This window comes from Marmota flaviventris, chromosome 9 (assembly GCF_047511675.1).
Source record: "Marmota flaviventris isolate mMarFla1 chromosome 9, mMarFla1.hap1, whole genome shotgun sequence".
Lineage (NCBI taxonomy): Eukaryota > Metazoa > Chordata > Mammalia > Rodentia > Sciuridae > Marmota > Marmota flaviventris.
In genome coordinates this window covers 53,632,634-53,757,249 of record NC_092506.1, presented here as the reverse complement: position 1 = coordinate 53,757,249, position 124,616 = coordinate 53,632,634, and the positions used below count along the sequence as shown (strand labels likewise).

General features: G+C 38.8%; 1 protein-coding gene, 1 long non-coding RNA gene and 1 other non-coding gene across 4 annotated transcripts; 1 reads left to right on the top strand and 2 right to left on the bottom strand.

The window, feature by feature from the left end:
* Nucleotides 1-25,658: 25,658 nt before the first annotated feature.
* Nucleotides 25,659-111,956, bottom strand: Dennd5a (DENN domain containing 5A). Of its 2 annotated transcripts, none has more exons than XM_027942432.2 (23): nt 111,789-111,954; nt 82,005-82,076; nt 81,138-81,247; nt 78,056-78,713; nt 67,653-67,840; nt 56,961-57,278; nt 55,500-55,715; nt 54,292-54,526; nt 51,282-51,432; nt 50,188-50,281; nt 47,601-47,732; nt 45,085-45,237; nt 40,180-40,264; nt 37,840-37,924; nt 37,259-37,387; nt 32,747-32,868; nt 31,673-31,818; nt 30,796-30,914; nt 30,221-30,402; nt 29,559-29,641; nt 28,885-29,008; nt 28,130-28,298; nt 25,659-26,699 (listed from the first exon to the last, which is right to left on the bottom strand). In XM_027942432.2, exons 1-23 carry the CDS (start codon nt 111,898-111,900, stop codon nt 26,516-26,518), a joined length of 3,867 nt encoding a protein of 1,288 aa, XP_027798233.1. In that variant the 5' UTR covers nt 111,901-111,954; the 3' UTR covers nt 25,659-26,515. The 2 variants fall into 2 exon arrangements, with proteins under 2 accessions (XP_027798233.1, XP_027798234.1); XM_027942433.3 differs by having other exon boundaries at nt 26,529-26,699; nt 28,164-28,298; nt 111,789-111,956.
* LOC114098286 (small nucleolar RNA U13) lies at nt 106,060-106,165 on the top strand. The gene has a single exon (XR_003583720.1). It is a non-coding gene; the product is annotated as a small nucleolar RNA U13 (small nucleolar RNA).
* Nucleotides 111,957-113,969: 2,013 nt separating the features above from the next.
* On the bottom strand, nt 113,970-115,277 carry LOC114098138 (uncharacterized). The gene is made up of 2 exons (XR_003583689.1): nt 115,197-115,277; nt 113,970-114,238 (listed from the first exon to the last, which is right to left on the bottom strand). It is a non-coding gene; the product is annotated as an uncharacterized lncRNA (long non-coding RNA).
* Nucleotides 115,278-124,616: the final 9,339 nt, after the last annotated feature.

Here is a 124,616-nt window from a genome sequence, read left to right as displayed (position 1 = left end):
TTGAGACAGGGTCTTGCTAAATTGCTCAGCACCTCACTAAATTGTTCACACTGGCCTTAAACTTACGATCCTACAACTTTAACCTTTCGAGTCACTGGGATTACAAGCATGGATTACAGTGCCTTGCAAAAGGTGCTGTTAAAGGTATGAAACTAGATTTTTCCTTTAAAAATTTTTATTATTTGTAAAACATAATAAGGTAACATGAGTAAAAATGTAAACTTTCAAATGGCAAAAATATAATATTTTGTCATTATTTTATATAATGAAATTACTAAGAATATTAATATTATATCTTCAAGGATCATAATGTTTATCATTTTTGTGCAAAATTATTTTTAGGTCATCAAAATTTATATTTTTAGGATTTTCAATTTCAATCAACATAACCAAAGGGACATGAGTCATTTTTGGCAATGAAAGAGCACAAATAATTTTTTTTTTGTGGATGGTATTGGGTTGTACTTTTTTGGTGTATTGGTAAACTCAGGACCTTACACATGCTAGACAGGTGCTCTACCACTGAGCTACATCCCCAGCCATCCCTCTTTAATTTTATTTTGAGATCTGGTTTTGCTAAACTGCTGAGGGTCTCATTAAGTTGCCCAAGCTGGGGCTGGGGCTGGGGCTGGGGCTCAGAGGTAGAGCACTCACCTAGCATGCACAGGGTTTGATCCTCAGCATCACATAAAAAATAAATAAAATAAGGGTATTGTGTCCAACTACAACTAAAAAACAAAACGAAAAAAATACTTAAAAAAAAAAAAAAAGGTTGCCCAAGCTGATCTTAAACTCGCAGTCTTCTTGCCTCATACTCCCAAGTCACTGGTATAATCATGTGTCACTGCACCTGGCTGACAATTTTTTAATTTTCAGAAGGATTTTTCACACTGTTCCCAACTGATAATGTATCTGTTAGAAGTATTTATAGACATCACAATGAAAAAATTTTTTGAAAATTTATTTTGAAATATAAATTTTAGTACATGTAGAACAGGTGATTCTTATAAAACAACTTATCTAAAAAGATTTAGCCAGGGTGTGGTTACACACTCCTGTAATCCCAGCAGCTCAGGAGGCTGAGACAGGAGGATTCCAAGTTCAAGGCCAACCTCAGCAACTTAGGGAGGCCCTAAGAAAATCAGTGAGACCCTGTCTCAAAATTTTAAAACAACATAAAAAGGACTAGGGATGTAGCATGTAGCTCAGTGGAAAAGCACCCCTGGGTTCAATCCCCAGTACCAAAAAAAAAAAAAAAAAAAAAAAGATAAAAAGATTTAATTCTTCAAATAAATTAGCTTAGTGTAAGTCTGAATTTAAATTTTAATATAAACTTATACATGTCACTTCAATGTTTGATAGTTCCTATAATCTGTGAAGGTCAAAAATAAGAAACTGAACGTACCTCCATGATTTCTCTATAATTTAGAATGACTGCTCATGTATTTATTGCTGTAACTTCAACTACAAGGAAAAATTAATTTTAAAATTGTCTTCCTTGTTAATATTTGGTTAATCTGAAGCTTCATATGAAAATAGAGTTGTTTTTCCATCTAGTGCAATAATTTTTATATTTGACTCTATTTTTATGTCTGCAGATATTTGCTTTGCAATGTTACAGCAGTTTTAATCACCAGGGATTCTAAACTCTTCAAGGAATTCTAATACTTCACGCTATGCTTTATCACAATGTCCATGTGTTTGCTTTATTTTGTAATAATTTACTGACAGGGTTTACTGCTCGAGTGCCAGCAATTCCTGTCTCAGTCCTCAGGCCAGAGGGTTAATATTTGTGCAGGCATCATAGGAACAGGGCCTGGTGATAGACAGGCGAGCCAGGTTCCCACTGAGGGTCTTGACACTGTCCCCATGGAGAGACTCCCTTTTTTTCTGTGGCCACTGCTGCTGCTGCCACTATCTCAGCTGACAGTATGGGCCCAGGGCCCAGCCCAGCTGCCTTGGGGCCCTGCCTGCTGGGGATTCATCCAAGGCCTACGCACATGCCTATGTGTGACTGCATGGTCATCCAGTGTATTTCCACCACATAGCTGCCTGCTCTATCATACCACCAAACTTCATTTATAAAACACAAGTATGTTTATGAAATGAATATGAATTTCAGGATGGCAGCAGCAGGGCATAGCACTAATTCTGGGACTCTTCTAAGAATGGGGCCCTATCCATCTGACTACACAGGTTGTACACCCTCAAAGCCAGCCATACTCATGAGTATGGCAGTCAACCTTTATAATTTGACAATTGTCTGGTTTTTGCCTCAGGAGATACCATCTCTCTTTCGGGTACATCCCATTTCCAGCCCTCTTGAACCATTCACAGTCTCTGAAAGCACCACATCTCGAATCCCTTTACTTCAAATGCTCTGCCTGGTACTGTTTATCCTTTGAGGCCTGCTCTAGTGTCCTTTTCCCAGGTCTTTCTTAACAAACTGCCTCACAGGCTGAGTTAAGTTCTTCTCTCTGTGTCCCCAGAGCTTACCACCCTTATCCTAACCATAGCATCCACCACACAGTGTTATCTGCCTCTCCACCTTGGCTTTGAGGTCCCTATAGGCTGGTGATATTGGTTCCAAGCCTGCTCTCTCCAGGCTCAGGTATCAGGAACATAGCAGATAGTCAGTAAATACAGGTTCCCAAAAATGATGTAGTAAGCTGGGGTTGTAGCTGGGTGGTGGAGCACTTGCCTAGCACATGTGAGGCACTGGGTTTAATCCTCAGCCAACGTTAAAAAAATAAATAAATAAAATAAAAGTATTGTGTCCATCTACAACTAAAAAATATTTTTAAAAAAATGAATTAGTAAGATATGAGCTAGTTTCATTATTTTCTTTCTACAGAAGTCACAGATACTGACTAATGCATGAGAATGAAGGAAATATGAAGTTATAATTATAAAGGTAATGACAAGAAGAAAAATCCAAGATTTCTAAATAGCAGAAGAGCCACACACACACATAAAAAAAACTGGTGTTAGAAGAGAAAAACAATGGAAACCACTTCGTATGGAAGAAATAGGGAGAGTTGTCAAAGAGCTAGCTACCTGCCCTGCTGAGAAAACAGAAAGCCCAGAGAGTTCCAGAGGAAGAATGCTGAAGCTTTTAACAAGTAGATAATTTAAGTGTCTTTAAAGTTGTTCCAGAGCATAGGGGGAAAAAAGCTTCAAATTCTTCCTATGAAGGTATACCATTGATACCAAAATTTGATAAAACTGCACACTAACAAAACCAAATTATATCGATATTATTTATGACCATCAATTAAAAACCTTAAATAAAAGCTAGCAATCAGAATTCAGCATCATTTAATTGGGACATATTTCAGGGTACAAGGATGGTTTGATATTATGAAGTCGATTTACATAAGACATCATAATAAATAGATTTGAGGAGGGAAATCACTCAATCATCTCTATAAACACTAAATGGCATTTGAAATAAACAATTATTGATTTTTTTAAAAAATTCAGTAAGATAGGGAGAGATACTTCCTCAACATGAAAAAAAAAAAAAAAATCTATCCACCCAAAAGCTAACATCAAACTTAAGGGGAAACACTAGAAGCATTTGCATTAGCCTTTGAATAAAACAAAGATTATCACTTAAACAGTGTTCAACACCTTAATGGATATATTATTAGTCAAATCAATTAGAAAAAAAAAAATTAGAGGGCGTAGTGTGGTGGGGCATGCTTATAATCCCAGAAACCTGAGAGGTTGAGGCAGGAAGACCACAAGTTCAAGGACAGACTTAACAACTTAGCAAAACCCTGTCTCAAAATAAAAAATAAAATAGCCTAGGAATGTAGCTCAGTGATGGAGCACCCCTGGGTTCAATCCCTGATACCAAAAACTAAGTAAGTAAATAAATAAATAAATTTAGAGGTATAAAAATTGGAGAAAAGATTGCACAGGATCTAATTGCATATCTGGAAAATCCAAGAAAATCAACTAAAAAACTACTATCAGCTAGAAGGAAATACAATAAAATGGTAGAGAGCAAAATTAGTATTTAAAAAATCAAGTTTTTTCAGTATAAATGTGTTCAAAGGGAAGACCCTATTTATAGTAGCAACAAAAAAGTTAAATGTTACTCAGTAAATTTAGCAAAAATAATAAAGGCTTATGTGAAGAAACTTTTCTAAAACACTGTTAAACACAACCCCAAAAGAAAACTTTAACAAGTGAAAATGTATCTTGTCTAAATAGAAATACTCAAACACCGTAAAGAGGTCAGTTCTCTTCTATTAGGTGCAGGGTCTCTGGTCTAGTGCTTAATCTTTGATCCACTTTGAGTTGAGTTTCATGCAGGGTGAGAGACAGGGGTTTAATTTCATTTTGTTACATGTGGATTTGCAGTTTTCCCAGCACCATTTGTTGAATAGACTATCTTTTCTTCAGTATTTTTGGTGCCTTTGTCTAGTGTGAGATAACTGTGTTTATGTGGATTTGACTCTGTGTCTTCTATTTTGTACCATTGGTCTACGTGTCTGTTTTGGTGCCAAATACCATGCTGTTTTTGTTACTATGACTCTGTAGTATAGTTTAAGTTCTAGTATTGTGATGCCTCCTGCTTCAGTCTTCTTGCTAAAGATTGCTTTGCTATTCTGGGATTTTTATTTTTCTAAATGAATTTCATGATTGCTTTTCCTAGTTCTATAAAGAATGTCATTGGGATTTTAAATAGAACTGCATTAAATTTGTATAACACTTTTGATAGTATGACCATTTTTACAATATTAATTCTGCCTATCCAGGAGCATGGGAGGTCTTCCCATCTTCTAAGGTCTTCTTTTATTTCTTTATTTAAGTTCTGTAGTTTTCATTGTAGAGGTCTTTCACCTCTTTTGTGAGATTGATTGCCAAGTTTTTTTGTTTGTGTGTGGGTTTTTTTTTTTTTTTTTGAGCCTATTGTGAATGGAGTAATTTTCCTAATTTCTGTTTCAGTAGATTCATCACTGATGTATAGGAACATGTTTGATTTATGGGTGTTGATTTTATAACCTGATACTTTGCTGGCTAAATTCATTTGTGAGTTTTAGAAGTTTTCTGGTAGAATTTTTTTGACTTTTCTAAATATAGAATCATGTCATTGGCAAATAGTGATAGTTTGAGTTCTTTTTTCCTATTCATAGTCCCAGATCTTCACAATGTCAGCTTAGGATCTGACTTCCTTAACAAGACTTCTAAAGTACCAGAAGCAAAAATCAAGAATCAATAAATGGGATGGATTCAAATTAGAAATCTTCTTCTCAGCAAAGGAAACAATCAATAATGTGAAGAGAAAGCCTACAGAAAGGGAGAAAATCTTTACCACATGCATCTCAGATAGATCATTAATCTCCAGGATGTATAAAGAACTCAAAAAACTAATAACCCAGGGGCTGGGGTTGTGGCTCAGTGGCAGAGCACTTGCCTCGCACATATGAGGTACTGGGTTTGATACTCAGCACCACATAAAAATAAACAAACAAAATAAAGATACTGTATCCATCTATAACTTAAAAATAAAAAAAAATTTTAATAATCCAATTTAAAAATGGGATAAGGAACTGAACAGACACTTCACAGAAGGAGAAATACAATTGATCAAAAAATATATCAAAAAATGTTCAACATCTTTAGGAATTAGAGAAATGCAAATCAAAACTATTCTATGATTTCATCTCATTCCAGTTAGAATGGCAATTATCAAGAATATAAACATCAATAAATGTTGGCAAGGATATGGGGAAAAAGGTACACTCATACATTGCCGGTGGGAATAAAAATTGGTGTGACCATTATGGAAAGTGGTATAGAGATGCCTCAGAAACCTTGGAATGGAACAACCATTTGACCCAGCTATGCCAATTCTTGGTTTATACCCAAAGGACTTAAAATCAGCACATTACAGTGACGCAGCTGCATCAATGTTTATAGCAGCTCAATTCACAATAGCTAAACTATGGAACCAACCTAGGTGTCCTTCAATATTTGAATGGAAAAAATGATATATATATAATTTTTTAATATATATTATGAATATTACTTTTAAAAGAATGAAATTATGACATTTGCTGGTAAATGCATGGAGCTGAAGAGTATCATGCTAAGTGAAATAAGCCAACCCCCCAAAAACAAAAGCTGGATGTTTTCTCTGATATACGGATGCTAATTCACAAGGGGAGGGGAGGGGTGGGGCTAGGGAAGAATAGAGTTATTTAGATTAGGTAGAGGGTAGTGAAGGGAGGGGAGGGGGAATGGGGTAGGATGGATAGTAGAATGAATCAGACATTATTATCCTATGTACATATATAACTATAAGACTGGTGTGATTCTACATCATTTACAACCAGAAGAATGAGAAATTATAGTCCATTATACATAATGTAACAAAGTGCATTCTATGTTATGTATAACTAATTAAAACAAATTAAAATTTTTTTAAAAGATGTTGATTCTCCATAATTTAAGTCTTAATTTGACCCACTAAATTCAAAAATGAGGGTTTTTACTAGAAAAACTTATTTTAAAGTACATATAGAAAAAGAAAAGAGCAAATAATTGCAATAAAAATGTGAAAAAGAAGAGCAATATTGGGGGATCAACACTCCCTAGGTATTAAAAGATGTTATGAAGCCATGGTAATAAAAACAGATACAGGCATATAAATAGACAAATAGATGAATGGAATAGAATATCATAACCAGAAATAGTCTCAAAATCATACATGGCTACAAGACCAACTTCTTAAGTCATTGGAGAAAATATGGGCCACTAAATAAATGGTATCAGGACAAATAGATTACCACCAAGACAAAAATAAAGCTGAGAGCATTCTTCATGCCTCATCAGGTTCTTCAAATGGATAAAGAATTAACTTTAAAAGAAAAACTAAAACATACTAAAAAAAAATTGTAGCAAGAAAAGCTTTCTACCATCCCCAATTCAGAAGCCATTAAAGATCAGTAAGTTCAACTATACAAAAATAAAAAAAATATTCTGCATGCTTAGAAAACTGCAAGTCAAAGAATAAATAATAAACTAGGGAAAATGCCTTCATATCTGACCATAGTCAGAAGAGTAATCTCCCTCATATATAAAAAGTCACTAGAAGTCAGTAAATAAAGAAAATATTCCCAATAGGGAATATGCAAAGAAAATGAATAGACAAGAAATATAACTGAATCTTTAAAATATGCAAATATTATTAATTTAGAATGAATATGGTACAAAATAAAACACTGAGATAGAAATGTTCACTTAATTCATAAACAAAATCCAAACTTTGAGAACACATTCTTGTGGCAAGTCTAAGAAAACATTCATTTGGAATAATGGTGGTGAGATCCTATATTGACATAAATTCTACAAAGAGAAGTCTTAAGATATCTAGTTTAATTCTTATACATAGCTGAGCACAGTGGCATACACCTGAAATCCCAGGCTGAGGCAGGAGGTCACAAGTTCAAGACCAGGCTGGACAACTTGGAGAAACCCTGTCTCAAAATAAAAAATAAAAGGGACAGGGTATGCAACTCAGTGGTAAAGCACGCCAGGATCCAATCCCCAGTATCAAACAAAAAAAGTGTTATATGTATATTTTTTTTAACCCAACAATTCTACTTTTTAAAACATGAAAGACAATAATTGTACATAGAGAGTACAGTGTGATATTTCAATACATGTATACAACATATAGTGATCAGATCAGAGAAAACTGGCAAATCCAACTTGAGTATGTATCATTTCTTTGTATTGGGAACATTCAAAATCAACAACTCCTCTTTGACAGCTTATTCTACACATAAATTCACATGCAAAATGACATGTTTACTAAGCTATTCATCCAAGCATTGTTTGTAGTAGAAAAAGATTACAAACAACTCAAATGGCCATCAATAGGAAACTAGAAATATAAATTAAATGACATTCATGGGGCTGGGGATGTGGCTCAAGCGGTAGCGCGCTCGCCTGGCATGCGTGCGGCCCGGGTTCGATCCTCAGCACCACATACAAACAAAGATGTTGTGTCATACAAAGATGTTGTGTCTGCCGATAACTAAAAAAATAAATAAATATTTTTTTAAAAAAATAAATAAATAAATTAAATGACATTCATAAAACGGAACATTATATGCAGCTGTAAAAATGAATGGAGAGGCTCTGTATTCTAATATGGAAAGATTACCAAGATATACTTTTGAATAGAAGAATACAGAAAAATATATATGTTTTGCTACCTCTTGTGTAAAGAAGGAAAAAAAAGAATCCATATTTGCATTTGCCTGTATATACATAAAGAGTCTGGAGAAAGATACATAAGGAATGAAGAAAACAGTTACCACTGGCAGGGATGGGAACTGGGTAGATGAGGGTCGAAAATAGCAAGGAGGGCCAGGCGTGGTGGCACATGCCTGTAATTCTACTGGCTCAGGAGGCTGAAACAGGAGGATCGCAAGTTCAAAGCCAGCCTCAGCAATGGCAAGGCACTAAGCAATTTAGTGAGACCCTAAATAAAATACAAAATAGGGCTGGGGATGTGGCTCAGTGGTAGAGTGCCCCTGAGTTCAATCCCCGGTATCAAAAAAATAAATAAGTAAATAGCAGGGAGACTCATCAGTTCTCTCTATGGATTTTTTTAATATTTATTTTCAGTTTTAGGTGGACACAATATCTTTATTTTATTTTTATGTGGTACTGAAGATTGAACCCAGTGCCCCACGCATGCTACACGAGCACTCTCACTGAGCCACAACCCCAGCCCTCTCTATGGAATTTTTTGGCTGTTGACGATTTGACTATAAAGTCATAAAAGAAGGAGGAGGAGGAAAACTGGAATAGAGGTAGTTTTCATTGTCATGACCACGAAAGTAACTTAGAATTGAATAAAGTCCAGATCCCAACCATTTTTTTTTACTGTGATATATATTTTAGTGGGTTTTTTGTTTGTTTTTATTTTTATGTTTTTTGGTACTGTAGATTGAACCCAGAATCACAATATTCCTCACATGGAATTTTTCAATGAGCAATTTGTTCATGATTCATGTTCAGCCACAGAGTGTGACATGACCATGGTGAATTATCCTCCTGGACCAATTTAGGCTAAATAAGCAACAGATAACACCTTTTAAATTCTTGTGGCAACATTGGTAGCTACTGCCTGCAGCTCGTGGGAAGATAATAGGCAACTAAAACACACACACACACACACACACACACACACACAGAGGTCAGTGTGATTATATGGTAAAAATCATCATATAAGATAACTGATAATAGAAATGACATAATCCTTTAAAATTAGCACATAGAGCCCATTAATAAGATGTCAAGTTAAGATGTGACCAGTGATTCTTTGTAATTATCTGTTGATCCATTTTGCAATGTTATTGCAGGTAATTGGTAATGCCCTTTCATTTGTTAATATAGCAATGGAATGCCACTTTGTCAGTTATTTCTCCCTGAAATACTGTTCATACCAGTGTACAGGGAAAAAGAAAAGAGAATTCATATATCTTATATAAAAAACTGGGCAATGCATGTGATAGAAGTAGAAGGGACTTTACAATTATGTAAATACATTTGTAGAAAAAGTTGCCTTTGCTTCCATCTTGCTACGTGACACCAAAGGATGGATGCCAACACCTCTACAATGAATTGGCATTAACTTTACAATTGGGAAAGGAGAGGAGATTTTAAAAATGTAAACGAGCCTAGGCTGAACATTCAGACAGACCTGGATGTTAACTATGATTCTGTCATTTACTATCTGGGGTGTGGGAAGCCTCCTGTGAAGCTACTTGAAGGGTCTTTACTCGGTACTGAGCCAGGGGGACTTAGGTCTCCCATTGGGAAGATCCCAGCTGCCCAACGCATGAGATCTCTGCCCTCCCCTACTAGTGGGACAGCTCCAGAGTTGGGTGTAACCCATTGGGAACTGGAAAGCCCACCCCCTACCTTATTTGGTAAAGAACATTCCATCAAAAACCTTTGATGTTCCCCCCCATATAAATAAAGTAACTGCGGGCTCCAGCTTCCCCTCTTTTCCAGTGTGGAAGCTGATCCCTAAGATCAAAGAGCTGACCCGCCCCGACTTTTCAAAATTAATTCCCATGTACTGTGGTTTTTTTGACTTTTAGCTTTTGTTCTGTAGCTGCCCATTTCATGCAGAGAAACCAGGGTGGGACGTGGGTGAGACTGGGGGATATTGGGCAGACCATTTTAACTTCTCTGAGTCTCAGTTTCCCCATATGTACACTGAGGACAATCATATATGGTTTGCAGGGCGGCAGTGCATTGTGACTGAGATGATATTTGTGAAGCTCTGAGTGCAGGCTTTGGCACAAAATAGCCACATAACAAAAGGAATTTCTGGGGCTGTGGTTGTGACTCAGTGGTAGAGCGCTGGCCTAGCATGTGCAAGACCCTGGGTTCAATCCTCAGCACCACATAAAAATAAAATAAAGATATTGTGTCCAACTACAACTAAAAAAATATAAAAAATTTTTTAAAAAGGAATTTCTGTCTCCCACCCACTGGTGGAGGCAGGACCCATAGAAGCCAAGCCCAGCCTGGGCCATGTTCCTCCACTCAGGCTATTCTATGGCTGTGTCAAAGAATAGGCACTTGCCCCGTTTATTGAGAGAAAAGGGTTATTAATCCATACCCATGGTATGATTATAGCTAGGAAACCAAGAATTTTTGGAGATAAGATAGCCAGATAAGGATAGCCAGATCCCAGAAGGGTATCTCCTTCATTGTGCTAGTGGGAAGATCTCAGTGCAGGAAACCAAAATGGCTCTAGATATTTTCAGCAGATAGGCATATAGTAGAGAAAACAGCTTGAAAAATGAGTGGAAGAACTAGAGGGATGAGTTCTAGGCTAGGCCTTCTGGAAGGATTCCCAGAAGATATCAGAACTGTACCCACCAGGGAAGCCACTGCAGCAGCCAAGGGTCCGAACTCAAGAAGTCACTGAGCGCTGCAAATCCAGACACTTGCTATCCATGTAACCTTGGTCACATTACTTAACCCTACCAGGATGAAGACAAGGAAGTTGTCCTCACAGCAGCTGCTTCTCAGCACCTATTAACAGACTCATCTCCTTAATTTTTCTTATAAATAAACAAAGCCAAAAGCAGTTGGAAAATAACCTGTGCCTCACCCCCACTTCTCAAATCTCACTTGCTTATGTTTTTTAAATATTTTTCTTTGATTGTAGTTGGACACAATACCTTTATATTATTTATTTTTTTTAATGTGGTGCTGAGGATCAAACCCAGTGCCTTGCACATGCTAGGTTTGAGGGCCCTACTGCTGAGCCACAACCCCAGCCCCACATGCGTAATTTCACTGGCAGAAAGTAAATCAAATCCAGAATCTAAGCTTCAAGGGAGCCTAGAAGAGCTGTTTTTGTTTTTTAAATTTTGCAAGCTCTGCTGTGCAGAAAGGTATATGAGAAGGATTTGAAAGCCAGTGCTGAGTACCAAACAAACAAATCCATGACAAAAGTCATCAGTAACCTTGACAATATTTGTTTGTGCTGTATGGGCTCCAGGGTACTTAGGGCTTTAAGTTCATTGTGCTCACTGGAGGGTGTAGTAGACATTTTTCTGGTTGCCTTGCATCTAACTCTACATCACTCCTTCTCTCTTCCTAACAATGCAGAGATTCATTTATTCATTTCATTCAGGTATTCATTTCTCCTCTAAGATGTGCTTTGGAAAACTGACCCCAATTCCAGCTGCAGAAGTGAGCCCTAATCAGATGAATTAGTATGTTGACAAAGCCAGAAGAATCAAGAGGAACCTTGCTTGGACTATTGGAGCAAAAACACTGTTTCTCCTGCTTGATGTGATCAAGGGAACAAGTAGTCCCTACTTCCATCTTGTTACCATGAATGAAACCAACCTGAGGATAAATCCCATACAGAGAGGAGCAAAGAGTCTAGGGTATCTCAGAGAAACAGAATCAGACTCTGACCAAACCAAACCTGAATTCTAACATACCTCTGGAAAATACAGTGGAAAGAAATCGATGAATGGGTTTATGGCAGCTGAAATGAATTAGAAAACAGGTCAGAAGAAAATATCCACATACATGGAAAGACAGATACATGGACAGACAAAAGGACTGAACACAGAAATGAACATAAAAGACATACATGAAACAGTTCAAAGGTCTAACAATATATATAATAAACATTATATATATATAATATATATTTATATAATATATATAATCTTTCTAGGACTCCATATATATATTTAATTCCATATATAATTCCACACACAATATATATATACATATATATATATATATATAGAGAGAGAGAGAGAGAGAGAGAGAGAAAGAGAGAGAGAGAGAGAGAGAGAGAGAGAGTGTGTGTGTGTGTGTGTGTAATGCTGGAAGGATAGGAGAGAAAATGTGAAAAAGCAGTATCTAAGAGATAATGTAAGAAAAATTTACAAAATTCACCAAGGATAAAGCCCCAGATTTAAAGCACACAGGGAACTCCAAGCATAATAAACACCAATTACATTTAGAAAAAGCATAGTAAATTGGTGAAAAACAATGACCAGAAAGTAGTCTTTTTTCATATTTTTATTAGTGTATTATAATAATACATAACAGTGGAATTCATTGTTACAAATTCGTACATGCACACAACATAACAATTTGGTCAATATCCTTCCCCAGTATTTCCCCTTTCCTTCCCCTCCTCTCTCCCTCTGGTCCCTTTCCTCAACTCTACTGGTTTTCCTTCAACTTTTATGAGATTTCCCCCACCAGCACCTTTCTTTTTATTTTTCCTCTTTAGCATCTATATAGGAGAGAAAACATATGACCCTTAACCTTCTGAGTTTGGCTTATTTCATTTAACATAATGCTTTCAAATTTCATCCATTTTCTGTAGATGACCTAATTTCATTCTTCTTTTATGGCTGAATATAACTCCAATGGTTATATATACCTTTGCTTTATCCATTTATCTGCTGATGGACACCTAGGCTGGTTCCATAATTTGGCTATTGTGAATTATACTGCTATACACATGGGTATTCATGTATCACTACAGTATGATGACTTTAATTTTTTAGGCTAAATACCAAGGAGTGATACAACCGGGTCACAGAGTGGTTTCATGCCTAGTCTTTTGAGGAAACTTCATACTGATTTCCATAGTGGCTGTACTAATTAACAGTCCCACCAACAATGTAAAAGTGTTCCTTTTTCTCCACATCCTCCCAGCACTTATTACTGTTTGTATTTTTGATGGCTGCCATTCTGACTGGTGTGAGATAAAATCTCAGTGTAATTTGACTTGCATTTCCTAATTGCTAAAAATGTTGAACCTTTTTTCATGTATTTGATGGTCATTTGTATCTCTTTATTTTTTTAAAAATATATATATTTTAGTTGGGTATGCCTTTGTTTTTATGTGGTGCTAGGATCGAACCCTGTGCCTCACACTTGCAAGGCAAGTGCTCTACCACTGAACCAAAACTCCAGCCCCTGTATTTTTTCCTTTGACAAGTGTCAATATATTTAGTTCATTTACCCATTTATTAATTGTTTTTTAATTTTTTTGGTGTAAAGATTTTTGAGTTATTTATATATTCTGGATATTATCCTTTGTCAAAGAGTCGCTAGCAAAGGTTTTCTCGCATTCTGTGGGTTCCTTTTTCATATTCTTATTTCCTTTATTGTGCAGCTTTTTAAATTTGATTCCATCCTACTTGTCAATTCTTTTTTTTTTTAATATTTATTTTTAGTTGTAGATGGACACAACACCTTTATTTTATTTTTTTTTTTATGTGGTGCTGGGGATCGAACCAAGTGCCTCACGCATGCTAGGCAAACACTCTACCACTGAGCCACAACCCCAGCCCTACTTATCAATTCTTTATATTATTTCCTGAGCTATAGGATTCCTATTGAGGAAATCGTTGCTGACACCCGTATATTGGAGTGTTAACCCCAGGTTTTTTCCTAGGAGTTACGAAGTTTCTGGTCTAATTCCTAGGTCTTTGATTCACTTTCAGCTGATTTTTTGTGCAAGATGAGAGATAGGGATTTAGTTTCATTCTTCTACATATGGATAATTAGTTTTCCCAGCACCATTTTTTTTAAAAGATTGTCTTTTCTCTGATGTATTTTCTGGCACCTTTGTCAAGGATCAGATGACTGTATCTGTATATTTTGTCTCTGTGTCTTCTATTCTGTTCCTTGGTCTACATGTCTGTTCTTAAGCCAGTATCATGCAGTCTTTTCATTAGTATAGCTCTGTCATATACTTTGAAGTTGGGTTTTGTGATGCCTTTCACATGGCTTTTTGGCATAGAATTGCTTTGACTATTCTAGGTCTTTTATTCTAAGGAAGCAATCTTAAAATTATCAGAGAATAAAATCAGATTAGCTTGAATGGAACAACAATAAGGCTGCCAGGTAATTTTTCATTGGAAAGAGAAGCCAGAGATGATAGAATATCTTCAAAGCTCTGTAAGAAAATAAGCAACTCCCAGAATCCTATACTCAGTTAAAATGTTGTTTCAAAAGAATGAAGTGATTCAACTCCATCAAATCTATGTTAGTGGAAAATACCAAATGATATTCTTCAAGAAGAAAAATGATCTGAGGCCCAGGCAGAAATTAACATTAGAAAAGGCTTGTCTTAGTCCATTTTCTGTTGCTAATAACACAATACCATAGGCTGGATAAGTTATAAAGAAATGAGGTTTATGCTAGGTGTGGTGGCACGTGCCTGTAATCCCAGCAACTAAGGAGGCTAAGGCAAGAGGATCTCAAGTTAGAAGGCAGACTCACTAACTCAGCAAGGCCCTAAGCAACTTAGCCAGAGATTGTGTCTCAAAATTTAAAAAATAAATAAATAAAAAGGGTGAGGATGTGGCGAAGTGGTTAAATTCCCCTGTGTTAAATTCCTAGTACAAAAGAAAATTTATTTTGGTTCATAATTCTTGTCCAAGGTGTATCTAGGGATGGCCTGCTCACTGTTAAGAGTCCTGAGGCAGTATGAGAAATCTCATGTGAAATGAGAAACAGGGAGCATGCCAGAAACCAAGCCAAATTGGCTCTTAGAGCAAACCCACTCAGGAGAAAACCCATTAGGCCAATAATACAGTGATCTACTAATTAAACAAATGGTTTGTCCACTCATGAGGGCAGAGTTCTAATCACTTTTTTTTTTGGTACTTTAGAGATTAAACTCAGGGGTGCTCTGCCACCAAGCTATACCCCAATCCTTTTTACTTTTTGAGAAAGGGTCTCATTAAATTGCCCAGACTGCCATGAACTCCAGATCCTATTGCCTTAGCCTTACAAACTGCTGGGATTACAAATTTGTACCATTATGCCCAGCTCCTGATCACTTCTTAAAGGTCCTACCAGATCCCACTTCTTATTATCTCATAATGGGGATTAAATTTCAGCATGAGTTTCAGAGGGAACAAACATATTCAAATCATTGCAGGGTGGGAATAGAGATGATCACTGTATGTATAAGATAATAACAATGATAATAAGATTTCTTATGGAGTTTAACTATATATTATGAACTTCCTGTGTATTTATTATATAATTACAACATATAATATATAAATAGGTGTTTACATATAGAGAGAAAAAATAAAATATATAACAACATAGACAAATTATTATTATAAAGGTCTTTACATTATCTGGAAAGAGATAAGAGTAATAATTTATATTAGGCATTGATAAGTCAATGATATTATAATTTCATAGATCACCACTAAAAGAACAACCAAGGAATAAAATTGCCAAGCTAACAGAAGGGGAAATAGAATAATTGAAGGATTCAAAGAACTGAAACAATATAGATAATTACCTTAGGCCATGGCATAAACTAAAATGAATCCCTAAGATCTAGATTACACTGATAGGCCAGGAACATTTGGGGAAGGTACCTTTCTGCTGAGTTCACACAGCTTTGTGCACAAGATGTGGTATCAAATTGAACTTTCTAATTCCTCTTTATCCAGAGATAATGGGGGAAAACTTCTACTCTCCTTTGCTAGTTGGGAGAGTTTCCCACTTAACCAAGATTGTGGAAAAATTGACACATCTTACTCCTCTCCCCAATTAGGGATCAAGAGATTTTCCTTGCTTTTATTTATTTATTTATTTATTTATGTCCAGCACTGGGGTTTAACCCAGGGATTCTCTACCACTGAGCTACATTCCCAACCCTCTTTATTTTTTTATTTTGGGACAGAATCTCACTAAGTTGCACAGGCTGGCATCAAACTTGAGATCCTTCTGCCTCAGCTTCCCAAATCACGTGGATCATGGGCATGTGTCACTGCCTATGTGATTTTCTCTGATTTTTAAATTAATTTTTTTGCCTCTCTCTCATCAATTATGGTATCTCCACACAAAATGTTATGCAACCCTTAGAAATGATGCCAAACATGAATAATTGAGAAGGATGCTCATAATATCATATAAAGTATAAAAAGCAGACTACAAAATGATGTGTACTTTAAATCCCACTTTATTATTTGTTTTTGCTATACTGAGGATTGAACCGAGGGCCTTGCTCATGCTAGGCAAGGGATCTACCACTGAACCACAACCCCAGCCCTAAATACTGCTTTAGATACAGAAGTATGTATGAAAGAAAAAAATCTGAAGGATATGCACTGAAATGATTGGAGTTATTTGTCCCTCTAGGTGGGCATGGAGGGATTTTTATTTTCTTCCATTTGTGTATATTTGTAGTTTATTTATCTGCTATCCCTGTTCCCCCAAATCTCCTAGCCTTGAAAGATCTTCCTTCATCTAACATTTAAATAAAAACAGCTGATGCTGTTTGTGCAGTGGCTCACGCTTGTAATCCTAGCAACCCAGGAGGCTGAGGCAGGAGGACTGTAAATTTGAGTCCAGCCTGGTTAACTTAGTGAGACCTTGTCTCAAAATAAAAAATAAAAAGGGATGAATGAGTAGTTTAGATGAGTAGTTAAGTAGTAAACTGCCCCTGAGCTCAATCCCCAGTAATTCCCTGGCATCCAGTTCTCCGCAGCTGTTCCCTTCTCTCTGACCTCAGTTAACACAAGTAGAAGAAACCTCTTTTCCTTGATTTCTCCCAATGAGTACCTTATACTAAGGTGCTGCTGAGGAGGCCAGAGCTCCATGTGGTACACTAGACAATGTAAAATCTGCAGAAAAATTCTATGTGTTCTGGCTGATCCTGAGACTTCTGGAAGGGTCTCACTGAACAATCTTCTCAATCCTGCGTCTCACCGGGCCATCTCATCACAGTGAGAAGATCCTCACTTCTGCACCCTGGCCCCACTTTATATCCTCTAGATCCTCACCTGCCACTAAACTACCAAATTTTTCATGTTCCACATTTCCTTATGCAGAGTATGAGGCCTTCCTCATGAACCTTTCTTCTCATGTACAAAAAGATCAAGAAATCATCTCCTCCAACTTTAACAGGCATCTGAAATCAGTTTTGTCTTCCCCTTACATTAATTTTCTATAATGACTGTGGTTGCTTTGGTGGTTCAATTTTCTTCAGTAAGAAAGGTACCATGGAAATCAAGAACTGGTTGTTTAAGTGGCATCAGCCGGTAGACTTGTGTGAATGTCAAGTTCTATGAACCTCGAAGCTCCCCACAAGTTCTTGCTTTCTGTCAGACTGAGGGAGTGCTCAGTGAGACAGTACCAGGTGTTAATGCCAGGATAGGCCCAGAATTACTTGAGCTGCTGAACCTAATGTGGGGAGGTCAACAATAGGACCCCAAGGACTGGAGGCCAGTGCAAACAAGATGAGGACCACGCCCCCACTGACATGACACCATTTTTTCTCCCCATTGATTTCACTGGCCCAGGCCTATATAGCCCCTCCCCCAAAGCTTTCCCTGATAATCCCTCCCTCACTTAATGAGACCCTATCTCAAAATAAAGGCTCAGTGTTAGAGCATCCTGGGTTCAACCCCCAGTACAGCAAAACAATAAAAACAGAACTTATACTAAGTGAGATCTGTTCGCTTCTAAGTGGTCCCCCATAGCTGAGGTAGGTTTCAGCTCAGTCTTTCCCAGCTACTCTTTGGGGACTGTCTTTGTAGCCAGATGAAGGAAACCTACCTGAACTGGGTCATTGTGGGTGCAAGAGAGAGGATTACTCACCAGACTTGTCTTTTGTTATGAACTGAATAATTCTGTCCCACTCTAATTCATATGTTGAAACACTCCCCCTACAGTGATATTAGAGCCTTTGGGAGGTAATAAGGATTAGCTGAGGTCCTGGAATTAGTGTCCTTAGAAGAGTCTCAAGAGAGCTTGCTTTCTCTCATGTGAGGAGAAAGGTGGGTGGTGGTATACACCTGTAATCCCAGAGACTGAGGAAGCTGAGACAGGAGAATCACAAATTTGAGGTCAGCCTAAGCAATTTTGTGACACCCTGCCTCAAAATAAAAAGGATTGGAGATATATCTCAGTGATAAAGCACCCTGGATTCAACCTCCAGTATTGGAAAAAAAAAATTATGTGAGGAATTGGTGGAAAGATTTACCATCTTTGAACCAGGAAGTGACCCTCACCAGGCACCAAACCAGCCAAGCACCTTGATCTTGGACTTCTCAGCCTTCCAAATTGTGGTAAATAAATGTTTGTTGTTTAAACTACCCAATTTAGCAGGCTTGGAACCATACACCCATCTCTATCCCTGGGACGGAGAGTTGTGTTTGAAGTAGAAGAAAACATACAGATACCTGTTGGCCACCTGTGAGTATCATGTGCTCCAGTGGCTATAGCACAGAGGTGCCAAAGTTTTGTCCAGGAGAGTCAATGGCTTCCTGCTCCTCTAGTTGCTCTGAACTTAAGGAAAGCCCTTTGACCGAAGCCCTGGTCCACCCTGAGCCAAAGCAGGAGAAGAATGTCAGGCTATCACCTCAGGCCACAGGACAGTTGAAGGTCTTACAGCTCTGTTTCTGCAGGGTAGCAGAACCACAGGGAACAACTTAGCAAAATGGATTTGTCCTAAGGTGTCAGACAGCAGCACAGCAGTGGAAAAGCAGTCTAGGCAAGATCATCACTTCTACATGTGTGAGCTGTCATTGCCCTTATGTCTGCAGACCAGCAAGGCTGGAGGTTGGCAAGAGAGCCAGGCAGAAGCAGGGAAGGAGGACCAGCAGGGTCTTGCAAAGACACACGAGAGCCTATGTCTTTTCTGCAATATTATGTGGAAAAGGATATGGATACTTAGGGAGCATAAATGCTTCTGCCCTGAAATGTTAGTTATTATTGTTAATGTGACAATGTAACTGAGGAGAAAATTGGATATGGGCTTAAATGATTCCCTCAAAGTGTTTCTTTCTGGTTTTGTTTTGGAAGAACTGCAACAAATTTGTATGCCAATTGCTGCCTTTGTGTGTGCATGTATCGTGCTGGGGATTGAAACCAGGGCTTCATACATGCTAAGCATGTGCTCCACTACTGAGCTGCATCCCCAACCCCCTCCCTTTTATTTTATTTATTTTCTGGTACTGGAAAGATTACCATCTTTGAACCAGGAAGTGGCCCTCACCAGACACCAAACCAGCCAGCACCTTGATCTTGAACTTCTTAGCCTTCCAAACTGTGGTAAATAAATGTTTGTTGTTTAAACTACTCAGGTTAGCAGCCTTGGAATCAGATTGAACCTAAGCCTTGTATGTTCTAGGCAAGTGATCTACCACTGAGTTACACCCCTAGCTATGTATGTATGTACGTATTTAGAGACAGGGTCTCAGAATATCTCTAAGATATTCAGGATGGTCTTAAGATTGTGGTCTTCCTTCCTCAGCTTTCCAAGTGGCTGGGATTACAGGTGTGCACCACCATGCCTGGCCAGATTTTAGAGTTCAGCAATAGCTATGCTCAATTAATAGTCTAAGTAAATATTCCAAAATCCAAAAAACTCTGAAATCTTAAACTTTTCTGATCCCACTTTTTCTCTTATTCATTTTTTATGCTTTTATTAGTGCATTATAGTTATACATAATAGAGAGGTGCATTCTGACATAATCCTACATACATGGAATTTAATTTGCTTCATTTCAGTTCTTGGTACCTCCTCTTTCCAGCTGCTCCTCCTTCTCTCTAACCTCCCTTCCTCTAGGCTACTAGTCTATTTTTTTTAATTTTATTTGTGCTTTATAGATATACATGAAAGTGGAATTTACTGTGGTATATTTATACATGCACATAGAATATTTCTGTCAAAAGTCATTCCTCATTTCCTCCCTTTTCCTGTTCCCCCACCCCACACTCAATCTCCTTTTTCTACTCCATTAATCTTCCCTCTGTCCTTATGATATCCAACCCCCCTCCTTTCTCCCCCTTACTTGGCTCTAGCTTCTGCATATGAGAGAAACATTTGATCCTTGATTTTCTGAGTCTGGCTTATTTCACTTAGCATGATGTTGTCCAGTTCCATTCATTTACCAGCAAATGCTATAATTTCAGTCTTCTTTATGGATGAATAATACTTCATAACATATTTTTTTAAAATTATAGGTTCTCAGTTGTATAACTGAAATTCTTTTAGAAACAGTACTTTAAAATATATTGTTTGTAACAAAGTTTCATTCATGACCTTGTAATAGTAATAACTTAATTTCACTAAATTAGGAAGTTATCTTGTAAATTATGCCATTTCCAGATAGATGTTTTCTAGACAGTTAGAGCACATTATTTAGCATTTTACTACACTGAACCACATCCCCTGCCCTATTTTGTATTTTATTTAGAGACAGGGTCTCACTGAGTTGCTTTTGCTGAGGCTAAGTTGACCGAAATAACATGTGATCTGTCAAAGACAGAGGAAAACTATTTTTTTTAAAAAGTGGAGGCTTGGGGAAAGAACGAGATTAGCATACCAAAAAATGTTTAACTGTTTCCCATGATCCTTATTGGTGGTGGAAGTATTAATACTGTTTTTCTGAGGCTGCTCTGTTTATAATGAGGAATAAAGCAGCTATTTAGAAGACATTATAATTCTACCAATCCCTCTGCCCTAGAAAACCATGTTCTCATTGTGGAAAAAAAGAGACAAAGACATAATATGTAAAAGTTAAGTAAAAACTGAACCCTGAATTTGAATCAAATAACACTATACAATCATGGGGTATAAACGTATTTGTATATACACACGCCAACACACATACATTTGCATGTGTATTATTCTAAGATCTTACTATGTATTTAAATATATGTATTTATTATAAAGCTAATTCTAGATAAATATTTCTATAAAATATATGTAAATGTTATACTTAAGTATAATGTAAGCTCTGTCTACTGAACAGACATGATGACCTACCATTATCAAGGAGCATCTCTAGTGTCTGATTATAATCTTAGAATGTCATTTTCTATTTAAAGAAACCAGGACTTTTTGAAGAAATGGTTGATTCCAAGTCTAGGACAGAAAATGTATCAGATGAGCCTAGAATATCTTGAAATACCAGAAAGCAAAGAAGATATCAAAGACCACTAGGGTCATGACAAAACAATTAAGGAGCCAAAGCCAAAGATAAGGAAATGAAGATAGTAATTGCAGTGGTGTGAAACCCACTGAATATGTTTAAATCCATAAGTTCATAATTTTGGGGGAGAGGCAGTCCTGAGAACTGAACCATGAGGCTCTCTAACACTGAGATACATCTCTAGCTCTTTTTATTTTTTATTTTGAGAAAGGATCTCACTAAGCCCAGGCTGGCCTTAAACTTGTGAAACTCCTGCCTCAGCCTCTTGTGATTACGGACATGCGCCACTACACCTGATTCATAATAAAATTTTTTAAATAGTCACCTTCTGAAAATGACAAGGAACCAGTTCAATATCTTAAAAGTTGGGTAAATACACAGAAAGAATTAAGCACTTATCTGCATTTTCTATGTAAACTCTATAGAAAATCAAATAATAGATGAAGAGAAATGTCTCCTTATAAAACCATTCCATCTAATAAATGAAACTAAAATAATAGATTAGAAAATCCCCAAGTGGCAACCTCCAGTTAATAACATTGCACATAGGCATTGAACATCAATGGCTGCTAAGATAAAAAAAAAGTGAAAGGCAGATATGATGTGTTTCCTGATAAATGAGCACACCACCACCTGGAGTCACATCAAAAGGATCAAACCTGAGGCAAATTAAGTCTCTGGATCTAACTGCTAATTTCTAGGAAATACAGAGGATAAAGGAGCACATGTTCAAAAATTTTAAAGGATGATATGTATAGGAATGTACATTTTCTTTAAACTTGAATTTAAGAAACTCAAGGAAATGATTACTGTACAAGACAGGAAATTAGGAGGAAGGCACCTGGAACTGCAATGAGGAACAGGGAACTTGGAAGATTGGAGTGGGACCAGCAAAGTTCTATTCTTCACATAGGTGGTAATTATAAGGGTGCTCACTTCATAATAATTCACTGAGTTCATTTGCTTGCTTGTTTACTTACTAGTCCCTGAAATCTCAGAGTCTGGAAAGCACAAAATAAGAGCAGGTGCAGCAGCTGAGGAAGGCAGGGCTGCTTGCTGAACCAACTGGATATACTTGCTTTACCCAGGGTTGCTGGAGAGGCCTGACTGGGCCCAACATGGAAGGATGCAGTTGACTCAAGTGTCTTTGAAATACTGAATGTATATGCTTTCATATCACATATCATTCCAGAAAGGATTTGCAGCAAATTATAAAACAAAACACAGTTGAAAATGAGACATTCATAGCAGAATCAGCTGTTAGAAGCTGCAGAAAAATAGACAGTCCAGGCAAGTCCTAACTTATAAACCATGTTCACACCCACCTTCTTCTCAGCAACATCTGCTGAAAAGGGTGAAGCACCTCCCCTGATTTGACTGACCCAGGCCACCAACACCCTCACTAAAGTACATAACCCAAGAGCAAGGTGCTGTGTGTCCAAGGGGAAACATGGACCACTGGCGAGTTGTACAAGTTAGACTTATCACCACATATGGGAAAGGTCATTTAACCAACGAGCTTGAGCACTGGTTTATGTAATCAGCTTCTAAAAGTACTCCTGAATTACCTAAAAGATATTTTCCCTGTTCTTCTCAGGTATATGGTCCCTTTATGAAGGGTCTGAAGAGTGAGCAGACCCTGTGGTTACAAACATATGTTGTCAGGGACTTGCTAAGACCACACTCTTTGAGATACAGTGTGCGTGATACCCACTCTTACCTCTGTGTTGCCTGGTCCAGCAGCTGTGTGCAGGCCATGGGTTTCCATTCCTCACATCCATCAGACAAGGAGGACCCAGAGCAGCAGCGACACTCATGGGGTCTAAGGATACGCTAATGCCATATACTGGTAACATGGTTTAGATTTTTTTTTTTTGGCTCGGAGCATGTGTTTATTCATTGTCAGTGCACATCTCCTGAGCACATGTGTAAGGCCCCTCAAAACCTTTGTCTCTCATCTTGTGGATATGAGGCCTGCAAACCTGTACATCTCCCCAGCTCAGATTCTACTCTGGATTTCCCTAAGCTTCACAACCTGCAGTTACTTTCATATTTCAGGCCTTTGCTCATGCTATTTTCTCAACTGGCAATGTTCACTATTGGAGAGGCCTGACAAGGTCCCACACGGAAGGATGCAGCTGACTCAAGTTCTGTTCCACCCTGAACAGAACTCATCATGGTCAAGACCTCCCTGGTGCCATACTCCCCTACAGCATTTGCCTCTGTGTTCCCTGAGGGTGGCGGTCAGGGTCTGGGTCTGAGTCAACTCTATACCAGGACCTGACACAATAGGGTAACAACTGACACCTTTAGAGCACTTACACACCTGACATGTCCTATCTAGGCAGTTTAATTCTTACAACATCCTTAGGATACAGGCACTATTATCAACCTCATTGTATGGATGAGTACACTGAAGTTTGAGGAAGTTATGTAGCTTGCCCTGGCATGTCATAGTAACAGAATAAGGATTTAACCTAAGTGTATATTCTTAACCACTGTCAATTAATTCATTTACTATTACAGGCAGTGGTTTACCATGTGTGACAGACACTATTTAGTGAACAAAGTGGACCAAAGTCTCACCTTTGAAACACTTACATTTGGAATGAACAAATAATTAGTGTAATGCCTGTTTTCAGGATTAAAACATAATAAAGGAATAACAAGAAACTGATGGGGCCTAGGGACATAACTCAGTGATAGAATTCTTGTCTAGCATGTGCAAGGCCCTGGGTTCAATCCCCAGCACCTTAAAAAAAAAAAAAGAGTGACTGATGGAATCACTTGGTCTTTTTGAGTGGTTAGGTTAAGGTCTCCAAGCATATCTGAGCAGAGACCTGAATCAAATAAATGAGTAGTGGTCAATGGAAAAGCCACAGGCTTGGAGTAAAAATGTTCTGGTAACTGTAAACTGTTGTGTGGCTTTGGACAAGTAGCTAAACTTCTCTGAGCCTCAATTACCTCACTTAGACTATCTAGGATAATTTATACTTACCTTATACAGTTGTAAAGAAAAGGGAGAGGTGAGTCTTAAAGCTCCTGGTTTAAGGTAAGCCCAGACCTAGGCCCACAATATACACAGAGACAGCTAAGCCCCATACTGACCTACCTGCCCAGTCAGGAATCTCCCCTTCCTGCTCCAGAAGCACAGTCCACCCTGTCTTACCCACTGGTCTGCAATCTCTGTGGCCTTCAGGTAGCTGGCTCACGCCCCCTGCTGACAGGATGTTGCATTGCAGCTCCCCTTGGGCCTCCCTTTTCTCATCTCTTCCAAGAGCCTTCAATGGGTACTCATCACCTGCCAGGCACTGGGATAGATGGAGAAGGACAAGAGGTTCTTTCTTCCCTGTAGGAGTTCACAGTCTATGGGGGAACCCAAAACGAGGCAGTCAAAAGGAGGTGCTAGCATGTAAGAAATTGCAGGACCATAGTGAGGGAGGGGGTTCAGGAAGATTTCATAGTGGGTGACTCCTAAAGTAAACCTTGAACAAAGTTCAGGAAGTTGGTGAGAACAAATTCCAGCAATGAACAGTACCTGCAAAACCAGGGATGCACACAAGAAGACACTGAGTGGTTTGAGGAGCTCTACTTGGTCATGCTATATTTCTGAAGCTTTCTGTCAAAGCAGCTTGGATGAATATAAATGAAAGAAGCTGATTCCCAGGACCCTCATAAAGCTCTTCTACCTGCTATCCCTAGAAAAGCAAACCCTTCTCTCAAGAAAGGGTGTAAACCTTACCCCACCTCCCAATCCAGGGTAGAGAGGGTTCCCTTGTCCTATGTTCCTACATATGGTCTCCTTCACCCTCTCAAGAAATGGCACATCCTGTTTTGATCAAGTAACAATCTTCATAACCCTGGCCAGGTCTTTTCTCTTCTGTGCCTCAGTCTCCTCCCCTATGAAATGGGAAAATAACCTTATTCATATCCTTCTCAATTAGCCATTTGAATTAACAGCTATGAAAGCTCCTGACACTGCAGGGGGAAGGACTCAAGAGATGTCAGGCCCTTGGGAGCATCCTGGCCTCAAGTCAACTAGTGAAGAGAGGTGATGCACAGGCTGGTCTTCTAAAGCAAATCAAACTGCACCAATCTGCCCATCCACTGCTGGAAAACCCCCATAAAAGTCAGCAATCCATGCCGTTTTATTTCAGGTGTTTTATTAAGTGGGCCATACTGTAGCTGGTTTCTAAGTTGCAAAACAACATAAATTTAACAGTTATAACATAGCCAGTTAGACGGTGACAAGCTTTTTCTTTCCTTAAAAAAAAAAAAGAAAAAGAAAAATACTTAAACACACAATGAAGGGTTAAATAAATAAAGCATAAGAAAAAAGAAAGACTTGTTAAAACATGCTTTTGTTTACTTCTGTGCAACTGTGTGCCAACAAGAAACGTAATTTTCCGCACGATGATAGCACGAAGACACGTTCTGGCATGTCTCCTTCCCAAATAATACTGACCAAAAAAAAAAAAAAAACAACGGTGGGATTGACTCCTCAGTGCTTGCTTAGAAGCACTACTAAAAATCCCTTTGATTGGAGCTTGGGGCTTCCTGCTCAGCACACCTTTGTGTGGCCCACGAAATCCAAATATCCATAATAATGTTAATATAGAAAACATTAGTTTAAAAACGATGTAGAATGGCCTCATTAACGCGGCAGGGCAAGGAAGCAGAACACCCCGCACATGCGCCGGCTCAGTCCAGGAGGCCACAGGCTCCCAGTGCGTGGCCACGCGAGGGAGGGTACCAGCTTCAAAATAAGCAGCACCAACCTCGCTCTCTCTCCCTATCACTCTTTCACATGAAAGTGTGTAAAAAGCAAATCAGCAAATAAACTCTAAAATAGATTATTTTTTTCCAAAAATCCTCTAGTTTTCTTTTTACAGTAAGTGTACATCTCTCTGACCCTGCACAACTTGCTTAGGTCCCTTTGGGAAGAAGGGACAAAGCTGCAGGGAGAGTCTTTCCTGGTCCTGCTGCTGGCTGGTGCTGAGAGGTCAGATGTCAATGCCCTTGACGAGGGAGGTCTCCAGCGTGATGTTGAACTCCTGCAACGTCTGCAGCACACGGATCAAGGAATTGACAAGTGTGTGGTCTTTGATCAGTGCCACATCCTCATACATGTGTGCCGTGATGGGACAATCAGCCAGCAGGGCAATCCAATGGTGCAGGAGGTGATCTCTGGTGGGCAGGAGTGGTCCAGATGGTCAGAGAAGAAAGAGAAATGGAAGAAAGATGGTGGAAGGCCAACGAGGAACCTTGACAAGTCTGAAGCTGGAGAAGCTGATGGCTCCCCACAGCTCCTTTCTCCTCCCTAATAAGGCTTGCCTCCGCCCGGGGGTTGCCCAGCCCTGGGGTTACCAATCCAATATGACCCAAATTAGCCTTATCATCTGCTCCACCTCCTCTATTTCCCACCCCTCCCTAGAGAACCCCAACAGCAACCAGACACCAGGTTGCAGTCAATACTACTCCCTCCATCTCAGAGCAATCTCTACCAGAACAACTTTTACCATCATGGGCCACTAGAGGGAGGGCACCAGCACTTGGCATGTGCCAGCACTGTTATGAGAGATTTAACCTTCATGACAACCCTAGGACATTGTACCCACTTTACAGATAAAGAAACTGAGGTACAGAGGTTAAATAGTTTGTCCAATAGTTGATAAGTATCTGTCTTGAGAAGTGAACCTGGTAACTTTGGTTCTGGTTGACAGGTTGGCCTCAAGCAATCCTCCTTCCTCAGCCTCCCAAGTAGTTAGGACTAGAAGTATGTGCCATCATGTCTGGCTAAGTCTATTTTTAACCACTGTGTCAACTTCCTCTTTATGTGGCCTGAACTATGGTCTCAGATTCATTTGGGTTTCATGCTCTCTTACCTGATCTACTGGAATAGCCCTTCACAACCCTGTCCACTACCATATACTCCATCTATGACATCAGACTCATATTATTTCAGAGTATATCATTATTTTCAGAGTATATCAAGGGCCACATAATATACTCCCCTGATTAAACAATGCTTCCTAACATAGGGAGAATATTTCTATGTCCCGGGTTCTCACTGCCTCTAGCCTCCTTTCCACTTTTCTATTACTGCCTTTCCCACATTCTACCTGTTATTTCCTTCCATTAAAGGTGCACCTCAAATATTGACTCCTCCATGAATCTGCCTCTAATCTTTCTCCTCTATATAAGCATATCCTAAGCGGGTACTTCTTTTTTGGATTCTCACAACCTTCTGCTTTTTAAAATTAGGAAAAATGAACTTGCAAATGGCAGAGACCTTGCTTGATTCAGCTTTCTTCCACCACTTTCCATAATACCTAGCACATTCAAATGTTTACTGAAAGAAAGTACATATATTCTGCTTCAAATGTCCCCAGTGGAGTTTTTTTGAGCCTTTTTCCCCCTACCTTCCCTAGTTACACATACTCTCTCCTCCACAGATCCCTACACATACACAGGATACATGAAGGAAATGAATGGCCTTTAGGAAGTTCTCCAATGCAACCTGGGCCCAAGGGTACCCGGGCACTAGCTATTGCCCACCCTCCTGTACCACCTCCAAGGCTGGCTTCTGTGCACTCTGAACCCTGGGGCTGCAGTACCTGGCTCCCAAGCACACCAACATCTGAAACTTGCCATCCTTGCCGATGTTCCGGGGAGTATTATTGATTGCAGTGACAAATCGACAGAAGTTCCGGGCCCTTGTATGCCAGTTTTCCTCAGGGACTACTTCATTCTGCTCCAATGTCTCATAATAGGTTTGTGCTTTTTCTGTAAAGAGGAGAAAAGTTTTCCAATGATAATGATTATCAAAACATATCAAAATATCTTTGTTCTACAGGCCCTCTAAGACAAGTAACTTCGTGAGAACAATGAATGCTCTGATATCACTGATTACATTTCAAAATGATCCTCATTTTTAAAATTTATTTATGTGCCCCTTGATACAAAGATGATCTTTTCCCTAGACTGAAGATAGAACAAAGCTCCAAGGATGGTTTCTTACATGAAAATTCTCCAAGTAGGCACCACACAGAGTTTAGGCTCCAATGCTCTCAACTGGCCCTTTGTATTTAAAGGAGAAAATATGAGAACTCAGAACTAAACCCTACTAAATAACAGATATCTAGAAAGGATCTTCTGTCTAGTTCTCAGGATACACAAGTTCATGAGGAGGGAAGAGGGATGATGTCACGCTCATCAAGAAAAACCAAGGCACACAAACCGATTGAATTACAGAGTGGCCTGATTTGGGTTCTGCATCCAGACCCCAGAGGTCAGCACCTATGCTGTGTTAGTAAGCAAAGCCCCCCTTCTCTGCAGGCTTTCCCTACTCTCATACCCTAACCCAACTCACCCAGGAAATCCCAAATGAAGACATTTTTGAAGAGCCGAGGTGATTTAAATCCATGCTGGAAAGCTTGTTCCAGGGCTGAGACAAGGCCACACTCTCCACAAAGTAATAATGTCAGACTGCCTCGCTAGGTAAGAAAACAGGGGTGAACGATAGGCTGATCTCATCTGAACTTCCCTCCCATCACCACCACATCTGCAAACCTACAGCCCAGAGCCAGGAGGGAGACAAGAACTCTGTCTGTTCCCCCAGCACCTGGCACAGTGCCTGGCTCAGGGCAGCTCTCAGTGAACACTGTTGAAGGAACAAATGAAAAAAAGGACAATGGATCTGGGTCACATACAAAGAGATTCCCCAACTGGAGGACAAAGCCAGTGTAGTCATCATTTGGGGAGATCCAGGTCAATCCAGAGGCAGACAGGGATAGGCACGGTTTATTAGGGGACCCCAGAGACTCCACTGGGTCATCAGAGTAGAGGGAGAGAAAGAACAACCAGAGGCAAGAACCCCAAAGGAAGGAGTCTGCTGCAGCCCAAACTAGCTGGGACACATATTCTTATAAAACTATGCTATCTATAGCACATGGATCTAGAAGAGCACTACAAGATAACTGCAAAATCAAGATGACTCCATCTTACTCAACATAAAGCCCTGGGGTGAAGGATAGGAAGGCTCACCTCTTTCTCAGGCTTATGGAAGTGCTTCACAATGCCATTGACTGCCTCCCCGATGGACTCCTGGATCTGCCCAGTGTTGAGCTCTGATAAAAATCAAGCAGACATCCCTAACCAATCTCAGAGGCTGACAGTGTCTTAGCTGACTGAGCAGGAGACTGAGGACATAGGGAGGAGGGCCCATGGGAGAGGCAGGGCAACTGGATCCTGGGAAGCAGACTCTTGCCCACCCAACTTTGCTAAGCTAGCTATTTCCAAAATCTTGGAGAAATCGCTAAAGCTAACACCTTAGAGTTCAGTAACCTATGAAATCTGGTAAAGTTTAATTCCGTTTTACCTTGGGATTTGGGGCAACTAAAAGAGGGCTAAGACTTGGCTGTGTAGCCTAGAAACTATGAAAAAGGCCTAAAAGTAGACCCTTCTTCCTCTACAGATCACACACAAATAGTACAGAGCACTCAGAATGGATTCATGAGCTTTCTCTACGCTTTCCAAGCCTCTAAGGACAGTGCCACATACCCCGACAGATTCATGAGAGAAGGGTACCAAAGTTCTGAGGCAGGCTTGTCAGCAGAGGTGGTTCCAGAGGCAGCCGCATAAGCTCCCAGAGATCTGCCCATGCCTAGGTTGGGTAGCATGAGGGCTTAGCCCCTCCTCTTACTTACTGGGCTTGTTGTTGGGTGAGATGGTAACAAGCCTCCGGATGACACTGGGGGACTGCTGCAGCGGTGGGGTCCTGCATGGCCTCTCATCCACCTCGGGTAGAGATGTGAGTAGCTCTCCAACTAGGACCCGTTCCAGGCTTCCATCGTCCATGCCCTTCCCCAACCACCGGCCACACGGAAACCTGAAGGTCAGGCAATGCCTGTCAGAGCTGCCAGCTCCTCCAGTGTCCTTTCCTTTGCTGTTTAGCAAGAGCCATCAACAAAGCTGATTCCTAGAGAAAAGCTATGAACCCAAGCTGGAGACACCCCCAAGGCCCTGGTTTGTCCCAGGGTATCATCAGAGAAATCACTCGAGTGGCAGAGGTAGCCTGGAACTTGTGGATAGCAATACCATATATTTTCACTTGGAAATCCTCCTTCTGCCTCAAGTACCCGAGACAAAGCCAACAAAAGTTGCCTTGGCCTATCACAATCTCTCAAGGCTCCTTGAGAATGCACATACCCAAGCATCAGAGATAGCCCCTGGTGATCCACCTTGCTCCACCAGTGCAAGGCAGAGCTGAAGGAACACTTACTTGTAAGTATGTCCTGTGGTCTCATTCCTGACCATCACATACTCCACTAGCCATTTGGCATACAGCCCAGAATTATCATGACCAATCTGGACAGTAGTGAGCTTCCCCAAGTTCTGGTACTGTGAAAGAATAGGAAAGATGAAACACGTTAGAAAAATAGAAGGAAAAGTGGCAATTCTCAGAGGCACAGATCTGACTGGCTGCCTGGCCCCTCATCATTTGGAGGGGCAGAGTTCATGGATCCACCTACTGCCTGGTCTGGAAGTATAGTATTATCTCTTGGGTAGCCCATGGCTAAGAAAGAAGATGTTGCCACTTATAAGAACAACAGGGTTCAGAAGGCTCTTTTTTGTTTGTTTTGTCTTGGTACCAGAGATTGAACCCAAGAGCACTTAACCATTGAGCCACATCTCTGGTCCTTTTTTATTTTTTATTTTGAGACAGGGTCTCACTGAGTTGTTTAGGTCCTGAGGCTAGACTCAAACTTGTAATCGTCCTGCCTCAGCCTCCCAAACTGCTGGGATTACAGGAACGTGCCACCACACCCAGCTTGGAAGTAGGTTCTGAGGTCTCTTGAAACATGGGCTCAATAGCTGAAGAACCTGGGGATTTCTTGACACATCAGCCACAGGGAAGTAGGCAAGTTCAGACAAGTAAACACATCCTAGTCAGAGACTGTATGGGCGGGGCATGCTCCCTTTTCTCAGGGCCAACTCTTGATTCCAGCATGAGTTCATCTCAGGATACAGAAGCTGTGCTAATGTGTAAGATTGCAGAGCAGGGCCTCCACAAAACCCTGTAGAAAATACTCCAAAGCAGCTCCTGCAAACCCAGATCTCCATAGAACCTGGGACTGTGGACCCCAGATAGCACATACCTCAAAGGTCATCTCTAGCACGTTCCTGGGAATCTGTAAGATCTGTGTCTCACCCAATTCTCCTGAGATACAGATCCATGGATTAGCGGTGAACATGGAGCCCCCCAGCTTCTTGCTTGGTACAATCAGAATGTGGTATGGGATCACTGTATAGGCAAAGTCACAAAGGCATTGAAGGGGATCAGAAATCCCTCCCAGAACACTTCTTAATCTTTCATGAATCCTAATAACAAACATAACAATCTTAGGAGAGGCCACACTGATATTGTATCCCTTTCCCAAGGCAGAGAGGGAAAGAGTTTGCCTCTGGTATTCTAAATTCCAATCTGGTGCTACTTTTGCTAAGCCCACAGTCCTACTCTCTGAGAAGGAAGAGGCAATGGAAACAAGAGTGTGTACTATTGAGGCAGCCCAGGGGCAGGCCAAAGAACTAGCCATGATGCAAATTCAAAGACTACCCCCACCTAGGGAAGAATCCTAGTTTCAGACAGAAAAGGCTCAAAGAGTCTTAGACCATATTGAACTCTTTTCTTTAATCTGAAAATAGGTAGACTGATGTCCACAGCAGGGATGCTGGTCCACCATCTCTGCTCACAGACACATAATGAATTAGGGGCAGAGCCAGCCCATACTGAATGTCCCACTGCCATTTGGATTCCTTCTATTACCTTGGAAAGAGATCTTTCTCCCTTGGACCTGCTCTAAAATCTGTGATGCTAAGTGGCCTCTCAGGCCAGAAATAAAGGGAGACTCTTCATAGTTATGTATGTAAGGTAGGAGGTAACCTGTACCTCCACCTCACCCCACTCTACTTTCATTGCCGTAGGCTCCCAGAGCAGTGCCAGGGACAACACTGACCACATGATTGCCAAAAGCACTGCCCTTCTTGGTTCAGAACAAGAACAAGAAGCTTTAGAGAAAGCATAACCTCCAAGAAAGGAGCCGCTCCTCCTAGCAAAAGGCATATAAAAAGTGCAAGGGAAAATATTTCCTTAAAGAGAGGATAGTGAGTATCCAGGGCCAGTGCATAAAAACTGCCTTGAGAAGGCCAATGGGGTGCATGGGGCTACTCACAGATCGTTGTGAAGACATTGGTGAAGCAGAAGTAATCAACAGCATTGAAAGAGAGCAGGTGATAGAGGAACTGCTCCTTCTCATCATCACAGCGCAGGAAGGCATAGCGCTTATACAACTTTCTGTTGGAGAGGAGACAGCACATCAGTCCCCAGCCAAAAGAAGGGAAAAGAAGCTAGAATTATTCAGTTCCAGAAACAGTTAAGGGAAGCATATGGTGTCAAGCCTCAAGTTTCTTAGGGTTACTCTATAAAGTTACAAAGCTAGCTGCTTTGTGTAGAGAGTGCTAGAAACAAAGAAAATTAAACACTACCTGTGCCTAAGCGTTGATGTTATAGTGTCAAATATGACAGGTCTTGGAACTCCCCTTCCTTAACTGAGGGCTAGAATAAAATTCCATCAGGGAGGACAAGGTCCTCTCAGGCTTCTAGTTAAGCTGTCACTCCAATGTATGGCATTCGAGTAGCAACAGCAAGAGGTCTGTGATCATCATTCATTACCAGACCTACTCAAACCCTTAGCAGACTTGAGAACCATAACTCAGAACACTACTCTGAATGTGGATGAAAGGCCAGGTCACAGGTGTTAAAGAGCTGTGCAGATCATGTTCTTCTCCGCTTTTCAAGCTTTCTCCTTTCATCCACTGCCTATTTATCAAAGGCTACCCTTTGCCTAACATTCCAGGCCTCCTGCAGTTGCACAGCATGATATCCCCCCCCAAGTAAAGGGGACGCTGAGAGCCAAATGTGCAGACCCTCATCAAAGAGAAATACACAGAGAACAAAGTAGACAACTGTCCTGATTGCCCAGATTGCAATCACCAAGGCCAGAGATGTATGGGATTCAGAAGACCTGTGAGAGTCTGACAGATTTATAAAGCACCTTCAACAGGTAATTCACCATTCAAGGGCTATTTATTACATAGAGGAAGTACCTGCCCTCCAATACAGTCTAAATGAATAAACTGGTAGCCACCATGGTATAAGGTTACCCATAATGAGTAACCAAATAAAAGGCTATTTCTGGGAATTTAAAGAATCATGAGGCCTGGGGTTATAGCTCAGTGGAGAGCATTAGCACATGTGAGGCACTGGGTTCCATCATGAGCACCACATAAAAATAAATAAATAAAATAAAGGTACTGCTTCCATCTACAACTAAAAAACAAACACAACACACAACACACAACAATAACAAAAAAACACCATGAACTTCAATAGTCAGTCCTGAAAGACTTTCTGGAACAAGAGGGACCTGAGAGACAGTACACATTTAGACAGGCATTATTGTACAGGATGAAGGACAGGTATGGGACCAGTTTGGCTAGAGTTGAGGGTTTAGGGATGTGATCTGTTAGCAGTAAAGCTGAAAAGTTAAGCTATGGTCAAATGAAGAGTCTAAATTTTCAGGCTAAAGACTTTGCAATTTTCTCTGTTTAGTAATGGGGTTTCTGCAATTTGCCCCAGACAGTAAAGGGAGAGCCATGATCAACTTTAGGAAACTTAAAGTTTGTTCAGGTGAAGGGTGAAAAAAGCATAAAAGGATAAAATAAGGCATTGCAGAGGCTAAGTCCTGGAGACCTGTATGTGGAAGGTAAAAACAAAGTCAAAAACTGACTCCAAATTTGGAATGTATGTAGGGAGGAGTCGGGGAAGAAAGTTCAGAAAGGACAGTGATGACATTAACAAAAATTGGACAGAAAAGCAGTTACAGTGAATCTTGCTTTTGTTCTGAGCCACAACCAAGATATCTGAATGGAAATAAAAGTAGGATTGAAGCCAGGTGTGGTATACATGCCTGTAATCCCAGCTACCTGTCTGAGGCCAGCCTGGGCAATTTAGTGAGACCCTGTTTCAAAATAAAAGACAAAAAAGGGCTAGAGTTATAGCTCAGTGGTAGAGTGCCCCTGGGTTCAATCCCCAGTACTGAAAGGCTAAGGGTGGGGGAAGGACTGACACTCCAAATAATCATCAGAAATAGAAGTTTCAGAAGTGGTAGTCACCCGCTTAGAGGTGACAGAAGTGATGAGAACAGGTGAGATCACCAAGTGAGAGAGTGCACACAAGTGAGTCAGTGACAAAGAAAGGGCATGTGTGCAGAGACTCGAGGACTATGGAAGCCAACACCCTGGAAAGAGTAAGGAGAGAAAAGGCTGAAGATTTAAGCAAACTCAGGTGAAAAGTCAGAGAATACAGGACAGAGGATGCTATGTGAATGGATATGGTCTGAGTGTGTCCCCTAAAGTTTCATGTGCTGGAATCTTGATCCCCAGTGTGGTGATGCCAATGTGGCACAATCTTTAAGAGACAGGGCTTAATGGAAGGTAATCAGGTCACAGGGGCATCAACCTCAGAAGGGATTAATACTGGTCTCATGAAGGAAGTAAGTTCTCATGAGAGCGGAATGTTATAAAGCAAGGCTATCCCATGCACTGCATCCCTTCTACATGCAGCCATTTCCTTTTCCATTTTTCCACCATGTTATGACACAGCCAGGGAAGCCCTTACACAGAACAGGCCTCCTGATCTTGGACTCTTAGCTTCCCAAACTATGAGCTAAATAAACCTCTTTTTATAAAATATCTAGAGTCAAATATTCTGTGCCTTTTCTCTTTCCTTGTCCCCCAAAGTGCAATCAGTAGAAGCAAAACTCTCCTCATTTTTTACTCAATGAAAGAGAACAGGGTTTAGAATATTGGGTAATAAGATACTATGTATTGCATTAAGTGCAGACTTATCTCCCCTGACAGCTACAGCAAAAAAAAAAAAAAAAAAAAACTTCCTTGCCAAAGTCTGCACCCAGCTTCCTGTTGATGAGATCCTTAAGTTCATAGCCCTGGACCTATCCATGTCTGGCCTTCATAAAGTTCTTGTGCTTGACCCCCTCCCAGCTGTCTCTTTGCCCCATCCTCCTGCTGACTACAGTTTTCCCAATAGACAACTCCCACACTGGTCTACAGTAATGACTCCCTATCTGGCCCTGGTGCCTACATGACTACAATGGCAGATCTTCCCCAGGACACAAACTGTCTTCTAGAATCTGGTGTGCAAACATTTCCCTTCCAAATGGTAAGCTTACCTGTTCACTTGTTTTCTCTCAGTTGTCCTCCTGATCTTCAATTCTTATTTTTATTTATTTATTTATTTGGTACCAGGGATTATTTATTTATTTTTTGGTACCAGGGATTGATCCCAACCCTTCCTATTTTATTTTGAGACAGGGTCTTGCTAAGTTGCTTAGGCCCTTATTAAGTTGCTGAGGCTGGCCTCAAACTTGCAGTCCTCCTGCCTCAGCCTTTTGAGCCACTGGGATTATAGGCATGCACCACCATACCCAGTCCAATCTTCAAATTTTATTCCTAAACATTATTTTGTCCCTTTAGAGAGTCAAAAGAATTGCTCCTTCCCAACTTAACCTATCAAGGTTTTAAACCTGGTTTCTTTCAATGATTTACACACATAATAAACAGTTCAAGATATATTATTCATTTAATAAAACAGATCTTCAAATTTAATCAATTTGCTTACACAAAATTTCTCCAAGGTCTACTCCTCTGCGATATCGTTCATAAAAATCACATAATAAAGGACACCTTGAGAGGATGCTTAAGGGGGGGAAAAAAAAAAAAAGACCCAACAGGCTTGCCAATGAAAAAGAGCCAAATATATCTAGAAATCAGGGATGATGAAACCAGTGAGACAGTCATCAAGGAAAGATGGAGGGGCTGGGGATGTGGCTCAAGTGGTAGCACGCTCGCCTGGCATGCGTGCGGCCCGGGTTTGATCCTCAGCACCACATACAAACGAAGATATTGTGTCCGCCGAAAACTAAAAAATAAATATAAAAAAAAAGAAAGATGGAAAAGGAAGGACAGCCTTTCTCCCCTCTTCCTCTAATATCTAGGGTACAGGGGAAAAAATGCAGGGGATTAAAAAAGAAAATCAAGAGAAAGAACTGCAGGTTTAATTGCTCCTGGGAAAGTGAGAGCCTTGGTCACCCTCCCTCTTTCTGGATAGAAGGTGTGGAGGAAGAAATTCCCGAGTGTTATCTGAAAGTCCCTTTTAAGCTCCTGCAAGACTCAGAAACCAAACAGGAAGAACAAAGAACTGGTTGCTTTGGGCTGAACTTGGGCTCAGGAGAGAATAAGAGATAAGAGAAGTTTCCTTTTAATTCTCTAATCCTTTGCTCCTCAGGACAGAAGACAAAGGAAAAAACCTTATATTAAGAGTTAATACATGTCACCTGAAGAAAGAAGAATACCTCATCCTTTTTGTTACCTCTTTAAGAAAGCTAGTTGTAGGCATGAAGATTGAGAATAAAGGGAAAAGAGAGCAGAAATACTTTTCTACAGATAAAGATGGAGAAGAATAATGCAAAAATTTCATAGGCAAGCCAAGTTTAGCTGAATGCAGCAGAAATGACATATTGAACACTCCCCTGTTCCATAGTGGGGTTTCCAATCTCTCCCACCTTTCCTGGTTAATCTGGTTCTATTCTGTGGAGTGACCTTACTTGGTGAGCTCGTGGTCTGAAAGAAGCTGCTTCAGGTGTCTGGAAAGTAATTTTTTTTCCATGGACAGTCGCACCCATGCTCTGGCCTTTCCCACATCAGTCTTGATTTCTCCAATGTTCTGGATGTGCCTAAAGGGGAAATAAAAAAAGGAAGTGGAGGGTGGAGCAGGAGATGGACTCACTGCCAATATCTCACATGTAAAGCCAAAGGATTCTGGTAAGGAAGCTTTATCCCATCCCGGGAGACTCCATCTCTCTTATTCTTCAAATTGGGGCAACCATGTGGATTTACCAGGCAGGATCATCATAATTTTGTGGGGGAAAAAAGAGAATAGCCCTCAAAAAAAAGGGGTGGGGGGTAACCCTGGAACCTTGACATACTCTCCTGCATCTGGAATAGTTCTCCAAAAATGCCAGAAAACCAAATAGTTCAAATGTATCATAAAGCACAAGATCAATAAGGAGGGATGGATAGCTGAGATGCTGTAATAGCCACTGAGATTCTGTTATCTAAGATGGACACCTAAGCAACAACTGAAAACAGGATTTTAGTGGTTTATTACATGTGAGCCCAGACTGACCTCATATCCTGAATCAGGGAGATTCTCAGGGGAGACATGACTGAGCTGGCATCAGACTTCCTCCGTTCTGAATCAAGAAGTATTCCTAGAACAACAAAGTTGGTTATGCCCAAAGACATCTGAATATCCAAATAGGTAAATTATTCTCCTTCATCTCAAATCACAAATTAATCTTTCTTTTTTTCTTTTATTTTTTGTACTGGAGATTGAACCCAGGGTGTTTTACCACTGAGCTAAATCCCCAGCTCTTTTTTTTTTTTTTTTTTGAGACAGCACCTTGCTATATCACTAAGGGTCTCGCTAAGTTGCTGAAGCTAACCTCAAACTTGGAATCTTCCTGCCTCAAGCCTCCTGAGTTGTTGGATTACAAGTGTAAACCACTTTGTCTGGCTCAAACCACAAATTTCTATGGGAAACAGATGGTTAATTGGTAATGCCTTAAGAAATCATTTCACCTTAAATGACAAATTGTTTTGACCAGACAAAAATGTGTCTAATAAATTGCCTCCATCGTTATTTTGGGGGAAAAAAGAGCTCATAAATATTTGTTAGGTTCCCACTAGAGATCAGATTTTATATTTTATGCATATTATTCAATTCTCTATTAACTAATAATACAGCCAAGGAAGATATCACTAAATAACGGAAGAAACTAAAGTTCAGAGAAGTTAGCTGCTTTGCCTCGGTCACCAAGTAACAAAGTCAGGATTGGAACACACATCTCCTGGCTCCTAATCACTCATCATAATCCATGGAAGCAGTGCTTCCACTTGAAGCTACCACTCATGTCATGTTCTGGCTTCAAAATACAGCCAAGAGAAGGTGTCAAGCACCTGTTGCCAAATATTTATGCCCTCTAGGAGAAGAGAAGCTATAACACCTTCATGTTTGACCCAGTGTTTAAAACTTAGTGGTTTCCTTTTCTTCTTCCTTCCCTTCCTCCTTCTCTCACTTCCTTCTTTTCTTTCTTCCTGTCTTTTCTGTACTAGGGCTTGAACCCAGGGGCACTCCACCACTGTGCTACTTCCTTATTCCCAGTACTTATTATTTTGAGACAGAGTTTCACTAAAATGGCCACTAGCTAAATCTCAGTATGGGTATACTGTATGAGTATACTGTATCTTGTTAAATTACTGAGGGTCTCACCAAGTTGCTGAGGCTAGCCTCCAACTTGGGATCCTCCTGCCTCAGTCCCCTGAGTCACTGGGATTATAGATGTGTGTTACCACACCCAGCTAAAAATTAGTGTTTTCATCACCAAATTGTTCAGAACTTTTGGCTATAGTTTATACCTTAGCAATAACTTGTACAGCTTTCCCGAGATGACTCTTTGCTCTCATATCCAGAAAGCAGACCAAAAAAAATTCTCATAAGGCTACCTAGGGAACTCTTGTTCCTGGTTTTCAGTCAATTATCTGCCCACATTCAGTTCAAGGGTGAAGAGTTGTCCATTTTTCACCCCATTTAACTGATCTTTATCATTAAATTAAGAATATCAAAGAAAAGTAAAGAAACTCTAGTGAAAGAGGGGAAAACAAAACATAGTGCCAAGGTGACATGCATCCAAGAAGTAGGAGAGAGACTGTTCTGGAAGAGGTACTGTAGGATGATATAAAGAACACTAGACCAGAAAACAAGAGGTCTGGCTCCTAATCTGGCCTCTTCTATTTATTTACTGCATGATCTTAAGTAAACTCAATTCCCTTCTGGACCCCAGTTTTTTCTCATAAAATAAAGGGCCTGGACTTTATAATGTCTATAGTCCCTACAAACTTGACATTTTTATTAAACTAGAAACAGAAAGGAAGAATAAAAGATTATGTACACCAGGGTGTTGACTTTCAGTTCTAAGGAAGGACACTGACTTAATAGGAATGATAATCTCAATGTACATGTCAGAGAAATAAAAGACTCTAAAAACCACTTCCTCCAAATATAGGACACCAGCACTTCAGTAAAACCTCAATTCATTCTAAGCCTGGCCTCTTGCTGTTTAATTTTTCTGTCGCTGATCAAAAGGGTGTAGAAGACCTGGGGCTATAGCTCAGTAGCAGAGCACTTGCTTAGCATGTATGAGGCACTGGGTTCAATCCTTAGCACCACATAAAAATAAATAAATTTAAAAAAATAATTTTTTAAAAAGGGTAAAGGAACATACAATGAAAGCAAACCCCATGGCTTTGGTATATTCTGTGGTTCTGGGAAGTCTGATGGCTCCATATAAAAAGAGCAAAGGCTTCACTGGTCTTAAACAGTTGGCTACAGATGATCGATCACTCCAGTGAGGGGTCGGAAAGTGGATGAAGAGATTTTACCACAATGGTGCAGAGAACAACTTACCTGAGGTACTGAGGCTTCCTGATGTGAGTTTTCTCTGCCGGTTTTCCTGATAATGTAACAGGTGAGACCATAATGCTGATTTCCCCTGGAATTAATGTAAGGGACCTGTTAGTTCAGTTTTTAGAGGTTGAGGATTCCAACATATACATACAGGCTTTTGCTAAAAAGGATCTGTACAGTGCTGGGTGTGGTGATGGACACCTGTAATTCCAGCTAAAATGGAGATTAAGGCAGGAGGATAGCAAGCTCAAAGCCAACCTCAGCAGCTTGGCAAGACCTTCTCCCAAAATGAAAAATAAAAAGGGTATATACATCAGTGGTAGAATGTCCCTGAGTTCAATCCCCAGTATTGGGAGTTGGGGGGATATCTGTACTATTTCTTGTTTCAAATCCCAATATCCCCAAACACAATGTATACACATATATCCCCTTACTAAAAACCCAGGAGAAACAAAAGAATAAAAGTGAACAGAAAAAGGAAACTCCCCCATTAAGAACAGAAAGGAAATGCCCAAGAGAGCCTGGGAAGGGACCAGTGGATAAGAAAGAAAATAAAAAGGTTAATAACCTGTGAACCTCTAAATGATTTCTTAGTTGAAGGTCAGCCTGGGCAGAGCATGATGGTTTATGTACAGAACATACATCCAGAGAATGAGATTTTGTGATAGCTTCTGAATTTCCTGCCCTTACTGCAGACTGGAAATAATAAGTCACCACTATGATGAGGATTTACTATTGAAAGTATAGTTGAAGAAATTTGCAGGAAGGTAGACTAGCTCTTAAGTGCAAGGTTGAAATCAACTATGGTTAATATAATGATTCCTCAGGTTCCCAAGTAGCTGGAATTACAGGCATGTATCACTACATCTGGCTTTTTTCCCCCTCTTTTGTAAAGGGGTTGCTGGGGACTTCAAGGTTCAATACAGCCTGATTGTTGTAGGAATATGGCCATGCATTATACAGCACAAGACTCTTTTAAGAGTTCCTTAAGCACGAAAAGATGAGAACCCTTTTGCATAGATCAGTTCCCAGCAGCTACAAACAGCAGCTACAAATGACAGCAGCCTCAAAAACCAGTATGAAAAACCAAACTTCACCTCTAATTGCCAGAAAAACACACTAGAGATGAAAGCTCATCTCTTTCACTAAAAGACAAGAGAGTGGTGAGGATAACAGAGGTTTTATGAGATTTGCTGCAGGCACCACTGCATGCAAGCAGACAAGGCTGATAATGAAATTTTAAGAGATCAGCAGTAAACATTGCTATTTGGGTTCTCTACTTTCTAAGCAGGTAATATGAGTAATTGCTCAGTAAGATGCCCCCAAACAGATCACCCTCTAAGACTGAATTTAGTCATCATCTGGATGCATAATGGAGGAGAGAAAGGAATTGGATGTGACCTCTGGACCAGAACATAAGTGAAGAATGCTTTAGCAGGAGGAAGGTGGTCTATACACAGGCTAGCAAAATAAAGAACTAAGGAGAGCACGTTGGTACAAATCCAACCGAGTAAATTTCCAGCTGAACAATTATCACTGAGAACATAAATGTCCTCCCAGCAAGCACAAACCACCACTTTCCTCTGGTAGTAGCATCATTGCTTCATGTTTGGAGTTCCAGGGCTAGGACTCAACAAAATGGAACCACAACTATAAAGTCCCTATTATTTTGCATTTGTTTTCTTACCATCTACCAAAATGAGAGAGGAATCAAAAGGACTCCAAAAGAAATGAGTAATGCTAGAAGAATTCTTGCAGAATATGCTACAAAGCCTCAGAGGACAGGTTTAGAACAAGTAGTGATAAGGTACTATTTCCCCCTCCTTTTTTTTTTTGTATCAGGGATTGAACCAAGGGGTGCTTAGCCATTGAACCATATCCCCAACCCTTTTTTATATTTTATTTAGAGACAGGGTCTCGCTGAGTCACTAAGTGCCTCACTAAGCTGCTGAGGCTGGCTTTGAACTCTTAATCTTCCTGCCTCAATCTCCCAGGTTGCTAAGATTACAGGTGTTTGCCACCATACCTAGCTTGATAAAGTACTGTTTTCTAAAATGTAGGAAAAAGCCTAACTCTCTAGAGATTTTTATGGTAAATATTAAAAGTTTTTGAGGTTATATGTTTTATTAAAAATCTGGAAGAGATGAAAATAAAAGGATTATATGTACTCTATTCACTTGTTACAGAAGTAAAAAACCAAATGCTTCATAACAACAGCTATCATGTGTAGCATGCTCATCACAGGCCAGGTTCTTATTTTTTATTACATAAAAACCTGGAAGGCAGGTTTTGTTAACTATATACCTCTTGGGGGTTTGGAGAAGAAGCTTACAAATTGCATATCACTTACTTAAAGTCATTTAGTCAATCTACGATTCAAACCCAAGCCTTACTGACTCAGTTGTTCAAATTGTCACTACTATACTACAAGAACCCTCAAAATTTTAGGAATTCACTACACAGTTTTTTTAATATTTAAAAAATTCCATGATCACAATATTATAATACTGAAAAAAAAAACAGAAAAAAAAATTAAATGACCAACAATGGATACAGAGTAATTAAAACAGACTTTAGAATAACTAAAACTTTTTCAGAGAACCTCCCAGATACTGGGCTCTGAGTTTAGTGCCTCTTTTTTTTTTTTTTTTTTAAGATGTTGATGGACCTTTATTTTATTCATTTATTTATATGCAGTGCTGAGAATTGAACCCAGTGCTCATACATACTAGGCAAGTGCTCTACCACTGAGCCACAACCCTAACCCTGAGCTTAGTGCTTTTTAATTACCTTATCAAATCCTTATAAGAACCCTACAAAGGTGGGCATTTTTAAAACTCTATTGCACATAAGAGAAAATAGGCTTAGAGAAGTTAGGTACCTTGCTCAGTTTCATAAAGTATTAAGTAGGAATTATACTTCAAACCCAGCTCTGATTTATTGTCTTAAATATAGCTCTTAAATACATAATTATCACCTAAAAATGGTTGGGATGTGGTAAAGATATGAGGTGAAAAAAAATCAAGTATAAAATTAGGGCCAGGCAAGGTGGCACACGCCTAAAATCCCAGCAACTCAGGAGGCTGAGGCAGGAGGATCACAGGTTTGAGGCCAGGCTCAGCACTTAGCAAAGTCCTAAGCAACTTAGCAAGACCCTATCTCAAATAAAAAATAAAAAGGGCTGAGGATGTGGCTCCATGGTTAAACAACCCTGGGTTCAATCTCTGCTACCGAAAACAAAACAAAACACAGTAGGTACAGTATGATCCCATTTGGATTTTTTTAAAACAGCTTTACTGAGTCATAATTCATATTACCATAAAATTCATACTTTTAAAAATGTGCCATTTTCTGCACACACAAAAAAAAAATCTGGTTTTTAGTATATTCACATTGTCCAACCATCACCACTATCTAATTTTAGAAAATTTCATCACCCCCAAAAGAAAACCATCTACCTTAGCAGTCACTCCCCATTCTTCCCTTCCTCTAAGCCTCTAGAAATGCTTTATCTATTTTCTATCAAGGATTTGCCTGTTCTGGGTATCTGATATACAGGTTATACCATATATTTGTACTTCATTCCATTTAACTGCTGAATAACATCCCATTATATGGGATATATCACTTTTATTCACTCACCAGCTGATAAACAGTTGGGTTGTTTCCACTCTTTGGCCATGATGAATAATACTGCTATCAGAATTTGTGTATAAGTGTTTGTGTAGGCATTATGTTTTCACTTCTCTTGAGTACATATCTGGAAGTAGACTTGCTGTATCATATGATAACCATCTTAACATTCTGAGGAACTGTCAGACTGTTTTCTAAAGTAGCTGCACCATTTTACATTCCCACCAGAACTGTACAAAGGTTCCAAATTCCCCACATATTTGATAACATTTGTTACTATATTTTTTACTTTAATAAATGATAATGGTAGGTATGAAATTATGGTCCATTGGATAAGTATACTGCTATATGTGGATAGTCATTTGAGCACAGAGAAATGTTTTGAAGGACAGATAGAACACATTGTGGCCATACCCATGAGAACAGAAACTCCATGAAGACAGATCTTCTACTTTGTTCACTGAAGTATCTCATGTGCCTACAACAATGTCTGTAAGATCTGAATAAATAGTTTCTAGATACTAAAATTTATTTTCTAACTTTTTCATGATAAATGTGCTTTATGAAAATGTTCAAGTTCCTTTCAAATTTAAAAATACATAAAAATAAAAGATAAGCATCTTTTTAAAAAATTTTTAGTTATAGATGGACACAATATCTTCATTTTGTTTGTTTATTTTTATGTGGTGCTAAGGATCAAACTCAGTGTCTCACATGTGCAAGGCAAGTGCTCTTCCACTGAGCCACAACCCCAATCCAAAGCATCTTGATTAGCAGTTGAAAGTATAGTATATTGAAATAAGGAAATTCTCTGGGTATTAAGTGGTAAAAATCAAACATTAAACTTCTCTCAAATCTTAACTGGTTAAATCATCTACTTATAAAAGAAATGTTAATTACAATCCTTTTTCCACTGGGAATGTATAATTAGTGAAAGGTCCTTAGAGTATGTTTGATACTTTCTGAGCTCCAAGTTCTTTCTCTACCTCCAGGCAAGTACCACTGCTAAACAGGAGCTAACAGACTGGCCTTCACCTTTACTCCCATGCCACTTTTAATGAGTGACAAACACAGATTTTTGAAGTTTACTTTTTTAAAAAAAAAAAAGTTTGGATCACATTTGTTTGTTCAGCTATTTCATGTTTCATTCCATAAGCAGTATGCACCACTCTTCAAAGCCAGTCAGCTGGAGAAAAGGAGTGTGGAGAGAGGCTAGCAAGTAAAGTCAGGAAGATAGTTTGCTCAACAGAAGAGGTTACACACATCCATTACCTGTTTCACTTGTAGCCCATGACTCCAAATCCTCTCCAGAAGGTCACAGAGGCTAGCAATCAAGGTGTTTTCTTCCACCCCAGTGATGTTCACCTCCCCATGTCCTAACTCCACAGCCTCGCGACCCATCTTCTCCACCAGCATTCTCTTGGTCTAGGAATCAGTTAGTAGGATAGATAATCACAATGAGCAGGATCATGTACAACTAGAGAGAGCTGTGGCAGCCTGCACAGTATGCCCACTAGTCTGGGAGGGACAAAATAAATAAGCCCAAGGGACACAGTATACCCATACATGTCAGGTTGCAGGGAGTATATACTTTAAAAGTTTAGTTAAGAAAAAAAAATGAGAACATAGCAATCACCATAGGATCCTCAGCAAGTGATTTCATCACTCTGGATTCAGCTTTTGCATTTATAAAATGGAAAGAATCAAATAAAATCTTTCAGTCATACTCACCTCTTACATCCTGATTCTATTTACATAACCTTAAACAAAACTTCAAGCATACATATAATCTAGAAATATATCTGAAATAACTGTCAAGAGGATTAAAAAATGAGGATAATTAATAAAAATCTTCAAATGCTTATTATAAAACTATAACCAAAAAAAATCTGTGTAATGATAATCACAATTTTTATTAAATATGTGTTAGGTGCTATACTAAGCATTACATTATCTCATTTAAGCCTCTCAACAATTTCAAAAGATAACTATTATCATTCTCAATTTACTGATGTGGAAATTGCCAGAAAATTTAAGTTACTTGTCCAAAGTCACACAGCAAAGAAGTAGGAGATCTGGCTTTTGAACCCAAATCTGCCTTAATCTTGAGTCCAAGTTCTTAAGTAATATTTAATTATGCTATAAATTTTCAACATCTAAAAATCTAAAAAGCAGGGAAAATAAACACCCCTCAAACTACCCTGAAGAAGCAACAACTCTTAATATTTTGTCATTTCTTTCCAGTGTTACTAATTTTTTTATTGTAAAATATATTATGGGTGTTTATGTGTTAAAACACCCAGGTTAAAAAATAAAACAGTCCATCTACACCTTTAAGGCACCCTATGTGTCCTCTTCCAATCACCTTTTCACCCTTGAAGTGACAACTTATACAATGAAACTAAACAAAATTAAGGAAATAATTGCCATGTATATGGGAATCTCTGAACAATATAATTTTAGTTTTGCCTGTATTTTTCTTTTATGATTTGGTTTTTCATTCAACTTTGGGTTTATGAAATTCATCCAAGTTGATGGGTATAACTGTCACCTGGTTCTACTGCTGTATAGCATGTCATTGAATGAAAAAGCCACAAATCATTTATTAATTGTCCTAATGATTGGCCTTTGTTTTTTTTTTTTTTTTTTCCAAGTTTGGAACTATTACAAAGAATGGTGCTCTAAACTTCTTATACCTATCTCCCAGGACACACTGCAAGAGTTCCTCCAGGCAATATACCTAAGAGAAGAATTACTACATAATGTTATGCTGTTTTCCAAAGTGACCGTATCAATTTGTACTTCCAACGAAGATTGCACCTGCTGCTTCACATGCTAGCCAAAACTTGATGGTGTTAAGACTGCTTACTATATTTCTTCAATTCTAAGCACCACATTTTCCCACATAGTACTATGTCTGAAAATGGCATGCCTTTCACAGTCATCATTTATCCAGGCAGTGGACACATAAAGCTGTCACTGCCTGGACTTGCATCTCAAAACTTGCGAATGAATTTCAGAGACAATGAAGGAACACTCTTTCAAGAAATGTAGCATTACCAATGTTTTGATGGTAGGAAAGATAACATTGCATGGAAAATCTCAGTTATCTGCCAGCATGGTGTCACATGCTTGTAATCCCAGAGACCCTGAAGGCTGGGACAGGAGGATCACAAATTCAAGGCCAGCCTCAGCAATTTAGTGAAACCCTTGACAACTTAGCAAGATCCTGTCTCAAAAAAAAAAAAAGACTGGGGGTGTAGCTCAGTGATAAAGTACCTGAACTCGATCCCCAATACCAAAATAATAAATAAATAAAAAGACCCTACATCTATCTTTCAATTTTTTAAATTATATATTAAGCTAATATCATGCAAAGCATATTTGCTCTCAATGGTATTATGCTATTTAAAACAATACAATTAATTCCAGGTTAACAGGATCTTAAAATTAGTTTTATCCCATTATATTAACAGTATTTTTTAAATCAAGAAGGAGTGGTCAGCTAGGCATGGTGGCACATGCCTGTAATCCCAGCGGCTCAGGAGGCTGAGACAGAAGGATCAGAATTCAAAGCTAGCCTCAGCAAAGTGAAGTGTCAAGCAACTCAGTGAGACCCTGTCTCTAAATAAAATACAAAATAGGGCTGGGAATGTGGCTCAGTAGTTGAGTGCCCCTGAGTTCAATCCCTAGTATCAAAAAAAAAAAAAGGCAGTGGTCAGAGCCAAGCAATGGTCTCCTTTTGTTGCTAAGGGAAACGACACGCATGCAGAAGCACCACAGCTCACCTTATTGCGGCACTCCTTCAGCAGGCCCTCTACAAACTTCCAGTTGGTTTGGGCAATGACTGATGGAGAGAGGTTGGACAGTTTGGGCTGGCGGATAGTGCTGCCCATATTTCTGGCTTCCTGGATATACTTCTACATCAAACAGAAAAATAAAAAGCTCATAAGTGACCAATAATGATGGGTGCCTGAAGAGGGCACTATCACCTCACATTTTCTTGCTCCCTCTTCTTGGTTCAGATAAGGTCAGGAGCAGAAAGTTTAAAAGGCAATTCTTGTAACAAATGGAAAAACTGAGATAATATGATTTCTATTTTTGCTGATAAAGAACTACATGAGTACTATATCTGTGATTTACAGATATAAGAGGCAAAAAAAAAAAAAAAAACATGGCTACAGCATGCCTAGCTCAATGTGCCAATCCAATCAAATCTCAGAATACCTTGAGAAAATCATTTTTTCCATCAAGTTGAGAGAAATTACTCTTCTGCCCATACCAAATATTTCTACTCTTTCTAACCTTCCTAAATTAGGGCCTGTGGGCAGAGAATATAGCTTATTAGTAGAGTGCTTACTAATAGCATGTGTGATGCCCTGGGTTCATCCCTAGTACTCCATATGCTCAAATAAATAAAAATAATAAGTTAAGGCATGAGAAAATAAGACTATACACTCAAAACAACTACTTTTCTACAATATACTGGTGATTTTCCATGTGTTATTTGTTTGGACTAAAATCCACATCAATACAGTAAACTACACACTTATATCTCCTTAGTAACTTCCCAGGTTCACAACCAACATTTTTACCCTATACTTCTCTTCTCCCTTCCCTCATATTTTTATCTAGCTGCACAACTCTGTCCACTCTGTGTTGTAGCCCCTTAATCTGCCACTATCATCAACTCCCCAAGGTTTGAATTTAATTCCTATCATCTGGACTATTGCTACCATCTCCTAACTTGCTAGCTATCTTCTGTACCTCTCCCCTCCAAAATATGTGCCCAAAATATTCATACACCAAGCTTTAGAGCCTGTCATTTACTCTTCTCTTCTAACAAGTCTATCAATCTCCAAGGCTTAGAGGTTGATGTAGAAACAGATGCTGGCTCCTACTGCAAGCAGTTTTGTTCGTTGATTACTTGACTTTCCCCCTTAATAAACTGACATTCTCTGAGGGCAAGGCTACCTCCTTGTCATCTTCAAAGTGCTTACCTCAAGTGATTTTGACCAAAAAGCACATTCAAATAAATACTGCTGAAAACAGTAATACAGAGGTGAGATGGAAGACACAGAAGTTAAGTTTCTGGTTTTTTTTTTTCTTTTTCTTTTCTTTCTCTCTCTCTCTCTCTCTCTCTCTCTCTCTCTCTCTCTCTCTCTCTCTCTCTCTTTTTAATTGACATGTTGAATTCTCAACTGTACCAACAGGAGTCAGTTTTAAAACAACACCAATACTAACACTTCTTATGCCATCCTTGCGAAAAAATCTAAGCAAGACTATATCCTGTAGTTCAACAGTTAAACATTTATATTCAAACCTTCCAGTTATCATCTATTCCTTTAAGAAATAGTAAAAGCAGCCATGTGCAGTGGTGCTCACCTATAATACCAGCAGCTTGAGACTGAGGCAAGAGGATCACAAGTTCAAGACCAGCCTCAGCAACTTAGCAAGGCCCTAAGCAACTTAGAAAGACCTTGTCTCTAAATAAAAATATTAAAAGGGCTGGGGATGTGGCTCAGTGGTAAAGTGCCCTAGGTTCAATCCCTGGTAGCAAAAAAAGGAAAAGAAAGAGCAAAGGCAAAACATTGTTTTCCTACTCACTGAAGTGACAGACACATGTGAAAACCATATGCTTTATTGGGTTATATCTGTGTAAGATAAAAATTATAGGGTTTTCTCTCAAAAAGAAGTTCCTTGAAATAGGCTTCTAAGGTAAAGCCCCATTTTCACAACTTCTCTGCAACTATGAAGGCAGGCTCTCCACCCTGAAGTTTAGAACTAGAAACTTTATTAGAAACAAATTATAGTAGAGCAGAGAAACCCAGCTTGCAAGCAATGAGGATTCAAGAGGTAAATCTGAGAATCCTCAGTCCTCAAGCACATCATCCCCCTCTTTCAGTCCCCTAAGAAAAAAGGTCAAGATTAACCATTTTAAATTAAGATATCAAAAAAATAGGAACAAGTGCCCTTGCTCCTTAGATTCAGAGATTCACAGCATTAATCCAAGTTCACTTTCCTCATTTTCACTCTAACAAAATTAACTCTTTTCCTACCACAAAAACAAAACATGCCTTACCAACTTTAAAAATTTCTTCCCAACCAGTGAGTTTGTATCATGCACAAGTATGGAGAGGATCCACAAGGTCAGTGGCTAGCTGCCATTTACACAACATCCTCCATCCTGAATTATCTATCATAACTTAGGACCAGTATCACATATCAAGAACTAGACCTATTATTAACCTTTCTTTAGGGGAAGAGGTTACTACTAGGATAAATGAATCAGACCAGAGACCAAAGAAGTGATAAAAGAGAAGGTGTGTACAGCAAAATAATAGGATCATTCTTTGTCATTCTTAAGTATCTCACCTCTCTCTGGTCATTATCTAAACGTAGGTGTTCTGTGTGCTGCTTCTGCCGATCTTTCCGCCTCCACTGGGCAGGGGCATTCCTTTTTGTCCACCTGACAGAATCAAAGCAGGCAATTAACAACATTCCACTATGGGCTGTGGTTGTAACTCAGTGACAGAGTGCCTGCCTAGCCTGTGCAACTCCAGCACCAAAAACAAACACACAAACAAAACACTAAAAAGGAGTAAGGTCAATTGACAAGAGAAAACCTGAATGTCTGGGAGGCCAATGCTGGGCACAAGAAACCACCAAGAAGTCACCAGAGACAGGTCAGAGATAAAAGCAACAACTAATATACAGAAATGTCACAATAAATCCCATTAATTTATATAATTAATATGTTTCTTATTTTAAAAGGACCCAGAAATTACAGATATTTTCTCAGAATAAAGAAATAATACTCAGGAATGGTAGCCTGGAGAATTTGGCAGAATGTTGGTAGCTAATGAGTCAATTTATTACTGAAGATCTCTTTAAAGTAAGATTTCTCTAAGAGCTGACATTTTGGACTTTCTGCTATAAATGTGTTAACTACACATGTGATTACTGTTAAAAAGGAAGAATGAAGGGAAAGGAAAGGAAAAAAGCAGTAATTGAATGAGAGAACATCCCAAGGAACACAGACTTATTTATATTGAAACATCTACAAAAAACTATAGATCCAAAACTACAATCACTCAACTCACACATACTCACCTCTAGAAGTACAGTAATCCAGCTGTTATCTTTTTCAGTTCAGGCTCCAATTATTCCAACCACCACTTATTGAAAACTATATATGCAATCCAGGCATGAGATTATTTTAAACCATCTGCAGCCTGGTTTTTTGTGGGTTCTGGACATGTGTAACAATTTGCACAGTGGAGACAGGAGCTGACAGACTCTGTCACCTATCTTCTTATTCAAACAAATGAACAACCTACATAGTCAGGTCTTCTCCATATTTGCTTTATAAAATTCTGAGGTCTTTGGAATAGCTCCAGCTCAGATATGAATGACCCTCACTTCTGTGGCTTGGAAGCTAGGTTAGGGAATTTCTGGGGTTGACTCACTTGTTGCTGGTTGGCCCAGTAGAAAGTACATCAGACTGCAGCTTAGGGAAAAAGCCTGGTTCATACTTCCCTTGTCCAATCTTCATGTCAAGTAAGTGTGGGTGAATCGCAGTATGGTCAATTTTTGCCAGACGCAGCTCAATTGCTTTCTCTGGATTAAAATATTTTTTAAAAAAGTCAAGTCAAATATTTTTTTTTAGAAAGAGTTACTCTTCCACTTCAGCCAAGATGCAGTAAAAAGGAATGATTTTACCCTCCTTCCTAAAATAACAGGAAAAAAGAAACCAGGCAAAATACATGAAAAAATGAATTTCAAAACATTGGGCAGTGCTCCCTGACAAACAGGAAATAAACGAGGTAACTCTTAAAACTGCCCCAGTTAATTGCCTTGAGAGAGTTTTCAAGCTGTGGAATAGGAAGGGGAAAATTAGACAAGAGTCTAGTGGTCTCCCTGAGTTAAAGAGACCAAGGTAGCTAGAGTTAACAAGAAATGGTAGCAGAGAGGAGAGAGAACCCAGATTTGCAGGGGTTGAGTATTCAGTAGGTTAACTGATTAGTTCAAACAAGTAAAGCAACTACTCAAGGATGGGAAAAGAATCACCTGAAAGTTTAGAAGGAATAATATATACAGTTCATATCCAGAGCTAGAAAACCAGTCTTTAAAACCTCATCATAGGTCTTTAAATCATCTTTAAATAGATCTTTAAGCTATCATTCATAGGTCTTTAAACAGAGTACTAAGAAGAGTCTTGCCTCAGTAGAGGAAAATAATTAGCCACAGACTAAAGGATTCTCTAGTTCTACCAAATAAATATCTAAAGGAAAGCCCAAAAGAATCAAACTATTTCCAAATAAATTATATCCCAGAACAATAATCAAGAATATTTGGGGCTGGGGATGTGGCTCAAGTGGTAATGTGCTCACCTAGCATGCGTGAGGCACTGGGTTTGATTCTCAGCACCATATAAAAATAAAATAAAGATATTGTGTTCAACTAAAACTAAAAAATAAATATTTTTTTAAAAAGGAATATTTATAGGAAAACAAAGTATCCAGGACTCAAAACGGTAAAATTCATCTAATCAAAGATTACCAGGTGTTATGGTTAAATATTAGGTGTCCCCCAAAACCTCATGTGTGGGGCAATGCAAGAAAGCTAGGAGACGGGATAACTAGGTTATGAGAGCTGGCCTTCTATGGACTGACCTCTGAAACCATGAGTCCCCCAAAATAAGCTTTTCCTCCTCTGATTTTTCTTGTTTGGTCTCTTGCTTATAGCACTGAAAAAGGTGCCTAAAACACCACCAGGTGAGCAAAGAAGCCAGATAATATAACAAATGATAGAAAAAAAAAAAAAACTAGTCATAAAATCTTCATTAAGCTGCTCAGGACCAAAGCCTTAGGCAGGGTGTAGTCTACTTATATGGGTAATGTGCCCTTAAGCCTTACCTAAGAGTCATCTTAAATGAAAAACCTGGGAGAGAAGCTATTCAGTAAAGACAGAAGGCTAAAAAATGTAAGGTTGAGCTAGGCATGGTGGTGCATGCCTATAATCCCAGCTACTCAGGAAGGTGAGGCAAGAAGACCACAAGTTCAAAGCCAGCCTTGGCAACTTAGTGAGATGCTGTCTCAAAATAAAAATGGACTGGGAATGTAGCTAATTGGTAGAACAACCCTGGGATCAATCCTCAGTATTATAAGAAAAGAGAAGGGAAGGGAAGGGGAAGGAAGGGAGAGAGGGTGAAGGTAAGGTTGATGAAGGCAACAAGACTTTGTTCAAACTGTTATCACTTGTATCCTCAAAACCTAAAAACAAAAACAAACAAACAACAACAACAACAACAAAACTCAAAGCCTGGCGTATCCATTCATTTGGCAAATATTTGTTGAGCACTTAGCATATGTTAAGCATATATATGGTGGTAGTTATATGGAAAATGAATCAACAAAAATATACAAAAATACAGTAAAGAAACTGATCATCCCATAAGGAAGTGAACCCACTACTTAATCTAACACATTGAGCTGAGACTATCCTCTAAGTTGATCGAGATGCAGACTCTGTGAACAGAAAGGCATATTCAATCATTTGTGTAGTTCACAACTGTTCATATCCATGTGTGCCAGGCACAATGCTGGAGGACTACGGTTAAGAAAATGAATAAATATGGTCTCCACACTTAAGCTGTTCCTAATAATTATAGCACAAACAAAAAGAAAGAAAGAAAGGAAAAAAGAAACTATAGAGTAAAGGGAAGGACAAAGCATCAAAGGGCACAGAGGAAGAATCAACCGACATATCCTAGGGCATCACAGAAAGCTTCAGAGAGAAGGGATGTAGGCTAGTTTTATGATAAATATCAACTTCTTACTCATTCACCCCTTCTTTCTTGATTATAGAACTTCAGTATTGTCAGGGTAACATTACTCTCAGTTCAGTGTTCACTTTCACAGCCTTCCTTGCACTTAAAGGCAGTTAAAAACATGACTCTGGCCTATGACTCAAGAGAGCTTATCGAGAATTTCCAGGAAAACTTTTGTTTTCTGATGAAAGGGGGAAAACACAGCTGTTATCAACTTTTCCCTCTTGTTGGCTTGCATGTGAATATAAAAAGCCTCTTATAACCATGAGGTTATCAGCATAAATCATAAAAGCCAACATGCTAAGGAAAGCTGAATAAAATGATAGAATCTCAGTTCTGAGCAGCTGAGCAAACACCAGCAACCACCAATTTTGAACTTCTTGCTAATTTAAGAAAAATAACCTCCTGCTTAACCCACTGTTGATTAGGTTCTCTATCTCTTACAGCAGGACCCATTCCCAATGGACACAAGTGTTAAAGGATGACAAGAAGATTGCTAGGCAAAAACAAAGAAAACAAACATTGCAGGCAATGGTAAAAACATATGCAGAGGCAGAAACAGAGGAAGAGGCGGGCTGTTTAGGAACCAAGACCTGTTGATGACATAGTCCAAGAGACTAAAATGTATAGCTCCCAGGAGGCCTTACCTGCTTCGTCCACAGTGGTACACTTCTGGTACATGGATGTTCGGAGAGTAGGCGTCCGAACATTCAACAGCCTGATCTTGTCCACCCGAGAATCAAATACCCGGAGAACAGGGTCTTTATCATCATCATCATGACACATGATTTTGTTGTCAATGAAAGATGCAAACATCTGGGTCTCCAGGAATCTTGAGAGGAAAGGCAGGTAGGGCTCAGGCTGATCTGACAAAAAAGATGCCTGGTGGGATCAAAAGGAAACAGTTATTGACAGGGAAACAGTATGTCAGCCTTGAACTGCAAAGGCAACATGTCCAACGGATGCAGTAGGCGAATTCTTCCAGAGCTTTCCAGGTCTTTATGAAAAGCAAACTGCAAAATCCCTTCCTTCTTTTATTTTTCGGGGAGGGTGGGGTGGGGTGGGGTGGTACTGGGATTGAACCAGGGGTGTTTACAACTGAGCTATATCCCCACCCTTTTTTATTTATTTATTTTTTTAGTCAGGGCTTGCTAAATTGCCTCAAACCTGTGATCCTCCTGCTTCAGCCTCCTGAGTGGCTGGGATTACAGGCATGAATCACTGTGCCAGGCTGTCCCTGCGGCTTCTTTTTTAAAAACACTCATACTGTTACAAATTTACTCATGTAACTTTTTGAGGCAACCAATCAATCTAAATGAACACCTTTGCCTTAAGAGTCCTTTTCTGCAGCACTGCACAGAAAGGAAGGAGGAAAAGGAAGGGAGACAAAAGTGGGGAACAGGAGAGGAGAGGAAGAAAGAGAAGGAAGAGAGAGTCCTTTGTCTGGGTATAAATCACCTGATAGTAATAATTAGCACATCTGTTTTTAAGCAACACAACCTTCTAGTTTACCAACATCTGAAGACAATAAAACTTGTTCCACCCAGTGAAAGGTTGAGGAAGGAGGATTGCAAGTTCAAAGCCGGCCTCAGCAATTTAGTGAGGCCATAGGCAACTTAGACCCTGTCTCAAAATAAAATAAATAAATACATTTTAAAAAGGGCTGAAGGGCTGAGGATGTGGTAGTGGTTAAGCATCCCTGAGTTCAATCCTCCTGGCTCACAAACCACCACCAACCCCCCCAAAAAATCACTTGTTTCAGTAATATTGCAAAAGAAAATCTCATTTTAGGTTACTTCAAGAAGTAACTGAGTTCTCATTCTAATCACCTCTTCCCCAGCAATATTACACTCACTTTATCAAAGTTTTGCATCTGCTCCCGGTTGGTAAACCAGGACTCCTTATCCTGGCTGGGCTGAATAACAAACACTTCATAATCTGCAAACATCTGAGTAAAACGATTTGCAAAAACTTCCCGGATCTGAATGTTTAGCTGGTAAATTCTGAGTTCTTCTTCATCACACTGAACTTTAATATCCTTATTGTTGCTGGAGTCTTCACGCACTTCCAGCTGCAAAAAAGAAACAACAGCTAAGTACAGATACTCTTTATTCAAAAGAAATGCAAATCTTCTAATTTTTTTCCCAGTGGTTATTTACTTAGCAGCAAAAGTAAGAAGGTGAGAAAAAAATAAGGAGAAATGGGAAGAAAAAAATAAAAGAAAGGGATTCTGATCAGGAGGAAAGTTTAAAAGCTCCATTTGAAGGTATCTAGCAATTCAATGAAAGTGAAGGTACCATCATAAGAGAGAAATTCAGCCACAGAGGAAACAGTGCTGAATATCTCAAGGGCCAAACAGAAAGGAAGGAATGTAGGAAGTAATTGAAAAAAACAGTAATACAAAGAATCAAGATTAGACGTTGGTTCTCTACCTCTTTGGATTTCTTCCCCAAGTCACTTTCTGTATGTTTTTCCCTAAGTATTTTCCCTTTTAGAGGACAAACAAACAAAAAAATAAAACCTTTTTAATCTCCCTAATTATCTCTCTGCTCTTTAACAGGCCATTATTTTTAAAAAGAAAACATAACTTTTACACAAATATAAGAATGGGAGAGGTAAGAAGAAGATAGGTAACAGGACTGGGGTTTAGGTCAGTGGTGGAGGCTTGCCTAGCAGGCGTGAAGCACTGGGTTCAATCCTCTGCACCACATAAAAATAAATAAATAAACAAAAGGTACTGTGTTCATCTACAACTAAAAAAAAAGAAAGAAAAAAGAAGATAGGTAACCAAGTACAGAAAGCTTAGTTTCACCAAAGTCAGAAAACAAAAGTTAAATGCATCCCTGGAAAGAGCACAGGATTAGAATTCAAGAGGACCAGTTCTGGCCTCAGCTCATCTATTTGCTAGGCATTGAATCAGGCAAAACCATTTGGGCTCTCTAAAGTTTGCTTTTTTCAGCTATAAAACAATTAACACCTGTCCTAAGTTCCTTGGGTTGCTGTGAAACTCATAGGGCAATGAATTTGAAAAAAGTTCTGATCATTACCACCACCATTCTCTCCAATGGAGTTACTCTGCTATAGTTCTCACACAGAATTGCAGCAGGCTTTCCTTAACATGTGTTGGAGAAGCTATCCAGATTCTGATTTGAGTAGCATTTGCCAGGACCACATTTACTCTAGAGCTGAATCAGTCTCTTACTGTACACAAACATGCCTTGTGCCGAACTGGGTGCTTTATCATCCCACACCTTACTCAACAAGGACAGCATTCAAGCACAAATGAAATTTGTAAGACTTAAATTCAGCATCTTACCTTTTCTAAGCTTACCCCAGTCCTCTTGACCAAGGCTTGCAGCCGGGCAATAGTTTCATTCTCCTTAAGGAGCTCATAGGAATGCAAAGGGGAACTAGCAATATTCCCATTCCTCTTGTCAGAGACAAGCTCAGAGGCCCGGAGCCTTTTCAACTTAGAGGCACTCTCGCTGCAATGAAGGTTTCCTTCAGGGGGAATGCCAAATGCCATGAGAATCTCAGAGACTTCCTGGACAAACTCCAATTTGTTGGGAAACTGAGGCAAGTCCTCTGGTAGCTCGATGAAATGGTTATCAACGTCCACAAAGCAGAGGTTAGCCTGGAAATCAAAACAGGAGGAATCATGCAAACAATTCCGAAAAATCAAGGAAGAAGTTTTATAAAGGATAATGAAAAGAGAGGGAAGAGGATACACCTGAAACAGGAATATATGAGAAGTTGGGGCTCAGATGAGATAGACCTGACAGTTTCTAGTTGTGAGATTTAAGGAAAGTTACTTAACCTGACTCCTTTTCCTTGGCAATAAAATGGAGATAAAATTAAAATCATTCATGTTAGAGAGTAGTGAGGATATTGTGTTACAGATATTAAGCATCTAACACAGAAATTTAACATGTAGTATATTCTTTTTTTAATATCTTTATTTTATTCATTTTATGTGGTGCTGAGGACTGAACCTAGTACCTCACGTGTGCTAGGCAAGCGCACTACCACTGAGCTATAACCCCAGCCCTACATATAGTATATTCTCCTTAAACATTTGATAAATTCATGAATTCTACAGTCAGCAAAAAGAACAACTGCAACTTAGACTTTCTAACGCCTAATGTTTGTGGCTGATCCTGATGATTCCTATGCTTTCTTTTGGCTTTAAGACTGCTTCTAGCCGCACATCTGTAATTCCAGCAGCTCAGGAGGCTGAGTCAGGAGGATTGCAAGTTCATAGTCACTCACCTATACCTCTAATGGGAACCTGCATAAGTCGTATACTTCATTCTTTTTAACTTCTTCATTCTTCTTTAATCTTTTTGAACATGTCAAAGTCTTTCCTATCTCAAGATCATTACTTAACATGGTTCCCCATTATTCCTGAAAAACATTTTCCCTATACACTGTGTTACATAGTATATACAAATGTTCAACTTTAAAGTAAGATATCTGTGTTCCTAAGTGATTGCAACAATTTATATTTTTACCAGCATTCTAATGCAACCTACAGATTCAAAATCCTTTTAAAACTTGGTATCCTCACACTTTTGAAATTTTGCCAATGAAAGGAGAATAAAATGGTATTGCATGGTACATTTGATTTATACTTCTCTGCTGATGAAATTAAGAAATGTACATTTTTGTGCAATCCCTATTCATATTTTATATCATTTCTCTACTGTGTTGCTCATCTAACCTTCTTAATGACTTATAATTCTTTTATATATATATTTTTGGGGGGTGGGTATAACTGAGGATTGAACCCAGTGGTGCTTAGTCACTGAACCACATCTCTAGCCCTTTTTAAAATTTTGATACAGAGTCTTACTAAGTTACTTAGGGCCTTTCTAAATTGCTGAGGCTGCCTTTGAACTCATGATCCTCATGCCTCAGCATCTAGAGCCAGGATTACAGGCGTATGCCACCACACCCAGTTCTTTATATTTTCTTGATGCTAACTCTTCATGGGTTAGATGTTATTTAATTTTCTCCTAGCTATTATCTTTAAGATATCTTTTTTCTTTATAAGAAGATCAAATATGCCAATCTATTTTATGGGTAGTGATTTCTGTATCTTGTTTACACAATGTTTCTCTATGCAGAGGTCAGAAAGGTATTCACAGACATTTTCTTCTCTGGAAGATTTAAACAAGTGCTTTTGACATTTAAGCTTTTTTTTTTTTTAAGAGAGAGAGAGAGAGAATTTTTTAATATTTATTTTTTAGTTTTCCGTGGATAAACATCTTTATTTTTATGTGGTGCTGAGGATCTAACCCAGCGTCCCGTGTATGCCAGGCGAGCGCGTTACCACTTGAGCCACATCCCCAGCCCCATTTAAGCTTTTTTAATCCATCTGAAATTGATTTTGTTATGGCATGACGTTATGGCATGAGATATGAGATATAGATCCTTTTTACTTTCCCCTTATTTTGTTAGTCAGCTTTTGTCACTGTGACTAAAATACGCAACAAAAACAATTTAGAGGAGGAAAGATTTATTTTGGTTCACAATTTCAGAGCATTCAGTCCATAGTTGGCTGGCTTCAAGGAAGAAAGATCATGGTAGAGGGTGAGGCAGAGGAAAACTGTTTAGCAGATGGCAGAAAAAAAAAATAGAGGGAGAGACAGAGAGAGAGAGAGACAGAGGGAGGAAGGGAGGGGGAAGAGAGAGAGAAGGAGAGAGAAAAGGAAGAGAGAGGGAGAGAGAGAGAGAAAGAGACATGCACATGCACCAAGAACAGATAGAGTCCCCAAGTCACACACACCCCAATCTTGTGATCTACTTTCTCCAGCCATGTCCCACCTACCTATAGTTTTCATCACCTCACAGTAAATCCATTTAAATTATTAATCCATCAGATGGATTAATTTACTAATGAGGTCAGAGGCCTCATGATCCAATCATTGCCACTCAACCTCTGAACCTTGCTACATTGAGGACCATGTTTTCAACATACAAACTTTTAGGGGGGCTTTCTAGATTCAAGCCATAATACACAATTTTTCTAGCATCATCATTAAGTAGTCTCTCCTTTGATATGATATCTCCAATTGTATATCAAAATGCTGTTTTGTTGATCTGTTTATCCCCGGGCCAATAAATCATATTCTGAAAGAAGAGGCAGGAGGGTAACATGATTAAGACCAGCTTAATATAGCTATTAAAAAACTTTCAAGCTAATTAAAACTGTATGTTTTATAGGTCCTGCATGTTTCATTCCATAAACATTTACTTAGTCAATAAATTAGTCTGCCTGCCAACATACAACTAAAAAAAAAAAAAAAAAAAAAAAAAATCTTGTCTCAAAAAATTCAAAGACTAGAAGAATCTCTTTAAGTTTCACTTTCTAGAGTTTTACAAGGACAAAACTTTGAGCCCTACCTGGTTAAAGGGTCCAATAAATACTTTTTTTTTTTTAATTTTTTTTATTGTTGGTTGTTCAAAACATTACATAGTTCTTGATATATCATATTTCACACTTTGATTCAAGTGGGTTATGAACTCCCATTTTTACCCCGTATACAGATTGCAGAATCACATCAGTTACACATCCATTGATTTACATATTGCCATACTATTGTCTGTTGTATTCTGCTGCCTTTCTCAAATAAATACTTATTGTCCAAAAATTAGCTATTTTTTATTCATTCCTTTTAATGTTTTAAAATTATAAATGTTGTCAGGCCAAGTAATCAAAAAAGATACTAAAAAATAGAATGAACTCATCTTGTCATATCACCTGCCTCACAGGTCTTATCCATACACCTATCAGAACAAGACATTGTGACCACCAGTGAGGCATACAATGCAATCATCAATCCACTTGGTTCTCTTCTCTTTGGAAGAAAAAAAGCAATTTCTCTAAAAGGAAATGTAGAGGAAGCTAAAAACTAAATCCATTCAACAATATTTAGTTGGCTTTTCTCCCATTGCTGTGAACCAAATATACAGTGTCTATAAAGAATTTTATAAACTCCAAATGATGAGTCCACATTTGTGGATATCCCCTGGTCAGAGGTGGCTGAGGTTTCAAGAAAGCAGCTCAGACACATTTCAAAGATGGACTATATGAAAATAAAATAGGAACCTCCAGTAGATACCACTAGTCATCCTTCGCAAAATTGGGTTGAAAGAGGAAGGAGTAAGAAGGCAAACGGAGAGCCAGGATCAGTGGCTCAGGAGGCTGAGGCAGGAGGATCACGAGTTCAAAGCCAGCCTCAGCAATGGTGAGGCACTGAGCAACTCAGTGAGACCCTGTCTCTAAATAAAATACAAAATAAGGCTGGGGATGTGACTCAGTGGCTGACTACCCCTGAGTTCAGTCCCCAGTACAAAAAAGAGAGAGAGAGAGAGAGAGAGGGAGAGAGCGAGCGAGCAAACAGAAAAAGAAGGTCATTTAATTTCTAAGTACATACAAGCCTCATGTTGTTTTCTCCCAGCATATAGAGAATTATGGCAAACAGAAGCAACTTATAAACCAATTCCTTGGGTACCCCTTTCCTTAGCTGACAAGAGCCTCACTCCTGCATAATAGCTCTGGGGAGAAGCAATAGCCTAAAAATGTACTAAACCCCAAGTGTTCAGTTTTCTTCTGTTAATCTCCTTTATTGTTGGAGGAGCCATGGGAAGACCTGGACAACCTGGGGAATTGACCATATCAATTTCCCAAATCCCATAAAAATCTCCCAAATCTCTTCCTGTGAAGGGTCACAATGCCCTTTTCTCAACCCTGAGTTTCTAACGCCAAATCACAATCAGCACCAGGCATAGTGGCTCACACCTATAATCCCAGCGATTTGGGAGACTGAGATACGAGAATCTCAAGTTTGAGGCCAGCCTCAGCAATTTAGCAAGGCCCTAAGCAACTTAGTGAGACCCTATCTCAAAATAAAAAATAAAAAAGTGCCGGGCATATATTTAGTGGTAAAGGGCATCTTAGTTAAAACCCTAGTACCCCCCATGAAAAAAAAAAAAAAAAAAACATAGCCAGCTTCTCCCAATAGTCTATCCTTATGTCTGAAGGGAAGTTCACCATTCGGATTACTGGGGGTTAGCTATTTAAGAAGTATTCTAAGAAAGGGCAAGAAATAAAAACCAAGACAGAATACTAATATCTAATATTTACTCTAATATCCTCTGCTTATTTCCCTGACATGGCTGTGGATGAAATAACTCCTTCCTAGATTCAGACAATGGAGCATCAAAGAGAAGCACAGGGCTGGGGATGTGGCTCAAGCGGTAGTGCGCTCGCCTGGCATGCGTGCAGCCCGGGTTCTATCCTCAGCACCACATACAAACAAAGCTGTTGTGTCCGCCGAAAACTAAAAAATAAATATTAAAAGTTCTCTCTCTCAAAAAAAAATGTTCTTAAAAAAAAAACAAAGAGAAGCACAGAACAAAGGATGCTTCCTCACAAAAACAGCTCAACACTTTCACTTGCTCAGGGTCAGTTGAGTGCTATGTGTTAGTGAAAAGGGGCGGGGGAGGGGGCTTTTTTCATACTTCTGATGTGCAAAGATGGGGCAGCAACTGATTAATTCTTTTTTTAAAAAATATGATTTTTTTAATATCTTTATTTTATTTACTTACTTTTATGTAGTGCTGAGGATTGAACCCAGGGCCTTGCACGTGCTAGGCAAGCGCTCTACTCCTGAGCCAGGACCCCAGCCCCCACAACTGATGAATTCTGATCTGGGGGGCTAGGAAATGTACACTCTTCATCCCTCTGGAGGAAGTCCCTTTTAGAAAACAAGTTTGTCCTACCTTGCTACCCTGATGATGGACCCTGTCACAAGCCCAGGTGAAATCCTGAATCCTGTCTCAAAGCAGAGTCTAAAGATCCACATGGTTTGCTCTAAGTTGCTAAAGCTGGCTTTGAATTTGTGATCCTCCTGCCTAAGTCTCTTGAGTAACTGGGATTGCAGATGTGTAGCATTACATCTGGCTAAGATACCACACAGTTTAAGGATGTCCACCAGCTGAGTACAGTGACACACAGCTGTAATCCCAGAGACTTGGGAGGCTAAGGCAAGATGATTGTAAGTTCAAAGCCAGTCTTATCAGCAACTTAGCAAGACCTTGCCTCAAAATAAAAAATAAAAAGGACCAGGGATGTGGCTCAGTGGCTAAGCACCCCTGGGTTCAATCCCCAGTATAAGAAAAAAGAAAAAAAGGATGTCCAGCAAATGCTGAAATTAGTTATCTCTGGGTAATAAAATTTGAAATAATTTTATTTTATTGTTGACTTTTTTACCATAAACATGTTATCATTTCTGAGATACCTTAAAATTGTATTTCAAAGATACTGTCATTCTCCTTTCATTATTGTGACCTTATAGTGTTTCTCTCCTTTAGAAAGCCAGTTCTCTTCTCCCCAGTCTAGGATTTTCCATAGGGACTACACAGATTCAAATATCCCAGAGGTTGGTTATCTACTAAAAATCAAAGTAAAAAGTATCTGGATATTAACTGTCAGAGGGAAAACCTGGGTGAAATGGAACTCCAAGACCCTAGAACTGCTTATGAAGCACACACTGGTATTCTATCATCCAAATGTCAGCAATCCACATGGAGAGACCGAAAGCTCATGTAATAAAGGCTATAGTAGTGATGGGGAATGCTGCAAAAGTAGTCAAACAGTCCCTTTAAGAAAACTGCTGGTCTCCAAGCACCCTCTTCATATTTCCACATATATGAAGCACACAAAGACCAATGTTGAAAGATCCTAGAGGGAACAGAACTTGCTCCAAGCCAGGCATGGTGGTACATACCTGTAATCCCAGTAGCTCGGGACAGGGCTGAGGCAGGAGGAGGGCGAGTTCAATGCCATCCTCAGCAACTTAGCAAGGCCCTAAAGCAACTCATTGAGACCCTGTCTCTAAATAAAATTCAAAAAAGGGCTAATGATGTGGCTCAGTGGTTAAGTGCCCCTGGGTTCAATCCCCAGTACCAAAACAAAAACAAAAACTTGCTCCAAGTATACTAAGAAATTTGCCTTCTTGGTTAATAACCTATTTATCAGATTATGCATGTAACATCCCTCCTTGAACTTCAACTTTCAATCATTTCTTATTATTCCTTATTCTGACTTCACAAAATCAGAATTAAATAAATTAGAAGTAGATATCAATGTTAAATATACATTTGCTTAGAAATAAGCCAATCCCAAAGAACCAAAGACTAAATGTTTTCTGATATGTGGATGCTAAGTCACAATAAGATGGGGGGTGGGGTGGAGATATTTTGGACTAGACAGAGGGGAGTGAAGGCAGGGGATGGGGCATGGGGGAGAAATGATAGTACAATGAACTGGACATTATTACCCTATGTGCATACATGATTACATGACCTGTGTAACTCTACATCATGTAAAACCACATGAATGAGAAGTTATACTCCATGTATGTATGATGTGCCAAAATGCATTCTACTTTCATGTATAACTAATTTTTTAAAATTTAAAAATATAAAATTTTTTTTAAAAAAAAACATACATTTGCTTAAAGCAAAAACTAAAAAGTTCTCTTTCTCCAGTCTTTGATATTATTCTTCATGAACATTATGGATACAGTAGACAAGTACACAAAAAATCCAGTATCTCAAGTCAATAGTTTTCTCCATCATTTAGATCTTTTTTTTCTTTAATTAATTTTGTTCTACCCCAAAGAACACAAACCTCTGAGGAGTGAGTCAAAAGAGAAAAAGGAATGGAATTTTTTTTTTTTTTTTTGTAGCTATACATGTACAGCATGCCTTTATTTGTTTATTTTATTTTGTTTATGTAAGTATATTTCTTTTAGTTCAGTTGGACACAATATCTTTATTTTATTTTTATGTGGTGCTGAGGATCGAACCCAGGGCCTTGTACATGCCAGGCGAGCGGCTCTACCGCTGAGCCACAACCACAGCCCTTATTTGTTTATTTTTATGTGGTGCTAAGGATTAAACCCAGTGCCTCCCACAGGCAAGGCACTCTTCCACTGAGCTACAGTCCCAGTCCAAGGAAGACATTTTAATTCTAAACCAAAGAAAAGAGGAAAAGGAGCAAAAAGATGCATTTGTTTTAAAGTATCACAGATATGGTCTAATTATCAGGGCATTAATCAAAGATGATACCCAGATGCCCAATTAAGTTTTGTCCCTAAGCAATTCCATGAGAATATTCTCTTGTTTAGAGGTCTCCCTACTCATATTCCACACATATGTATGTATTTTTTTAAATCATCCTCCCCTCCAAAAAAAAGTATTTAGAATTTACTGGGGATACAATTCAATGGTAGAGTGCTTGCCTACCATGTGCAAAGCCCTGGGTTTAATCCCCAGCATGGGAGAAAAAGAACTGGTGGAGGGAGGAAACAAGAGTTATATATACTCCAAAGTTCTTCCCAAGCCTGCCTTTAAAAAAAAAAAAAAAAAAAAAATCATTCTTTTTCCCCATATTTTTTATTGATACATTATAATCATACATAATAGTGGGATTCCTTGGCACATATTTGTATATGCACATGACATAACAATATAATTTGGTCACTATAATTTCCCAGTATTTACCCTTTTCCTCCCCTCCTTCTTCCCTCTGGTCCCTTTATTCTACTCTACTGATCTCCCTTGGATTTTCATGAGATTCCCCTGCCCACCTTTTCTCTTTTCCTCTTTACCTTCAACATATGAGAGAAAACACATGACCCTTTGGCTTATCTTCCTTAACATAAGGCTCTCAGGCTCCATCCATTGTCCTGCAAGTGACTCAACTTCTTTCCTTTTTTTTTCTTTTCTTTGGTACCAGGGATTGAATCAAGGGGCACTTAACCACTGAGCCATATCCTCAGCCCTTTTCGTTTTTTATTTTGAGACAGGATCTCGCTAAGTTGTATAGGACCTCACTATATTGCTGAGGCTGGCTTTGAATTTATGATCCTCCTGCCTCAGTCTCCTAAGCCACTGGAATTATAAGTGTGAGCCACTACATCTGGTTTCATTCTTCTTTTATAGCTAAATAAAACTACACTGTGTATATATACCACAATTTCTTTTTTAAAAATATTTATTTATGTATCTTTAGTTTTTTAAAAATTTTTTTTTAGTTGTTGATAGGCCTTTATTTATTTATTTTTACGTGGTGCTGAGAATCGAACCCAGTTGCTTTTCATATGCCAGGCAAGTGCGCTACTGCTAAGCCGCAATCCCAGCCCCTATCTTTAGTTTTTTAGGTGGATACATTAGTTTATTTTTATGTGATGCCGAGGATCAAACCAGTGCCTCATGCATGCTAGGTTGAGCACTTTACCACTGAGCCACCACCCCAGCCCCCACAATCTTTATCCATTCATTCACTGACAAATACCTAGGCTTGTTCTATAGTTTGACTATTGTGAATTGTGCTGCTATAAACATAGGTATGCATGTATTGCTACAGTATAATGACTTTAATTTTTTAGGATAAACACTGAGGAGGGGTATAGCTAGATCGTATGGTGATCCACTTCTAGTCTTTTGAGAAACTTTGACTTCCATAGTGGTGGCACTAATTTACAATCTTACCAAAAGTGTAAAAGTATTCCTTTTTTCCCCACATGCTCTCCAGCATTTATTATTGTTTGTATACTTTATGATTGCAATTCTGACTAGAATGAGATAAAAATCTCATTCGAATTTTGATTTGCATTTCTCTAATTGCTAAAGATGTTAAATACAGTTTCTTATCAGCCATAAAATATGAAAAAGTTGACCAGTTCTACTGGTAACTCCAAGAAAATGAAAAATAAAGCAAGCTTATTTCTTCTTTTTTTTGGGGGGGGGCGGGGTGGGGGCTCTGGTATAAGGGGACAAATAGTCAAGACTAGTATCACTGATGCTGGGGATCAAACCTAGGGCCTGGTCCATGCTAGGCAAGTGCTTTACCACTGAGTCACATCTCCTGCTTCCAAATAATCTCTTCTAAACATGCTTAAATCTATTTTAAAATGAAGTAGGAAACAGAAGCAAGAGAGGAAAAGTATTTCCTCAAGCTCTCCTTGTATTGAACTAAGAAATTTTCAGAACAGGCTCAGGACCATAAGAAACACTATGATCAGATCAACTTCTATAGACCAACTATGGCCTATAAAAGAAAGCCACTGACTTGTCAATATGCATCTATTTTCTAAGGTAGTTATTAAATTCTATGGGATTTGTTTAAAATTATAGGAAGTAAAAAGTAAAATTCAGCGTAACATATGAGAACAATTGAAGCTGGTTTTGAGAACACAGGGATTCACTGTGATATTCTTTTGTGTATTTTAGCTATAGAATTTTACATAATAAAACGTGTCTCTAATAAATGTTTTAAAAGTATGTAAAATATCCTGGGTTTGTAAGGGCTCACAGTTAGTCAGGAGTCTGGGGTAGGAAATCCCAATCTGTTTCATTAATTTAGCAATTTTGCTAGACTCTGTTCCAAATTAAAAAATAAAAAGGGCAGAGGATATATCTCAGTAGTAAAGCACCCCTGGGTTCAATAACCATACTGGTAGGAAATATAAAGTACCATGTTTGAAAAAAAATGTGTATGATGCTGGGTGAGTAGCACATGCCTCTAATCCCAGCAATTTGGGAGGCTAATGAAGAAGGACTGAAAGTTTGAGGCCAGCCTCAGAAATTTAGCAAGACCCTCAGCAACTAGCAAGACCCTGTCTCAAAATAAAAAAATAAAAGGACTAGGGATGTAGCTCAGTGGTAAAGTGCCCTTAGGTTCAATCCCCAATACAAAAAAAGAAAAAGCGTATTAAAAAGATATTAAAAAAAAGAGATTATAGTATCAGGTAATAAAAGATAGTAAAATATCTCTGGAATAAGTTGAGCTAAATGTCTATTATTTGTACTTTTTTCCTGAAAAGGTATTCCTGTCCCCCAAAATAAAATAAATTTGGTGACACCATAGTGGGCTCATCCCAAAGCCTCTGTCCACCCAGTCCTAGATGAGAGGCACCAAAACTCAGGCTCTCACCTCCTGAGGCAGTTCCAGCTTTGACCGGTCATCCAGGCCATTGGAATGCAAGCCCATCAGGTACGGAACAGGAGCATCTAAGAAATGCAGGAGAGAAGCCGGGAGAATAGGGACATAGACATGCTGCCACTGGAAAGGAAACATGAGAGCTGTAATCGTCTCCGCCACAGTCATCAGTCTCTGGTAATCTGGGTCAAAAAAGAAAGAAAGAAAGAAAGAAACACACACAAATCAGTCAAAAATGAGGTACTTGCTTTTCAAATAGTAACTTAAAACCTTCAAAGCAATTTCACATTACAAAGGATCAGGATAAACTTCAGAAAGGACATGCTCAATGTGACTATTTTGTAGGTGTCAAAGATAACTTAGAGATTCCTACACACACACACACACACACACACACACACACACAGGTCCAACTAATAAGAAAATTTAATATGGAAATAAAGAAAAATAATAAATAGCACCTTGATTCAGTACGACCCCCTTCCCACACACAGGCCCAGCTAGTAATAAAATTTAGTATGGAAATAAACAGAAATAATAAATAGCACCTTGCTCCAGATACTACCCCAGATATGTTGCATGCATACGCTTAAGTACAAACAGATGAGATTAAAAAAAAAGAAAAGAAAAGCAATAGTAGTCATGATCTTCACTCAGCATGGAAGCCAAAATAGTCTCAGTAATAAAGCTTTGAAAGCTGTCTATAACCTTGCTCCTGGGTAATCAAAGTAGAGTATGACCTGTAAATAACTTTTAATTACCATGATAAATATTTTTTTGGTCTTGATCTCCAGTTCTTCACAAACCCCTGAAAACTTTATATGTTGAGATGACCAGAGGTGGCTGGGATGGGGAAAGCAGGGAGTCACCTGGATAGCATCAGGATGGGTGCTGGTCATCAGAAAAGCCAAGGCTGGGAATTTCATCTCAACCCCAATCTTATGAGAGAGGGGAGGAATTGAAGATTTAAGTTCATCACCAGTGAGCAAATGTTTCATCAATCAGGCCTACATAGTAATAAAACCTCCATGAAAGATAGTTCAAAGATCTGGTGGCAAACATATTGAGGTGCTGGGAGGTAAAACACTGGGAGAGGGCATGGAGGCTATATGCCCCTATCCCCCACACCTTTCTTTATATATTTCTTCTATTTAGCTGTTCCTGAGTTGTATCATTACTCATAATAAATAAAAACCCATAAAAAAGTAAACCACTTCCCTGGGTTTGGTGAGCCATCTGGCAAATTATCAAATACATATAGAGGGCTGTGGGAACCTCCCAAATGTATAGTCTACAGGTCAAAAGTACAGATGGTCCTGACTTGCCACTGGTGGGGGTAGTCTTGTAAGACTGGGCCTTTATGTATGGGGTCTGTGATAACTTCAAGCAGTATCAGAATTTAATTAAACTGTTATGTCTAAAAAGTTGGAGAATTGATTGGTATGAGGAAAACCCTCTTACATTTGGTATCAATAGTATTTTGAGTAGAAACATACCAAATAAGTAATTCAAATAAATAGGAATCAATGACTTAAAATTCTTTATTTAAAACATTTTTGAGGGGATGGGGATATAGCTCAGTTGATAGAGTACTTGCCTTGCATGCACAAGGCCCTGGGTTCAATCCCCAGCACCACCAAAAAACAAAACATTTTAAGTTGGGCCCAGCAGCACACACCTATAATATCAGCTACTCAGAAGGCTGAAGCAGGAGGATACAAGACCAGCTTGGGCAGTTTAGAGAAACTGTCTCAAAACAAAATTAAAATGGGTAAGTCAGTGGTAGAGCACTTGCATATGCATGTGCATGTGCAAGACCTGAGTTCATCCCCAGTACCACCAAAAAAGGAGGGGAAAAAAGACAAATATGTTTTGAGTACACTGCAGGAAACTACCTATATGCTTCTTTGGGGAAACTAAAGCAATTGACAGATCAGTGATATAGCCAATCAATGAGTAAAACTGAGCTCAGAGATCCTAGTACTGTGTGTCTATAGTCCCAGCCAAGGATGCTGATGCAGTAAGATTACTTGAGTCCATGAACAAAAAAGTGAAACCAATTTCAAAAAAGATAATGAGCTAAGGTAGAGAACTTGTGGGAGGCCCTGAATTCAATCCCCAGTACCACAAAAATCTATTTAGTGAGAAGGACTGCTCCCCAATAATCTATCTACCCAAGAGCAAACATCTTAAGAATCTTAAATATAACAATTTATTTTAAAATTCAAAATTAAGGGGCTACGGTTGTGGCTCAATGGTAATTCAAATAAATAGGAATCAGTGACATGCCTTGCATGTGTGAGGCATTGGGTTCAATTCTCAGCACCAAATATGAATAAGTGAATAAAATAAAGATCCACCAATGTCTAAAAAATTACTTTTAAAAATTCAAAATTAAGATATTTCAAAAGATGTCTTCTTTGATATAAAGAGAGCAACTAAGAACAGAACAGGGAGGAAGAGCATGAGGAAAAGATTAACATTAAACAGAGACGAGTGGGGGGAGAGAAAGGGAGAGAGAAGGGAAATCATATGGAAATGGTAGGAGACCCTCAATGTTACACAAAATTACATATAAGAGGTTGTGAGGGGAAAGGGGGGGGGGGGAAACAAGGGAGAGAATTGAACAACAGCAGATGAGGTAGAGAGGGAAGATGGGAGGGGACGGGAGGGGGAATAATAGGGGATAGGAAAGGTAGCAGAATACAACAGTCACTAATATGCCATTATGTAAAAATGTGAGTGTGTAACTGATGTGATTCTGCAATTTGTATTTGGGGTAAAAATGGGAGTTCATAACCCACTTGAGTCAAATGTATGAAAGATGATATATCATGAGCTTTGTAATGTCTTGAACAACCAATAAAAAAATAAATAAATACAGAAAGATGCACATATCAAAAAAAAAAGATATTTCAAAAGAATGCAAAGGCATGGGAGAAAACCTTCAACTGATATTTAAATCCACTTCCACTATACCTTATACACTGAGTCTTGAACACATATCCTAAATAAACATCCCACAGAATAATTCCCTTCTTTCAGTGTACATATGCACAATTTCTAGATTAAAAAACAAAAAGTCATTTTAATTACAAAAAGCTTCTTCCTTCCCTCACCAAGTCGGTAAAACAGGTAATAGTGCTTTAAGTGGCTGGCATTCCTAACATTTCTGCTTAGGGACAGTAACTTCTCACAGTGTACCAACAGAGTACGGCAGTTCCTGAAATGCCATTGTTGTGAGACTTTCTGGACACTGGATATTCTACTCAGTACAGAAGTGCAGGATCTGAGAACATCTACTCCATAACCACAAATCAGGGAAGACTAGAATTTAAAGAGAAGGGCTTTTCTCTGTTCCATAAAAGCAAGTTTAATAGTATAGAAATCTTGTTCTAGTTTTCCTCCTACCCTTCAGGATGACTGTTATCTAGTATTTGAAACTCAGACCACTTGTTTCTGGTAGGGTGGATAATTTTATTTGCTTCAGACTGAAATCTCTGAAGATGCTCTTTGAAATTCTTGTGATGCATTTGGCTGTGGCAATCTCAGAAATAAAATTCTTTTGGGAGTAAAAGATAATACTCCCTCCCTTTCAAGGCTAACCTCATTCCCTTCATGTAAAGTTTGGTTTAACAGATTATAAGAAATTTCAAATTTTCTGGCCTTTTTGGTCTAGTTGTGGGTTTTTTTCCTCTACATTTTTTTTTTTTAGCAACATCCCGCCTTCAAGGATAGCTTAATAAATAATGCCTCAGGGATCCAGAAATCTGTGGCATCCACACTAGGAAGCTGAGACTACCAAGAGTTATAAACAAAAGCCTATTTCTTTTCTTTTCTTTTTTTTTTTTTTTTTGGTACTGAGAATTGAACACAGGGTCACTCAACCATTGAGTCACAGTCCTATTTTGTATTTTATTTAGACACAGGGTCTCACCTAGTTGCTTAGCACCTCGCTGTTGCTGAGACTGGCTTTGAACCTGTGATCCTCCTGCCTCAGGCCCCCAAGCCACTGGGATTACAGGCTTGCACCACTGTGCCCGATGCAAAAGCCTATTTCTGTATACCAGTCGAAACAATAAAATCCGCACGTTCTTTGCCATTGCCCTTCTCTGTGCCCCCAGTTCAATAAGGTGAAACCAATAAGCAGCTCAAGGTCAGCTTCATCCAAAGGGTTTCAGCCAATCAAAATCCACTATAGACACGAGCTCCAGGTAACTGTCTGGATTCTCTCACAGGTCCCGTCTCATCATGTTGTAATAAGCAATTACTTTTTAATAAAAGGTGATAACGCAAAGTATATTGGGATCACAACCACCATTATAGTGGTAAGAAAGGAAGAATCAGCACATTTTTGTGACTTGTGTGTATGCAGAGAATGACATAAGACTTAGGATCACTCTACAAATAAGCCTCCTTAGCAAACTACAGGGCAACTCCTGCATATTACTAACTGAATCATAAACTGCCCCTACATACAGACACTTCCATTAAAATTATACAAACCAGGGACTGGGATTGTGGCTCAGTAGTAGAGCACTTGCCTAGCATGTGTGAGACATTGGGTTCAATCCTCAGAACCACTTGTAAATACATAAATAAATTAATTAAATAAACGTCCATTGACAACTTAAATTTTTTTTTACATTGTACAAAATGTTTCACACAATACTCTGCTCTCAGAAAACAACCTAATCTGTATATACTGACATCTCCATGACACAGTTAAATGCAAGAAGCAAGGTACAAAACAATTAATACGCTCCCATTTGCATTGTTTTTAGGAAGTGTAAATGTTGTGTGCGCGTGACTATCTGGAAGGAAACAAGAAACTGTAGCAACCTCTAGGAGGGAGAACCTGAGGGCAGAGGTAAAAGTTTCATACTTCACTTTACACCCTTCTGCAAAGCTTTAAATTTCTACCATATAACTGAAATACTTTCTTATTTCAAGTTTCATCTTAATATACCAAACATATATCATAATATAAATGTATAATTTAAAGAGTGTTAACACTAATCCATGTATACTCAACACCTAACAAAAAGTAATGTCTTGTTTAAAAATATTGGGGAAGAGAGAATTTTAAAAATTCATAGATTTCTTCTCAAGGGTAGGATTCTAGGCAGAAGAAAATACAAAGCAACTTTCTCTGCATTCTTTATCCACATATTATTTATTTTTAAAAAAACTATTTTCTTTGATAGAGATTCTTGAGAAACATATCCATTTTTAGCACCACAGGAGGAAGGGAAATAGATTTCATTTTATTCTATTTGGAACTGATTTGGATTTGTGTCTTGAATTCACACTGTAATTTAAAAAACTAGTTTAGGTATTAAAATACAATAGATACCTTACTAACTTCCACTTACCCAACTCACTATATTAATTGATTTTCCCCATTCTCTCAGTAAAGCTTACATTGCTCCCACTCAAATTGCTTAACAAGAGTGGGCTCATTTGTTTCCAAACATGCTATGTAAACTTCTTTCTGTATTACAAAATGTAAGCAATTATCAGGTAAATAAATAGTAAAATATGAAGGCAAAAATAAAGGCCAGGTGCACTGGTGCATGCCTGGAATCCCAATGACTCAGGAGGCTGAAGCAGGAAGGTCACAAATTCAAGCCCAGTCTCAGCAATACAGTAAGACCCTGTTCTCAAAAAAAGAAGGGGTGGGGGTTGTACAAGAGGAGGGAAAGTAGTGGAGATGGAAATGGAATGAATTATATTCTATGTATGTATATTTATATTAAAATGAATCCTACTATTATGTATAACTGTAATGCACTACAAAATACATTTTAAAATAGAATTTTTTTAAAAATGTGGCTTAATGGTAAAGCACCCCTGGTGCCAAAAAATAAGAGAAAGAAAGAATGTTAGTTCTTTAATGTTTAGTTTTTATTCATATTTTAGTTCTTAAAATATGTTTAGTTCTCTAAACATAAAATTCTTTCAAAAGACTGAGTAATGCAAAGTCGTTAAAAAATATTGTAATTAAATAGGCATACCAAAAGGGAAGTAAGCAAAAACAACTAAGGGAAACTACAAAAACATAGAGGTAGTCTGGTTAAGTTGCATTCCACTTAAAAGCAAATTTATAAAAGTAATTAGAGGGCTGTGCTGTAGCTCAGTGGCAGATTGCTTACCTAGCATGTGTGAGGCACTGGGTTCAATCCTTAGCACCACATAAATACAAACAAATAAAATAAAGGTATTGTCCATTTAAAAAAAATTTAAAATGTAATTAGAAAACCTAGATAACACAGTATGAGTGTGGTTTATATAAGAAAGCAAGGCAGACATCTAATTTGTGGACCCTAATCAAGGGAAATGCCTAGACTCATCATCAAAAGATTGGTGACTATGCAGTTATATGTTTTAAGTTAAAATGTTTAATAAATGTAAATATCACTTTTAGGGTTCCCAGACTCACTGACTTTTTCAATTGTCCTATGAACAACCCCACTAAGCCATATCAGGTACAGAGATTTTGTTCTATATATTACTTTAAAACAACCACTAAGGTCAGGGTTGTAGCTCTGTGGTTGAATACATGCATGAGGGTCTAGGTTCCATCCCCAGCACCACAAAAATAAAACAACCACTAAAAAATAATACTATTAAAAATTTTTCCATATGGACCAAAATAAAATATAAAATAGCTTGCACAAACAAAACACTGCTCAAATCTGTCAGTTAAGTCACTGAAAGGATTACACAGGTAGAATCTTGCAATTTAGCCTGGATTCCTTTTCCCTGAGTAACACTTCTATTCAAAAGGCAATACATGAAGCAGGCAACATTAACTGCAGTGGTAAGGTACATTTTGAACCAGAGGTTTTCATCTACAAAAGGATGATAACTTTGTGGACTGGGGTTGTGGCTCAGCGGTAGACCGCTTATTAGACTACCATCATATATGCAGTCTGCCACTGACCAAAACATCATTATGTGGCATAAGACTCTATTTTAAACCAGAAGTTGCAAAGTAAAGCCTCAGGAACCACAGTTACCTACAGATGTTTTTTGTTTGACCCGCAGTATTTAGCAAGAACACTGCTGTCAACATTTAAAATTCACAGACTTCATGGGGCTGAGGTTATGGCTCAGCGGTAGAGTGCTCACCTCACATGTGCAAGGCCCTGGGTTCGATCCTGAGCACCACATAAAAATAAATGAATAAAACAAAGTTAAGTTACAGATCTCACAATCTGATCATTTTAAAAAAAATCACAGACTTCATGTTAAAAAAAAAGTCTAGGTCCTTGTGAAAAACTGAAAAATTTAAGTAACATAAGGCCAGCATCCCCACAAGGAATGAACTGGAGGTTGTAGCTGTTCATTCTGGATAGGGTATGTGCTCTTTGATTCAACATCACCTCCACTACATCACCTTCGAACCAGATCCAAAACCCCAATCATTTCATATCACTTCATGGCTACCTCCTCAGTTCTGGCCAGCATCATCTCTCATCTGGATTACTATAATGGCCGTCTAACTAGATTCTTGGCTTTCCTCCATTCCCTCTTTGGGGATATACTCTTAAGATAGTGGCTAAAATATCCTGTTAAAAGTTATTCATTTATTCAGAAGGCATTTATTGAGCACTCTTATATACCAGTCACTATTTTAATGCTTAGAATACATCGGTGAGCAAAAGGTAAACCTTGCCATTGTGAAAGTTAAATGTCATTCCATTGCCCCCTGGATCAAATTTCTGGAACAATCTGAGCATCAAAATAAGTATTACCTACTAAACAAAATAAAAATCTATGATTCCATACAATAATAAACAAATAAGGGAGAATCGAATATTCTTCCCCGTAGTAGAATGTGATTTACTAAATATAAATGAAATTAGAAAAACCATTATTTTTCAATCATCATAGAAATAATTGATTCAGACCAGAATGATTAATAAAACTCTTAGATAAACATCAATGTTCATAGCAGCTCAATTCACAATAGCTAAGCTATGGGAACCAACCTATGTGCCCTTCACAGATGAATGGATAAAGAAAATGTGATATATATATACACACACAATGGAATATTACTCCGCCATAAAGAAGAATGTAATTATGGCATTTGCAGGTAAATAGATGGATCTGGAGACCATCATGCTGAGTGAAATAAGCCCATCCCCAAAAACCAAAGGCTGAATGTTCTCTCTGATATGTGGATGCTAACACACAATGCAGGGGAGGTAGAAGTTCATTGGAATGAGGGGAAAGGAGGAAGATGGGAATGGGAAAAACAGTAGAATGAATCAGATATAACTTTCATATGTTCATATATGCATATACAACCAGTGTAACTCCATATCATGTACAACCACCAGAATGGGAAGTTATACTCCATGTATGTATAATATGTCAATGGGCTGGGGTTGTAGCTCAGTGGTAGAGCAATTGTCTAGCATGTATGAGGCACTGGGCTTGATTCTCAGCACCACATACACATAAATAAAACAAAAGTCCATCAACAATTAAAAAATAAATACATTAAAAATATATATTCTATTGTCATGTGTAACTAAAAAGAATAAAATTTTTTAAAAAACTATTAGGCAAAATTTGAAGAGGAGTTGTAAATAATTTTTTTGTTTCCTATATTTCTATAAATTACTTTTTAATTATAAAAAGAAAATAATTTTCCAGTTAAGAAATGCAGTAGACACAATCTTAACCAAGTAATGTGATCAAATTAACATCACACAAAATATGACAATACATGCCTCCTAAAATGGTAAAAAATCAACATTATGTGCCTCCTGATAAGAGGCACTAAGAAAAACCCAATATTGCTTCTGTGATATTCCACCCCAAAATTACTAGAATCTAATCATGAGGGACTAATTAACACAAAATGAGGAACATCCTACAAAATAACATATCTGCACTCTTCAAAAATGTTAATGTTATGAAAGCAAGTAAAAGCTGAGAAAATGACAATTAAAACCAATGCATGTAGTAACTAGATTCTGGATCAGAAATGAAAAAAATAATCATAACAGATATTACTGGACAATAGTGAAACCTGAATATGGTATCAATGTTAATTTCCTAAATTTAATAATTATATAAGAGAATGTCCTCATTTTTAGGAAATAAAAGTTTGAGCATTCAGAAACCAAGAGATATGGTGTCTGTAATAATTCTCAATGGTTCAGTTCTATTCACATACATACAGAGTTCTCAGAGTACTAAAGCAAATATAGAAAAATATTAACAACTGGTGAATTTGTGAGTGGGTATACAAGAGTTCTTCGAACATTCTTTGCAACTCTTCCATAAGTTGAAAATTATTTCTAAATAAAGAGCAAAAAAAATTATATCCTCTGATGGCTACACATCTCAAAGTAAAAGCCAAAGTCCTTACAATAGCCTACAAAATCCTATACAATCAGGCCTCCATCTCCTGCTACTCTCCTTCTCATTTACTCCACTTGATCCACTCTACTTTCCTCTTTGTTCTTTGAAGTACATTCTTGTCTTAGATCACTTATCCTGTGCCTTTTTAAATACTTTTCTATAGACATTAACAGGTAACTCAGAGAGGCCTAATCTAATCACCCCATTAAAAACTGGAATTTCTCTTCTCAAATACTATCCCTTTCCTGGTTTATTTTTCCTCAGAGTTTATTAACCACCATTTTGTATAATGTATTTACTGACTTAATCACCACTCTTTTTCCCACTAAAATATAATTTCCACTACAGAAAGAATTTTTATCTGCTTTGTCCACCCCGTATCTCTGGTCCTTGAAACAATACCTGCCATATAGTATGCTCTCAGTAAATATCCTGAATGAATAAATTTTATATTATTTGTGTGGCTTATTAAATAAGCATCTGTTTCCTTCTTTCAACTTACTATTTTTCCCAAATCTGCTGCTCACATTCAACTGACAATTTATAAAACAAATTCAGTGAAACTAACAATGGAAAAAAGCAAAACCTTATTTTTTCAAATACATTTTCTTCATAATTAAAGGATCACCCTTTGTGAATCCTTGATTTTACTTTCAGGCTGAGGGAGGAGCAAAAATAGCCCTGTAGAATGACAGCATAGAACTGATAAAACATCACTTCTAGTGACCATCACCCCTTGCCCCTCTTTTTAACCTTGGTAAACAAGAATGTTAGGAAGTAGGGTTCCCCTCTGAAACTGGAGTGCTTAGCAAAAGGCAGTGAGGATCACCAATCCAAAATGTTAGCCTCCTCATGTTTCATCAATTTTTCATCCCCTACTTACCTGCAAAAGATTTGGGTTTTACTAACAGCCCGTTAGTCAGTCACACTAACAAAAAATCACTCACTTTTCATGACTATGGAAAGTAGGAAGGCCCTATGCAGGCAAAAAGCTCTAGTAAGCACTGACTTACGCTGTGAATAGAGCAGGATTTGAAACTCCAGAAGGGCACAAGTAAAGAGCTGGAACACATTCTCCACCCCAAGCAGTTCAAAGACCTCTTTGACAGGAAAGTCAAATAGGGGAAGCTCATTGGTACTTGGTCTCTGGCAGATTATTGGCCCATAGACCCCTGAAAACTTCAAGGACCGGCCAGGAGGTGGGAGTGGCACCTCATAGAGTACGTTGTATATGTAGCTCTCAAGGGGCAGAGGAGGGGGCTGAGGTGAAGTGACTGCCTGATGAAGTTGCTCCAGCACACGCCGACATGCCTTCATGAAGGACATGGGTGTGATGAGGCAGATACACTTAGAGACATAGAGAGTGTCCCGGCTAATGTCATAGGAGTTGAAGCGCTGAAGTTTGGTCCCAGGAGTGCCTTCACTATCTTCCATGCCACTCTGGTCTCGGCCATCAGCAAGAGGAGCATGTAGGACATCATACTCAGCATTGTGCATATGGTAAAGGGTTTGCATTGCACTGCAGATCTGCTTGCTAGTCACCTCTTCGTAAAATGTAAGGGCAAACCCAAATGTTCGAGAGCCATCCTCTCTTGTGATAATAAAGGCATGGAACTGGGGCTCCCTGGGATCAGCCTGGGTCTTGAATGCCAGCCCTTTAGGCATACATAGCTGCAAAAAACAAGGCAACAAGTAGTAAGAACATTCACAGCTGATCCTCTTCAGAACACATTATCTTCATACCTACCTACCTAGCACCTATTGTGCTGGATATATACCTATCTTCCCTAAAGCTCAAGACATACAAGTAAATAAAATTATAATACAATCATCAGAGATATACCAAAGTATATACAAAGTGCTGGAGGAACACCAAACAGACAACTCAGTCTGAAAACATTAGAAAAAGCTCAGAAATGAGGTTATACTAAAATTCATCTTAGAGACAATAGAAATAAAGGCATTTCAAGGAGAGAAAGAAAATACACAAAGTTACAGAAGTAAAAGAGTGCTTGGCCTGGCACAATGGTACATGCTTGTAATCCTACATCTCAGGAGGCTGAGTCAGGAGGATCATAAGTTTGAGGCTAGTTTCAGCAACTTAGCAAGACCCTCAACAATGTAGCAAGATTCTATCTCAAAATTTAAAAAAAAAAAATTAAAAGTACTGGGGATATAGCTCAGTGACAAAGTGCCTCCAGGTTCAATACCTTGGACAATTTAGGAAACAATAGGTAAATAAGCACGAAAATTATAATACATAATAAAGGGGTTGGGGTTGTGGCTCAGGGGTAGAGTGCTTGCCTAGCACACCCAAGGCCCTGGGTTCAATCCTCAGCACCACATAAAAATAAATAAAGGTATTGTGCCCACCTACAACCAAAAAACAAATATTAAAAAAAAAAGATACATAAGAAGGATATTATGCTAGAAATACAAATGAAAACCAGAGCAACTGTATACATAAAAATAAAATAAATTTATAAACAGTTTTAGATTTTACCAGATCATAACATTCTATTATCAATAAAATTATCTTTTCACATCAAAAAACATGCTCATTTCATATAAACCAAGAAGATGACATAATCAGGATAAACCTTTTTCACTTTAACTCAGATGAGTTATATAAAGAAACTTGTATAATTAAACTGACCTGAATCAATCAGTCCTCATTTTCCCATTTTATATAAACCTAGCTATACAAATGAAATACTAATAGCCTGGATTAACAAATATAAGGACCTACATTATGTTGCATACATTAGCTTTGAACTTAGTTTCCTAAAGCTTATGTGTTTCTAGAATATAGCATATAAAAATGAAATAAGCAATGGTCAAAAGCTTTGGACTCTAAGACTCAGTTTCCTCATCTGTGAAATAACAAATTTACTCTGTCTACTTCAGAAAAGTTATTGTATGTATCAAACATGATCATCCTCTAAAAACCATAGAATACTATGAGAAATGTAATAAAGGCAGTATAAAGATGTGGTCAAAAGCAGGGTCTGGAACCTAACTGCAGTACTGCAACTCTTATTAGCTATGTAACCTTTGACATATTACTAATCTCTCTAAATCTTAATTTTTCCTATTTGTAAAATATGTACATTTGTGTTTGTATGGGTGTGTGGGTGTTTATTTAATATTTCTTTGCAAGGGGTATTAGGATTAGATGAGTTAATTTATGTAATGTAAAATGCTCATTAGAATGCCTGGCACAGATAAATATTTAATAAAGGTCAGACTATTCCAAGTAGTATTCTTGCACATGAGATTTAAAATGCTGTTCTATCTAAAATTATGATAAAACCAAGAGGCCCATTTCTGCCATATTACTCAGATATATACAATGCAAAATGAGACAAAAGCCACTTCAAAATTCAATCAAGTCATCTCAATGAAATAAGCAATCAATAGCTTGGTACTCCAAAATAAATTCATTGACTCTATAATACATATTTGTCTGACACAAAAGAAACACTGTGATTTTTTATATATTTGATATATTGATCAAAATGCAGAATCATGATCACTATGCATTACAATCTCTTCTTCAAAAGGTACTGATAAAGCCAGGCACGTGGAGCACACCTGTAATCTCAGTGGCTTGGGAGGCTGAGGCAGGAGGATCACAAATTCAAAGCCAGCCTCAAAATTTAGCAAGGCCCTAAGCAACTCAGTGAGACGCTATCTCTAAATAAAATACAAAAAAGGGCTGGGAATGGGTCTCAGTGATTAAGCACCCCTGACTTTAATCCCCTGTAACAACAACAAAAAAAAGGTACTGATAAGCCAGACAGTGTGATGGAGTATCCTGTAATTCCAGTGATTTGGGAGGCTGAGGCAGGAGGATTACAAATTCAAAGCCAGCCTCAGCAATTTAGCAAGGCTCTAAGCAACTGTCTCAAAATAAAAAGAAAAATGGGCTGGGAATGTGGCTCAGTGGTTAAGCACCCTTGGATTTAATCCCTAGTCACCATCACCACCCCCCACAACAAAAAAGGTATTGATACTTGGTAAAGGCACTGCTACCACAGCAGACTCATAATCCTATGATAAATTATCTTATATTTGTAGCTAACAAATACAAACCATTCCCACTGCATCTTGGTCAAAGGGATTCCATTCTACATTCTCAGGATATCGGGCAAGGACCTTAGACTTGAATGTTCGTCTTAATGGTGTCTGCTCAAAATTTTCTCCTGTAAGAAAAAGAACAAAGCCAATCATTTCTATAAATTCATTTAAATCACAGTTTTATGCCTGTCTGAGCTTGGCAGTCCAGCAAGGTACAGAAATAAAGGCAAGGGGGTTAGTATGCCAACCATCTAAGAATAGGAAAGGCATTAAAGTTATTAGATCAGTAAAGAAGCTGAAAAAGTATAACATGGTTAATAGTGGGCACCACTAGCTGTCTTTGCTTTTCTTTGAAATGAAATTTTTACTACAAAGCCAATAGTCAATTTTCATGGAAAAGAGGGGAGTAAGCACAAGGAATGATAAAGAACTGTATATATTTTTTTCTTTCTCTGAAAGCCACATTAATTTGTTTAAAGCCAACTGAAAACATCATAGAAGCAGAATACTTTAAATTCAGAACAAACTATACATTTCTGTGATCACTAAAAAAGAGACTAAAAGATATAAGAACATCAAAAAAGTAGATTTCAGGGTAAATCTCATTAAGCTATTTGTTTGGAATCATTTGAAATTTCTAAAATTCTCCTTTGTTTCTCCCCTCCCCCTCCTAGCAACAGTAAGAGTATACTGAAATTAAGAATAGTTAAGTAAGGAGGGGAAAAACAAAGAACCCACCACCTAGCGGAATATAAATCTGAAAAATCTACTGGTCAAAAAAAGCACAAGAAGGTTAGAAGGTCACAGGGTACAAAATGCCACTGAAGATGTGTAAAAACCACCAGAAAGCTTTGGGTTTTCTCAATTTTGTTTTGTTTTTACCTTCAGTCGTACTCGAAATGAAAGGGCTGGCACCATCCCTGGCTTTAGAAGCCTGTATGTACTGGCATAATGCTATATGATAAATGAAATAACAGAGTATTACAATAAAGCAGTGTTATTCAAACTTTTTTGACCATGACTCCAGTACAAAACACATTATACATCATGAAGCAATAAACACATACATGTATGTGTATATATAAATTTACCTAAAACAAAAATTTCATAAAACAATACTTACCTTTACCATATGTGATGCCCTCTCATATTTTCTACTCTGTATCATTTTTTTAAATGCTGATTACAGGTTTGAAAAACATTACAATAAGATATAATAAAGAGCTCAACTGATACCAATTAACTTATAATGTCACTGGGATTTTATTTGAAAGAGACCACCCAAAATATTGCTTTTCCTAAGAGGTTGGGGGGTAGTGGACAAATTACATGCACCTAAATAGCTCAAACAAGTAAGTTTAATAATAGTTGTCACAGAAAAACATGAAAAACATGATCAAGGAAAACTGAGGTGAATTCTATACCTATTTTCTGAGTTATCTTGTTATATAAATAACTTAGGTACTGTCATGGATAAAGATGAACCAGACCCAACACTTACCCTCAAGAATCTTACAGTTAGAAAACATTCCTTCTGAAAACAGGAACAATACAGTTTTACCACTCCTATTCAATATATTCCTTGAAACTCTAGCCATAGTAACTAGGCAAGAGAAGGAAATTAAAGGGATACGGAAAAGAAGAGCTCAAAATCTGTTTGCCAGTGATATGATCCTATATTTAGAAGACCCCAAAAACACCACCAGAAAACTTCCAGAACTCATAAATGAATTCAGCAAAGTAGCAGAATACAAAATCAACATCCATAAATTAATCCAGTTCCTAAATCTTCTAAAAACGGCCATTCACAATAACCTCAAAAAAATAAAACACTTGGAAATCAATCTAATATAAAAGGTGAAGGGGGCTGGGGTTGTGGCTCAGTGGTAGAGTGCTCGCCTAGCATGCACGAGGCACTGGGTTCAATCCTCAGCACCACATAAATGTAAAATAAAGATATTGTATCCACCTAAAGCTAAAAAATAAACATTAAAAAAAAAGGTGAAGGACCTCTACAATTAAAACAATAGAACACTAAAGAAATTGAAGACCTTAGAAGATAGAAGGACCTCACATGTTCTTACATAGGCAGAATTAATATTATCAAAATAGCCATACTACCAAAAGCTCCATACAGATTCAATATAATTCCCATTAAAATTCCAAGACATCTTCAAAGAAATTAAAAAAGCAGTCATGAAATGTTTAATGTTTTAAAAAATTAGAAACCACACCTCCAAATGTCCTAATTTGGGCAGGAAACATTTGACTATTTACAGATTAACCTAAATGGGCAAGCTAAGATTTATGCAGTACTAAATGACCACTTCCAGGCTGATGCTGACCCAAATCAGGGCAACATTATTCTCATTTCCTATCATAAGAAGTCTATATTGAATAGATGCAAATTATTTCCTTTTAAACATACACACATATAAGTTTTTAAAAAGTTCTCAAAGCTTTCTGCCTAGCATAGAAGGTCATCAGGAAATTTCACTAACATGTAAAAGTTGCACTTTTATATTACATGCATTACATCTGTGAAAGACAATGACATTTGAAATGGTAAGAGTGAATATGAAAAGGTATATCCCAGTTACCTAAGAAACATCCACATGGTGATCCCTTAACCTTTATGTTGTACTACACAAAGCTATTCCAGAACATAGCTTAAGTGCTCTGATTTGAGCATGTCCCCCAAAAGGTTCATGTTTAGGAATATTAATTCTTCAGTGAGGCAGTGTTGAGGGTTGGGGCCAATTGGGAGGTATTCAAGTCATGAATGGATTAATGCTGCTCCCACAGAAACTATTAGCTATTGCAGAAGTATGGCCCCCTTTTCTCTCTTCTGTTCTTGCCCACTTGCCCTTACACATTCCTTCATGTTGAAGCTACACAAAATCCTCACCAGATGTGGCTACCGAATGTTGGACTTCTTAGTCTCCAGAACCATGAGTCAAAATAAACTTTTTCTTTACAAGGTATCCAGTCTTAGGAATTCTGTTATGGCAACAGACCAAGATGCTTAGATTGAAGCAAAATAATCATCATTTACTAGAAAACTGTTTATGAAACACATCTATTATATCTACATCTTACATTATACATATATATATAAGTATTTCAATTTGGAAGAATTGAAAGACACTTAAGAGGCTTTATATAAAATTTAAAGTGTTTTTAAAAAGAAGCTAAGTCATTCTTATATCTGGCACCTTAGAGGAAAAGGGGAAAATACCTTAAATGTCTGTGAAATTACAACTAAAAAAGTTGATTCTGTCAACAAAATAATTTATACCTAGTTGATAATTCTGTTCTCAGTCATGGCAGAGTAAGTAGCTCCTATCTAATGAACTTTCCTGCAAACAACTATGAACTTTGGAAAAAAATACAAAATACAATTACTTAGAGCTGGGGATTTAGCTCAGTGGGAAGACTTCCCTTGTATGGGTGAAGACCTGAGTAGTCCATAGGACTGCAAAAAATAAAAAAAATACTACTTGAAGAGAGTAGAGAATGAAAAGCAGGCAGATTCTGACAGGGGAAGAGTTTGGTCAACACTTCAAAGAAGGTAATGACCTGGATGGCTTCCAGTCAGACAAGTCCCAGTCTGTGCCATGACAAGTGGCTAAAACTCTGATAAAAACCTATAGTATTACCAAGTTGAAGAACCAGAGGACAAACTTTGGCAAACCTATACAGACAGGACTCCATCAAGCCACTGCTAGAAAATTTAATAGGAAAGACTACTACCTCAGTCAACACTGCCTTCCATTTAAATATTCTACAGGGAACATTTCTATATATTGAAGCAAAGCTCATATTTGGATAATATTTTCTGTTTAATGAGAAATATAACAAGCTGTCAAAATCATGGTATTTTAGATAAGTCTAAGGAACCCAATTCCATGTTCTTTTCCAATTAAATCAGATAGACACACTAAGAGTTCCTACAAGCTATCCAAGCACACAGGCAGAAACTGTTCTTAGAAAAGCCCACTACTTCTCTAACTATGAAGTGGCAGAAACCAAATCTGAGCAATGGACTCTATGCTCTCCTCATTAACAAATTTTAAAATAGCCTAAATTAAGTCTGAGTAACTAGCCTGGAAAGCAGAAGATAGGATTAAGGTCCTATTTGGCTACTAATTATAAGACTACTGTGTCTTTTGAGACTCACCTACAAGACCAAATATGGACTAACTGCTGATTTGTTTTTGGTTTGTTTTGGTTTTTGTTTTTTTTGGTACCAGGGATTGAACCTAGGGTGCTTAACCACTTAGACACATCCCCAGCCCTTTTTATTTTTTATTTTGAGACAATGTCTCACTAAATTGCTTAGGCTGGCTTTGAACTTGTAATCCTCCTGCCTCAGCCTACCAAATCACTAGGATTATAGGCATGTGCCACCACACTCAGCCTAATTGCTGATTTGTAAAGATTTTTACAGCTTGGTCATTCCATGACCATTGGGCCTAGTGCCTGATCCATCAAAGTGAAAGACTACAAACTGAAGGGTCTTATCTCCCTCTGCTATCTCTCTTCTTCTAAAGCCCCACTAAAATTGCATGGGCCAGGGTGGCACAAACCCACAGAAAAGAATGAAGGTGGGGCTGGGGTTGTAGCTCAGTGGTAGAGTGCTTGCACATGTGAGGTATTGGGTTCAATCCTCCGCACCACATAAGAAAAACATATTGTGTCCATTACAACTAAAGAAGAAGAAGGAGAAGAAGAACAACAATTTTTTTTCCTAAAAAGCAGATAGATGGTGATTAGTAACAATGGACTTGAGAAAACTTAGATACACCATAATTACAGGAATTTGTAACATTTATGAAAGTAGGGGTATAGATGGAGCTAAAAACAGAAGAACTGGTTCAAAGATTATTTAAGAATAGGTGTCATCTGATGAATAAATAAAATATAATGCAACCATACAATGGAACATTACTCAACCATAAAAAGGAATAACCTACTATTATAGGCTATGACACAGATGAATCCTGAAAGTTACAAAAAAAAAAAAAAAAAGACCATATAATGTATGATTTCACTTATATAAAATGTCCAGAATAGGCATGTCTATAGAGACAAAAAGTAAATTAGTGGTTGTCAGGAGATGGGGGAAAGGGAAAATTGGGATTAACTCCTAATAGTAATGCAGTTTTATTGGGAAAGATGGAGATGTTCTAAAATTGACAGTAGTGATGGCTGCACAACATACTGAACACACACACACACACACACCACTAAAACGCACACTTCAAAATGGTAAAGGTAGCCAGGCACAGTGGTGCATGCCTATAATCCCAGTGGCTCTGGAGGCTGAGACAGGAGAATTGCAAATTCAAAGCCAGCCTGAGCAATGTCCAAGGTGCTAAGCAACTCAGTGAGACCCTGTCTCTAAATAAAAAACAAAATACAGCTGGAGATGTGACTCAGCGGTAGAGTAACCCAGGGTTCATTCCCCAGCACACACACAAAAAAAGGTAAAGTTATGTTAATTACATTCTCAATTATTTAAAAAACAATCAACTGGACCTCATACCCCAAAACCTCTCCCTCCATGTGGCCTTCTCCATTTCAAAAGAAAACTGAAGCTTATTCTTTACAAAAGATAAATGAAAGAATGGGTACTTATACTTGAGGATTACAATTGTATCAAGCACCAACAGCTGGGAAAACACAGACACAAATGAAAGCCAGGGTATCTCATTCTAAAAACAGGAAGTAAAAGAAATTTTAAATGCTAGAAGTTGAGACCCCCAGTGTTCTAATCCGTGGCTCTCAGAAAGGAGGCAGCTAGGATTATGCCCTCAAGACAGAGATCTGGAAGAGTATTTTCTGTGAATCTGAGCAGCTCAAGAAAAAAGATCCACAGATACTGACAATACCTTAGTGAAGAAACTCTGTAACCAGATTATTCTACAGTCAACTTCTCAGTCACCAATCCCACCTATGAACACAAAGCTTCCAGTCAGCTTCTCCGTGTATTATTATTCTTTTTGGTGCTTTTGTTGTAGTGGTGGTGATGGGCTTGGTGTCTGTTTTTGTTACTGGAGAATGAAACCAGAGATGCTCTACCACTGAGCTACATTGCCAGACCTTTTTTATTTTGAGAGGGTCTCACTAAATTGCTTAGAGCCTTACTAAATTGCTAAGGCTAGCCTTGAACTTGCAATCCTTCTGCCTCAACCTCCCAAATCACTGAGATTATATTTGGGCATCACCATCCCCGGTTTTTTGTTTTATTTGGTGTTTTTCCCCCTCATGTTATCCTTTTTTCCCCTTATTTTTTATTTTATTATTTATTTATTTGGGTACAGGGGACTGAACCCAAAGGCACTTAACCAATAAGCTACATCCCCAGCAACCCCCACACCCCCACTTTTTTTTTTTTTTTTTGAGACAGGGTCTTGCTAACCTGCTCAGGGCCTCAGCTGGTGTGAATTTGTAATTCTCCTGCCTCACCTCCCCTGCAGCTGGGATTATAGGCATGCACCACCACGCCTGGCCAATATTCTTAAATGTAAACAGAAAGCCAGAAATTTTGAGACATTGGGAAAAAGACACTAAGATTAAAAAAAAAAAAAAATTAAAAAGTAAAGACATCCGTTGCTGGGCTGGGGATATAGCTCAGTTGGTAGGGTGCTTGCCTCAAATGCACAAAGCCCTGGTTCAATTCCCAGCACCCCCCCCCCCCCCGCCCACACACACACACACAAATAAATCAAGCATTGTGTCCATCTACAACTACATAAAAATTAAAATATGTCCCTTGCTAAATTAAATTATACAGGAAAAAATATTTTTTAAATACTATCTTAGGGACCAGAAACAACATCAGCCTGGTAATAATGAGCACACATCTTAGTCTCTAATATCATTCTCCAATAAAAAAAAAAAAAAACATCCCTTTGCAAAAATGGCTGCTTCTACAACTGGAACAGGAAACATACAAAACAAGCCTGGAGCATTTTATAGTGCCAAAAAGTAAGGAAATACTAAAAAAACAAACACAATAACTTGGGTACTTTGATGAAATCAACTGAAAGACCTCACAATGGCCAAAGTTAGAACAACTGAACAACAAAATAAAGTTGTTGAATTACAACTGAAAGTATAAAATAAATATCCACGAGCCTGTACCAAAACAAATATTAGATCAAAATAAAGGAAGACAGACAAATCTCTCATGCAAAAGAATTCCAGGGGCCGGGGTTGTGGCTCAGCATGCATGAGGCACTGGGTTTGATTCCGGGCACCACATAAAAATAAACAAATAAAAATAAAGATATTGTATCCATCTACGATTAAAAATAAAATTCCAAATAATTTATGTAAACACTCTGCTCCAAGGAGGTGGAATATAACTTTCTAATCTTTAAATCTTATCTGTACACAGTGACCTTCCAAAGAGTACATCATGGAAAGAAGGAACAAAGAGTTAATTTTATACTGAAGAAAAATCAAACATTACCAGATTATCAAGATTAACATCAACACTGATAAGTTGTGTCAACTATGTATCTTTGATGTGGTAGGAATAGAACTTTATGAGATCTTCTGCCTCCGCAAAATAATAAACCCAATCTAATCATGATTAAAAACTCATACAACATGTCAACTGAGGGATACTCTACAAAATATCTAATCAAAACTCTTCAAAAACTGCCAGAGTTGCCAGGCTTGGTGGCACAGGCTTATAATTCCAGCAACTCAGGAGGCTGAGGAAGGAGGATCACAAGTTCAAGAGGAGCCTCAGCAACTTAACCCTAAGCAATTTAGCAAGACCCTGTCTCAAAATAAAAAATAAAAAGGGCTAACATTGTAACTCAGTGGTGGAGTGCCCCTTGGTTAAATCCCCAGTACCAGAAAGGAAAAAATTAAAATTGACAAAGTCATCAAAAACAAAGTAAGTCTGAAAACCTGTCAGTCAAGAAGAGACTAAGGAGGCATGACAACTAAATGTAATATATACACTGAATGGGACCCTGGAACAGAAAAAAAATATTAGGCAAAAAACTTACAAACTCTGAGTACAAAATTTTGTTGTTGTTAATAATAATAATAATAATAATAATAATAATAATAATAGGTTCATTGATTGTAATAAATGTACCATACTAATGTAAGATGCAAATATTAGGGGAAACCAAGTGTAAGGTATGTACAAACTCTCCTGCATTATCAATTTTTCTATAAGTTTAAATCTATTCCAAAATAAGGTTTATCAAGAATGTTTTAAGGGCTGGGGATGTGGCTCAAGCGGTAGCGCGCTCGCCTGGCATGCCTATGGCCGGGGTTCGATCCTCAGCACCACAAACAAACAAAGATGTTGTGTCCGCCGAAAACTAAAAAAAAATAAATAAATAAATGTTGAAATTCTCTGTCTCTCTCTCTCTCTTAAAAAAAAAAAAAAAGAATGTTTTAAATAATATCCCATTTAACTACAATATCTAGATTAAGTAAATCTATAGAAACAGAAACTAGCTTTGTGGTTGCCTAAAGTGAAAGTGCCTGCTAATGGGTACCAGGTTTCATTATGGAGTGATGAAAATGTGCTAAAATTAGATTATGGCTATGACTGCACAATTCTGTAACTATACTAAAAACTGCTGAATTATACACTTTAAACAAATAAACTTTATGGTATATAAATTATATCTCAATAAAGTTATTTTTAAAAGGTAACAACTAAAGAAATTTGGCATGCTAGTAAAACACAATCTCCCTCTATCAGAGGATGTGTCATTTCCAACAAAATGGTTTTCCCATATACAAAAAAATTATTATCATAAATATCCTCAGAGTCTGGGCATGGTAGTGTATCCATGTAATCCCAGCAACTGGGGAGGCTGAGGCAGGAGGACCACAATTTCAAAGGCACCCTCTGCAACTTAGTGAGGCCCTTAGAAACTTAGCAAGATCCTGTCTAAAATAAAAACCACAAAGGGTTGGGGGTGATTCAGAGGTAAAGCATCTTTGGGTTCAATCCCCAATACCAAAATAATGAGTAAATAAATTATCCTCAAAGATTTTAAAACAATACTATATACTGGTACATGGAACAAGAATAGAATGTTGCTCACTCAACCCACGGTACTGGGGATGAAACTGACAGATGTTTCACCACTGAACTAACCCATAGCCTTTTTTTTTTTTTTCCAAGATAGGTTCTTAATAAATTGCTGAGGGCGACCTCAAGTAGCTGGGATTATAGGTGTGGACCACCATGTAGGATATTTTTAAAGAACATTCAGAAAATAAAAACAGAAAACTTTAAAAATTAAAATGACATTAGAGGGCTAGGAATGTGGCTAAACTCCCCTGGATTCTATCTCTGGTCCTCCCCCCCCCAAAAAAAAAAAAAAAAAAACTTAATAGAAGAGTTGGAAAATAGATTTGAGGAGATATCCTCAGAAATAAGCAAAACAAAATAAAATTGGAGGAAAAGTAAGAAATTGGATTCAAATCCAGGAGTTCTAAAATTCAAATAATAGTATTCTATAAAGAAAGAAGAAGGGGCTGAGGTTGTGGCTCAGTGGTAGAGTGCTTGCCTAGCATGCGTGAGGCACTGGGTTCAATACTCAGCACCAATAAAAATAAAAACAAATAAAATAAAGGTATTGTGTCCATCTACAATTAAAAAAAATAAAATTTGAAGAAAAAAAAACACAAAAATTTTAAAAAGAAATTATCAATAAAACAATTTAACAGAATTTCTTAGAAATGAAAGACACAAATTTCCGAATTCAAAGTGCTCTCTCAAGCTCTAGCACAATAACTGAAAACAGGCTCATAAGGCACATTATGTTGAAATTTCACAATGCCAAGAACAAAGAGGAAATTCCAGACATTTTCAGAAAGAAAAAAACTAATTACAAAGGACAGAGAATCTGAATAGATTGGGCTTCTCAATAGCAACATTGGAAGCTAAAAAACAATGGAGCAATGTCTTCAAAATCCTGTGGGAAAATTACTGCCAACTCTAATTCTATACTCAGTCCAATTATCAATAAAGAATAAAAGAAAAACATTTTCAGATATTTAATCTTTAAAAAAAAAAAATATGCTCTCCATGAATACTTTCTCAGAAAGGATGTGCTTTGCCCAAATTTGAATTAACTAAGAAAGATGTATATATGGAATGAAGATGTATATATGTAGGAAGCTACATCCATCACAAAAGAGTAACAAAGGATAACTCCAAGATAAAGCAAAGGAATGTTCCAAGATTTCAGTGCAATAGACCTGGCAGCCTAAGTCACCAAACAATCCAGATTGATAAGGCTAGGGCAAGCTTGCATCAGATCATGTGTGTGTATGCTCACTGCAGAATGAACCCTGGGCCTCACACATGCTAGGCAAGCACTCTACCACTGAGCCACCAGTGCTTTTGTTTTATATGGAGACAGGATCTCACTAAGTTGCATAGGCTAACCTCAAACTCACAATCCTCCCACCTCAGTTTCCCAAGTAATAGCTAAGATCAGCCATGTGCCACCGTGCCCCCAACTTGCATCATATTTTCAAAGGGACCCATGAAACAATAACTACTTTAAACCACTGCTTTAAGCATCCATTACAGATCTTACACAAGGGAAAACCACAACAGACTCCTTAACAAAAAAAAAAAAAAAAAATCTCAGATGCTACAAATCTCAAAGGAAAAATTATAGAGTAATGATGTAAATTAACAATTTTCCTGACTGGAGATCATCACCTAAAAACAAAAGGAAAGTAAACAGAGTAGTAGTTAAAGCACTCTAGAAGTCTAGTAAATGTAACTCCAGCTGAAGTTTTATACCTTAACACACACAACTTAAGACATTTGAAGAGACAACAATGGTTTTACTTTTTTTACTCCTACCACAAAAATAAGGTGATATATAAGAAAAATCATACAAAAAACATTTAAAGCAGGACAAAAGGTATTAAAAAAAACAGGAGCTGGGCTTGGTGGCACATGTCTGTAATCCCAGCAGCTTGGGAGGATGAGGTCAGCCTCAACAATTTAGTAAGGCCCTAAGCATCTTATTGAGACCTTGTCTCAAAATATAAAAAAGGCTGGGGATGTGCTTGGTGGCTAAGTGCCCCTGGGTTCAATCCCTAGTTGTCCCCACAAAGAAGAAGAAAGAAATAGAGATAATTGTCATAGGAGTAGGAAGATGTGATATCTTTCCTCCTCCACCATAAGGGTCATAGCTGACACTAACAAAAGACAAGTTAATAAGAAAAAGCATAACAACTTTATCATATTTTATGTGACATGGGAGCTTTCAGAAATGAACATCAAAAGGCCCAGGGAAAACAATCTATTTCTATGCTTAGGTTCAATAAAGAATAGAAAGTCGTGCAAAAATGTGATTGAATAAAAAGGTATGTAATCTAGTTGGGTGCAGTAGTGCAGTAGTGTACTCCTGTAAACCCAGCAGGATCCTACCTGAAACAGGAGGATCACAAGTTCAAGGCCGGCCTCAGCAATTTAGTGAAACCCTAAGTAACTTAGTGAGACCCTGTCTCAAGATAAAAGGAAGGGAGCTGGGGTTGTAGCTTAAGGAGAAAGTAAGTCCAAAACACTCCCTGTGGATAAGAACAACACAAGTTACCCTGAAGGAAGGAACTTTGGGCACCTTTACACAGACTAGATTCCAGAATTCAGGGAGATGTGATAATTAGAACTGGCCAGCAGCCTTGGATTTTTAGCATGGCAAACCTCCCTTCCATGGGTAGGATCATGTGCAATGTAAACTTGAAAATCTGATGCAATCTTGTTGTCAGTCAAAAGTCAAGTGGGCCATTTACAGTGGCATATGCCTGAAATCCCAGAGGTTCAGAGGCTGAGGCAGGAGGATTGTAAATTCAAAGCCAGCCTCAGCAATTTAGCAAGGCTCTAAGCAACTTAGAGAGACCCAAAATAAAAAATAAAAAAGGGCTGGGGATGTGGCTCAGTGGTTAAGAACCCCTGAGTTTGATCCTTGGTCATCGTTCCCCCCACCCCACCTCACCCCGCCAAAAAAGTCAAGAGATGGACCTAGGCAGGACTCTCTGGAAACTTCCCTAAGACCTCTATAAAACTGAAGAGCCAGGGGGGTGCCGCAGTCTGGCTGGGCAGGGGGGTACGTCATCCCTCTCCTCTCTGAGAGGATCCACTCTTTCCCTTGAAAGTGTCCCCTTTTTATCTTTTCCTGTACCTTCTAATAAACTCATACCTGCTGAAATCATTCCAGCATGATTGCAAGAACAGGTAACCAAGGATCACTATAGCTGCCTCACCTCCAGAGCAGGTCCTTGCTCTATAACAATACTGCCTCTGGAAGGTCAGAGTATAAGTGATTGCTGTTTTTTTCTTTATACTTTTCTAAAATTTCCTTTAATGAGCATGTATAGTCATATAATATATGACAAAAAGTACACTAAAACAACATGAATAATTTAATAGTGCATTCCCTTGAACTGATAGACTTTTTCTAAACCTAAAATTTAGAATATCAATATCCATTTATATATTGAAACAATAGTTGATTTAACTATTAAAGTACATAGGGACTCAGAACATCACCCCAAAATATGTCTTGAGACCAGATATGTCACTCCAAAATATAATTGTTAGGCATATTTCTAGCTGGTTACCTGAAGAAACTACAGACACAGAAAGTAGCTCTGAAAAGCTGCCCTGATGGGGGCTGGGGCTGTAGCTCAGTGGCAGAGAAAGAACTTACCTAGCATGTGTGAGGCACTGGTTCCATCCTCAGCACCTCATAAAAAATAAATTAATAAACAAAGATATTGTGTGTCCCTCTACAACAGAAAAAAAAAAAAAAAGAAAAAGAAAAAGAAAAAGCTGCCCTGATGTAAAGGAAAGTTACATCTATAGAGGTAGATACATTGGTAAAAGTTTCTCAATCAGAAAAAGAGCTACATGCTAACAAATTACCTCAGAGACATTTTATGTGGATAACAAAGCAACCTTTATTCACTATACATTTTCTCCCCTCACTCTCTCATAACTTGTTTCCATGACACTCCAAAAGCCCAAACCCCTCATTCCCTTCTTGTAGCTCAAGATGCTATATAAGTTTCTATCATCTGACCATTCTTCAAAAAGTCTGATGTTTTGTGGGATTCCCATGCATATAAACATTATTCAAATGGATTTTCTCCCATTAATATGTCTTGTGTCAATTTAATTTCTAGCCAAGCCAAAAAACCTGGGGGGGGGTAGAGAAAAGTTATTTTTCCTTTAAGTACAAAAATATAACTCTTCCTATTTATTTGCAACTAAGTAAAAGTTGAATACTAGAATGATACATTGTATATTTCCATTAAACCGCAGCAATAACTAGTTACACAATATTAACAGAATATTTGAAAACACAAATGAACAAAACTTTTAAATTCAACTCAAGGCCAAAATTACTGCAGGAGTCCTGACTCATCACCTGCAAGGGGATTTGCATAGCTATATTATTCTTTGAGAGAATAAAGGAAAATACCCATCATTCCCTGCCTTGTTACTAAAAATCTCCCCTGGGAAGAGATAGTATGTGGAATTTGTAACCTAATTCTTTGCAGTACAAAATCTACAGACTGGATTTAAGTTTACAACTTGAGTCAGCACTGGTCTCCCTTCCCAGACTACCACAAATGAAGAAACCTAGTTCCTCTCATGAACAAAATTTCAAAATAACAATTACTTCCTTCCCAGATTTTTTATCCAATGCCCACTTTCTCTTTTAGTAATATTTCCAAAGAAGAAAATACAGCTCCTTACCTAAGCCGGAAAACTTCACTACCAGAGCTTTCCTTATGTCTACTTTAAAATCTTAGATAATTAAAAGTATTCCTCCTCAAAAGGTCAACATGGCACTTCACGAAACCAATTATGAAAATCAAACATTCTGTAATTATCCACATCTCACCGCATTTTTTCCTTTCTTTTTAATATTTGGAACAAAAAATCCTGCCTGCAAAAGGAAAACAAAATGCACACATATACACACATTCATGTACACATATACACATATACACATACACCCCACCTGGAATCCATTAAAAACACACAAATATCATTTTACTTAAGTTTCACCACATCCATCCCCGAAATGGGTTTTATGAAGGAAATACCCAGTGAAGATGAAGCAAAAGGGAATTAGAAACTCCTCTCCAGAAACCCCAGCTAAGATGAACTTCAGATTTTAGAGCAGTCAAGAAGCATAATTTTGGTGTAAGGAAAACTCTTGAAGAGTAAATCATCTTCAGCAGAATGCTAAAGAGACAGCTGAGCACGCTGGCATACAGCTATACTCCCAGCGACTCAGGAAGATCATAAATTTGAGGCCAGACTCAGCAACTTAGTAAGACCCTCAGCAAATTAGCAAGACCCCATCTCAAAAAAACAAAAACAAAAACAAAAAGGGCTGAAAAACACCTCAGTGGTAAAGCACCCCTGAGTTCCCTAGTACCAAGGGGTGGAAAAAAAAAAAAAAGAATGCTAAAGAGCCAGATGGTCCCGATTTCTCTTCTGTGATGCAGAGTACATCCTCAACTCACAGATCATGAAGGTTCTACCCCAACCAAGGCAACCCAAAAACTCCTGGATTCTTTCATTACATGAAGGACCAATAATCTCCAAACTGCCTTACCCTCCAGGAGTTAACAGGAAAAAGACTGTCCCTCAGAGCTTTCCCATGCTACTACTAGAATGTAAAAATGTAGGGAAAGTTGGCAAATAAAGATAAAATGTAATCCCAACCTGCCAGTTACTGAGATTAGTAAGAAGAATATAATAAAGACATGAGGTTAAGGACTTCTACCAGTCTTTAGAAGAAAAAACAAGAATAAAGCCACTAATCATAGCAAAAGTGAAAACCTACAGGTTTTTAAAAAATACAAATGCTATGTCAATTCTTTCTCTCCACCTTCTCAATGTCATTGTTCTACATCTCTCATGCCTTCTTGTCTGGACAAACTTTGAAAATGAATACATTTACACCAACAATCCTACAAACACTCTTCTCCTTTCCTTTCTTTAGATATAGAAATGCCAAAATGGGGATCCCAGATGAAGGATTAATAGGATAGTGATTTTCCTAGAACTAGATTATTTATTGAAGTAATAGTGACAACTGATAGTCTCAAAGCTATTAAAGTCAAATATAGTCATCTCTTTTTTGCCCCACTATTCTTTTATCATATAGTCCATCTGGTGTATCTGGTATAACTCTTTAGCCCTTTCTCCCAATTATCGTCCTCTGAATACCATACTTCTGTCCAAATGGGATGTTTCAATATTGCCAAAACATGCCCATGGTTCCCTGCTAACCCATCTTCTACCCATCCCCATTCATATCTTCCTGGTCCAAGAGGCAATAAGAAACCAATCATTGCTGATAAGCAATGATTTCATCAATCAGAACTCAGTAATAAAATCTCTATTTAAAAATTAGCTGGGTGCAGCTTGGGAGGCTGAGACAGGAGAATTGCAAGTTCAAAGCCAGCCTCAGCAAAAAAAAAAAAAAAAAAAAAGCAAGGAGCTAAGCAACTCAGTGAGACCCTGTCTCTAAATAAAATACAAAGTGGGGATGGGGATGAGTGCCTCTGAGTTCAATCCCTGGTACAAAAAAAAAATCAAGAAGATTCAAATAGCCTCTGGGCTGGTAAATACACTGAGGTTCAGGGAGGGCACAGAGAGTGCAGAGTCTCTACACACACACACACCCCCATACCTTGCCCTTTGCATCTCTCTTCTATTTGGCTGTTACTGACTAGTATCCTTTATAATAAATGGGTAATAGTAAAGCATTTTCCTGAATACTGTGAGCCATTCAAGCAAATTATCAAACCTGAGGAAGGGGTGTGGAAATCCCTGTTAGATACCCAGTTGTTGAGAAGCATACATGGCAATCTAGAACTTCTGATTGGCACCTGAAATGGAAAGAAGTTTTCTTCTGGGACTGAGCCCTTAGCCTGTGGGATCTGCACAAACTCCAGGTAGATGGTGTCAAAAACTGAATTAAACTGTTGAACATCCACTTGGAATCCAGAGAGTTAGAGAACTGGTTGATTGCGGGGTAGGCAGGAGGAGGTAGTGTATACCTTTAGTGTCAGAAGTGTCATATATAGAAAGGCATAAAACAGCCCTGGGTTCAATCCCTGGTACCAAACTATATATATGAACCTCTTTTCTATAAATCTATTTCCTCACCTATACCATGGAGAAATCAATACCTACCCTCATCAAAACTATTGAGAAGACTGAGTTAACATATATAAAGCAGCCAAAGCAGTGGCACATACCCATAATCTCAGCAGCTCAGGAGGCTGAGGCAAGAGGATAGCAAGTTCAAAATCAGCCTTAGGCAACTTAGCAAAACCCTGTCTCAAAACAAAATATAAAAAAAGAACTGGGATGTGGCTTAGTTGTTAAGCACCCATGGGTTCAATTCCCAATACATATATATATAAGTGTATGTGCAAGTAAAGTATATGGAACATAGAACACAATAGATATTTAACAAATATTAGCTCCTTTCTTCCCCAAAGGACTGTCACATGTACAAGAGTTGCCTCCAAACCTTTAGCCCTAAAAAATGAGACACAGAAATGCCCTGAAAGTTCCTAAATATGTCCCAAAAAAGAAGTCTCTACTGCATAAAAGTGGCAATATAAATATCCACTTTACAGAATGTATACCTGTGAGCCCAGGAAAATATAGCTATCTCAAGAAACCTGGTGTGACCTGAATCTAAATTTTAAACCACAGTTTATAAGGGACCATCCAGAAGCCTCTTCTTCCCTACAGAATACAAGGAGATTAAAGAATCTGGGTGCCTCCTATTAATTTACCCTCAATAGCAAAAGAGAGGGCTGGGGATGTGGCTCAAGCGGTAGCAGGCTCACCTGGCATGCGTGCGGCCCAGGTTCAATCCTCAGCACCACATACAAGGATGTTGTGTCCGCCAAATACTAAAGAATAAATATTAAAATTCTCTCTCTCTCTCCCTCTCTCTCACTCTCTCTTAAAAAAAAATAGCAAAAGAGAAAGTTTCCTTTCTCTTAAACCCTTTTATAGCAATAATTTTTTTTTCTTACAGAGTTTTCTAACCACTAAAATCTTACAAATTGGTACTATATCAAAGCACAAAGACTAGCATTTGTTTTACAAAATGTGCATTAAAAGCACTGTATTGGTCATATCAAAGCCTTGTTGTACTTCAGGCCCAGCTGTGAGCAATGGAAATGTTTCTCTTTCACTCTGTAGAAAGCTGAAAAATAGCCAAAAAAAAAAAAAAAAAAGAAAGAAAGAAAAAGAATGGGGGAGCTTTTTTCCAGCAAGTACAGAGTAGTGTTACAGCATAGTATTTAGAAGGGTTAGCTCTGGGATTACACATCTAAATGTGAAAGGTAAAACAATAAACCCTTTAGAAAAAAACACAGAACATCTTCATGACCTTGCAGTAGCAAAGATACAAAATGCACTACACTAGAGAGAAAAGCGATAAATATTACAATTCAAAACTTGCCTAGCATGTGTGAGGCACTTGGTTCAATTCTCAGCACCACATATAAGTAAGTAAAATAAAGGTCCATTGACAACTAAAAAATACATTTTAAAAAAAAGAGTGAATTCTAGCAGATCTGAATTTGAATCCCAATCTTTCCTCACATTAGCTGTGTAACCTTAGGCAAGTTACTTAACTGTGCTATACCTCAGTTTTCTTATCTATAAAATGAGAATAATAGAATCTCCCTCATGTAGCTGCTAACAAGCTCAAATGAGATACTGTATGTATGTAGTACTATTATCCTATCATAATTTCCCATCAGTGTCAAAATTATAAAGGAATTTAAATGATAAAAATAAAAAATGTTAGTAATAGTGACAGTTTAACAGATACCATGTACCAGACACTGTTCCAAACCACTTAGTGTATTGATTCATTTAATCCTTACAAGAACTCTGAAGAGATGGGTTCTATTTCCACTTTAAAGATCAAGAAACTAAAAAGGAAAGGAGATTACCCAAGGTCACACAAATAGTTAAAGGAAGACACTGGGAGCAGTGGTGCATGCCTGTAATCCCAGCAACTCAAAGGCTGAGGCAGGAGGATCACAAGTTCAAGACCAGCTTTGGAAACTTAGTGAGACCCTAAGGGATGTGGCTCAGAGATATACTGCCCCTGAGTTCTATCAGGAGAGAAGAATAGATGGAGGGAAGAAAGGAGGGAGAGAGATAAAATAAGGAAGGAAAGATGGAAGGGTTGGGTTTTAAACCCAGGTAACCTCTAGATTACACTATCTCCATTATCATCCTAGTAAGGAACTTCTACTTTAAAGGGGAAAAACATAAATAATCACAAATCTTCACTTCTTTGTACAGCTTCACATTTTATCATGAAAAAAAAAAAATCCAGTCACCTAAGAATTAAGGAACCCCAAATTCAAGACTCAGCTCTGGCACTGACAAGCTGAGAACTTGGACAAGTTACTCAGAACTCTCCCAGCTATACTTTCTTCCTCTGTAATATAAGAGGTTTGAAAATTCTAACTTACTCTTGCTTATCATCTGTAGGGCCTAACTTGCCTACTTTAAAAGAATACAGTATAAATTCTAGGCTTAGAAATGATAGTGACTGCTGATAAGAATAAAAACAGTATCTGACCTTTTCTAACATTTCTATGGCTGTTAATGAAATGCTTTTTATTTTAGATAATAATGTTCTACCCTAGCAGCAATTTGATTTCTTATCTGAGTTGCATGGCTTCTTTCAAATAAATTATATCTAAATCATTTTTATCTACCCTAAAATCTTGTGACATCTCTGAATACCAAGTATAGTAACCATAACAGCATTGGTAGTATTGGGCTCCTTTCTCTTTAACCATTCTTTCTGTAGACTGTCCCCTTTTATTCATCTATATTTCTTGACCACAAAGAAATTCAAGACAACCCTTTAGGCCCTCTGTAATTGGTTAAATGGTAGCTCCCAAAATGTATGACAATATCCTAATTCCCAGAACCAGTCAATCTATCTTATTTGGGGAAAGGCTCATATAGACATAATCAAAGACCCTGAGATGAGATCATCCTGGATTAGTTGGGTAGACTTAAAATTCAATGTCAAGAATTCTATAAGAAAGACACAAAGAAGAGAAAACACATACAAAGCAAAGAGGAATGTGAAGACAGAGACAAAGACTGAATTAGGGTGGTCAGAGGTGAAAGAATGGCAAAAGCCACCAAAAGCTTAAAAAGGGGAAGAAATTATTCTCCCCAAGAGCCACTGAGGGACTGTGGCTTTCTGACACCTTGAATTTTAACTTTTGGCCTCTGGAATAGTGATAAAATAAATTACCATATTGTTTTAAAATACCCAGTTTGTAAAATAAACAAGTTAATTAATTAAATAAAAAGATACCCAGTTTTGGTAATTTGACATGGAATCCCACAGGAAACTAAATTACCCTCTAAGTCACATTCATTTATCCTCCCCACTTTTATAATATTCACCAACTTTCTTTTTTTTTTTTTTTAAATAAGCACTCTACTGACTAAGCTATATTCTCAGCCCTGATCTGTAATCTTTTTTTTTAATATTTTATTTACATTTTAGTTTTCGGCAGACACAACATCTTTGTTTGTATGTGGTGCTGAGGATCGAACCCGGGCCGCACCCATGCCAGGGGAGCGCGCTACCGCTTGAGCCACATCCCCAGCCCCTCACCAACTTTCCTAAGCACAAATAATCATCTGATGAGCCCAACCTAATTTTAACCTCACTTCTTAGTATATATCCACACAGGTGCGCAAATAAAAACTGATACATAAATGTTCACAGAAGTTCTATTCAATAATAGCCAGAAAGGTGAAACAACCCAAAGTCCATCAGTAGATGAATGAATAAACAAAATATGATATATTCATGCAATGGAATAATACTCTGTCATAAAAAGGAATGAATTACTGGGGCTGGGGTTGTGACTCAGCGGTAGAGCACTCGCCTCGCACAGGCGGGGCCCTGGGTTCGATTCTCAGCACCACATAAAAATAAATAAATGAAAAAGAGGCATGGTGTCCAACTACAACTAAAAAATAAAATGTATATTTAAAAAAAGGAATGAATTACTGACACATTCTGTAACAAGGGTGAACCCTTAAAATATATTATGTAAGAGAAGCCAAACACAAAAAGGTCACATCTTGCATGATTCCATTTGTACAAAATATCCATGATGTGTAAATTTACACAGACAGAAAGCGAAATCAGTACTTGCCACACGCTTGGGAAAACAGGTAATGTGAAGCTACTGTTTAGTGGGTGGGGTGATGAAATGTCTTAGAACTACATAAGGTTGATGAACTACACAACACTGTAATACCAAGTATAACTGAATTATACATTTTAAACTGGTTAAAAATTGCAGATGCTATGTGTATTTTACATAAAAGGAAAGAAAATGACATGATGATACTCCTGATCTTGAGAAGAAAAAAAAAAAAATCACATCCTGGGTTGGGATATAGCTCAATTGGTAGAGTGCTTGCCTCACATGCACAAGGCCCTGGGTCCAATCCCAATGCACCACAAAAAAAAAAAAAAAAAAAAAGAAAGAAAGAAAGAAAGAAAAAGAAAAGAAACAAATCCTTTGACAGTCCTAAAAGTTAATTTTAATGTTTTATAACAAAAGCACAAGTAATCTGCTATAACTTGGGGTTATCTACTTACTGTCCTATAAACTATGGCCTGTGATTATTATATCTAAGTCATTTCTCTTCTTTTTAATCTTTATTTTTGGTACCAGGGATTGAATCCACAGGTACTTAATCACTGAGCCACATCCTCAACCCTTTATATATTTTATTTAGAGACAGGGTCTCACTAAATTGCTTAGGGCCTTGCTAAATTGCTGAGGCTGGCTTTTTTTTTTTTTTTTTTTAAGTTTCAGGTGGACACAATATCTTTATTTTACATTTATGTGGTACTGAGGATCGAACTCAGTGCCTCGTGCATGCTAGGCGAGCACCCTACCTACCACAGAGCCACAACCCCAGCCCCCTAAGGCTGGCTTTGAACTCACAATCCTCCCGCCTTGGCCTCCCAAATTGCTGGGATTTCAGGCTTGAGCTACTACGCCTGGCTTCTCTTCTGTCTAAATGCCTTTAGAAATCCTAAAATGCCAGGCACAGTGACACACGCCAGTAATCCCAGCAACTTGGGAGTCTGAGACAGTAGGGTCACAAGTTCAAGACCAGCCTCAGCAAGTTAGTGAAACCCTAAGCAACTTCAAGACACCCTATCTCAAAATAAAAATTAAAAATAAAAAAGGGCTGGATATGTACTTCAGTGGTAAAGCACTGGGCTCAATCACCACCAACAAAAAACAAAACAAAATTCCACAAGTTTCTTGGTTGCTTTTCATATCCTTTCACTACGAAGAATATGGCTTATTGAAAGTCACAGACTCCAAACTACAATCACAAAAAAATGTGAACTACAAAACTATACTGAGAGCCAGGCTCGGTGGCCCATGCCTGTAATCCCAGCAGCTCCGGAGGCTGAAGCCAGAAGGATTTCGAATTCAAAATTAGCCTCAGTAAAAAAGCGAGGCACTGAACAACTCAGTGAGACCCTGTCTCTAAATAAAATACAAAATAGGGCTCAGGATGTGACTCAGTGGTTGAGTACCCCTGAGTTCAATCCCCTATACCCCTCCCAAAATAAAACTATACTGAGGAATTTTTTAGGTTAGCAGATGCAAATCTTTTTTTTTTTTAATCAAAGAAACATACCTCAGGCAAAAAGCATTAAACATCCTAAAACTACCACAAAAAAATAAGAGAGAAGAAAAAACAACAATCAACCTTAATTACATTTCAAAAAAATAAGTGGCCTGACATCATTATACAAAGTACATGTATGAAGACTTGAATTGGGTGTCAACATACTTTATACACAGAGATACAAAAATTGTGATATATATGTGTATTAAGAATTGTAGGGGCTGGGGATATGACTCAAGCGGTAGCACGCTCGCCTGGCATGCGTGCGGCCCGGGTTCGATCCTCAGCACCACATACAAACAAAGATGTTGTGTCCACCGAAAACTAAAAAATAAATATTAAAAAAATTCTCTCTCTCTCTCTCTCCTTAAAAAAAAAAAAAAAGAATTGTAATGCAAAAAAAAAAAAACAACAACAAAGTACATGTATAAAGGCATAAATTGACGTGAACATACTTTATATACAGATATGAAAAATTGTGCCCTATATGTGTAATAAGAATTATATTGCTTTTCATTGCTGTCATGTAGGTTAAAAATAAATAAATAAATAAATGGAGGGTATCCAATAAATAAATAAATAAATAAATAAATGGCCTGTCTTTTCTACTGCAAAATGTACTGGGGATTGAACCACTAAGAAGCCACTCCATTCCAAGCCACATCACAACACACTCAAGATGCAATAATTAAGCCATTGCTTCAGTTTCCCTATACCTATAAGAAAAAAAAAATTTTTAATTACAAAAATCACATCAATAGATCAATAGTGAGCAGACAGAAGACTTGAATTCTAACTGTTCCAACTTGCTAGGTGATACTGGATAAAAAAAAAATTTTTTTTAAAGAGAGAGAGAGAATTTTTTAATATTTATTTTTCAGTTTTCAGTGGACACAACATCTTTATTTTATTTTATATGGTGCTGAGGATCGAACCCAGCGCCCTGCGCATGCCAGGCAAGCGTGTTACCACTTGAGCCACATCCCTAGCCTGAAAAAAAATTTTCAATATATATTTTTTAGTTTTATATAGACACAACACCTTTATTTTGTTTATTTATTTTTGTGTGGTGCTGAGGATTGAATCTAGTGCCTCACACATGCTAGGTGAATGCTCTATCACTGAGCCACCACCCCAGCCTCAATAGGGCTGAAAAAATTAAAATGGATTTAAAAGTATACTAAGAAGCCAGGCACAGTGGCACACACCTGTAATCCCAGTGGCTTGGGAGGCTGAGGCAGGAAGATCGAAAGTTCAAAGCCAGCCTCAGCAACCTCAAAGCACTGAGCAGCTCAGTGAGACCCTGTCTCTAAATAAAATTCAAAATAGGGCTGGGATGTGGCTCAGTGGTTGAGTGACCCCGAGTTCAATCTCCAGTACCAAAAAAAAAAAAAGCATGTTATATATATATATATATATATATATATATATATATATATATATATATGTGTGTGTATATATATAAAATATATATATACAGATTAAAAAATTTTAAGGTCATCTACAAAGATTAATCATTATCATCTGCCAAAAGCAGCAACTAGACTATCTCTGATATCTAGCTCTGACATTTTTGATTCTGTGACCAATATAAATGAATGCACATGCATACTGTATTTTGCCAAACGAAAATACTTTAGAAATCAAGGAATCCCACACTCGCTGGGGAATGAAACTTAGCAAGAGGAATCTCCAGACTTTTTCACTGCTCAGGCATTCTCTCAGCATTCTATAGAAGCACTTTGTACTTACCCAGCTAGTTCAGTCCACACATAGACCACAGATGGCCTAGTAAAATTTGACCTGACTTATCCATCACACTAATAAACAACAATCAAGACTAACCTTTCACAAGAAGCTACAAGAGGGTTGTGGCTCAGTGGTAGAGCGCTTGCTTAGCATGTGGAGGCACTGGATTCGATTCTCAGCACTGCATATAAATGAACAGAATAAAGGTCCATTGACAACTAAAAAATATTTTAAAAAAAAAAGCAGCAGCAGCAGCAGCTATAAGAGATCCCATGAATGGCACCCTAGCAAATATTCTAAGTATAATATTTGAGAAATGTAATAGTTGCCATCTCATCTCCTAAAGTTACATTTGATTCCCTAGGAACATACTGAAAATACCTTGAGATCTGGCACATATACTCCCTTTGGTCATTACAGGACCCTGCCACTCTCAGAACTCAGCCCTGTGGTTCTAAATACTCCAAACTGAAATCAACAATCATGGAACAACTGAAATGTAGGCATTTGACTAATATCGGCCTCACTTAATAACTTTTAAGAACTAAATCTTAAAATCTGGCAAAGGTAGGCTGTGTTTAATCACTGACTTCCAAAGAAGACACAAGCTTCTGAGAGGCAAGTCATTCTCTCACTAGATCCTATGTCACATCCAGCAGGAACCTAAAACAAATCAAGTATAGGTTCCCTAAGGTGAATGCAGGTCCCTGAGAGACCTCTAAAGTCATCTGACTGTAATTCCAATCCAAGGACAATAAAATAGGAATTGAGCCAGGCCAAGGCCAAGTACACCTTCCACCAGACTTGGCCAAAAAAATAAGTTTATAAAAGGATATAGGCCTGGAAAAGGGTGTACCAAAGGAGGCCTTAAGCAAAGTAAACTTTATTTTTAACCTAGGAAGGAAGGAAGGGCTAAAGAGAGTCTTGGGCTGGGGATGTGGCTCAAGTGGTAGCGCGCTCGCCTGGGCCGCGTTCGATCCTCAGCACCACATACAAACAAAGATGTTGTGTCCGCCGAAAACTAAAAAATAAATATTAAAAAAATAAATAAAAAATAAAGAGAGTCTTAAGAATTTGGTTTAGGGCCAGAGTTGTGGCTCAGTGGTTGAGCACTTGCCTAGCATGTGTGAGGCACTGAGTTTGATCCTGGCACCACATGAAAATAAACAAATAAAATAAAGGTATTGTGTCCATCTACAACTAAAAAAAATTAAAAAAAAAAAGAATTTGGTTTAAGCACCAAACACTGTGACCAGGATTTCCTCACAAAAAGAGAGGAGCAGAGGGGCTGTAGTGTAGCTAATAAACAACAATCAGTGGTAGAGCACTTGCCTGGCATGTGTGAGGCCCTGGGTTCAATCCTCAGCACTGCATATAAATAAAAATAAAAGATCCATTTACATGATTCTTCGGTTCTTAAGTGTGATGATTGGGTATTCATGCTCTTGTGTGAGATGTGCCTCCCTCTAAACCTTGTTATGACATTGGCACATTACCCATTCTGACATGAAGGGGAAAAAAAAAGATCCATTTACAACTAAAAAATATTTTAAGAAGAGAAAGAGAAAGAGATAGGGGAGCAGAGCCTCAGTGTCATTAAAGTAAAATCCATTTATTTTCAATGTGATCTTTCCTACCTGAGGGGAGTCAAATGGGATTCTCTTACATTCTAGGAATACAGGGTCTTTCCAAGTAAATACAGCATGTGCTTTAAACTGTCTTGGGCTACTCTGTATTTCCTATGTGCTGATCTCTTCTCTTGACTTCTTCCTTGTTCTACCTTACAAAAGAAAACACAGGACTTAACTTAGGAAATCTCCCTCATTACAGCAGCCTTGACTCCTGGCAGTATCCACACATGCCTAAGGTAAAGCAGGATTTGAGTTCTACTATAGTTAGTAATCTAAGCTTCAAAGTAGAGATGACCGTGAGAGAATTTGCCCAGAATTGACCAAACTGGCAAAGGAATATAAAAATTTAAATTTAGTTCGTATTGAATCCCAGTTTAAAACTGGCTCATCACACTTTTCTTTCTTCCTCTTTTCTCTTTTTATTTTTTCAGTGCTGGGGATAGAACTTAGGACCTTACATATGATACCAAAGCACTCTACTATACTTAGACACGTTCAAGTCCCTTCACTAAACTTTTTACAGCCACTTCATTTCTATAAAATGAGGAGAAACAGGTTTTATTTCTGGGTGGTTTTTTTGTTTGCCTGTTTGGTTGGTTGGTTTTTGGTTTTGGTAATGGGGATTGAACTCAGGGGTGCACTACTATCACTGAGCTATATCCCCAGCACTCTTTATTTTAGAGACAGTCTTGCTAAATTGCTGAAGCTGGCCTCAAACTTGTGATCCTCCTGCTTCAGTCTCTCCAATTGCTGGGATTACAGGTATGTACCACCATGACCAGCTTTTATTTCTTTTAAATAAGATATCCTGTTAGGGATGGAGGTTTAGAGATTAGAAGAAATGGGGAGTGGACTGGGGTTATAGCTTAATAGCAGAGCACTTGCCTAGCATGTGTGGGGCACTGGGTTCAATTCTTAGCACCACATACAAATAAACAAATAAAATAAAGGCATTCTGTCCATCTACAACTACAGGCTTCAAGGTCAGAGTGATTATCACTCTATCTAAAATTAACTGTAGTGATGACTAAACCACTATGAATATACTAAAAATAATTGAACTATGCTTTAAATAGGTGAATTGTATGGTATGTGAATTATATCTCAATACACTGTTTGTTTTGCCTATACATAATATAGGGGGACATACATATAAGTGACAAAGAAAATGGGGCAAAATGTGAACAGTGAATGTGGCTGAAAGATGAGACAAAGCATGGTGGCATATGCCTGTAATCCCAGTACCTCAGGCTGAGGCAGGAGGATCTGAGTCTATATTTAACACAGCAATTCCCCATGCTAACTGCTGTAAATGGAGAGGAAAGAATCTTAATCCTTCCCAAAACCAAAGGAACACTAAGCATCTTTGATTTACTTGTTCTGGATATAGTCTTTAGAATTCAGAAACTGGGTGAAGTATGTAACTTACTTTGCTTGGAGAAAACAGACTCCCCAGTACCTCCCTAGAGAAACTGGGCTCAATTCACAACTTCCTGTAGTTTCACTGATAATGACATCATCACTTTGGGAGGTATAAGAAAGGCAGAGGAGAGAAAATGCACCCTGGAGAGTCTCAACTGGATGAGCCATTTGGATTGTTTGTTTTATTCAAAGATTCCCTCTGGGTAGTCCAGATTACTCTCATTTATCCATAAGAAATGAATGAAGGGGGTAAAAACAAATCCTTCAATCAGTATCTATTCTAATAAAAGCCACCTACTTATAGATGATCTTCGCATTCCATTTGTACAACCACATTTTGGAGGAGAGGGGTACTGGGAATTGAACTCAGGGGCACTCAACCATTGAGCCTCATCCCCAGCCTAATTTTGTATGTTATTTAGAGACAGGGTCTGAGTTGTTCAGCACCTTGCCATTACTAAGACTAGCTTTGAACTCCCAATCCTCCTGCCTCAGCCTCATGAGCTACTGGGATTTATAAACATGTGCCTCCACACCTGGCTGTGCAACTATATTTTAAGAAAATGCCCTGTCCTTCCCCCCACCCATTCCCACCTGCGCCACAATGGGTACTGAACCCATAGGTGCTCTACCACTGAGCTTTGTGCCCAGCACTCTTTATTTTTTGACTCAGGGTCTTGCCTCCAACTGGCAATCCTGCCTCAGCTTCCCAAATTACTGGGATTATAAGCATGCACCACCACGACTCATGAAAATAACCTTCTTTACACATTTATACAACTCACCTCTATCTTTATTCTCCCAATAAGTTTACACAAAGATATAATTTTAGCTTGTTGAAAAGCCAGGAAATTAACAAATATTCATTAAAGAGAAGAGCTGGGTGTGGTGGCACATACCTGTAATCCCTGCAGCTCTGGAGGCTAGGGGAGGAGGATTGTAAGTTCAAAGCCAGCATCAACAATTTAGTATGACCCTGTCTCAAATAAAAAGGGCTGGGAATGTAGCTCAGTGGTAAACTGCCCCTGGTTAAATCTTAGTACCCCCAACACACATACATCAAAAAAAGGGAGAAGAGAGAGAGAATAATATTTACATTCACTTTTCCCTGGCAGGGTTATCGACTTTGCCCCCAGTCACAGAAATAGTAGCACAGCAGAAATATCAGACCCCCAAACTCATGGCCTCACTAACAGTAACTTCCTAGCTTCATTCCTGTTTTACCATTTACAAACCACTATCTTCATTTTCTAAAACCAGTGTCTATACAATTTATCAGATGCTCAAAGCACAACATAATAACATTGGTTTATTTCATCTTTAAATTTCTTTTATTGAGAATAACTGTTATTTTTAGTACTTTTTTTAATATTTATTTTTTAGTTGTAGTTGGATACAATAGCATTAATTAATTTATTTTTATGTGGTGCTGAGGATCGAACCTGTGCTAGGCGAGCATTCTACCGCTGAGCCACAACCCTAGCCCCCGTGCTACTGTTTTCTAAAGACATCCAGTCAGAGGCAGATGCAGTGGTACATGCCTGCAACTCCAGTTAGCTGAGGTAGGAGGATCCTGAATTCAAGCTGTAGGTAATCTAGGGAGACTCTTTATCAAAATTTAAAATTTAAAAAAAAAAAATGCTAGGGATGTAGGACATAGCTCAGTAGTAAAGCATCGCTTTTTTGGGGGGGGTGGGGGGAAGACCTCCATCCAGGCCAATGAGATGCAATTTAGTATCATGAGAAGAGCACCAGACTAAGAGTTAAAAAAATGACCTAGTAGGATGTAGGCCTTACTTTGCTTCCTGGGCCTCATTTCCTCTCTGAGTCGCTTCCAGCACCAATAACTTGAACTGAATTCCAACAACTATATCATCCCAAAGTCACAAAATATAATACAAAGGAACCAAATAATCAATTGATCTGTTATAAGAATTTGAAGACCTAAAAAAGTAAACTTGAGGGCTGGAGTTGCAACTCAGCGGTAGATCACTCACCTAGCACGTGCCGGGCCCTAGGTTCAATCCTCAGCACCACACAAAAATAAAATAAAGGTATTGTGTCCAACTACAACTAAAACAAAAACATTTTTTTAAAAAAATGAACTGGAATAAACAAAGCTAACCAGTTGGGTACGGTGCATATGCCTTTAATTCCAGCCACTCTGGAGGCTGAGGCAAGAGATCACAAGTCCAAGGCCAGCTTCAGCAACTTAACAAGACTTGTTTCAAAATTGAAAAATAAATAAAAGGGTTGGGGATCTAGCTCAGTGGTAGAGCACCTCTGGGTTCAATCCCTGGTAGCAATAAATAAATAATTTCATGATATTTTTCTAGTTTCATGATTTTTTTCTCCACCTGCTATTAATCTGGGGAAACAGCTTGTTATTCACCTTGATAAATGACAAATTTATCATATTTTTAAAAGACAAATTCACTTTTCTCATTTGTGATGTGAACTTAATTTTTTTTGTCATAAAAAACACTGGAATGGAGCTGGGGATGTGGCTCAAGCGGTAGCGTGCTCGCCTGGCATGAGCGCGGTGCTGGGTTGGATCCTCAGCACCACATACAAATAAAGATATTGTGTCCGCCAAAAACTAAAAAGATAAATAAATAAATATTAAAAAATTCTCTCTTAAAAAAAAAACTGGAATGATTCTGGTGGCAAGAAAAAGAAAGAAAGAAAATAAAAGAAACTGTCCTGTTATCTCTGAAGCAAAGTAAAATTAGTCAACAAGCTGAACACTTTTCAAGAGAGAAACGTGGCAGGTGATGGTGGCCCGTGCCTAAAACCCCAGCAAGTTCAAAGCCAGCCTCAACAACTTAAGCAAGGCTCTAAGCAAATTAAGGAGTCCCTGTCTCAAAATAAAAAACAAAAAGTGGGGATGGGGGGGAAATATAGTTCAGTTGGTAGAGTGCTTGCCTCAAATGCACAATGCCCTGGGTTCAATCCCCAGCACGGCCTTAAAAAAAAAAAAAAAAAAGCTCAGTGTCACTGGTTCAGTCCCAGGTACCAAAAACAAAAACCAAGAGAAACTCATGGCAAACTGTGACATCATATGCAAGGGCCTGCGTTCAATCCCTGGTACCAAAAAAGAATGAGGGAAAAAGAAAGAAAAGTGGAAAGGAATTTCCCTCACCAAATCAGGATGATATAATTTTAAAGTAGTAACATAACAACCCCCCACCCATTAACTGAACACTTCAGACAAAAACTTTTCAACACTGTTACAATTCAAAGACTTGGAATGACAATAGGGTGGAATTCACGGGGATTTTATAGTTCTGACACACTTCCCACAGTGAGTTCCAAATCTGATCAGGGCCCCTCGGCCACTCCCCTCCACCACTTCCCCCTTTGAAAGACGACTTGAGAAACAACACAGCCACCCCAAGTAGGATGACACCCTTTTATTCACAAATGATCCTGGACTCATAAAGGACATAAATTACTTTTCATAAAAAGTTATGGCCCTGGAGTACAAGCCCTTGCAAGTGCCATGGGAGTTCCCATATACTTGGTGGGCCCAAGTTCACTTCATTACTTTATGTCCCAGACTGGGCAGAATCGCAATCCGTCGGAAAACCCAGGCGGGTTATAACGGTTTTTTGAGGAACTGATGTTGTAGGCATCTTGGGAAGAGGCCAGATAAAGCCACCAAGTTTTTGTTTTGCTTTTTTTTTTTTTTTTTTAAGTCTGAGTGGAACTTACTTTCACTAAGACGCGGGATGCCTTCTTGCCCCCCCTCCCCAGAAGGGTATTGGAAGACAAGCCTCCCTTTATTTTACATTAAGTCACTCAACCTACACCAGTCCACACGACCCTTTCCCTCTTCCCCCTAGCGAAGTGCCCATGACGCAAAGGGCCGGAGTGGCGGTTGGGACTTCTCCCGGCTCAGGGCCCCTTATCCGGTCCCCCTCCTCCAGCTCGACGCCCCCTTCGTCCGCGCCCGCCCTGCGTCCTGTCCACCGACCCTCGCCCGGCTCCCGGGACAAAGCGGGATGGGAGAGGCTCCTCCTGGGTCCCCGGCCGCAGTCGGCGCGGGCAAGCGGACAGAGCTCTGCGCACACTCACCCGACAGCTCGTCCGGCTCCAGCCCGGTCTCGGTGTCCAGCCCGCAGATGACAAAGTAGTCGGCGAAGCGACTGGGCGCCGAGCCCCCTCCTCCTCCGCCGCCGCCGCTCATGGCGCCGGGGCCGAGCCGGGCTGGGCTGTGCGGAGCGGCGCGGAGCCCCCGCACCCGGGCGCCCGCCCGCCCTCAGGCCGCCCCTCCCGCCGCCGCTGCCGCCGCCGCTGCCGCTACCGCGGCTCGGGCCGCCGCCCCCGACCCTGGCCCGGTCCCCGCGGCCGCCGCTGCCGTGACGGGGCAGAGGGGTACCGGGCCGCCCCGCGCCGCATCCTGGACGCCTTCGCTCTGCGCCGCCGCTGCCAGCCCAGAGCGCCGCGGCCCGAGCGAGCCTGGAGAAGGGCGGAAAGCGCCGGGAGAGCCCCGCCGCGGCCACCCCCTCCCGCCGCGCCTGCGCAGGCGCCGTCGGGGAGGGGGCGGGCGCCTAGCGAAAAAGATGACGTGATGTTCTTGGTTCCCCCACCGGCTGCAGCTTCCCAGGCGTCGCCGCAGCGCGGCCGGCGGCTGCCTGGCCACCAGCAGCCGGCATCCCCGGAGACTGCGACTCCGGTTGGGAAGGCTGAGGAGGTGTGAGGAGATGGGCGCATCCCGCAGTGCCACGACCCTGGCCCATATGTCCCCACTTTCTACCCCTTAGAGGTCTGGAGATTTAGGCCGGCCCTGTCACCGGGATAGGATGGCAGGACTGAGCTCCGAAGCCCACCCAACCCTGTGACCCTAGGCCCCACACAGCGCAATCTCCCTGCCCCCTCTCCTTGGCCTTTTCCCCAGCAAAACTGAGGATGCCCCTTCTTTCGGCGGGTATCAGCACTGTCTTATATTTATCCTTAATTTACAAATACAGAAACTGAGGCTGGGGGAGGAAACAATGACTTGGCCAAGGTTACATAGAGTTTAAGAGACCAAAACGTGGACTACAATCTCGCAGTCTACTCGCTGCTCCCCACCCACAACCAGGCCTTTTCCCACGCACCGAGCTTTCCCCGCTTTCTCTCTGGGAGTCTTCAGAGGTTCCTGCCATTTGGAAGTTCTCCTTCCTCTTCAAACTGTGAGAATATTCCATGCATCCTTGAGCCAGCGAAAAGCTGATGGATAAGGAAGAGGGAAATTTACCTCCTGGTCCTTGGTTTAGGACCATCTGATTTTATTTACCTCAGCTAGCAGATGTGTCTATTGGAAATGAAATCAGAGGCCAAGAAGGCACTACAGCATAGTGGTTACTAGCATAGGCTCTAGAAATAATGCTCATATTTGAATTCTGACTTTGTCATTTATAGTATGACCTTAAGCAAGTTGGTTAATCTCCAGGTGCCAACAGCCAAGTTGGCGCACTCCTGTAATCCCAGTGACTCCGGAGGCTGAGGCAGAAGGATACCAACTTCAATGCCAGCCTTGGCAAATTCGAGGTCACTCCTGGAAATTTAGGGAGACTACTCGTCTCAAAATTAAAAATAAAAGGGCCTGGAATGTAGTTCAGTAGTAAATCACCCCTGAATTCAATTCCCAGTTGGGAGAGGTGGGGGGTGGGGAGTTGAAAGATTACATAAGACAAATGCATATATAGGTAAAGTAGTGAGAATAGTGCCTGGAATATAGAGCATTTAGTAAATATTACAATTATTATTGTTCCAGAAAGGTCTGCTCTAGCAGGCTGCCACTAAGGGCAGTAGAAGGCAATTGATTTCCCTAGGGGCTGAGCCTGGGCATTCTCCTGGGTTCTCTACTTGGTACTTCTATCAAGTACTGGTGGTTCCCTTGGGGAGGATTGCCTGGAGGTCACAGGCAATATCCGTGGAAACCATAGCACCAGCTCCTCCCTGAATCTAACCTGCCCTAACTGGTGGGAGAAAAGTGGAGAGGATAAAGTAACCTAATAAACTCCAGTCAAGATGATCTACACCCTATCCTGCATGCTGGGGACATAGAGACAATGGAGGGGGATTAGAGAGCTAACTAGTGAGAGCAAAGTAGAAAGGAGGTATCCCTCTGAGTTGGTGCAAGGTCGGGGAAGGATTCCAAGAGGATGTATATACTCCAACCTGAGATCGGATTTTGTGAACAAGAATCTCTAACCTGAGATCTGGAATATGGACTTTCTCTGGTAAAAAAAAAATTAAAAAGTTAAAAAGTGGGGAGGAAGAAAATGTTTAATGCAGCATGTGTAACATCAGGGAATGACAGATAAAATGGTTTGTTTACACAACAGCAAGTAATTCATTAAAATAAAAAGGGATGAAACAGAGAGGGAGGCCAGGGCAAGAAAGACTTCAAATGCCAGGCTAAAGACTTTATCTTATCAGGTGTGCAGATGGGATAAATTAAAGGAATTTAAGCCAACAACTGAAAAGATCTGACCCACATCTTAGAATGATCACTCTGGGGGTGATGTGGAGAAGACCTGAAAAAGAAACAAATGCCCTAGTTTAAAAGTCCAGAAACCTTTTATCCACTGTGTCCTGAGTAACCAAGTGCTAGAAGACCTATTATACTAACTCAACTCATAAAACACAAGTAAAAACAGAAGCATGACTGTATTAATTTGCTCTGGGAAATGTAACTGCTCAGAGGCCCAGAATACTCAACTGTAAAGTGATCTCCTTTCCAACAGGAAATATGTTTGGCAGAGTGATTACTTGTTAGAGAGCCAGAGGAAATACAGAACTGGATGCTCTTATGATTTAATATTTCAATCCCCACTCCCACTTTTAATACCTATGTAAACTAAGACATATCGTTAATCTCTCTGAAATGAGATTAGTCATTCTTACCACTCAGCAGATTACACTGAAGATTCATAAATTAATTTTAAATTAATGAAAAGGAGAATTTTAAATATCTAGAACATAATATATTTTTGTTAAAAAGTGGCAATCCAGAGTACCCATTTCAGCATAAAGGACATGAGAGAGCAAGTGAACATCTGAGGGGAATTCCAGGAAAGGGTATGAGGCAGAGAAGGCCCAGAGTGTTCATGGAGCAATAAAGAGGCTGGAGAGGGTTAGGATTGGGAGGAATGGTAGGAGATAGTAAAAAGTGTAGTGGAGTTGGCCTGTAGTTCATCAAAAAATAAATCATGTTTCTTCTTCCATAGTGTGTGGAACTGTCTCTAGGAGGCAAGTACCACCAGTAATTTAGAATTTAAAAAGCTCAAAGTGAACCAGCTTATTTGTTCTCTTCCTCTGCACCTCCCCTTCCACTTCGTTTTCATCGATTTATGTCGGCAAACATACAATACCTTCTTTCTCCCTGACCCTACCTGAGCAACCTAGTAGTTCAGGTCTTAAAATGGAGTCCTTCCTAGAAGGAAGAAGAGTTATAAGGATCCAAGAATGCTTGAGCCAATGACTCTCTCTCACCTGGGAAATCTCAGGAAGCAGGAACTTCATCTTTCATATTGGGTCTACCCTTAGTCTAAAGGGAAAAGAGCAGTAGGACACAATGTTAGGCAAAAAGAAAATCCTTTTGCTGCCTACCACATCATATAGGCATTGAGGCTGGCATATCCACTCACCTCTATATATATATATGTGTGTGTGTGTGTGTGTGTGTGTAATATTTTTTTAGTTGTCAGTGGACTTTATTTATATGCAGTGCTGAGAATTGAACCCAGTGCCTCACACATGCTAGGTAAGCGCTCTACCACCAAGCCACAACCCCAGCCCTCTTGTATTTTTATTCTAACCTTGGTTAAGGGAGGATAGAGACAAAGACAGATGCCAGGCTAAGACCAGATTAATTCCTGTCTTTTACCCCTACAGACTCTGCTGGAGCCCCACCTCTTCTAAGAGTTCTCCAGTGGAGACTCCTGGAGCCCTCTACATCTAATTGCAGAGGGCCCTAATTCCAGCTGCTCAGTTCCCTTCCCCAAAGCAATATTAACAATGCTTTATTTTATTCCTCCTTGGGGTAGTCCATACTTATACTACTGGGATTACAGTTCTGCACCACCACAATAATAGATTGGGTGCTTCTTCCAGTAAGACCTGGGTCAGCCTGACTCCATCCAGGAAGAACTTGCCTACTCCCAACTCATGGAACAACATTCAAGAAAAATCAGCCAGCTGGATAGGCTCAGTGGCACAGCAATTTGGCAGGCTGAAGCAGGAGAATCACAAGTTTGAGACCAGCCTCAGTAATTTAGTGAGACACTGTTTCAAAATAAGAAAAAAAACTGGGGATGTAGCTCAGTGGTAACGTGCTTGCCTAGCATGCACCTAGGCCTTGGGTGAAAAGATCAGCCAATGAAAGCACAAGTAATCAAAACCCTCCTGTCCCATGCTCAATGAAGAGTCCAGTTTATGCAAACTGAAATACATCCCTCTGATCTTACAGAAAAACAGGTCCTCCATAACCAATGGTAATACCCACAACCATCTATAATCCATCTCTACAAAAGAAGTCACTACATTCACTACCCCATACCCTACTACTGTCTCACTAGCCCACAACAGTTTGCTTGTAACCAGGCTCCTCATGTCATTTTCTGAATGACACAGCTCCCTAAATTGGTTAAAAATCAGCCACCATAATCTACAGCAACATAAAAGCCCCAGAGAAGAGTTAGCCTCAGGCTTCCCCATGCACGAGGAAGTATAAAATTAAGCAAGAGGAGTTCATTGCTGATAATGTCCCCAAGGGATGCAATCTTCCCAAAAGTACTGTGAGAACATGTGCAAGTACGTATCTATATTTACATCTATTTCTATGTGGGTGAGCAATTGTATATAGGGGTGATTGTGTATGTACATGATTATATATATCAGATGTATGATTGTGTATTTGCAAGCATAAATATTGATATAAGTAAGTGTGTGTGCTTGTCCTTTTATCTGAGGAATCTGAGGCAAGGTGGGGTGGTCAAACACAGGAAGCAAAGTAGTACCTTTGGGTTTCCAAGACCAGGAATGACTCAGCTGGTGCATCCCACAGCCCCTCTCTCCTCCTCTCTGTGTCCCCCTGGATTGAGAGCCTTCAGAGTCTGGACAGATGGCCTTATATGTGCTACCCCCAGCCTTCTCCCTTAGACTGTGAACACAGAGGCCTCCTTATTCCCATCAGCCTGGGGCCAAGAGCTTCCTGAGAAAGGCTGATGGTCTAGTGAGGGGAATTGCAAGGCCCTTGGATCAGATCCCCAAAGGAAGATATATTTAGTTGTAGCTGAGCTCACAAGGATTTGGGGAAGTGATGAAGTTGTACATCTTCATTGTGGTGGTGGTTACACAATTGTTTGTTTGCCGAAAGTCACAAGAACTGTACACTAAAAATGGTAAATTTTACTGTATACAAATGAAACCTTCATAAATGGTGAAGAAATGCAACTGATAATTGAATATTTTAGTACTTTTTCGTGTTGACTGTAAAATTGAAACATATAAAACCACAGTATCAGTTTTCTAGATTGCATCAATCTGCCTTTGATATAACAGAAAATACATACAATAATTGTTATATGGAAAAAGATATTTAATTAACAAATGATTAAATTTATAATAATGAATTTTAAAGAATCAAGTAGCACAAGAGTCTTTTTTTATTTTTGGTACTGGGGATTGAACTCAGAGTCACTTAACCACTAAGCCACATCCCCAGCTCTTTTTTGTATTTTATTTAGAGACAGAGTCTCATGGAGTTGCTTGGGGCCTCCCTAAGTTGCTGAGTCTGGCTTTGAACTGGTGACCCTCCTGCCTCAGCCTCCCAAGATGCTAAATTACAGGTGTGTGCTGCTGGGATTACACCTGTAGACACAACCAACTAGACTTTTAACATTTCAAAAATTAACTGGGTTACTAGAAATGGTGGCTCTTATGAAAGAATTAATATACTTGAATTTTTTTGTTTGTTTGGGTATTGGGGTTTGAACCCAGGGACACACATCCCCAACGCTTTTTATCTTTTGAGACAGGGTCTCACTAAATTGCTAAGGCTGGCCTTAAACTTGCAATCCTCCCTCTCAGTCTCTTGAGTCACTGGGCTTATAGGCGTGTTCCACCACCCCTATTTATAGTGATTATATACGAGATATTCACAATGTACAATCATCTTTTGGCAATGTTTTTTTTTTCAATTTATTTTTTTATTTTTTTTTATAAGTTGCTCATGACAATACAATGATCTTGACATATCATACATTTGATTATCTTTTGGCAATGTTAATATCTTTTCTTCCTATGAGTCTGAATAAAGGTTCATAAAAGTTCAAGAGGAAGAAGGAGGAAGAGAGAAGCAGCTGCCTACTCTTGGAAGATGAGAAAGTTTCTGGCTCAGAAGCCAGGAAGCCTGAGTTAGGATCCTAACTTTTCAGTTTATTCAGATGATGTGACATTGGGCAAGACCCTGTCTCTTAAATCTTTGACCTAACACCTCCATGAAGAAGGGCCTGAATATAAGAAGTAGTTTCTACCACTATCTGCATCTTTGAAAGTCATCTTATTGCCTTCCCACCCCAGGTACCCTATAAGAAAGATGTTGTCTCTGAAAACAAACTAAATTTATAGTCAGTTTTCTTATATTTATTACTAAATTATGCATTATCTAATGCTCAAACCTTTTAATTAGCATAAGATATGTGGACTGCAGAGTTACTATAATTCCAGTCAAAAGCAAAAATAGACTTTATTGTTGTTGGCCCTTTTAATCTTCTCCTAGATACAAAAAATTATTCTACATAGCAGGCCTTGTCAAATGTTGGAAGTGGCCATAAAGACCCCAGCACAACAATCTTCATGGGGTGCTAGGATCAAAACAATATAAAGTAAGGAATCACTAGTTCTGATATTCAACTCACTACCTCTGTGGCTGGAAGTTAGGGGTGTGGTGGGGATCCTGCCTGCCACACACTGCTAAGTTGCTAAGCTCAGGATTCTAGTTATGAGCATTCGTGCCTCTGGCCCTAGGTACTCTGAGGATAACAGGAAGGATTGCTGCTAACTCTCAATGTAGTCATTATTAGTTAATATAGTTATTATAACAGTTTTCCAACAGATGGCAGTAAAATATCTGAAGAAAGGAGCATAATTTTCTAGTTCACTGAAAGCCACCATGATCTAACAATGCAGTTGCACATCTTTATATTGCCCAGTTCGGGGCTGGTTAACTGCAGGACACGGGACTTGCAGGACTAGAAAGTCAGCATCTGATGTGCTCTTTCATCACATGGCTTCCTCAGTGCCTCTATATCTTTCTCTCTCACTTATGTTTACAAGCAGTCTCTACTGGATATGGTCAACATATCATATGTTCCTCCTTCTTTTGTGTCCAGAACTGTCTTGGTTGTCATTCCACTTGTGCACATGCCCTGTGCTCAGAAGAGCCACACTTGCTTTAATGCTCTGTTGTTGCTGTCCCGAATTTTTAAATAATCTTATTTTTGAATTTGTTTTCTAAGTGACTTCTGGTGGGACAAAGGATCATGTACACAACTGAAGGTCTATGAGCTATGCATGTCCACTGTTCCTTATTGCCTCCATTCCCTTATGTTTGCAATCCCACACGAGCAGAGAATTCCAGTGCATGTGATAAATGGGACCTCAGAGAGACAAAGCCAGGACAAGCTGTCTATGTCTACAACTGCATCAGCTGGGACTCAAGACATTCTCAAGGAATGCTTTACCTCTTGGGAGCTGGGGGTATAGCTCAGTGGTAGAGACTGCCTAGAATGTGGGCCATGGGTTTGATCCATTCAAACTAGCACTTACAACATCAAGAAGGCAATAGTGTTCTATCACTTTACTTTTTTTTTGTACTGGGGAGATTGAACACAGGGGCACTTTATCCAGCCCTTTTGAATTTGTGATCCTCCTGCCTCAGCCTCCTGAGCCACTGGGATTACAAGCATGTGACCATGCCCAGCCTCCCAGCCCTTTTTACCTTTTATTTTTTTTTTAATATTTATTTTTTAGGTGTAGATGGACACAACACAATGCCTTCATTTTTATGTGGTGCTGAGGATCGAACCTGGGTCCCGTCCATGCTAGGCGAGCACTCTACCACTGAGCCACAATCCTGCCCCTTTTATTTTGAGACAGGGTCTCACCAAGTTGCCTAGGCCCTCTCGGGCTGAGGTTGGCCTCAAACTTTTGATCTCAGTCTAGAATTACAGGCATGTGCCACCATGCCGAGCTATCACATTTTTATTTGCATGACTTCCTCTATTAATGAATCATTTGCTAAAAATACAGGAAACAGAAAAATGGGGCAGCCTTTTCCTTTTAGTACTTTTTTTAAAAAATATTTTTTAGTTGTAGTTGGACACATTAATTTTATTTATTTTTATGTGGTGCCAAGGATCGAACCTAGGGCCTCACACATGCTAGGTGAGCACTCTACTGCTGAGCCACAACCCCAGCCCCTCCTTTTAGTACTTTTTTTAATATTTATTTTTTCGTTGTACACAATATCTTTGTTTGTTTATTTTTATGTGGTGCTGAGGATGGAACCCAGGGCTCACACATGTTAGACAAGCGCTCTACTGCTGAGCCACAACCCCAGCCCCTAGTACTTCTTTATTCATCATTAAGTTAAAGGTACAGGGTATTGGTAGAACATGTACATATAGAGAAGTGAAATAAAGTCTGGTACGGTGGCACATGCCTGTAATCCCAAAAACTCAGGAGGTTGAGAGAAGAGAATCACAAGTTCCAAACTAGCCAGGGCAATTCAGCAAGATCTTGTCTCAAAATAAAAAGGACTGGGAGCGGGGGGCTGTGGTTATAGCACAGCAATAGCACACTTGCCTTGCACATGTGAGGCACTGGGTTCCATCCTTAGCACCACATAAAAATAAATAAATAAAATAATGATATTGTGTTCATCTTTAAAAAAAAAAAAAGGACTGGGATTATAACTCTGTGGTAGAGTATTTTTGTTTACCAAGTATGAGGCTCTGGGTTTAATCAACAGTTGGAGTTACATTTTTCAGCATTTCCACTATTCTAGTAAGAATATGTAAAAGCTACAAAATAGAATTGTGTAATTTCAGCAATTTCACAATATAATTAAATACACATATTTAAATGTGGCTTTGGGGCTGGGGTTGTGGCTCAGAGGTAGAACACTCGCCTACTATGTGTGGGGCACTGGGTTCGATCCTCAGCACCACATAAAAATGAAATATATTGTGTCTACCTATAACTAAAAAATATTTGTTTTTAAAAAGATAGCTTTGTAAAATATAAAAAGTAAAATTCAAGTAATTATGTAAAATCTTAATTTTTCTTAGAACATTAAGTAGAAAATAAAAATACATGACAAGTCAAGAGGGAGACTGGATGAGGCCAGGCACAGTGGCACATATCTGTAATCCCAGCGGCTTGGCTGGCGGAGGCAGGAGGATTGTGAGTTCAAAGCCAGCCTCAGCAAAAGTGAGGTGCTAAGCAATTCAGTGAGACGCTGTCTTTAAATACAAAATTGGACTGGGGATGTGGCTCAGTGGCTGATTGAGTGCCATTGAGTTTAATCCCCAGTACCCACCCTCTGAAAAAAAAAAAATTTTTTTTAAAGGAGATTGGATGAAAGAAAAAAATGTTTATCTTTTAGTATCTTTTTTTTTTTTTTTTGGTACCAGGGATTGAACCCAGGGCGCTTAACCACTGAATCACATCTCCAGGCCTTGCTAAATTGCTGGCATTACTGGCATGCACCACCATATCACACCATCTCTTAGTAACTTTAATGGCACTATTTTTTTTTTTCTTGTTTTTCAAATATGGACTCTGGGCACCTTCATTGTGCATTGGCCCTATACATTATATATCTGGACCCAATTATTCTGTACTGCATTGCATAAGCTGGAAACTTATAAACACTTAAAAGTTAGAATTCTGCATACAAAGTAGGTTCCACAATTAGAAGCACTTGCAAGAGATTTGAATGGAAAAACAAGAAACAGGTCATTCCCTGCTACTTTAGGCAACATTCCTTAGGCAGATAGGGTTGCAGAGATACCAATATCCATCTCCAATTTTGTTGAAGATATGACAAGAATATTGCAGTGGCCAAGGCAGTAAGCCTTCACTCTTCCAGAGTATCAATGGTTGCTATGATAGTTTAGATCCTGTCCTTCTGAGCCCTGAATCACAGCTACAGTGAGGAGTTCTTGAACACAGTTACTGGTAGTCTGAAGTTTTTACAAATCATGTTTTAATCTTCAGCATAAAGCCTATTACTCCAATCTTTCTAATGATTTTTGTAAACACCTAAAATCCCCATGTTGAATCCTTTTCTGCCTAATATACCTGATATACAGTTGCTCAAAACCGTCTCCAAAATGTCAGATATTATAATGGGCTATCGTCTACTATACCCCCACCAGTAATGATAAAATTAAGCTAAATGCCTGGTCAATTTAAAAACCACAACACACAACTTGTATGTATTTATTAAATCTTTATTTTAAACAAACCTGGGGCTGGGGTTGTGGCTTAGTGGTAGAGTGCTCTTGGCACTGGGTTCAATTCGCAGCACTACATATAAATACATAAAAGTAAAAAAAAATGAACAAACCTGGAGTTTATTTGACAATATTGATCACTGTCATGACTTTCCCAACTTGGATTTCTAGATTTCAAATTCATGACTTATTCTAACATCACTTCTATGTTGTCAATGTAAATTAGAAAACTTGAAATTCCATTGCTCACAACCTTGATCAGGTTTCAGATTCAGATTTTTACCACTAAACAGAAAAGCTCCAGGCCCAACTTCTCCCTGAAGCTACTAGGCACATAGTTGAGTCTCTAACCCCACTCACCCTCCCCTCCCCTGGTCCCTTTACCCTTCCTTTCCTCAAATGCCAATTGGTGGGGACATCATAAACCCTCCCTCTCATTAGCCAAGCTCCTGTCCTCCAGGAGCTCATGGTTAGTTGGGAGAGACAGAAGAGTAAATAAAATCCAATCACATTGTAAGCTTTTTATTCCATTAGCAACTGTAAAAAGATTCCTGGGGCAGGCACAGCGGCGCATGCTTGTAATCCCAGTGGCTTGGGAGGTTGAGATAGGAGGATCCGAGTTCAAAGCCAGCCTTGGCAAAAAAGTGAGGTGCTAAGCAACTCAGTGACCCGTCTCTAAATAAAATACAAAATAGGTCTGGGGATGTGGTTCAGTGGTTGAGTGCCCCTGAGTTCAATCCCTAGTACCAAAGAAAAAAAGATTCCTGAGGGGAGAGGCCACCTTGTGGTATGAGGATAAGATTCCAAAGATTCTAAGATGATGGGTCCTATTAACTGAAGAGCCATTTGAACATGTCCAGTGGTCCTACTAAAACATGATTTTGATTTAGTTTGTTATACTGTGCAAGTCTATGTGTATATTTTAAGTAGTCCTATATCAACTGCAAATAATGGGAGTTTTCTCTTTCTCTTCAAATCTTCACACCTCACATTTCTCTTTCCTTTCAGCACTGAGCAGGGCATCTCATGATAGCAGGAACCCTTATTTAGATCCCAACTCTAGAGAGAATGCATTTAAAGTTTTTCATTAAGAATGACATTTAGCAGGGCACGGTGGTACATTCCTGTAATCCTAGCAGTTCAGGAGGCCAAGGCAGGAGAATTCTGAGTTCAAAGCCAGTCTCAGCAAAAGCAAGACACTAAGCAACTCAGTGAGACCCTGACTCTAAATAAAATACAAAATGGGGCTTGGTTCAGTGGGCAAGTACTCCTGAGTTCAAGTACTCCAGTAGCCCCCCACCCCCCAAAAAAGAATGACATTTAGCTGGTTATGATGGTAGACACCTGCAATCCCAATGACTAGGGAGGCTAAGGCAGGATTGCAAGTTAAAAGCCAGCCTCACTGATTTAGCCAGACCCTGAAATAAAAAGGGCCAGGAATGTGGCTCAGTGGTTAAATACACCTTGGTTCAATTGCTGGTATCAAAAAAAAAAAAAAAAAAAAAAAAAAAAAAAAACAAACTTGCAGGCATGGGTAGAGTACATGCCTACCATGTGTAAGGATCTGTGTGTGATGCCCAGCCACACACACACACACACACACACACTTTTGCTGTGGGTTTTTGGCAAACCATTTATCAATTAAAGAAATACCCTTTTTTTACTGACAGAACAATTTTATCATATATCATCAATTTTATCATATATAGGTGTAACTCCATTAACTTTTCCCAAATCTACAGAAATATTATTTTCCTCAACATGAATTACACTGAAAAATATTTTTTCTGACATTAAATCACCCCTGTTTTTTTTTAAATACTAAGGATTGAATCAAGGAGTATTTTACCACTGAGCAACATTCCCAGTTCTTTTTATTTTGAGACAGACTCTAGCTAAATTGCTTAAGGCCTGGATAAATTGCTGAGGCTGGTCCTTTGGCCTCAGCTTCCTGAGTTGCTGGGGATTATAGATGTGAGCTACCATGCTGAGCTAAACTCTTTATTATTGTAAGACCTAGATGTAGACATACACTATGTTAGGATTTTTGCACCAGTGTTCATAAGTGAAATGAGTTCATCTTTTATTGCATTATTTTCACTAGATTTTGAAATTAAAAATCAGCCTGGGGCTTTGTGAAGGGGAGGTGCCTGATCACCTTTGCAATTTCACCAATGTATTTTGTTATATTTAAGCTTCATGTTTTTTTCTTATACTAATTGTGTCATTGTGTACTTTCAATATTTTTCCCCTAGGAATTTTTTTTTGGGGGGTACCAGGGAATGAATGCAGGGGCCACATTCATAGTCCTTCCCTGCCCCACCCACCAAGTCCTTTTTGTATTTTATTTAGAGGCAGGGTCTCACTGAGTTGCTTAGCTTCTTGCTTG

Bases quoted from the DNA above. Each gene is read 5' to 3' on its own strand.
- Dennd5a (XM_027942432.2), bottom strand. From the start codon at position 111,900: ATGAGCGGCGGCGGCGGAGGAGGAGGGGGCTCGGCGCCCAGTCGCTTC. The intron at 31,819-32,746 runs GTGAGTAGCCCC...TTGCCTATACAG, and splicing joins CAATGTCTTCACAACGATCT to TGATCCCATACCACATTCTG. The intron at 29,009-29,558 runs GTGAGCCTTCCT...TTTCTTACCTAG, and splicing joins TCCATAAGCCTGAGAAAGAG to CGAGGCAGTCTGACATTATT.